We start from the raw sequence: 144,179 nt of genomic DNA on the forward strand, positions 1-144,179 counted from the left end.
TCTGGGATTCCAATGATTCTGACATTGGAACGCCTCATGGTGTCACTTATTTCTCTGATTCTATTTTCATGGATTCTGAGTTGTTTTTCCCTGGCCTCCTCTTTTCCCTTTTTATCTATTATACTGTCTTCCAGATCGCTTATTCTCTCTTCTGTCTCAGTTACCCTAGCTGTTAGATTATCTAGATTGGATTGGATCTCATTGATAGCATTTTTAAGTTCTGCCAATTCACCTTTTATTTCTGCCCTTAGAGACTCTATGTTGCCATTAATTGGTTTCTCCATTCTAGCCATTGTCTTCACAATTGCTAGCCTGAATTCCATCTCCGACATCTTGGTTATATCTGCATCCATTTGTAAATCTGCAGCATGTCATAATCTCTGAGTCTTTTCTGTTTTGGGGGCTCCTCCTCCTAGTCATTCTGTTGATGGGTGTTTGAGGGAATGTATAGAATCCAAATTATTGACCAGAACCCAAGCAAGATGCACCTGTTTTCTTGGGACCTTAGGGTTGCTGGCCTCTTGTTTTCCTGGCCTGTCTTCTGGGGGAGGGGCCTGCCACACTGTTACTCAGGCAACCCTGTTTGGGCGGAGTTGCCTTGCTCCCCTGTAGCGGGGGATGGGCTCAGTGGGAATCAGTTTTGGGGGCTTTTGTTCTCTGGCGCCTTTCCCTGGTGACTTTCCATGTCACTTCCATGAGTCAGAGCAGAAGAGACGGTTTCCATCCCTCTGCTTCAGAGCAAAGAGATCGCAGTCTGTTCTTCAGTGAGCTCTCCAGGCCACACCGCCTCCGTTTCTGTCCGTGCTGCTATAAACTGCATCATCCTGGGTTGTGCGCCCCTCTGCAGTGCCCCCAGTCCTGCCTCCAGGCTAGGGCACCTCTCTGCCCTTTGTGCTTCTAAAACCACCAGCCGCACCCAGGTCGCGTGCGCAACCCCACCGCTCCGGGTTTCCACCGCGGGGGCTGCAGTTTGCAGGCGCCACCCTGCTGCTCCAGGTTTCCACCCCAGGTGCTGCCCTAAAGTCCTTTCCCTGCTGCTACCGGTCTGCGAGTCTGTGCCTGTCCGCAGCGCTGGAGGCTGTCACTCACCTGTGGTGTAGGCTCCCTCCCACTGCCATTTATCCTCCGATATCTGCCCGCAGAATCACGGCTCCCCGCTTCGTACCTCAAAACCAACCGCCTGCGATATTCTGTTTGTAGAGATCCAGATCTTCTTACATCTCAGGCTGTTTTCATGGGTGTTCAGAGTGGTCTGGTAGATATCCAGCTCAATTCCAGGGACCAGTTGAAATAGGGTCCCCTACTCCTCCACCATCTTTCTCCCCCTCTACACATTCTTTTCAAGTGCACACAGAACATTCTCCAGAATAGATCACAAATTAGCCCACAAAACCAGGCTCAACAAATTCAAGATCAAAGTCAACCTATGGATCTTTTCTGACCACAACACTATGAAACTAGAAGTCAACCACATGAAAAATTCTGGAAAGACAACAAATACATGGAGCTTAAACAATATGCTACTAAAAATGAATGGCTCAGGGGTGCCTGGGTGGCTCAGTCATTGGGCGTCTGCCTTCAGCTCAGATCATCATCCTAGGGTCCTCAGATCTAGCCCTGTGTTGGGCTCCCTGCTCTGCCGGGAGCCTGCTTCTTCCTCTCCCACTCCCCCTGTTTGTGTTCCCTCTCTTGTTTTGTCTCTCTCTGTCAAATAAATAAAATCTTAAAAAAAAAGAATGGCTCAACCAGGAAATCAAACAAGGAAATAAAAAAATACATGGAGAGGAGGGAGTAAAGATGGTGAAGTAGGAGGACCCAAAGTTTGGTCCCTGGAATTCAGCTAGATAGTTATCAAATCATCCTGAATACGTGAAAAATCAATTGGAGATCTGAGAAAAGAAATACTGCAATTCTCCAAACAGAAAAGCAACCACTTTTTGGAAGGTAGCAAGTGGGGAGACTTGAATCCAGGGTGATATAACAGAGGATATGGCAGAAGGAAGGGAGCCTGCTTAAGGAGGCTCCTGCAAAGTATTATAAGCAGCAGAGTGCAGAATCAGAACTTTTAGAAGTCTGCTACAGTGGGGGGCAATCCTGGCTTAAAGGTGATCAGGTAGTGAGCTGGGTGGAATCCCAGGTGGGACAGCATGGTCTCAGGATCCCCTGGGTCATCAGAAGAATGGGGGTGCCTCAGTGTGACAAAGTTCCCAGACATAGGAGCAGGGAAGCCAGCTGAAAACAGAGAGTCTAGGTTCCGGCTTTCTGCTTGGTGTTCCCATAAACTGTGAACTGCTACAAAGTCATGCAACTGTTTTCCTGGCAAGGGTCCAATAAAAGGCAGAAGCATGTTGGGGTCCCCCTCCCTCCCTCTGGAGCAACAGTGCAGGTCTGAGCCACAGGAGTCCATAGATTTGGGAGTTTTAAAACTCATGTGCCTGAGATTAAAAACATTCAGCCACAGGCCAGGTGAATACAGAGTTCTGACAGAAACCAAGGAGATGAGTGATGGACTGCTTTTCTCTAAGGGCTCACTGAAGAGTGGGGGGTACCACCGTTCAGCTCCTGGGCTAGAGAGTAGGGTGTCGCCATTTTCATCCCACCCATACATGCTGAGAACCTTCAGAGAGCAAAACAGCACCACATAGTGGAATCCAGAGCTGCTTACACTGAACCCAGCCCCCTGGCAAGGGAGGTGCATTTCCACTAGAGCAAAGGCACCTGAGAATCAACACAACAGACCCTTCCCCCAGAAGACCAGCAGGAACAACTGACTCTCACCAAGTTTACTGATCACAGACGGCTGCAAAGCTTCAACAGCTGGGGAAAACAGTATATAGCGTTCTTTGTTTTTTATTCTTTAGTCTTTTGGTATTATTTTTTCAGTTATTTTCTTACTTTTTCAGTTCTTTTTTACTCTTTTTAAATTTTTATTTATATATACATTATATATTTTTTACATTTTGCTTCCTTTCATTGTATTTTATTTTTATGTATATATATGTATGTATATGTATATACATGTTTCTTTCTTACATTTTAGAATCTAGTTTTTTTTTAACAAGCAGACCAAAACACACCCATGATCTCGTTTTTTGTTTTGTTTTGTTTTATTTCTTGTTTATTTTTTCATGTTTTGCATTTTTTTTCTGGTTTGTTCTGTTTTTGTTTTTTTTTTTTCTGTTTTCTGTTGTCATTGTTGTTTTTACTCCTTTCTTATATTCTTTTCTGTACAAAATGACAAAATGAAGAAATTCACCCCAAAACAAAGAACAGGAGTTAGTACTCACTGACAGGGATTTCTTTTTTTTTTTTTAAATAAAGACTTATTTATTTATTTGAGAGAGAGAGAGAACACACAAGCAGGGAGGAGGGGCAGAGGGAGAGGGAGTAGACCCCCTGCCAAAGAGGGAGCCCAATGCTGGGCTCGATCCCAGGACCCTGGGATCATGACCTGAGCTAAAGGCAGATGCCCAACCGACTGGGCCACCCAGGCACCCCCACTGACAGGGATTTAATCAACACAGACATACGTAAGATGTCTGAACTAGAATTTAAAACAATGATTATAAGGATACTAGCTGGGCTTGAAAAAAAGCATAGAAGACACTAGTGAATCCCTTATTGTAGAAATAAAGGAAATAAAATATAGTCAGGTCAAAATTAAAAATGCTATTACCAAGATGCAGTCCCAAATGGAGGCTATAAAAACAAGAATAGATGAGGCAGAAGAGCCAGTGATATAGAAGATAAAATGATGAAAAATAAGGAAGCTGAAAAGAAGAGAGAAAGAGGGAGGAGGAGCAAGATGGTGGAGGAGTAGGAGACCTAAATTTCGTCTGGTCCCAGGAATTCAGCTGGATAGGGATCAAACCATTCTGACCACCTATGACAGGAGATCAAAGAAAAGAATAGCAGCAACTCTCTGAACAGAAAAGCGAACACTTTCTGGAAAGTAGGACGTGCGGAGAAGTGAATCCAAGGTGATATTCGGGAGGATAGACGGCACTGGAGGGGGCCTCCGTTGGCCGCTTCTGGCAAGTGATAGAGCCGTGGAGCACAAAATCGGAACTTTTATTTTATTTTATTTTTTTAAAAAGATTTTATTTATTTATTTGAGAGAGAGAGAATGAGAGACAGAGAACACAAGAGGGAAGAGGGTTAGAGGGAGAAGCAGACCCCCCGCTGAGCAGGGAGCCCGACGTGGGACTTGATCCCAGGACTCGAGGATCATGACCTGAGCCAAAGGCAGTTGCTTAACGAACTGAGCCACCCAGGCGCCCCACAAAATCGGAACTTTTAGAAGTCGGCTCCACTGAGGGACGTCACTCCAGTGGCTAAGCAGGGGGTGGAACACTCGCTGGGACAGTGTGGTCTCAGGACCCTCGGGGTCACAGAAAGACCTGGGGTGCCTGAGTGTGGCAGAGCTCCCAGGTATCAGAGCAGGGAAGCCGGCTGCAGAGACAGAGCCGAGGCCCGGGCTCTCAGCTAGGGGTTGCCATAAACTGTGATTCGCAGCACAGTTGGGCCACTGTTCTTCCAGCAGGGTCCCAACAAGTGGCAGATCCTGGGAGACTCCCCTCCCTCCCCCAGGAGGAGTGGTGTGGGAGTGCACCGCAGGGATCTGCTGGGTTTGGAGACTCCACACGGGGTCATGAGCCAGAGATAGAAATGCTCAGTCACAGGCTGGGTGAGCACGGAATGTGGACGGAGACTGGGGAGATGGGAGTGATTGACTGCTTTTGTCTGGGGGCTCACTGAGGAGTGGAGCCCCGAGTTCTCAGCTCCTCTGGGCAGAGATTGGGAAGCTGCCATTTTCACTCTTGTCCTCCAAAGCTGTACAGAAAGCTTGTAGGGAACAAAAGCTCCCAAGAGCAAACCCGAGCAGATTACTTAGCCCGGCCCAGCAAGGTGGGGCAATTCCGCCTCTGGCAAAGACATTTGGGAACCATGGCAACAGGCCCCTCCCCCAGAAGATCAGCGAGAACAGCCAGCCAAGACCAAATTTACTGATCAATGAGAACGGCAGAACGCCAGCACTAGGGGAATACTGCACATAAAATTCATGGCTTTCCGCCCCCCCCCCAAATCTTTAGTCCTTCTAAGTTAATTTTTTAAATTTTCTTTACTTTTTTCTTTTTCTTTTTTTTAGTTGAATTTTCTTCTTTCCTTTTTTTTAAAATTTTATTTTATTATGTTATGTTAGTCACCATACAATACATCACCAGTTTTTGATGCAGTGATTCTTTCCTTTTTCAACCAACATCTTATCAATTCCTTTTTAAAAATCTTTTTAATTTTCATTTTTACAGTCATATTCTATCCCTTCATTGTATTTAACGTTATTTTTTTTGTATATATATATAAGTTTTTCTTTCTTTAAAATTTTGGGATACAGTTTCTTTTTTTTTTTTTTTTAAAGATTTTATTTATTTATTTGACAGAGAGACACAGTGAGAGAGGGAACACAAGCAGGGGGAGGGGGAGAGGGAGAAGCAGGCTTCCCGCCGAGCAGGGAGCCCGATGTGGGGCTCGATCCCAGGACCCTGGGATCATGACCTGAGCCGAAGGCAGACGCTTAACGACTGAGCCACCCAGGCGCCCCTGGGATACAGTTTCTTCTAACAGACCAAAATATACCCTAAATCTGGTGTATGGCTTTGTTCTAGTCTCCCACCTGATCACATTCTCTCCTTTTTTTTTGTTTTTTTAATTTTTCTTCTTTCTTTTTTGACCAACTTCTTATCAATTCCTTCTTTAAAATCTTTTTAAATTTTCATTTTTACAGTCATATTCCATCCCTTCATTGTATTTACCCTTATTTTTGTATATATATAAGTTTTTCTTTAAAATTTTGGGAGGCAGTTTCTTCTAACAGACCAAAATACACCCAAAATTGAGTGTGTGGTTCTGTTCTATTCACCAGCTTGATCATACTTTTTTTTTCTTCTTTTTTCTTTCCCCCCTGGTTTCAGGTCTCTTCTGATTTGTTTAGTGTATATTTTCTGGGGTCATTGGTATCATCTTAGCATTTTGTTCTCTCATTCATCTATTCTTCTCTGGACAAAATGACAAAATGGAAAAACTCGCCTCAAAAAAAAAAAAAAAAGAACAAGAGGCAGTACTGACTGCCAGGGACCTAATCAATACAGACATTAGTAAGATGTCACAACTAGAGTTCAGAATGACAATAATAAAGATACTAGCTGGGCTTGAAAAAAGCATAGAAGATACTAGAGAATCCCTTTCTGGAGAAATAAAATCTAACCAAGTGAAAATCAAAAAGGCTATTAATGAGGTGCACTAAAAAAATGGAGGCTCTAACTGCTAGAATAAATGAGGCAGAAGAGCCAATTAGTGATATAGAAGACCAAATGATGGAGAATAAAGAACCTGAGAAAAAGAGATAAACAACTACTGGATCATGAGGGGAGAATTCGAGAGATAAGTGATACCATAAAGTGAAAAAACATTAGAATAATTGGGATCCCAGAAGAAGAAAGGGGCAGAAGGTATATTGGAGCAAATTATAGCAGAGAACTTCCCTAATTTGGGGAAGGAAACAGGCATCAAAATCCAGGAGGCACAGAGAAAACCCCTCCAAATCAATAAAAATAAGTCAACACCCTGATATCTTACAAATCTCAGAGACAAAGAGAAAATTCTGGAAGCAGCTCAGGACAAGAGGTCTGTAACCTACATTGTTAGAAACATTAGATTGACAACAGACCTATCCACAGAGCCCTGGCAGACCAGAAAGGACTGGCATGATACATTCAGGACCCTAAACAAGAAAAATATGCAGTCAAGAATACTATATCCAGCTAGGCTGTCACTGAAAATAGAAGGAGAGATAAAAAGCTTCCAGGACATGGGGAGCCTGGGTGGCTCAGTAGTTAAGAGTATGCCTTTGGTTCAGGTCATGATCCCGGGGTCCTGGGATCGAGCCCCGCATTGGGCTCCCTCCTCCGCAGGAGGCCTGCTTCTCCATCTCCCACTCCCCCTGCTTGTGTTCCTTCTCTCGCTATCTCTCTCTCTGTCAAATAAATAAATAAAATCTTTAAAAAAAAAAAGCTTCCAGGACAAACAAAAACTAGAAGAATTTGTGATCACCAAACCAGCCCTACAAGAAATATTGAAAGGGGTCCTCTAAGCAAAGAGAGAGCCTAAAAGCAACATAGACCAGAAAGGAACACAGACAATATAGAGTAACAGTCACCTTACAGGCAATACAATGGCACTAAATTCATATCTTTCAATAGTTACCCTGAATGTAAATGGGCTAAATGCCCCAATCAAAAGACACAGGGTATCAGATTGGATAAAAAAAAAAAAGACCCATCAATACGCTGTCTGCAAGAGACTCATTTTAGACCCAAAGACACCTCCAGATTGAAAGTGAGGGGGTGGAAAGCCATTTACCATGCTAATGGACATCAAAAGAAAGCTAGGGTGGCAATCCTTATATCAGACAAATTAGATTTTAAACCAAACACTATAATAAGAGATGAGGAAGGACACTATATCCTACTTAAAGGGTCTATCCCACAAGAAGATCTTACAATTTAAAATATTTATGCTCCTAACATGGGAGCAGCCAATTATATCAAAATCAAAGAAACACATAGACAATAAATCAATAATAGTAGGGGACTTTAACACCCCCCTCACTGAAATGGACAGATCATCTAAGCAGAAGATCAACAAGGAAATAGACTTTAAATGACACACTGGACCAGATGGATTTCACAGATATATTCAGAACATTCCATACCAAAGCAACAGAATACACATTCTTCTCTAGTGCCCATGGAACATTCTCCAGAATAGATCACATCCTGGATCACAAATCAGGTCTCAACTGGTACCAAAAGACGGATCATTCCCTGCATATTTTCAGACCACAATGCTTTGAAACTAGAACTCAATCACAAGAGGAAAGTCGGAAAGAACCCAAATACATGGAGGCTAAAGAGCATCCTACTAAAGAATGAATGGGTCAACCAGGAAAGTAAAGAAGAATTGAAAAAAATTCATGGAAACAAATGAAAATGAAAACACAGCTGTTCAAAATCTTTGGGAGACAGCAAAGGTGGTCCTAAGAGGAGAGTATATAGCAGTACAAGCCTTTCTCAAGAAACAAGAAAGGTCTCAAATACACAACCTAACCCTACATCAAAAGGAGCTGGAGAAAGAACAGCAAATAAAGCCTAAACCCAGCAGGAGAAGAGAAATAATAAAGATCAGAGCAGAAATCAATGAAAAGAACAGTAGAACAGAGCAACAAAACTAGGAGGTGGTTCTTTGAAAGAATTAATAAGATTGATAAACCCCTGGCCAGACTTATCAAAAAGAAAAGAGAAATGACCCAAATCAACAAAATCATGAATGAAAGAGGAGAGATCACAACCAACACCAAAGAAATACAAACAATTATAAGAACATATTATGAACAACTATATGCCAACAAATTAGACAATGTGGAAGAAATGGATGCATTCCTAGAGACGTATAAACTACCAAAACTGAACCAGGAAGAAATAGAAAACCGGAACAGACCCATAACTAGAAAAGAAATTGAAGCAGTAATAAAAAATTTCCCAACAAACAAGAGCCCAGAGCCAGATGGCCTCGAAGGGGGAATTCTACCAAACATTTAAAGAAGAATTAATACCTATTTTTCTGAAACTATTCCAAAAAACAGAATGGAAGGAAAACTTCCAAACTCATTTTATGAGGCTAGCATTACCTTGATCCCACCAGACAAAGACTCCATCAAATAGGAGAATTATAGGCCAATATCCTTGATGAACATGGATGCAAAAATTCTCACCAAAATACTAGCCAATAAGATCCAACAGTACATTAAAAGGATTATTCACCACGACCAAGTGGGATTTATTCCTGCGCTGCAAGGGTGGTTCAACATACACAAATCAATCAATGTGATACAATACATTAATAAAAGAAAGAACAAGAACCATATGATACTCTCAATAGATGCAGAAAAAAAACATTTGACAAAGTACAGCATCTTTTCTTGATTAAAACTCTTCACAGTGTAGGGATAAAGGGAACCTACCTCAATATCATAAAATCCATCTAAGAAAAACCCACAGTGAATATCATTCTCAATGGGGAAAAACTGAGAGTTTCCCCCCTAAGATCAGGAACATGGCAGGGATGTCCATTGTCACCACGGCTATTCAGCATAGTACTAGGAGTCCTAGCCTCAGCAATCAGAAAACAAAAAGAAATAAAAGGCGTCTGCATCAGCAAAGAAGTCAAACCCTCACTCTTTGCAGATGAAATGATACTTTATGTGGAAAACCCAAAAGACTCCACCTCAAAACTGCTAGAACTCATACAGGAATTCAGTAAAGTGGCAGGATATAAAATCAGTGCACAGTAATCAGTGGCACTTCTATACACCAACAACAAGACAGAAGAAAGAGAAATTAAGGAGTTGATCCCATGTACAATTGCACCCCAAACCATAAGATACCTAGGAATAAATCTAACCAAGGAAGTAGAGAATCTGTACTCAGAAAACTATAGAATACTCATGAAAGAAATTGAGGAAGATATAAAGAAATGGAAAAACATCCATGCTCATGGATTGGAAGAACAAATATTGTGAAAATGTCTATGCTACCTAGAGCAATCTACACATTAAAAGCAATCCCTACCAAAATACCATGAACTTTTTTCAAAGAAATAGAACAAATAATCCTAAAATTTGTACAGAACCAGAAAAGACCCCAAATAGCCAGAGGAATGTTGAAAAAGAAAAGCAAAGCTGGTGGCATCACAATGCTGGACTTCATGCTCTATTACAAAGCTGTAATCATGAGGATAGCATGGTACTGGCACAAAAACAGACACATAGATCAATGGAACAGAATAGAGAGCCCAGAAATGGACCCTCCACTCTATGGTCAACTAATCTTCGACAAAGCAGGAAAGAATGTCCAATGGAAAAAAGACAGCCTCTTCAACAAATGGTGTTGGGAACATTGGACAGCCACATGCAGAAGAATGAAATTGGACCATTTCCTTACACCACACACAAAAATAAACTCAAAATGGATGAAAGACCTAAATGTGAAACAAGAATCCATCAAAATCCTTGAGGAGAACACAGGCAGCAACCTCTTCGACCTGAGCCTCAGCAACTTCTTCTTAGACACATCTCCAAAGGCAAGGGAAGCAAGGGCAAAAAGGAACTATTGGGACTTCATCCAGATAAAAAGCTTTTGCACAGCAAAGGAAACAGTCAACAAAACCAAAAGACAACCAACAGGATGGGAGAAGATATTTGCAAATGACACATCAGACAAAGGGCTAGTATCCAAAATTTATAAAGAACTTATCAAACTCAACACCCAAAGAACAAATAATCCAATCAAGAAGTGGGCAGAAGACATGAACAGACATTTCTGCAAAGAAGACGTCCAAATGGCCAACAGACACATGAGAAAGTGCTCAAGGGGCACCTGCGTGGCTCAGTCGTTAAGCATCTGCCTTAGGCTCAGGTCATGGTCCCAGGGTCCTGGGATTGAGCCCCACATCAGGCTCCCTGCTCAGCGGGGAACCTGCTTCTCCCTCTCCCACTCCCCCTGCTTGTGCTCTCTCTCTCGCTCGCTGTGTCTCTCTTTGTCAAATAAATAAATAAAATCTTAAAAAAAAAAGTGTTCAACATCACTGGGCATCAGGTGAATACAAATCAAAACCTCAATGAGATACCACCTCACACCAGTCAGAATGGCTAAAATTAACAAGTCAGGATACGACAGATGTTGGCAGGGATGCGGAGAAAGGGGAACTCTCCTACACTGTTGGTGGGAATGCAAGCTGGTGCAGCCACTCTGGAAAACAGTATGGAGGTTCCTCAAAAAGTTGAAAAGAGAGCTACCCTACAACCCAGCAATTGCACTACTGGGTATTTACCCCAAAGATACAAATGTAGTGATCTGAAGGGGCACATGCACCCCAATGTTTATAGCAGCAATGTCCACAATAGCCAAACTATGGAAAGAGCCTAGATGTCCATCAACAGATGAACAGATAAAGAAGACATGGTACACACACACATACACACACACACGCACACTGGAATATTATGCAGCCATCAAAAAATGAAATCTTGCCATTTGCAATAATGTGGTTGGAACTAGAGGGTATTATGCTAAGCCAAATAAGTCAATCATAGAAAGACAATTATCATATGATCTCACTGGTACGTGGAACTTGAGAAACAAGGCAGAGGATCATAGGGGAAGTGAGGGAAAAATGAAGCAAAACGAAACCAGAGAGGGAGACAAACCATAAGAGACTCTTAATTTCAGGAAACAAAGTGAGGGTTGCTGGACTGGAGGGGGTGGGGTGGGAGGGATAGGGTGGCTGGGTGATGGACATTGGGGAGGGTATGTGCTATGGTGAGTGCTGTGAATTGTGGAGGACTGACCACAGACCTGTACCCCTGAAACAAATAATACATTATATGTTTAAAAAAAAGAAGAAGAAGAAGAGAGAAAGAAAACTACTGGATCATGAAGGGAGACTTAGAGAACTCAGCAATTCCATAAGGCAAAATAATATCTGAGCTATAGGGGTTCTAGAAGATGGAGAGTGGGGGACGGGGGAGAAGTTTTATTTGAACAAATTATAGCTGAGAACTTCCCTAATCTCGGGAAGGAAACAGGCATTCAAGTCCAGGAGGCTCAGAAAATCCCCCTCAAAATCAACAAAAATAGGTCAACACCTTGACATATAATACTTGCAAATTTCAGAGATAAAGAGAAAATTGTGAAAGCAGCTTGGGCCAAGAGGTCTTTAACCTACAAAGGTAAACAAATAAGGCTGGAGCAGACCTAGTCACAGAGACCAGGCAGGCCAGAATGGACTGGCATGATATATTCAATGTGCTAAATGGGAAAAATATGCAGCCAAGAATACTTTATCCCGCAAGGCTGTCATTCTGAATAGAAGGAGAGATAGAGTTTTCATAACAAACAAAAACTAAACAAATTTGTGGCTATTAAACCAACCCTGTAAGAAATATTAAAGGGGATCCTTTTAGCAGAGAGAGAGCCCCAAAATAACAAAGACCAGAAAGGAACAGACACAATCTACAGGAACAGTGAATTTACAGGTACTACTTGGAACTAAATTCATATCTTTCAATTAGCACTCTGAATGTAAATGGACTAAATGCTCCAGTCAAAAGACATAGGGTATCAGAATGAATAAAAAAAAAACAAGACCCATCAATATGCTGCTTACAAAAGACTTATTTTATTTTATTATTATTATTTTTTTTTTTTACAAGAGATTCATTTTAGACCCAAAGACACCTCCAGATTGAAAGTGAAGGGGTAGAAAACCATTTATCATGCTAATGGACATCAAAAGAAAGCTGGGGTGGCACTCCTTACTTATATACATATATATTTTAAAAGACTTTTTTATTTGACAGAGAGAGAGAAAGTACAAGCAGGGGGAGCAGCAGGCAGAGGGAGAGGGAGAGGGAGAAGCAGGCTCCCTGCTTAGTAGGGAGCCCAATGTGGGGCTCGATCCCACAACCTTGGGATCATGACCTGAACTGAAGGCAGATGCTTAACTGACTGAGCCACCCAGGTGCCACTCAAATTATATTTTAAACCAAAGACTGTAATAAGAGATGAAGAAGGAAAGGACACTATATCAAAACGAAAAGGTCTATCCAACAAGAAGTTCTAACAATTGTAAATATTTATGCCCCTAAATTGGGAGCAGCCAAAAAATACACTAGTCAATAACAAAATTAAAGAAACACATTCATAACAATACAATTATAATGGGGGACTTTAACAACCCACTAATAGCAATAGACAGATCATTTAAGCAGAAGATCAACAAGGAAACAAGGACTTTGAATGACACACTGGACCAGATGGACTTCACAAATACATTCAGAGCATTTCATCCTAAAGCAACAGAATATACATTCTTCTTGAGTGAACATGGAACTTTCTCCAGAATAGGTCACATACTGGGTCACAAATCAGGTCTCAAGTAGTACAAAAAGATGGAGATTATACCATGAATATTTTCAGACCACAATGCTTTAAAACTTGAAGTCAACCACAAGAAAAAATTTGGAAGGACCACAAATCCACAGACATTAAAGAATATCCTATTACAGAGTGAATGGGTCAACCAGGAAATTAAAGAAGAATAAAAAAAATACATGGAAGCAAATGAAAATGAAAACATGACAGTTTTCCCTAAACTGTCTTTGGGATACAGCAAAGGCAGTCCTAAGAGGGAAATATATAGCAATACAAGCCTTTCTCAAGAAACAAGAAAAGTCTCAAATACACAAGCTAACTGTACACTTAAAGGAGCTGGAGAAAGAACAGCAAATAAAGCCTAGAACCAGCAGGATAAGAGAAATAATAAAGATAAGAGCAAAATTCAATGTTATAGAAATAAAACAGCAGCAACAACAGTAGAACAGATCAACAAAAGTAGGAGCTGGTTCTTTGACAGAATGAAAATCGAAAAACCCTTAGCCAGACTTAGCCAAAAGAAAAGAGAAAGGACCCAAATAAATAAAATCATGAATGAAAGAGGAGAGATCACAACCAACACTGAAGAAATACAAACAATTATAAAAACATATTATGGGTGACTATATGCCAACAAATTAGGCAATCTGGAAGAAATGTATGCATTCCTGGAAACTTATAAGCTACCAAAACTGAAACAAGAAGAAATACAAAACCTGAAGAGATCCATAACCAGCAAAGAAATTAAAGCAGTAATCAAAAATCTCTGAACAAAGAATAGTCCAGGGCCAGATGGCCTCCCAGCAGAATTATACCAAACATTTAAAGAATTAATACGTATTCTTCTGAAACTGTTTCAAAAAATAGACATGGATGGAAAACTTCCAAACTCATTCTATGAGGCCAGCATTACCTTGATCCTAAAGCCAGAGACCTCATCAAAAAGGAGAATTACAGACCAATATCCCTGACAAACATTAAAAGGATTACTCACCACATCCTCGGCTGCAAGGGTGGTTCAACATCTGCAAATTTATCAATGTGATACACTACATTAATAAAAGAAAGGACAAGAACCATATGATCCTCTCAATAGATGCAGAAAAAGCATTGACAAAATACAGCATTCTTTCTTGATAAAAACTCTCCACCATGTAGGGATGGAGGGAACATACCTCAATATCATAAAAGCCATATACTGAAAGCCTACAGTGAATATCATTCTCAACAGGGAAAAACTGAGAGCTTTTCCTCTAAGGTCAAGAACATGTTGTTCAACATAATACTAGAAGTCCTAGCCTCAGCAATCAGATAAAAAAAAAAGAAATAAAATGCAACCAAATTGGCAAAGAAGAAATCAAACTCACTCTTTGTGGACAACATGGTACTCTATGTAGAAAACCCAAAGACTTCAAACAAAAATTGGTAGAACTGATACAGGAATTCAGCAAAGTTGCAGGATACAAAATCAATGCACAGAAATCAGTTGTATTTCTATAGACTAACAATGAGACAGAAGAAAGAGAAATCAAGGAATCAATACCATTTACAACTGCACCAAAAACCATAAGACACCAAGGAATAAACATAACTAAAGAGGTAAAGGATCTGTACTCTGAAAACTATAAAACACTTATGAAAGAAATTGAGGAAGACACAAAGAACTGGAAAAATATTTGTGCTCATGGACTGGAAGAAATATTGTTAAAATGTCTATGCTACCCAGAGCAATCTACACATCCAATACAATCCTTATCCAAATACCATCAATATTTTTCACAGAGCTAGAACAAATAATCCTAAAATTTGTATGGAACCAGAAGAGACTAGCCAAAGGAATGTTGAAAAACAAAACCAAAGCTGGAGACATCACAATTCCATACTTCAAGCTATATTACAAAGCTGTAATCATCAAGACAGTATAGTACTGGCACAAAAACAGACAGATCAATGGAATAGAATAGAGAACCCAGAAATGGACCCTCAACTCTATAGTCAGGTAACCTTCAACAAAGCAGGAAAAATGTCTAATGGAAAAAAGACAGTGACTTCAATAAATGGTATAGGGAAAATTGGACAGCCACATGCAGCAGAACGAATGGAACCACTTTCTAACACCATACACAAAAATAAACTCAAAATGGTTGAAAGACCTCTATGTGAGACAGGAATCCATCAGAATCCTTGAGGAGAACACAGGCAGCAACTTCTTCAACCTTGATCAGATTAACTTCTTGCTAGACACATCTCCAAAGGCAAGGGAAACAAAAGCAAAAATGAACTATTGAGACTTCATCAGGATAAAAAGCTTTTGCACAGCAAAGGAAATAGTCAACAAAACTAAAAGACAACCTACAGAATGGGAGAAGATATTTGCAAATGATATATCAGATAAAGGGCTAGTATCAAAAATCTATAAAGAATTTATCAAACTCAACACCCAAAAAACAAAAAGTCCAGTCAAGAAATGCACAGAAGACATGAACAGATATTTCTTCAAATAAGACATACAAATGGCCAACAGACACATGAAAAAATGTTCAACATCATTCAGCATCAGGGAAATATAAATCAAAACCACAATGAGATACCACCTCCCACCAGTCAAAATGGCTAAAATTAACAAGACAGGAAACAACAATGTTGGCGAGGATGCAGAGAAAGGGGAACCCTCTTACACTGTTGATGGGAATACAAACTGATGCAGCCACTCTGGAGAAAAGTGTGGAGGTTCCTCAAAAAGTTAAAAATAGAGCAACCTTAGGACCTAACAATTGCACTACTAGGTATTTATCTAGAGGATATAAATATAGTGATTTGAAGGGGCACATGCACCCCAATGTTTATAGCAGTAATGTCCACAACAGCCAAAATATGGAAAGAGCCGAGATGTCTTTATCCATGTGTGTGCGCGCACACACACACACACAGTGGAATATTACTTAGCCGTCAAAAAGAATGACATCTTGCCATTTGCAATGACGTGGATGGTACTAGAGGGTGTTATGCTAAGCAAAATAAGTAAATCAGAGAAAGACAAATACCATATATTTCATTCATATGTGGAATTTAAGAAACAAGGCAGATGAACATAGAGCAAGGGAAGGAAAATTAAATAAGATGAAAAGAGAGAGGCAAACAGTAAGAGACACTGAATTCTAGGAAACAAACTGAGGGTTGCTGGAGGGGAGGTGGGTGGGAGGTGGGGTAATTGGGTGATGGGCATTAAGGAGGGCACTTGATGTAATGAGCTCTGGATGTTATATGCAACTGATGATTCACTAAATTCTACCCTGGAAACTAATAATACAGTATACATTAACTAAATTGAATTTAAATAAAAATTTTGTTTAAATAAAAGTAAATAAATAAAAGAATCACCAGTATCCTGAGTTTTCCAAACAATCTTACCCTCGTGCATGATGGTGGTTTCAGAACCAAGGACAGCACCTGCACCCCACCTCTCCTATACTGTATTTTATTTTCTAATTTCCTGTCTTTTCCTGTCTATTTTCTATCTACACCTGTAGGAGCGGTGTGATCAGATTTAGCCAGCCACATATCAAGCTACACCACTCTAATAATACTACCAGTACAATAATAGTAGCAATACCTTACATTTAGAGCTTAATATATGCTATGCATATATTGTTTAATTTAATTCCCATAACAACCCTATAAGGTATTTTTATTATCCCCCAGTATATAGTTGAGAAATTCAGGACAAAGATGTCAAGTGGCTTTACCAAGGTCACATGGATAGTAAAAATCAGAGCCAGAACTGGAATCTAAATTAGGTATTTATTATTATTCAATTTGACATCTCTAATTACATAACTCTTTGCCAAAACTATTGTTATCCTGAATAATTTTTTATAATAAAGCACTGTTTTCTAGTAATACTATCAGAAATATGTGCCTTTCACTATAATAACACTGATGATCATTATTTAATTAATCTTGGGACATTGAGGCCCCATGGAGTTCCCAGCAAGGAGTCATACTGAGAGGCAGTAGCAGGTGCTCCCTAGTTAGCCACTACCTTCAGTCTTAACCTGTGAGTGATGCAGTTACTGCTACCAATAGGGAGGAATTAAGAAAGGGAATAGTCATGGAAAATTACTGTTTTTCAGGGACTTTGGTCATTTTTGCAATACGTTGAAATTTGATATTCACTTTTGAAATTAGGGCTTAGTTTTTTCAACTATAAATACATACTCAAGAGAAAAATAAAATCAAAGGAAAAATTAACTCATTTTCAAATGCCTAAGTATAACCACTCTTTCTATTTTTGTGTATTTCTCTGTAGCCTTTTCTTTATAAAGTTAATTTTATCAATTCAGGGAGTAAGTGGGTTAGGATCCTGGCCCTCGACATCCCTGCTCAAACAAAACTGGTAAGGGGTACCCGGGTGGCTCAGTAGTTAGGCGTCTGCTTTCGGCTCAGGTCATGATCCCGGGGTCCTGGGATCGAGCCCTGCGTTGGGCTCCCTGCTCGGCGGGAGGCCTGCTTCCCCATCTCCCACTCCCCCTGCTTGTGTTCTCTCTCTCGCTGTCTCTCTCTTCGTCAAATAAATAAATAAAATCTTAAAAAAACAAAAACAACAACAACAACAAAAAACCCAAACTGGGAAGCATTTATCAACTAAACCTACTGGGGCCCCAACTAAACTCTCATTCAAAGAAAAGATATCTCGTTAGTTTTTAAAATTAAATTTCAAAAAATTTATCTAGTAAGGATTTTAGATAAGATTATGGATATTTTGAGTTGAGTTTCAATTATAAACCACAAACATTTGTAGCTGATGTAGTAATCCCATTGAAGGAATCTCAAATCTGAGGATTTCCCGAACTTCAATATCAACTTGCTATCTACATAAACACCACTAGGTGGTACTAGGTGATTTTCCTTTTTAATTCAAGTAGTAAAGGTGTGTGTGTGTGTGTGTGTTCCTACCTCAGGCCTGTTAAAAACAGTGAAAAAAGTGCAAATTGGCTTGAGGAACAGTTTGGGGGTAATGGAAAATTCTAAAACTGGATTGTAGTGATGGCTCACAAATTTAAATCTCAAATTTACTAACAAGTCTTGAATTATACCTCAATAAAATGTAAAAGGATAAAAAATTTTTTCCATACATAGTATATCTTGATAGCATTCATATACATTGTCTATATATTCATGAGAAAGCTCTCTGCTTAGCAGCAAGTTAAAATTTTAAATTCATTTATATAATGTGAACATATTCCCACAATGGTACTTTTAACTCCTTTAATCTGCATCCTTTCGAAACTGCCTAACAACATCAGAAAACCATCATAATTCTGCAAATAACTAACCTGTATAATTAAATACATATTTAAAATCTCCATTCCTGTGTTATATTGTACACTAAATAGAGACTATTCAATTTTTAGTTCTGGCCTTTTAACTTCTTTGTTTCTTTTTATTTATTTATTTATTTTTAGATTTTATTTTATTTATTTTAGAGAGAGAGTATGCATGTGAGCTTTGGGTAGGGAGGAGCAGAGGGAGAGGGAGAGAAAGTGTTAAGCAGACTCCATACTGAGCGCAGAGCTGACATGGGGCTCAATCTCACAACCTGAGCCCAAACCAAGTCAGTCCCTTAAAAAACTGTGCCACTTAGGTGCCCCTCTCTATTTCTTTTTAAGTTGTATTTATTATTTTTCTTAGTAATCTCTATACCCAACCTGGGGCTCAAACTCATGACCCTGAGATCAAGAGTCCCATGTTCCTCTTACTGAGACAGCCAGTTGCCCCTGGCCTTTTAACATCTTTAACATGCAGAATATCTCCATGAAGAATAAAGTTCATGAACACACATTTTTAATTTGGACAGTATTTTCAGCATTTGATTGTAGGTGTTTTTTTTCTACAAGTCAGTACATGGTATAGCATATTCTTACTAATCCAGACATCCCTTATCAGAGAACTTAGAGATTTGGGAAGTAAGCAAATCTAGTGTGGTAGTTAAGCACCTTGGCCTCTTAGATCTAGGTTGAACTTCTTGTAATAAAATCTGAACATTGATAAGTTGCTTAACCTCTATAGGCCTTTTCCTAGTCTATAAATTTGAAATAAATTTTTGGGGGAACATGGAAAAGATGGTGGAGGAGTAGGGGACCCTATATCAACTGGCCCCCTGAATTTAGTTGGATGTCTACCAAACCATTCTGAACACCCACAAAATCAGCCTGAGACCTAAGAATTTATATCTGGATCTTTACAAGCAGAAAATCTCCGGGGGTCTCAAGGTATGAAGCAGGGAGCCATGATTCTGCATGCATGTATCCGAAGATAAACAGAAGGGGGAGGGAGCCGCCATAAGCTGGTGCCAGGAAGGTGAAATAACACAGGAGCAAAAAAGTGTCCTGCACTGGGGACCGGGCACAGACTCGCAGAACAGTAGGGGCAGGGAAAGGACTTTAGTGCAGCCCCCAGACAGGATCCAGGAGCTCTAGGTACACTCGTGCGTGGAAGCGAACTGGGGGAAGCTCGCAGTTTTAGAAGCACGATGGGCAGAGATGCCAGGCCCTGGGTTCCACCCCTGGGAGTGTTACTGTGGGGTGCACAACCGGAGAGGCTGTGGTTTTTAGCAGCACAGACAGAAATGGAGGCAGTGTGGCCTGGAGATCTCAGTGAAGAGCAGACTGCAATTTCTCTGTTCTGAGACAGAGGTTTGGATAAGGTCACTTCTGCTCTTACTCTCGAAAGAGACACAGAAAGCCACCAGGGAAAGCTGTCAGAGAATGAAAGCCCCCCAAAAATGGTTTTCACTGAGCCCACCCCCACCACAGGGGCAGGGGAACTCTGCCCAAACAGGGTTGCCTGAGTAACAGCGTGGCAGGCCCCTCCCCCAGAGGAAAGGCTGGAAGAATGAGAGGAAGACAACCTAAGGTCCCTATAAAACAGGTGCATCTTGCTTGGGTCGTGGTTAATACTTTGGAATTCTGTACATTCCCTCAACACCCCCCCCCGCCCCCGGCCCAACAGAATGACTAAGAGGAGGAACCCCAAACAAAGAAAAGAATCAGATACTGTGCCCTCTGCCACAGACCTAATGGATATAGATATAAGCAAGATGTCAGAAATGGACTTCAGAGTAACAATTATGAAGACAATATGTAGGCTTGAGAAAAATATTAGTGGCAATGTAGAATCTCTAAGGGCAGAAATGAGATCTAATCAGGCCACTTAAAAATGCTATGAATGAAATGCAGTCTAAACTGGATACTCTGACTGCCAGGGTAAACGAAACAGAAGAATGAATTAGTGAGCTAGAAAGTAAGATGATAGAAAAGAAGGAAATCGAGGAGGCATGGGAAAAACAGATTAAAGCCCAAGGGATCAGACTGGGAGAGATTAATGATGCAATGAAATGTTCCAATATCAGAATTATTGGATGCCTGAGGAGGTGGAGAGAGAGAGAGGTCTAGAAGATATATTTGAGCAAACTGTAGCTGAGAACTTCCCTAATCTAGGGAAGGAAACAAGCATTTGTGTCCAAGAGGCAGAGAGGACCCCTCCCAAGGTCAAGGAGAACAGACTGGTGCCCCGACATATAATTGCACAATTCACAAATCTTAGATCCAAGGAAACAATCTTGAAAGCAGCTAGGGGGAAGAGATTTCTTATGTACAGAGGGAGGAACATCAGAATAACATCAGACCTAGGACGCCTGGGTGGCTCAGTCAGTTAAGCGTCTACCTTCAGCTCAGGTCATGATCCCAGGGTCCTGGGATCAAGTCCCACATAGGGCTCCCTGCTCAGTGGGGAGCCTGCTTCTCCCTCTGCCTCTGCCCCTCCCCCTGCTTGTACTCGCTCACGTGCTCTCTCTCTCTCTGACAAATAAATAAATAAATAAATAAATAAATAAATAAAATCTTAAAAAAAAAAAAAAAAGAATAACGTCAAACTTATCCACAGAGACCTGGTAAGCCAGAAAGGGTTGACAAGACATATTCAGGGTACTAAGTGAGAAGAACATGCAGCCAAGGATATCTTATCCAGCAAGGCTGTCATTCAGAATGGATGGAGAGACAAGGAGTTTCCAAGACTGGCAGAAACTGAAAGACTATGTGACCAGCAAGCTGGCCCTGCAAGAAATATTAAGGGGGGTTCTATAAAAGAAGGAAGACCCCCAAGAGTAATGTAGACCAGAAATTTACAGAGGACTTCACGGGCAACAGGATGGCAATAAAATCATGTCTTTCAATAATCACGCTCAACATGAATGGCCTAAGTGCTCCCATGAAATGGCACAGGGTTGCCGATTGGGTAAAAAGACAGGACCCATCCATATGCTGTCTACAAGTGACTCATTTTGAACCTAAAGATACATCCAGACTGAAAGTGTGGGGATGGAGAATCATTTTTCATGCCAACAGACCTCAAAAGGAAGCTGGGGTAGCAATTCTTGTATCAGACAAATTAGATTTTAAGCTAAAGACTGTAGTAAGAGATACAGAAGGACACTATATCATTCAGGAAGATCTAACAATGGTAAACATCTATGCCCCCCAACATGGGAGCAACCAACTACATAAGCCAACTGTTAACCAAAATAAAGAAACATATTGATAATAATACTTTAACAGTGGGATTTCCTCAACACTCCACTCTCAGCAACAGACAGATCATCTAAGCAGAAAATCAACAAAGAAACAAGAGCTTTGAATGACACACTGGACCAGATGGACTTCATAGATATATACAGAACATTCCACCCTAAAACAACAGAATACTCATTCTTCTCAAATGCACGTGGAACTTTCTCCAGAATAGACCACATACTGGGTCACAAATCAGGTCTCAACTGATACCAAAAGATTGAGATTATTGCCTGCATATTCTCAGACCACAATGCTTTGAAACTGGAACTCAATCACAAGAAAAAAGTTGTAAGGAATTCAAACACTTGGAAGCTAAAGACCATCCTGCTTAAGAATGTTTGGGTCAACCAGGAAATTAAAGAACTTAAACAATTCATGGTAACCAATGAGAGTGAAAACACATCGGTCCAAAACTTATGGGATACTGCAACGGCAGTCCTAGAGGGAAATACACAGCCATCCAAGCCTTACTCAAAATAATAGAAAAATCTCGAATACATAAGCTAACGTTACACCTTAAAGAACTGGAGAAAGAACAACAAATAAAGCTTAACCCAAGCAGGAAAGGAGAAATAATTAAGACTAGAGCAGAGATCAATGAATTAGAAACCAGAAATACAGTAGAGCAGATCAGTGAAACTAGAAGCTGGTTCTTTGAAAAAGTTAATAAGATTGATAAACCACTGGCCAGACTTACCCAAAAGAAAAGAGAAAGTACCCAAATTAATAAAATCATGAATGAAAGGGGAGAGATCACGACTAACACCAGGAAATAGAAACAATTATCAGAAATTATTATCAACAACTATATGCCAATAAATTAAGCAACCTGGAAGAAATGGATGCCTTCTTGGAAACCTATAAACTACCAAGACTGAAACAAGAAATTGACAATCTGAATAGACCAATAACCAGTAATGAGTTTGAAGCAGTGATCAAAAACCTCCCAAAACACAAGAGTCCAGGGCCTGATGGATTCCCTGGGGAATTCTTCCAAACATTTAAAGAAGAAATAATACCTATTCTCCTGAAGCTGTTTCAAAAACTAGAAACAGAAGGAAAACTTCCAAACTCGTTCTATGAGGCCAGCATTACCTTGACCCCCAAACCAGGCAAGGACCCCATCCAAAAGGAGAATTACAGACCAATACCCCTGATGAATATGGATGCCAAAATTCTCAACAAGATCCTGGCCAATAGGATCCAAGAGTACATTAAAAGGATTATCCATCATGACCAGGTGGGATTTATTCCTGGGATGCAAGGGTGGTTCAACATTCGCAAATCAATCAATGTGATAGAATACATTAATAAGAGAAGAGACAAGAACCATATTATCCTCTCAATTGATGCAGAAAAAGCATTTGACAAAATACAGCATCCTTTCCTGATTAAAACGCTTCTGAGTATAGGGATAGAGGGAACATTATTCACTTGAATAAAAACCATCTATGAATGAAAGAATGAAAGCCCAGAGTAAACATAATTCTCAATGGGGAAAAGCTGAGAGCCTTTCCCTTAAGATCAGGAACATGACAAGGATGCCCACTCTAGCCACTATTGTTAACATAGTACTAGAAGTCCTAGCATCAGGAACCAGACAACAAAAAGTAATAAAATGTATTCAAATTGGCAAAGAAGAAGTCAAAGTCTCTCTCTTTGCAGACGACATGATACTTTATGTGGAAAACCCAAAAGACTCCACCCCCAAATTACTAGAACTCATACAGCTATTCAGTAATGTGGCAGGATACAAAATCAATGCACAGAAATCAGTTGCTTTTCTATACAGTAACAGTGTAACTGTAGAAAGAGAAATTAGGGAATCGATTCCATTTACAACAGCACCAAAAACCATAAGATACCTAGGAATAAACCTAACCAAAGAGATAAAGGATGTATGCTCTGGAAACTACAGAACAGTCATGAAAGAAATTGAAGAAGACACAAAAAGATGGAAAAATATTCCATGTTCATGGATTGGAAGAATAAACATCATTAAAATGTCTGTGCTGCCCAGAGCAATCTATACTTTCATGCCATCCCAATCAAAATACCAATGGCATTTTTCAAAGTGCTGGAACAAACAATCCTAAAATTTGTATGGAACCAGAAAACACCCCAAATCACCAAGGAAATGTTGAAAAAGAAAAACAAAGCTGGGGGCATCACGTTGCCTGATTTTAAGCTATATTAAAAGCTGTGATCACCAAGACAGCATGGTACTGGCACAAAAACACATAGATCAAGAGCCCAGATGTGGACCCTCAACTATATGGTCAAGTAATCTTTGGTAAAGCAGGAAAAAATATCCAGTGAAAAAAAGACAGTCTCTTCAATAAATGGTGCTGGAAAAATTGGACAGCTATATACAGAAGAATGAAACTCCACCATTCTCTTATACCATACACAAAGATAAACTCAAAATGGATGAAAGATCTCAATGTGAGACAGGAATTCATCAAAATCCTAGAGGAGAACATAGGCAGTAACCTCTTTGACATCGGCCACAGCAACTTCTTTCAAGACACGTTTCCAAAGGCAAGGGAAACAGAAGCAAAAATGAACTTTTGGAACTTCATCAAGATAAAAAGCTTCTGCACAGCAAAGAAAACAGTCAACAAAACTAAGAAGCAACCCACAGAATGGGAGAAGATATTTGCAAATGACACTACAGATAAAGGGCTGATATCCAAGATCTATAAAGAACTCAAACTCAACACCCAAAAAACAAACAATCAAGTCAAAAAATGGTCAGAACACATGAACTGACACTTCTCCAAAGAAGACATACAAATGGCTAACAGACACATGAAAAAAATGTTCAACATCACTAGCCATCAGGGAAATTCAAATCAAAACCACATTGAGATAACACCTTACATCAGTTAGAATGGCAAAGATTAACAAGGCAGGAAACAACAAATGTTGGCAAGGAAGTGGAGAAAGGGGAACCCTCTTACACTGTTGGTGGGAATGCAAGTTGGTACAGCCACTTTGGAAAACAGTATGGAGGTTCCTCAAAAAGTTAAAAATAGAGCTACCCTATGACCCAGCAATTGCACTACTAGTGTTTATGCCAAAGATACAGATGTAGTGAAAAGAAGGGGCACATGCACCCAATGTCCATAGCAGTAATGTCCACATAGCTGAACTGTGGAAGGAGCTGAGATGCCCTTCAATAGATAAATGGATAAAGAAGATGTGGTCCCTATATACAATGGAATATTACTCAGCCATCAGAAAAGATGAATACCCATCATTTGCAGCGACATGAATGGAACTGGAGGGGATTATGCTAAGTGAAATAAGTCAAGCAGAGAAAGACAATTATCATATGGTTTCACTCATATGTGGAACATAAGGAATAGCATGGAGGACATTAAGAGATGGAAGGGAAAACTGAAGGGGGTTAACCAGAGAGGGAGACAAGCCGTGAGAGACTATGAACTCTGGGAAACCGACTGAGGGTTTAAGAGGGGAGGGGGGTGGGTTGGCCTGGTGATGGGTTTTGAGGGCACGTATTGCAATGAGCACTTGGGTGTTATACGCAAACGATGAATCATGGAATACTACATCAAAAACTAATGAAGTACTGTATGGTGACTAACGTAACATAATAAAAAATTAAAAGAAAGAAATTTTTCTTATAAAGATTTTGTGAGGTTTAAATAGGTTTGTCATTGCAACATAAAGGAGGAAAATGGTACTAAAATCATTTGAGTTAAACTAAATCTATGTTCTTCTATTTACAGATAGTGCTAGGAAAGAGGGAAAAAAAGACTAGTGACTATAGTAACTATTTTTATTTTTATTTTTTTATTTTTATTTTTTTTAAAGATTTTATTTATTTATTTGACAGAGAGAGAGATAGCTAGAGCAGGAACACAAGCGGGGGGAGTGGGAGAGGGAGAGGCAGGCTTCCTGCTGAGCAGGGAGCCCGATGTGGGACTCGATCCCAGGACCCCAGGATCATGACCTGAGCCGAAGGCAGACGCTTAACAACTGAGCCACCCAGGCGCCCGTAACTATTTATTTTTAATAAATTCCAGGAGATGGTGTGGAGTAAAGGGCAACTTAAGGCAGGAATATTTAATATTCTATTCTGTTTGCGTTACTGCAACGTAGCCAAGTTTTCAATTCCCCAGCCTTCCCTAGCCTGCTATACAAATGCCTTGTGTGAGTAGTTTGAGAGTAAATCAAGAAAAAAGAGCTGAGTCCCACTCCTGGCTTTGTATGGAGCAGAAAGAGCAGTTGTGGAGACAAGATGAAATACTTGGCGGAATACACACTTAGGGCTAGTTCCTATTAAGCACAAGCCCTGGAGAAGTATATTGAACTTCCTATAGGATGTGGGATAGATTGTTCTAACCAATCATGCTTAGACCCCAAACTAAAAGAATTGAGTTTAAATGGTTATAATATGTAAATTACTTAGTGCAGTGGCTGATATAAACACTCTCATTCTGTGTGTGTGTGTGTATGTATATATAAATACACACACACACAGTTGAGCATAACTATTCATGGATTCCATATTTGCAAATTCACCTACTCAGTAAAATTTACTGTAGCCTCAAATCAATATTCATGTCATTTTTGCAATCATTTGTGGACATGCAGAGTAGCAAAAAATTTGAGTTGCCTGATGCACACATTCCCAGCTGAAGTTGAACAAGGTAGTACTCTGCCTTCATTTCAGTTCTCATATTATAAATGTCTTTTTTGTATTTTATTTTGTGCTATGTCTTTGTATTTTTGTGCCTTTTTTTTGTAATATCATTGTTTAAATGGCCCTTGAGCAGGGCTGAACTGCTATCTAGTGTACCTGAGAAGAAGGCTGTGATGTGTCTGACAAAGAAAATACATGTATTAGATAAGCTTTGTTCAGGGATGAGTTATAGTGCTATTGGCCATGATTTTGATGTTAATGAATCAAATATACATATATATATATATATACACACACACATATATATTATATATATATTTAAATATATATTAAGATGTCTTTAAACAGAAACACACATTAAGATACTGCCACACAATCCTGACACTAACCACTCAGAGTTTAGCATCACACTCCACAGGTTAAAGGACAGTCACCAATAAGACCATTTTTACTTCAGACTTCAGCCACAAGTTTGAGTGCGTATACATGGATATCACCTTAAAAAACTCCACGGAGAGAGTATGACTATAAGCCAGGTCACAGTGATGCATTTGACATCACTGGAGGGCTGTGAGTAGAAGCCACAGTAAGGAGAGAGAGGGGGTACTAAACTGACAATAAAACAGCACATTCAAGTTCAAATAGTATTTTAGAATTAAGTAGCTCTTGCACCTAAAAACTGAACCGAAAGTACTAGTTCAATTAAAAAAAATAGTTTCATCAACTGGAGAACAGTATCTACAATATGTAATAGAAAGTACATGTCTTTTGCATAATTTTTATCATAGAAACATAACAGTTTATATACACTTGAAAGAAAATCAACTGACATTCAAGTCATCGCCAAGGAAGCCCATTAAGACAAGATTGCTTAGGATACCATGTGGTGTATATATACAATGGAATATTACTCAGTCATCAAAAAGAATGAAATCTTGCCATCTGCAATGACATGGACAGAGCTAGAGAGTATTATTCTAAGTGAAATAAGTCAGTCAGAGAAAACAAATATCATATGATTTCACTCATAAGTGGAATTTATTTTTTTTTAAGATTTTATTTATTTGAGAGCAGAAAGAGAGAGAGCATGAGTGGGGGGAGGGGTAGAGGGAAAGGGAGAAGCAGACGCCCTGCTCCGGGATCATGACTTGAGCCAAAGGCAGATACTTAACTAATTGAGCCACCCAGGCACCTCCATTGGTGGAATTTAAGAAACAGATGAACATAGGAGGAAAAAGGAAGTAAACCAAGAAACACTCTCCTAACTATAGAGAACAAACCAATAATTACTGGAGGTGAGATGGTTGGTAGGATGGGTTAAACAGGTGATGGGGATTAAGGAGAGCACTTGTGATGAGCACCGGGTATTGTATGTAAGTGATGAGTCACTAAATTCTCCACCTGAAACTAATATTACACTGTATGTTAATTAACTGGAATTTAAGTAAAAACTTGGAAAAAAAATAAAAGATCGCTTAAAATACCAAACCATTCCCCAAATAACATATTACTACAAATTGAGGATGGCAACACTGTGAGACTACCTAGAGGATTCTACCTAGGGGAGGTATGGGTGGAAACCTGGGTGAAATTTTTAAAAAAGGGAAAACAAATGAGATTTTAAAATTTGCACATGCTGCTTATCCTGCTGCCTCTGTTCTGATCAACAGAATTAATGCCCACATTGTACACTTGATCTGACATAGCTGACATTGATGAAAACATAGACCATGACAAGCCAAGACTCAATATTTTGGTGCCCCATATGAGTTGGTCTGAGATTGGAGCATGTGGTTGATTGCATTGTGCCCTTCCTCCGTAGCTGTCCACACTAATTGGATTTGGCAATAATAGCAAACTTGACTCAATCAGCTTGAAACCTGTTTGCATGTTTCATCATCTTCTCTTGGACCCCCACCACCACCACAAGAAAATCCTGGGCTAGCCTGCTGAAAGGATGTAAGACATGTCATCCCAGCCATCCTAGACTAGCTCACAACCCACCTCCCAGCCCCCAACTCAGCTGACCGGCCAGCTGACTGTAGAAACATGAGTAAATCTAGCCAAGATCAGCAGAATCACCCAACTGACTTGCAAATCCATACAAATAATAAAGGACAGTTGTTAAGCCACTTACATTTTAGGATGTTATGCAGCAATAATTGCTGACAGAGTGGTCAGGCTAGACCATTACTGAGATTGGTCTCTCTGTCTCTGGCATAACCTGGATGGGTTAGAGTGGACCATAATAGGGAGTGGCAAATGGAAGTTAAGACTGATGAGAACTAAAAGTTATGGTTTCTTTACAAATCCACAAAAACAAAGATATTCTTTTAACTGGATCAAAGCCCTATAAGCTATAAATTAAGCCTATTTACCACAATCTTTAAAATGTTTGAGGTGATACTGTTTATTCTTCCACAGATAACAAGTGTCCACATGATGCTTCCACATTCACCATCTTTTTTGTGCCCATCCCAAAGCACTTTGTCAAATTACATTAGTTTAACAAATAAGTTTTAAAGATCTTCCTGGACACCTGGGTGGCGCAGTCAGTTGAGCATCGGACTCTTGATATCAGCTCAGGTCATGATCTCAGGATTTTGAGACGGGCCCCACGTTGGGCTCCACCAGAGTCTGTTTAAGATTCTCTCTCCCTGGGGCACCTGGGTGGCTCAGTTGTTAAGCGTCTGCCTTCGGCTCAGGTCATGATCCCAGGGTCCTGGGATCGAGCCCCACGGGAAGCCTGCTTCTCCCTCTCCCACTCCCCCTGCTTGTGTTTCCTCTCTCGCTGTGTCTCTGTCAAATAAAATCTTAAAAAAAAAAAAAAAAAAGATTCTCCCTTTCCCTCTGCCCCTACACCGCATGCTCTCTAAAAGTAAATAAATACATCTTAAAAAAAAAAAAGACTTTTTTTTTTTAAAGATTTTATTTATTTATTCGAGTGAGAGAGAATGAGAGATAGCACGAGAGGGAAGAGGGTCAGAGGCTCAGAGGGAGAAGCAGATTCCCTGCTGAGCAGGGAGCCCGACGTGGGACTCGATCCCAGGAATCCAGGATCATGACCTGAGCCGAAGGCAGTCGCTTAACCAACTGAGCCACCCAGGCGCCCCCTGAAAAAAGACTTTCTAACTTCTTTTAGAAACACATAGACTTGGGGCACCTGGGTGTCTCAGTTGTTAAGCATCTGCCTTCGGCTCAGGTCATGATCCCAGGGTCCTGGGATCAAGCCCCGCATCGGGCTCCCTGCTCAGTGGGAAGCCTGCTTCTCCCTCTCCCACTCCCCCTGCTTGTGTTCCCTCTCTCGCTGTCTCTCTCTGTCAAATAAATACAATCTTTAAAAAAAAAAAAAGGAAAAAAGAAATACATAGACTCAAAACATTTCAGAGTATCCAAACCAATTGTACCACATCATTTCTGCCTAAGGCAAGTACAATGTAATTATGCAGACTTGCAAACAAGCATATGCAGATTTGTTTTCTTCAGTTGGCAAAGTACGCATTATTCACACACACGAAAAGCTAACAGAGCAAGTAGAAAAAGATTAGTCTATTATTATAGGACCCTTAAGACCTGTAAGAGGAAAGTTTAATGGCCTGACATAGCTGATGAACCTTTCTTCCATTCAAGAATTGGCAGTATTAACTTGAGCCATTGCTGGCTGTATTTTCTTATATTCTTTCTCAGCACTCTCCCTGGCTTTCAAATAGCTCTGGTTGGTTGGATCAAAGTGATCCAAGTTCTACTGCACACTCTACACCCAATGAAGTTTTTAAAATCTTGCTACTAAAAAGTGGTCCATGGGCCAGGAGCATCACAGACCCCATCCAGGCCTGCTGAATCAGAGTCTGCATTTTTAATGAAATCCTCAAGTGATTATTTTCACTTACTTCATTTCAGCTTTTATTTAGTTCTTACAGTTAGCTATAGTGAACTAGGGGACTATGGCAATGGGATTCCATTATTCTCAGCAGTTAGGCAGCCAATCTTTTTTTTTTTTTTTTTAATTTTATTATGTTGTTAGTCACCATACAATACATCATTAGTTTTTGATGTAGTGATCCACGATCCATTGTTTTCGTATAACACCCATTGCTCCATGCAGTACGTGCCCTCCTTAATACCCATCACCGGGCTAACCAATCCCCCCTTCCCCCTCCCCTCTAAAACCCTGTTTGTTTCTCAGGTCCATAGTCTCTCATGGTTCATCTCTCCCTCCAATTCCCCCACCCGCCCCCTTTTTCCCTTCCTTCTCCTAATGTCCTCCATGTTATTCCTTATGTTCCACAAATAAGTGAAACCATATGATAATTGACTTTCTCTGCTTGACTTATTTCACTTAGCATAATCTCCTCCAGTCCCATCCATGTTGATGTAAAAGTTGGGTATTCATCTTTTCTGATGGCTGAGTAATATTCCATTGTATATACGGACCACATCTTTATCCATTCATCTGTTGAAGGGCATCTCGGCTCTTTCCACAGTTTGGCTATTGCGGACATTGCTGCTATGAACATTGGGGTGCATATGGCCCTTCTTTTCACTACATCTGTTTCTTTGGGGTAAATACCCAGGAGTGCAATTGCTGGGTCATAGGGTAGCTCTATTTTTAATTTTTTGAGGAACCTCCACACTGTTTTCCAAAGTGGCTGTACCAACTTGCATTCCCACCAACAGTGTAAGAGGGTTCCCCTTTCTCCACAACCTCTCCAACATTTGTTGTTTCTTTCCCTGTCCATTTTTGCCATTCTAACTGGTGTAAGGTGGTATCTCAGTGTGGTTTTGATTTGGATTTCCCTGATGGCTAATGATGATGAACATTTTTTCATGTATCTGTTAGCCATTTGTATGTCTTCTTCAGAGAAGTGTCCTTTCATAGCTTCTGCCCACTTTTTGACTTGATTATTTGTTTTTTGGGTGTTGAGTTTGAGAAGTTCTTTACAGATCTTGGATACCAGCCCTTTACCTGTAGTGTCATTTGCAAATATCATCTTCCATTCTGTGGGTTGCCTCTTTGTTTTGTTGACTGTTTCCTTTGCTGTGCAGAAGCTTTTTATCTTGATGAAGTCCCAAAAGTTCACTTTTGCTTTTGTTTCACTAGCTTTTGGAGATGTATCTTGAAAGAAGTTGCTGTGGCCGATGTCAAAGAGGTTACTGCCTATGTTCTCCTCTAGGATTTTGATGGATTCCTTTCTCACATTGAGGTCTTTCATCCACTTTGAGTTTATCTTTGTGAATGGTGTTAGAGAATGGTCAAGTTTCATTCTTCTGCACGTGGCTGTCCAATTTTCCCAGCACCGTTTATTGAAGAGACTGTCTTTTTCCCATTGCATATTTTTTCCTGCTTTGTCAAAGATTATTTGACCATAGAGTTGAGGGTCCATATCTGGGTTCTCTATTCTGTTCCATTGGTCTGTATGTCTGTTTTCGTGCCAGTACCATGCTGTCTTGGTGATCACAGCTTTGTAATATAGCTTGAAATCGGGCAATGTGATGCCCCCAGCTTTGTTTTTTTTTTCAACATTTCCTTGGCAATTCGGGGTCTTTTCTGGTTCCATACAAATTTTAGGATTGTTTGTTCCAGCACTTTGAAAAATGTCATTGGAATTTTGATCAGGATGGCATTGAAGGTATAGATTGCTGTGGGTAGCATAGACATTTTAACAATGTTTATTCTTCCGATCCATGAGCATGGAATATTTTTCCATCTTTTTGTGTCTTCTTCAATTTCTTTCGTGAGTGTTTTGTAGTTCCTAGAGTATAGATCCTTTACCTCTTTGGTTAGGTTTATTCCGAGGTATCTTATGGTTTTTGGTGCTATTGTGAATGGAATGATTTCTCTAATTTCTCTTTCTAGAGTTGCATTGTTAGCGTATAAGAACGCAACTGATTTCTGTGCATTGGTTTTGTATCCTGCCACATTACTGAATTGCTGGATGAGTTCCAGTAATTTCGGGGTGGAGTCTTTTGGGTTTTCCCCATAAAGTATCATGTCGTCTGCAAAAAGAGAGAGTTTGACTTCTTCTTTGCCAATTTGAATACCTTTTATTTCTTTTTGTTGTCTGATTGTTGTTGCTAGGACTTCTAGTACTATGTTGAACAACAGTGGTGAGAGTGGGCACCCTTGACGTGTTCCTGATCTTAAGGGAAAGGCTCTCAGCTTTTCCCCATTGAGGATGATATTCACTGTGGGTTTTTCATAGATGGATTTTATGAGCTTGAGGAATGTTCCCTCTATCCCTATATTCTGGAGAGTTTTAATCAGGAAAGGATGTTGTATTTTGTCAAATGCTTTTTCTGCATCAATTGAGAGGACCATATGGTTCTTCTCTTTCCTCTTATTAATGTGTTCTATCACATTGATTGATTTGCGAATGTTGAACCACCCTTGCATCCTGGGGATAAATCCCACTTGGTCGTGGTGGATGATCCTTTTAATGTATTGTTGGATCCTATTAGCTAGGATTTTGTTGAGGATTTTGGAATCCATATTCATCAGGGATATCGGTCTGAAATATATCCTCTTTGATGGGGTCTTTGCCTGGTTTGGGGATTAAGGTAATGCTGGCCTCAAAGAATGAGTTTGGAAGTTTTCCTTCTGTTTCTATTTTTTGAAACAGCTTCAGGAGAATAGGTATTATTTCTTGTTTGAGTGTTAGGTAGAATTCCCCAGGGAATCCATCAGGCCCTGGACTCTTGTGTTTTGGGAGGTTTTTGATCAGTGCTTCAATCTCGTTACTGGTTATTGGCCTATTCAGGTTGTCAATTTCTTCCTGTTTCAGTCTTGGCAGCTTATAGGTTTCCAGGAAGCCCTTCATTTCATCCAGATTGCTCAGTTTATTGGCATATAGTTGTTGATAATAATTTCTAATAATTGTTTCTATTTCCTTGGTGTTAGTTGTGATCTCTCCCCTTTCATTCATAATTTTATTAATTTGGGTCCTTTCTCTCTTGTTTTGGATAAGTCTGGCCAGTGGTTTATCAATCTTATTAGTTCTTTCAAAGAACCAACTTCTAGTTTCATTGATCTGATCTACTGTGATTCTGGTTTCTAATTCATTGATTTCTGCTCTAATTTTAATTATTTCTCTTCTAATGTGTGGCTTAGGCATCGTTTGTTGCTTTTTCTCTAGTTCTTTAAGGTGTAGAGTTAGTTGGTGAATTTGGGATTTTTCTATTTTCTTTGAGTGAGGCTTGGATGGCTATGTATTTCCCCCTTAGGACCGCCTTTGCAGTATCCCATAGGTTTTGGACCGATGTTCGTTCTCATTGATTTCCATGAATTGTTTAAGTTGTTCTTTGATTTCTTGGTTGACCCAAACATTCTTGAGCAGAGTGGTCTTTAGCTTCCAAGTGTTTGAATTTCTGCCAATTTTTTTCTTGTGATTGAGTTCCAGTTTTAGAGCATTGTGGTCTGAGAATATGCAGCGAATAATCTCAATCTTTTGGTATCGGTTGAGACCTGATTTGTGACCCAGTATATGGTCTATTCTGGAGAAAGTTCCATGTGCGCTCGAGAAGAATGAGTATTCTGTTGTTTTAGGGTGGAATGTTCTGTAAATATCTATGAGGTCCATCTGGTCCAATGTATCATTCAAAGCTCTTGTTTCCTTGTTGATTTTCTGCTTAGATGATCTGTCCATTGCTGAGAGTGGAGTATTGAGGTCTCCTACAATTAATGTATTGTTATCAATATGACTCTTTATTTTGGTTAACAGTTGGCTTATGTAGATGGCTGCTCCCATGTTGGGGGCATAGATATTTACAATTGTTAGATCTTCTTGTTGGATAGACCCTTTAAGAATGGTATAGTGTCCTTCTGTGTCACTTATTACAGACTTTAGTTTAAAATCTAATTTGTCTGATAAAAGAATTGCTACCCCAGCTTTCTCTTGAGGTCTGCTGGCATGGAAGATGGATCTCCATCCCTTCACTTTCAGTCTGGATGTATCTTTAGGTTCAAAATGAGTCTCTTGTAGGCAGCATATGGATGGGTCCTGTCTTTATCCAATCTGCAACCCTGTGCCGTTTTATGGGAGCGTTTAGGCCATTCACATTGAGAGTGATTATTGAAAGATATGAATTAATTGTCATCATGTTGCCTGTGAAGACGTTGTTTTTATAGATTGTCCCTGTAAATTTCTGTTGTAGATCACCCTTTTATAGAACCCCCCTTAATATTTCTTGCAGGGCTGGCTTAGTGGTCACATATTTTTTCAACTTCTGCTGGTGGTGGAAGCTCTGCATCTCTCCATCCATTCTAAATGAAAGCCTTGCCGGATAAAGTATTCTTGGCTGCATGTTCTTCTCATTTAGTATCCTGAATATGTCTTGCCAGGCCTTTCTGGCTTGCCAGGTCTCTGTGGATAGGTCTGACGTTATTCTGATGTTCCTCCCTCTGTACGTAAGGAATCTCTTCCCCCTAACTGCCCTTAAGATGGTTGCCTTGGTTCTAAGATTTGCAAGTTTTACTATTACATGCCGGGGTGTTGGCCTGTTTTCCTTGATCTTAGGAGGGGTCTTCTCTGCCTCTAGGACTCGAATGTTTGTTTCATTCCCTAGATTAGGGAAGTTCTCAGCTACGATTTGCTCAAATACATCTTCTAGCCCTCTCTCTCTCTCCACTCCCTCTGGGATTCCAATGATTCTGACATTGGAACGCCTCATGGTGTCACTTATTTCTCTGATTCTATTTTCATGGATTCTGAGTTGTTTTTCCCTGGCCTCCTCTTTTCCTTTTTTATCTATTATACTGTCTTCCAGATCGCTTATTCTCTCTTCTGTCTCAGTTACCCTAGCTGTTAGATTATCTAGATTGGATTGGATCTCATTGATAGCATTTTTAAGTTCTGCCAATTCACCTTTTATTTCTGCCCTTAGAGACTCTATGTTGCCATTAATTGGTTTCTCCATTCTAGCCATTGTCTTCACAATTGCTAGCCTGAATTCCATCTCCGACATCTTGGTTATATCTGCATCCATTTGTAAATCTGCAGCATAAGTCATAATCTCTGAGTCTTTTCTGTTTTGGGGGCTTCTCTTCCTAGTCATTCTGTTGATGGGTGTTTGAGGGAATGTATAGAGTCCAAATTATTGACCAGAACCCAAGCAAGATGCACCTGTTTTCTTGGGACCTTAGGGTTGTTGGCCTCTTGTTTTCCCAGCCTGTCTTCTGGGGGAGGGGCCTGCCGCGCTGTTACTCAGGCAACCCTGTTTGGGCGGAGTTGCCCTGCGCCCCTGTGGTGGGGGATGGGCTCAGCGGGAATCAGTTTTTGGGGCTTTTGTTCTCTGGCGGCTTTCCCTGGCGGCTTTCTGTGTCTCTTCCACGAGTCAGAGCAGAAGAGACCGTTTCCAACCCTCTGCCTCAGAGCAGAGAGACCGCAGTCTGTTCTTCAGTGAGCTCTCCAGGCCACACCGTCTCTGTTTCTGTCCGTGCTGCTATAGACTGCAGCGTCCTGGGTTGTGCGCCCCTCCGCAGCGCTCCCAGTCCTGCCTCCAGGTCGGGGCACGTCTCTGCCCTTTGTGCTTCTAAAACCGCCAGCTGCTCCCAGTTCGCACATGCCCGCGACTCCACCGCTTGGGGTTCTGTCCCGGGGTCTGCAGTTCATGTGTGCCCGACTCCGCCGCTGGGGGATTCCACCCCGGAGGTTGCCGGTCACCGGCGGGACCCCGGCGCACCGGGTTTCTGTCTCGGACACTGCAGTTCGCGTGCGCGCGACCGTCGCTCCGGGTTTCTATCTGGGTGCTGCAGTTCACGTGCGCACGACCCCACTGGTCCGGTTTTCCACCCCGGGGGCTGCCCTAAAGTCCTTTCCCTGCCGCTACCGGTCTGCGAGTCTGTGCCTGGACCGCAGCGCGCGAGGCTGTCACTCACCGGCGGTGTAGGATCCCCACGGCCAGGCACCCTCCCACTGCCATTTATCCTCCGATTTCTGCCCCCAGAATCACGGCTCTCCCTTTCGTACCTCAAAACCAACTGCCTGCGATATTCTGTTTGTAGAGATCCAGATCTTCTTACATATCAGGCTGGTTTCGTGGGTGCTCAAAGTGGTCTGGTAGATATCCAGCTCAATTCCGGGGACCAGTTGAAATAGGGTCCCCTACTCCTCCACCATCTTTCCCCCCTCCCTAGGCAGCCAATCTTAAGAAACTACTTCATATAGTATTGCTCCTTCCCACAGTTCACAGTAGCAGGCATAAAAGAGGAATGCCGTATAGCTTTCTGGAGCCTTGACTCACAATTGCAATGAAGCTTCCTGTTGCATTTTATCAGAACTGACTCTTCTCTTTCACAGCCCTGCTGGATATTGGTTAAGTATCAGTCATAGCCCCAATAATATTTTATCCCATATTAATAGTTTTTTTCTTTCTACCAGAGAGTACATATCTTGAGAACATGTACTGAATCTCCTATGCAACTTTTCAAAATCTCCAAAGCCAAATATGGTGCCTAATATACGGTATGTGTTTGATAGTACCCTTTTTAATTAATGAATGAAAATAATTAGGTCACTGATTAAGTAGCTGATTCATGAATCTTCAAATACAGGCAAAACTATCTTACCCACTTCTGAAGTTTTACAATTATAGTATGTATTTTCACAGCCAAGTCAATTTGACTATAAGGTTGATTCCAAAGATTTTAGTATATCTCATAGAAAAATATTCAGGCAAAAAGTTTACATACTTTTTCATTTGCAATGCATGTGTTTTTGGTTTTTTCTGTTAACAGCTTGTCTTAATCATCCTTGAATCCCTATGATTCCTGTAGTTTCTGGTACATAACATGCACTCAAATATTTGTTGAATGAGTTATTTTTAAATTACCATGAGTTTGTTAGCATATTACAATTAATGAAGAAAAGCTCCAATGCAAAACATTTTAATAGGTTGTCAAATATACAGTTATTAGAATTATCTAAATATCACTTATAAAAATCAGTATATCACATTAGATGATTCTATAAAACAAAAACACAAATCACACATTGACAATAACCCCTGCAGTCCAAGAATACCCCCATCAATACTACAAATTACAAACACATTAAAAAAAAGACATTGTATAGACATTTAAAACCAAAGTAACTTTGACTACACTAAATACATTCATTCATCAAGTACAATAAATTTAGCATAGTCACTAATACAATTTTAGGTGCAATTTCACATGCTTTCATAAATCTTCCAGTACAACTCCCTATAGTAAAGTGTCTTTGTGCACGCCAATTTCATTTATATGCAGGTGCATTACACATCATACTTGAAACTATTTCACTTCATAATTAAACTTGTTAACATATATTATAAGTGAACCCCAGGCCAAAATTTAATCCAATGATGACAAAGTTTAACAATTAAAATATAAAATTTTTCAAAGTATACTCTATTTACTCACACGATGCTATTTCCTCTTATTGACACTATCAACATAAGTAACAAGAATTAAAACATCAAGAAAACGGAGACTCCATCCCAAAATATTAGCAAGCACTTTTAGTAACAATATAGTCACTCCGTAAGTCAAAAATTTCATATTCCTTGCCAAACTTAAAATACCAGTGGTTTGAAGATGAGACTGAGGCCTAAAGTATTTGTACTAAATTGTAAAACCCAATTTTAAAAATGTGCAGTAATTTGCTTGTGAATATGTAATGGAATGTTTTTCACAGTAATGTTCTGTTAAAACACTACTCTAAAATGGACAGCCTAAAAATAAACGTACCTTTACCAGCAAGAAAAGTGAAAAATTAAGGCCTTTTTATCCTATCTATAATTACTACCTGAACTCAAGAGTCAAATAGAGGTTATAATGCTGCAAAGTATTATTTTTAACCTAACATATTGTCAGTTGCTTCATCTCAGCTCAATAATCATTTCCTTATCTTTACACAAACTCAAATGCTAGTTAACTTTATTATTGCTAAATGCATATTTTTCTGTATCTCTCCTTTAATTCGGTCCCCAAACCCACCCCATCTAGATAGAATGCAGAAAATGGTTAGGGCTTTGTCTGAACTGTATATTCAGGGGCCAAAAATGCTGGGCACATGGTAGACATCCACTAAATATTTTTGAATGAATTAAGAAGCCTGGCCTATAGGCAACTCTACTTGTCTTCCCAAAGCATTGACAGACAATTGCTATCTCTTTACATGATCAAATTAACATGTCTTTTTAAAAGAAACTGCTGTCTAGGCTATAAAAATATTATAGGATGTAGTGGAATGATAACTGAGGCTATAAACATATCAAATCAAGGTTAAAGGCACTGGATAAGGAAGATTATTACAAAGCATTGTAAACAATTTTAAGAGCAAATCAAGTTTTAAAGTATCAAATGTCTAACTGCTAAGAGAGTATTAAAATGATGACAATGTTTTAAAAACAGTGGACAAAATTTCTGTAATTTCACAAATAAAATTGTTTCATACCATTTTCTTTCATCCTGTATTTTCTACAATATTCCAAATCCTAGAAACAAATGTTTTCAGTTGCATGAAATATGAAAATTACAACTGAAATATCTCTGAAAATTAATCCTTTTAAGTTATATTATCAATTTAATAGACATGATAGAGATAATATGAACATCGTCTTAGAAATCATAAAATAATAAATTACACTCAAAACCAGAAAAAAAGTTCTTATTCAGTTGAACCCAATCTAAAGCCCCACAATAGCAAATTGTAGTGTAAAGAGGCATACTAAGTATGAACTTTCTAGACACATGAAACAAAGAATAATGAATACTGAGTTGAAAATACCACTAGCTCCATGTTAGAGCCACTTAATATACACATTTTCACAACTGTTTCTTGAAAAACTATTTAGATAAAATATTTAGCATTTATCAATTTTTAATTTATTTGCATCTACACAACTTCCATCCATATTAAAATATCAATTAGTGTACTTTATTATAAAACTATTATACAATTTAAATTTTTATTAGAGAAATGTATTACTCACTATCCACAATTTCTTAAAGTCCTTTTCATGAGTGCATTCCATAAGAAATACACTAAAATCATTATTTATGTTTCCTAGGGGAAAAACACCTATGATAATCCTATTAACCCAAACTATTATCCTTATTATGCTTATTTCTTAAAGATGTACATGTTTAAATATGCTTGGTGAATAGTGATCATTCTTCCCCGCAGTGGTAAATATCAGCATAATGTTAAATGACTGGGCTAGACAGTAAAATATTCACATGTAGATTACATAAACAGATACTTATTCTGTGACATGTAAGCTTACTTATAAAGTAACATAAAATGGGCATTGGATAACAGTGATAAAAATGTAAACAAACAGAATTAAATGTTAATCCTTTCCCTGAAAAACAAAAGATAAAAGCGCTTGTTTTATTAAAACAAAACCAAAGATGATCTACTGTATCAAAAAGGTAAGACTGATTTTTACAAAACTGTATTTCCAAATATGGATAAAGAAAATCTAGAAAGCTGATTCACACTTTATTGAGCTAAAATGTGCAAAAAGTCCGGTAATACTTAAATTTATTAAATTCATTGTGCATAGGCTGATACCATCCCATACAAAAAAGCCTCTCGTTAAAAGATTCAAAATTGTTAATTATCTGAGCTTAAAGACTTATTGAACTACTGTCCAAATAACAACAACAACAAAAGTCTATATTGTAGGAGAAAAAAAGTAAAATTAAAAAATGTTTGACTATTAGGACTTGAAATCCATCCCCACAAAAAAAGCTACAGCCAATACCCATTTAGGCAGTAGAGAAAAATATGAAGTCTCTGTGAAAAATACTTATACTGACTCTAAATAAAATTAAAATAACAAATTTTGCTATAACAAAATGTATGTTAATTTTTTAAAAAGATTTTATTGATTTATTTGACAGATAGAGTTATAGCAAGAGCAGGAACACAAGCAGGGGGAGGAGGAGAGGAAGAAGCAGGCTTCCCGCTGAGCAGGGAGCCCAATGCGGGGCTCAATCCCAGGACCCCAGGATTGTGACCTGAGCTGAAGGCAGACACATAATGACCGAGCCACCCAGGCACCCCAAAATGTATATGAATTTTAAAGTAATTCAGGTTTAATAATTTGCTAAGCATAGAATTCATAGAGCATTTGGTACTTCTGTCTGTGCTCAGATATTTGCAAAGTACACTTAGAGAGGTTGGGAAGGTGAATAAACATAAAATTGTGATACTTTCCTCCTCACCAAAAAAAACTGCTTAGATTTAAAACTTTAATTTGTAATTCTAGGGGGGAAAGAAGGGGGGAAAGTCCAACAGGCCACAAATCTAAAACATTTTCCAGGAATATGACAAAACTGTTAACTACTTAGATGTGTTATTAGTAAATCAAAGTGCAAGTAATGCTTTCATAAATATCTAACATATTTGTAAATTTAATTTCAAAGTTTTAAATGTTTTCAATAACTAGTTATTTTTTTTAAAAAGGTGGTAAATATGAAACACATAATACTTAAAAATCTAATTTTTCCAGGAAAAATAGCATTCCCCCACCTATCACAAAATTAAATCATAATTTCTCTCTGGAATAGGATATAAAACTGTTTTGAGTAACAGTGAAATAGAAGCATGGATTTAGATATGCGCCAAACTCATAGAGATGCACTAATTTACACGTAGTATTTTTGATAACACAATACTGGATGGTGTCCTTCACTACTTATTAGAATTCTGAGAAACACTTTTTAGCAACATATATTTATACTACTGCTGAACTAAATGGGGACATATAAATACATGAATTTTAAATGAGAAAATTCTCAAAAGCTATTTAAAGGAGAAATAAGACAAAGCTTCAATCATCTACCTTTTGAAGTTGCAGTTAAGAGGAAAAGGTATTATAGCACTTTATAGCACTTTTCACAATGTAGTAAATATAGATTCCAATTTCACATAAATGAAAGATTTTAAAAGAAAACCATTTTGTTCCTTGCAAATAACTTCTCTCTTCTAACCCTGGCAAGAATAATTAGTGACCTTAATTTCAAGATTTTTGTTGTTGTTGTTGTTCAATTATCTTTCTTATGAAGTATAATATATTGAAATATGCATATTAATGGAAATTAAAGAGAAAATCTGCTTTTGGAATGCAATAATTCTAAATCGCTTTACTAAGAAGCACCTTTTGATATGCTGGTCTGAACTTTTAATATAAAACCTGAACAGTACTTAACTGTTCTGAAGTAGAATTTTCTCCAGTTTTAGTAACTTCATACACACATAGTAATACTAAGGACATCAACCTGTGCTTTCTAGATTTTTAAAAGTGTTCTAATAATGTAATGAGTTTAGATATGGCTCATTGTCAAGGTTGGGTGGACAGAGATTTCATGACAGATTGGCTACAGAAAGCTAAATTAACTCTTAATGGCTGAATAATGGTTTGCAGTTTGCTTCAGCCAAACAGATGTTTAAGCCATGTACCACCACATTCCCTGCTTAAGATTCCTTTCTTTATTCTTCATAGTTTTCTAATGAACAAATAATTAGTTTTCCTGAGTAAGATTATAAAAAGATAACCCTTCTACCAAAAGTATAAAGACAAAATGTAGACTCACAATTTTTTTACATAGCTTTACAAGTACAGAGATACTGACTGCTGTTCTTGATTGCTCCTTCCCTTAAGAAGACTGCAGCAAAGGATTCAATTGTCTAAAATACTTTGCAGTACGGTAATTAAATGCCTCAGCCCATAAACATATCCCTCATCTATTGTGTTGCTAGGGAACACATGAGCAAAATCTATCATTCGCACTTCTGCTTCTGAAATCTCTTGGCAACCAGTGGGAAGATGATAAAAAACTTTTTCCAGTTGGGAGAGTACATTTCCATTTAAATGTTCCTGTGACATGCTTTTCCACCCATTGTCTTGCTCTGTATTTTCAACTTTCAATGAAGTCTGACTGTGATGCTTTTTTGAACACATTTTTCTGTGACGAGCATACATCTTGGACAAGCTTTTGCCTACGGAAGCATCTATTTTTCCATTCTCTGTGGAATTTAACACATGAAAGTTATTATTGTACTCCAGTACATCTGTGTCTGACAGCTGCCCTTTGGACAAAAACTTTTCTACCAAAGTTCTGTCATTCGATTTTGTAGGAGTTGGCCGAGATGAACCTTCATAAACAAACAGTAATGAACTTGCATAAAAGTTAAGTTGCTTCTGATTTTCAAACCACTGCAGAATATTCTCAATCTTCTGAATACTGGCAGCAACAGCATCTTTTCTTAAGCAGAATCCATTATGAAAAAACCTGGAGACTCCTATAAACAAGAAAATATTAGGATTATAATGAAATTATGAACTAGCTATCATGTGGGAAATAAACTCATCTTAGATACAATTCATCAATTTCTTCCCTTTACCCCTTGCAATTAGCTGAACAGGCAAAATTCTAGTCAAGACATAGAAACCTGGGCCACAACTTAATTTCTAGTGAAGATTTTTTTTTTTCTTTAAAGATTTTATTTATTTATTTTTTAGAGAGCGAGCGAGAGAGAAACAGCATGAGAGGGGAGAGGGTCAGAGGGAGAAGCAGGCTCCCCGCTGAGCCGGGAGCCCGATGTGGGACTCGATCCCAGGACCCTGGGATCATGACCTGAGCCGAAGGCAGACGCTTAACCATCTGAGCCAGCCAGGTGCCCTCTAGTGAAGATTCTTTTACTAGAAAATGACACTTATGTAAAGTGAAATAAACTATTTAGATTAAAAAAATTATTACACAAAGACTGGTAGTTTAGTTCTCTCTCTATTCTCTTTAGGAATGTGATTCCAAGATTTGCTTCATTTGCCAGTGTGAGGGATTTATTTTTTACTAAGATTACTTGTTAGAAAATCACATTCAAGAGCTAATCTAAAACCTACAGTCAAATCACAACTACGTGTAATGGCATCAACAGCCCATTACCAAAATACCAAATCATAACTATAATAAATTCTTCCTGTTCTTAATATTGATTAAATCAGTCTTCGCAAAAGTTAAGCTCACTTTGGGGATCAATACTACCCCAGGTTGAATATGTTATTCAAAATTGAGACTTTTACATGTTTTAACCGATCAGATTATTAAGCCTCTTTTAAAGTTATTTATGCCTATTTTATCCTATTTGAGAATTTATGGGCATATATAATTTCATTTCTGCTCTTAAACAGTTTGCTCCCCCACTCTGGGACAGAAATCGCTAAAGATGTATATTCACATTAGCCTGCAAAATATTTTAATAAAGAGCCAATCTGAATATTACCTGCTATTGGTTAAGTAAACCAAGGCAAATACTGTTAAGATCACACTGTGTATATTTGTTTTCTATATATAAAATTAAATTTTTGGGGGGCACCTGGGTGGCTCAGTCGTTAAGTGTCTGCCTTCGGCTCAGGTCATGATCCCAGGGTCCTGGGATCGAGCCGCACATGGGGCTCCCTGCCAAGCGGGAAGCCTGCTTGTGTTCCTGCTCTTGCTCTCTCTCTCTGTCAAATAAATAAAATCTTTAAAAAAAATTAAAATTTTTCTTCAAACTATTACACTACATATAAGCTCTTTCCCATCTTAGGCAAAGCTAAGAATAAACTTCTTAATAGAATATTATTTCCAGAAATCTATTAAGGTCTCATTGCTTTTGTAATAGCTTGGCTATAACTATTTTAGAAGTATGTATGTTAACTGACTTTAAACTACTTCTAATGCCATTTATTTATTATGTAATTCTAGAAGCTTATAATATACAACTAAACTAGACATGGGAGATTTCAATAAAAATACATTACATACAACAATACATACTTTAAAGTCTCTTATGTAAAAAGCAGTTTTAATACACTATGATTTACATCCTAGGATTTGAAAGACAACCTCGAGTTTCAGGACTTGAACTATATGGCTGGTTCACAGATGTTCATTATTTTTTTAATGTATAATAATAAATAAGAAATGTGCTAAAATGTAAAAGAAGGCATTCACGGATCCCTGGTTTTGGTGTATTATAAACCAGGGATTATGAATAATTCAATTGTGTAAATTTAAGGATTTATGTTTATTTATTATGGATTGAGTCATTATACTATCATTATACCAAAGAATTAAGATTGAAATTACTTTAGAATTGTTTTGATAACTGTGCAGTAATAAAAGTATTGAAATAGGTTTTTCAATCCTTACCATCCTTTAGAGTTTCTTTTGTTAAGCTTCTTCCATAGTGCTGGTTTTGTGTCTCATAGCTGTCAGAATGAACATGGTAAACCTGCGAGAAAAAGCACTGAATATTAAAAACTAATCGTCCTTGACCATGTGGGGTTTACCCAGCAATGCAAGGATAGTTAAAGATGGGAAGATCTACTCATATTTCATTCTAATAGATTTAAGAAGAAAAAAATCATATCATATCAATGGATGCTGAAAAGGCATTTAAAAAATTTACATCCTCTATTGATGAAAACTCTTTAAAAAGACTGATGAATATTTCCAATATGAAAGAATTAGCGACATCAATCCACCAAAAGTTATCAAGTTTAAAAAGGAAATAAGGAAACATCTGTCCTAAAATACAAGAGGCTTTCAGAAAAAGTATTCTACCACAATGTTTTTTTTATCATCCATCTAATATTGTTCTGGAATTTCTAGCAAATATAAATAGACAAGAGAAAGGGTATAATAACTTGGAATGAAGGAGATAAAAATATTACTCTTTCTAGATAATGGTTGTGTATTGGAAAATCAACTGAAAAATACAAACAATAAGAACTTGAAATGGTGACCGAGTACAAATTGGTACACGGAAATAAGCTTTCATATTTACAAATAATCAGAATATGTAATGCAAGACCCCATTTACAAGTGCAACAACAAAAAAATAAAACAGAGAAATAAACTAAATAAGTGTAAGTCTATATAAAGATATCTTTAAAACATTCCTAAGAACACCCATTGTTCTCAGAGAGGAAACTCAACATCATAAAAGATATCAATTCTACTTAAATTAATCAACACCTAAAATGAGATTATAATAAAACAAATTTTTTTAATCATACAAGCTAATTCTGAAGTTCATATTAAGAAAAACAAGAACAAGCAGGAAAAATCCAAGTAAGAATAATGAGGGAATAGCCTTGCCATCCTACTAGATATTCAAACATAGTTTATTTATATTTTCCAACTTTATTGAGGCACCTATGAGAAATACAATTATATAGAGTATACAACATGATTATTTGCTATACATACATACTGTATAATGATTACTAAGATCAAGACAATTAACACATGCATTACCTCACAGTTGACTCATTTTTTGTGCATGTGTGGTGAGAAGGCTTAAGAGCTACTCTCAGCCAATTTCAAGTATACAGTACTGTATTATTAACTATAGTCACCATGCAGACTATTAACTATAGTCACCAGGTCCTCAGAACTTACTCATCCTGTAACTGAAAGTTTGTACCCTTTGACCTACATCTCCGCACTTCCCCCTCCCCAAGCTCCTAGGAGCCACCATTCTGTTTCCATGAAATTGGTTTTGTTTTTTTTTTGGTTCACATATAAGTGGTACCACACATTTGTCTTTCTTTGTCTGGTTTATTGCACTTAGCGAAATACCCTCCAGGTTCATCCATACTGTTGCACAGCAGAATTTCCTTCTTTCTTGTGGCTGAATAATATTCCATTGTGTGTGTGTGTGTGTGTGTGTAGACACAAACCACATCTTTATCTATTCATCTGTAGGTGATACTTAGATTGTTTCCATATCTTGGCTATCATTAATAATGCTGCAATAAACATAGGAGTGCAGATATCTCCAAGATATTGATTTCATTAAAACGTATCTTTAGACTCAAATACATGAGAAGTTTGTATGTGATAACAGTATTTTAAATCAGTAGAAAAAGACAGATAATTATTAAATAGTGATAGTGTCTTTAGGTAGTGACCTGGAAAAAAGTAAGTTGTATTTATACCTTATATCAGGATAAATTCCAAATACATCAAATATCAAAATGCACAAAATGAAATGATAAAAGTGTTCCCACAAAGATGGAAGAATCCTTGAATAACTGATACTAAGGAAGGCATTTCCAACCAAAACTCAGCAATTTCCTTCATATACAATATGTTTTTAAAAATGTTCATAGTGGGCACCTGGGCAGCTCAGTCATTGGGCGTCTGCCTTCACCTCAGGTCATCATCCTAGGGTCCTCGGGATCTAGCCCTGCATTGGGCTCCCTGCTCAGAGGGAAGCCTGCTTCTCCCTCTCCCACTCCCCCTGCTTGTGTTCCCTCTGTCGCTGTGTCTCTGTCAGATAAATAAAATCTTAAAAAAAAAAAAATGTTCATAGTGTTTTTGCCAAGCAGAAATCAAAAGACAAATAGACACAGAGAAAAGGTATTCAAAATTTATATAATGAACAAAGGGCATGATTACTCTTACTGGAAAATGAATAAAGGACCTAATAGTTCACATAAATCAAACAGCTCTCAAACATACCAGGAGCATGGCCCTCCCCCAAATAGTGAAAAATCAGTGTCCCGGACTTTGCCAAATGTCTCCCTGGAACAAAACTGCCCCTGGTTCAAAACCACTGCTCTGTATCAGGCAGACTGCCAATATCTACCAAAATTATAAATGCATATAAGCCCAGCAATTCCCCTCTAGGAACTTGTCCCATAAATACACTTGCATACTGGTGAAACGAGGTAGGTCTCGTTTACTCATTTTTAACATTATTTGTAATACAAAAGACTGGAAACAATCAAAGGGAGCTGGTGAAATTGTGGTATAATAACAGTGTGCCACTGTGGAGAGATCTTTATGATACATTAAATGGGAAAAAAAAGCAAGATACAAAACTGTGTTCAAAGGAGGTTTTATGATAAAATAACACATATATGCAGTATTTGTATATGTTAAAAATATCTCTGGAAGGATACACTGGGGAAAAAATATAACATCCTGTGTGGAAGGTGAATTCTCACTGTGTATGTTTCTATACTTTCTGGAGTTTGAAGCATACAACAATGTACCTTCTCAAATTTTAATAAATTTTTTAAAGATTTATTATTCTTGAGAGAGAGAGAGCACATGAATGAGTGGGTGGAGGGGCACAGGGAGAGAATCTCAAGCAGACTCCCCGGTGAGTGCAGAGCCCCACTTGGGGCTCATTCTCATGACCCATGAGATTATGACCTGAGCCCAAACCAGAGTCACACGCTTAACCGGCTGAGCCATACAGGCACCCCTTAAATAAGTATTTTTAAGAAGCATTAAGAATATATTGATTTAGGAATTGATATTTTAAACCTTTTAGTCTGCTATAGCTAATTACCATCTATTTCAAATGCTATACTTAACTGAAAAAGTTCAGTTACAACTATGTTCTTAAACATACACATACATATTGCCTATTGAAGAAATACATTTTATCACTGGGCAAAGTGTTACTATGAATGGAAGAAGGCACTTTATAAACATCAAAAATTACATTTGGCTACAGGAAAATTATTTTTGTAAGAACAGTTAAGTATATCCAAAATGTGTTTTAAAAAAACCACTCATGTTCTCTATACACATAAATAGGTTTAAAAGAGGATTCTTGAAAAATATAAACAAATTAATTAAATAAAAGAGAATTTCCAATATGATAGAGGTGTTAGCTAACCTAATGCTAAGGTGGTAACCATACTGTAATATATAAATGTATCAAATCAACATGTTGTACACCTTAAAATTACACAATATTATATGTCAATTATATGGCAATAAAAAAGGATGAAATTGAGAAAATTAATAATCTGAATAAATTAATACAAAATATGAGAAGAATTTTCAAATACACAGTTATGTGAACACTAGAAAATGTACAAAAAAACCATCATTTTCAAAATAAAACCTATTCTACTAATTTAGGGGTGTACTTATCTGAGCTAAATTATATTTCACATATGAGAATCTAAATTTCACATACAGACTAAAGTTAAATAGTTTTAGTGGAACTCCTTTATTGATATTCTCTCTTCCTCTATTTCTACTTTACAGTTAACACTGGAATGGGAAGAGAGAGGAGAATTTCTCCATCCCTACCGACTGCCCAGTCTTGGTCAGCAGCAAAGATATTTGTAAATCAAAAGTTACACACCAACCTTGAAAACACCTAAATATGTAGCAAAAAAAAAAAAAAAGAATTTTTTTAATGGAAAGGAAAGCTGGGAGACATGAGTAGGGCAGAATAACGAGCAAAAACTGGGGAGCCTGGCTGGCTCTGTCAATGGAGCCTACTTAAAAACAAAAAACAAAAAACAAAACAACAACAAAAAACAAGCAAAAGAAGTTCTAGCACTTCCTGGATTATATCTCACCACAGGAGTTGCTCATTTTATATGAACTTACGTCTGAGGCAAACAAATACAAATATCTTTAGCAAAACACCTTTCCTATTAAGTCAATTCAAATTTGAAAGGTTACTATCATCCATTACTATAAAGAAAAAAAGATATACAGAGTCTGATCTTTAGACGATGTGATCAATAAATACCAAAAGAGAAGAATCTTTTCCCCAAGTAACTAGGAACCAGTGATTAAGAAAAGGTACTTCTCTCCAAAAAGTATGTCAAAACTTTAAGCTGTTGCCAAAAATATACTGGAACATCTGAAAATTAAATCATTTAAAGTCTTGAATTATATGTTTTATTTATTTATTTTTTTGATTTTATTTATTTATCTGACAGAGAAAGACACAGTGAGAGAGGGAACACAAGCAGAGGGGGTGGGGGAGGGAGAAGCAGGCTTCCCGCTGAGCAGGGAGCCTGAGGCGGGGCTTGATCCCAGGACACCAGGATCATGACCTGAGCCTAAGGCAGACACGTAACGACTGAGCCACCCAGGAGCCCCGAATTATGTTTTAAAGAAATTTTAGGTAAATTTCTACAAACTACATTTTAATTACGTTTAGCTCATAAATATAATAAATTCCTGTAATTACATAGCTCTTGCTTTCAGAATACAAAACTGGAAAATTAAACAAAAATGTATACAATAGTCAATCCATAAGGACACTATTTCAAAAACCAGTAAGTCCTAAAGCAGGCTGCTGATATACTAACTTCTCTTAAGTCTGATACTTTAATATACACCCCACCTACCTATATACAGTATGTTTCAGTCACCTTACATAAACTCCTGTTTCACAATATGCTCTACTTCTCAATTTTCTACCTGTTACTTTCCCTTGTTGCCAGTTCAAAAGACAGGTATCACCTGCTTTTCAAGTTTGTGTGACGCCACTTTACTTTTACGAAAGAACTACATTAGTATCCGTTTTTGCTAACCAAAAGAGGTCCGAAGAGGATTTTCACTTCTATAAAGAAAGACAAAAAGTGAAAATAGTGTTCAGCCTTTGTTTTGTAGTAACTGTTACTTACAGAAGCAACAGGAACCCCAGCAGCAAGAACAGCACCACCAAACTGCTTCCCAGGGAACTGCACTCAGCATTCCAGCATCATGCTGCCCTACCTTTGAACTGTCTGTGAGTATCTGTGCTTTACCTTGATGAATTTTGTGCATCCATTAGCAAGATGTAGCGTAAGGTATCAGAAAAACCTGAGGGGTTATTTTTTGGGTGTGGGAACATTCAAAATTTTTCCATATAAATTATGGTAACTGAGTTTTCACTTGATGCCATTTCAGATTACAAAAAGTTTCATGGGAACACTCTACTTTCAGAGAGCAGGGAAAAACTGTACCATCTTTTTTTTTTTTAAGATTTTATTTATTTATTTGACAGAGAGATAGACAGAAGAGCACAAGCAGAGGGAGTGGCAGAGGGAGAGGGAGAAGCAGGCTCTGCACTGAGCAGGGAACCCGATGTGGGACTCGATCCCAGGACCCTGAGATCATGACCTGAGCCGAAGGCAGACGCTTAACCATCTGAGCCACCCAGGCGCCCAAAACTGTACCATCTTTTCTAAAGTCACTCTATAACCCTCCTCTCTTGACTCCCTTGCTCTTATAGGCCCCTACTCTGTTTCTATGTCTTTTGTAACACATATCTCAATAAATCTTGTTATTAAATCAATGATGAGTGTTTTATTTTTTGAAGATTTTTTTTTCATTTTTTAAGTCATCTCTACACCCAGCATGAGGCTCAAACTCACAATCCTGAAACCAAGAGTTGTATGCTCCACTAACTGAGCCAGCCAGGTGCCAGAAAATTAATCTTTTTTTTTTTTAAAGATTTTCTTTTCTTTTTTAATTTAAATTTTAGTTAGTTAACATAAAATGCAATATTGGTTTCTGGAGTAGAATTCAGTGATTCATCACTTACATACAATACCCAGTGCTCATCACATCAAGTGCCCTCTTTAATACCCATCTAGCCCATCCCCCACCCTTCTCCCTCCATCAACCCTCAGTTTGTTCTCTACCATTAAGAGTCTCTATAGCTTCTTTCCCTCTCTCCTTTATTTCTTTTTCCTCTTCCCATATATTCATCTATTTTCTTTCTTAAATTTCATATGAATGAGCTCATATGGTATTTGTCTTTCTCTGACTTATTTCACTTAGCATACTACATTCTAACTCCATCCATGTTGTTGCAAATGGCAAGATTTCATTTTTCTTTGAGTCTTATCATCTACACCATCTTGGGGTCAATGAAATATAGTATAATTACTGAAAGTCATTAAATATAAAGAATTCCTAGAGGCACCTGGGTGGCTCAGTAGGTTAAGCATCCAACTCTTGATTTTGGTTCAGGTCATGATCTCAGGGCCGTGAGACTGAGCCCCGTGTCAGGCTTTGTGCTGGGCATGGAGCCTGCTTAAGATTCTCTCTCTCTTCCTCTGCCCCTTCCCCTGCTTGCGCACCCTCTCTCTCTCTCAAAAAAAAAAAAATTAAGTAAGTAAATAAATATAAAAAAATAAAGAAAGATCCTAAGTCAGCACAGAGAATTGGCAAGTTATTCTACCCACAAAATCTCTTCTACTACTGGCTGAAAACAATAGAAAAATATTTAAATATATTTTAAACATTTGATATATTTGATAAACTTCAGTCTAGTCAGTGATATCAAGGGATTTTTTTTGTTTAGAGGCATGACTTTCCTGGGGGGAAATTTTAAACTTTAGAGTATTAATTCTAAAATTACCCAACTCTGGGGTGCCTGGATGGCTCAGTCGTTAAGCGTCTGCCTTCCGCTCAGGTCATGATCCCAGGGTCCTGGGATCAAGCCCCACATCGGGCTCCCTGCTCTGCAAGGGGCCTGCTTCTCCCTCTCCCACTCCCCCTGCTTGTATTCCCTCTCTCTCTGTGTCTCTCTTTGTCAAATAAATAAATTAAAATGTTAAAAAAAAATAAGATCAAAGTATCCAACTCTATTATTAGTCTATAAATCCACTGTGACTAAAGAGTTCAATGAATTTACCACCTTCCAAAGAAATAATGAAAAATTTAACCTTAACATTATTCCTATTAAAATTCAAGGTTTATCTCCTATTTTTAATATCCTAGAATTGTATAAGTAAATCTATATTCACATCATTTTCATTTATTATCTCATACTTCAATCATATCCTTTCTTAGATAATTAAACAATATGTTAACTATTGTATAAAGGAAGTTATGAGTACAAAAATAATAGGAACACAAATTGATCCAGTATGATCGCCACCAAAATCCGAACTGGCATTTTTTTGCAGGAACTGACAATTACAACTTAATCCTAAAATTCACGTGTAAATTTAAGGAGGACCCAGAATTAGTCAAAACAATCTTGAAAAAAGGAAGAATAAAATTAGAGCTGTCACGATTTCTGATTTCAAAGCTTACTCCAAGGCTACAATAGTGTGGTTCCAAAACATATTTGCAAATCATATATTTGATAAGGGAGTAATATCTAAAATATAAAAGTACTCATACAATTTAATAGAAAAAAATCTAATTAAAAAAATGGGCAGAGGAACTAAATAGACATTTTTTCCAAGGAAAATATCCAAACAGCCAACAGGAACATCAAAAGGTTCTCAACATCACTAATCTCAGGGAAACACAAATCAAGACCACAGTGACATTACCTCACACCTGTTAGAATGGCTATCATCAAAAAGACAAGCAATAATAAGGACTGGCCAGAATATGGAAAAAGGAATTACACTTCTTCCCTGGGAATTATACTCAGCATCTCAGCATCAAGCCACCAGAGCTTTTACGGAAAACAGTATGGAGGCTCCTCAAAAAATTAAAAAACAGAACTACCACATGATCCAGCAATTCTACTTCTGGGTATATATTCAAGGAAATGAAAACAGAACTATCAGAGAGATAATTTTCATAGAACTAGGGGGAGTTGAAAGACTGGAAGAAAAAGAGGGGTGACTGCTAGTAGGTATGGCATTTCTTTTGAGGGTGATAAAAATATCCTGAAGTTGAATGTGGTGATGGTTGCCCAACTCCACAAATATACTAAAACCAATGAACCATATATTTAAATGAGTGAACTGAAGGATATGTAAATTATATCTCAATAAAGTTATTATTAAAAAAATACAAACAGAAGAACTACTTCTCTGGGTAAACCACATACCCCAAGAATGCCAAATCACACAATGTCTTATTTATCCTCTGTATATGTACCCTAAAGGTAACGGAAACCCGCTGCAGAATTTTTAAATAGGGTAATGTCCTAATTAGATATACCTTTTGCAATGTTTGATGAACAGACTGGAAGAGAGCAAAACTGAACTTGAGAGATCAGTTAAGACTAGAGTCTGGAAAGGGATAATGGGACTCAAGAGATGTTTGGGAATTAAGATCAACAGAACTGATGGATGGTTCTGAGATGTGATAGTACTACAAGTTTTCTCCTTTGTAAAACTGTATGTATGGTGATGCCATTTACTGGGATAGGGAATAATAGAGATGTTACTATTGTTGTGGTTGTTAGTTTGCAAAAAGGATGTGTGTCAGTTTTTAATATATTCATTCTAGATGTCTTTACATTATCCAAGTAAAGGTCAGATTAGGAGAGCAAAGAAAAACCAGAGGCAGAAGATACACATTTGGGTGTTACCAGTGTAAGTGAAAATGAACCAATTAAGAACAAAAGACACTGCTTAGGAAGAAACAGAAAGAAAAAAGGAGTAAAATGGAACTGAGCAGAATACCTCAACATTTAAAGAATAAACAGAAAGAAATGAGCTGGTAAAGAAGACTGCAAAGTGGTCTTAGGAAACAGCCAGGAGAGGGTGTCATGAACACTAAGAGAAAAAGTTTTAAGGAGGACTTAGCTTTGAAAGCTGCTTTTCAAAGTAAAGTGAGTAATGAAAAATGTCATTTGGACCTAGTAACAGTGAAGATTGTTAAGGTCTTTAGGGACCTTAGTAAGGAGCAAATCTGGAGGGATGATCAAACAGAAGCCAGACTGGAATAAGTTTAAGAATATTGAGTGGAGGGGTGCCTGGGTGGTTCAGTCCGTTAAGCGTCCGACTCGATTTTGGCTCAGGTCATGATCTCAGGGTCATGAGATCGAGCCTGTGTCAGGCTCCGAGTTCAGCACAGAGTCAGCTTGAGATTCTCTCTCTCCCTCTCCCCTTCCCTCTGCCCTTCCCCCCACTTGCAGGATGCACATGCGCGCTCTTTCTTTCAAATAAATAAATAAAATCTTTTTTTAAAAAAATAAAAGAATACTGAGTGGAAACGCAATAGAAATAACTAGTTCAGCTGTGAAGGGGAGGCAAGTCAAATCCACGGCTGGAGAGCAGAGCACAGTAAAGGCAGGTTTTGAGGTTTTGTTACTGAAAACATTGAGTAATTTGAACATATTCAAAACAAAGTTAAAGAGTCAGTAGATAGAGACAGAAGTTGAAGATATAAGAAAACCAAGAGAGAATCAATAGTATTAGGTTCCTGAAGAGGTGGTAGGACTGAGGTCCAGAGGACACAGGGAAGGGCTACGCTTAGACTAGAGGATGAAAAATTCTTCAATGTGACAGGAAGAAATAAGAAGGAATGAAAGTACTTGCAGGTTAGGTATGTACATCTGTTAGCAGAAAATTAAAGGAAATCCTGTCTGATAGCTTTTATTTTTTCTGAAGCGGAAGGCAAATTCATCTGCTAAGAGTGAGAAGGAAAGTGGGAGGGTGAGAGATCTGACAACAGTGAAGGTTTAAATAGTTGCCCAGTTATAGTCCTATGGGATATTTATTCCTTGTTTAACATTATTCCATTATCCTTTTTTTTCTTTACCATATACCCACAATTAATTATGGTTTTCTAAAATGAAATAACTGTACAACATTTCTTTGGTTTTATTTATAATCAGAATACCAAATTCAACTGTGCTGTTATTACCATCACATTAACAATTCATCTATAATACTTCTGTATTGCAGTTTAAAAGTCAAAAGGAACACCTATATATATGATCTTACATGATGAATTTCAAAACTGGCCATTATGCTTATATAGGTAAGCAATCATTTATCATATATACAAATTTTACCTCCATACATCTAGAAGGCATACCATTTATTCAGAGGATTTTATTCCACATTACTTAACTGTGGCATACTGTTTGCAAAGATGGCCTCAACAAGCCTTCCCATCCTTGTGTGCACTGCTATTTATATTGTGACTTCTCTATTCCCACCATCAGAAGCGGAGTCTATTTCTCTTCCCTATCAATATGGGCTGGCCCTGTGATATACTTTGTCCTACAGATGTGACATCAAATGACTTCCTAATGTAGATTTCAAGAGACCTTATAGCTCTCAATCTTGCCTTCTTGGAATATGAAGAAGCTCCAGCTAGCTTTCTGGAACATGAGAGATCACAGGGGAAAAGGCCCAGGCAACAGTACTATCTCCCAGACATGACAGTGAGGTCATTTTAGACCATCTAGCCCTAGCTGAGTCACCAAATGAGCATAGCCATATGAGGGACCCTAAGTGAGATCAGCAAATTGTCTACCTGAACCCAACTCAACTGTCAACCTACAGAATCATGAGCAAATAAAACAACTGTTTTAAAATACAGTCTGAAGAAATAACCTAATTTTAAATTTCCCTTTTCTATTTTAAAAATACAGAAAAAACTGAATATATAAACTTAATTACTTTTCTCATGGCAAATCATAAATAATATCACATTTACTTATCACATTATTTTGCACCTAAACTTAAGCTTGGGTGGCTCAGTTGGTTAAGCGACTGCCTTTGGCTCAGGTCATGATCCTGGAGTCCCTGGATCGAGTCCCGCATCGGGCTCCCTGCTCAGCAGGGAGTCTGCTTCTCCCTCTGACCCTCCCCCCTCTCATGTGCTCTCTCTCATTCTCTCTCAAATAAATAAATAAAATCTTAAAAAAAAAAAAAAAAATTACCGAAGTCACAGTCTTGTGGTTCAGCCATTCATTCATTCATTATATACTATGTGTCAGAATAACTCCAGACACTGACCATATATTAGTGAACAAAGGAAACTAAAATCCCTGCCTGCATTGGAGAGATATGGACAACCCAAATCCAAAATATATTATCTTCTAATATGTAAGTATAATTAACATCTGTATTTTTCAAGGGAGGAACATGTAAAGAGAAATGTTACCAATAATCACTCTTACCCTCATGCCAAGCACCAAGAACCCAATCTCTTCCATTAATGGGTACTTGCTGACCTGTTGCTTAATCTTCTCAGATGAGGCAAAAGGATCATAACTCTTTCGCCCTATCTTTACATCCATTATACAGGGCTTATTAAATTTATGGGTCACATCTTCCAGTTTTAAGTATAAATCTGTTATTAAAGAAAAACCTTAATTAGTAATAAGCAAACATATTACTACCCAGATAACTGCCAGGGGAAAACAATATGAGGAATCTTAAAACTTAGAAAAAAATTAAAATAAATCCAGAGTCAATAATTATTATTACTCCATCTGAAAAAAAAATGACCAACAAATTTATAACAAGTATAAATATCACAGAGAAACTCTTGCAGGAAGTGATTAAATAATATTCAATCATAAGCAAAAGGATAAGGTTTCTAAGGACATTAAAATGAGATTATTTCAAAAGCTGTTTCAGAATGCATTCCCCTTTTGAATATATTTTATGTCATCTGTGCCTTAGCAGATCTCTTAGTATTTTAATAATTCTTAAAAATCTTCATTTAAAATTAGTAATAGGAATAAATCCTTCCCACAGAGTACACAACAGAAGTATAGTTTAAGAAATGTAAATCAATCTAAATTATGGTCACTGCCAAATATATATTCTAGTCTCACTAGTCGCAAAAGAAAAATAAATATCTTGCTTAGAATATAAGCATTCATCAAAAGCTCATCTGTAAACTACTTTGGCATCCTGCATACATCTTCCCACAGAAAACTATTATAAATGGAGATTCAAGTAAAAGATTATAAAAGTTCCAGTTATTATATACTGAAGCTGAACTAATTACAGCTTAGCTTGAAAGTAAAGTCTAGGTACACTGACGGAAATTCTCTCTTTACTTGATGGAAGGAAGGAAAGGAAAGAAGGAAATTCTCTCTTTACTTGATGAAAGAATCTTCCCAAAGTTCTGATTGAGATCATAATTTTCAGTTATGAATATGTAAAGCATTTCTCTCAAAAACTTTTTCTCAAAAACAGAAAAGCTTTTATCTGCTTTTTACCAAAGTAGCAAAGTTAGAGAAGGTATGTATTTTCTATGAATTAAAAAAAAGGCCACCAGAGAAAAAAGAAGACTTACCCTCTTTTCCTTTACCTTGACCCACCAAGCATAGTTATTAAATTACAACAAAGAAGTCTGGGTTGAACTAAAAGTGAGAACAAACCTGGTAGAGCTTATGAAAGTTTTAAGCCCCTCAGATTTAAGGGGCATAAATCTTTTCCTTGAGATAAGAAATAAAGAGGTAAGTTTTATTCCTTAATCAAGGAAGATGGGGGCAAGGTCATGATTTTGTAGAACTAGGTGAAGTCAAGCCCAAATATGACAAAAAACTACACCCTAAGAAACCAGCACTGGCACACAGGAAGAAGTATGACACATTTTAAAAAAGGACTCTCACAAGCAGACATGTTCAACAAGAGAAAACAAAAGGTCTGGATACAGACATAGGACTGTTGACAATGAAAGGTAATGGCACAGTGGGAATATCCTGATCAAGAAATTGGAACCCGGGCGCCTGGGTGGCTCAGTTGGTTAAGCGACTGCCTTCGGCTCAGGTCATGATCCTGGAGTCCCAGGATCGAGTCCCACATCGGGCTCCCTGCTCAGCGGGGAGTCTGCTTCTCCCTCTGACCCTCCTCCCTCTCATGCTCTCTGTCTCTCATTCTCTCTCTCTCAAATAAATAAATAAAATCCTAAAAAAAAAAAAAAGAAATTGGAACCCATCCAAGCTTCTGTGCTTTAAAAGATAACCACAGGATGGGGTGAGAAGATGGGGAAGAAAGCAGCATAGAACAGTCCCCTTCATATTCTCTCCTCCCATCTCCAGCTACCTTGAGCGAAAGTAAAGGAAACAGATCCATCATTTTCCTATAGCTGTGTAAAAATTTCAGTAACAAGGTTTATATTTCAAATATCAGAAAAGACTAATTAGAACCTAGTATGGTAAATCACTGACATTCACAAGTGTATCATTAATTTCTATAACTCAAGAGACCCCAAAAGTCTTCCTGAGGTGAGGCGATGGATGGGAGTATAAAGATAGTGAGTGAACTTAGCTAAGTATCATAGCATCTTTACCTCAGTGTAGGGTTATTATTTTCTACTTGCCAATTTGGTAGTGATTAAAAACAAACAATAAACTGTTTTTTGGTAATAAGATAGAGATGCCAGAAGTGAGAGTAGATTACAAATCTTAATATAAAATCTCTATTTCCTCCTCCCCTCTTGGGAAGAAGGAAAATACAAATGCAAATCCCATATATAGTAGGAATACAATAAATGTTTGCTGAATGAATGAATGTTTGCTTTTCTCATTTCTACTGCCCAGCGGGACTTTGGGTTTGGCCTCACTAACACTGTAAGAACTGAGTCGTTCCTTCAGTAAACAGGCCTGAGCTTCTTGGCTTTTATTTGACATTTATTTCAACTAGCCAAATGTGTTTTTCTTTACCTTACTTTCAGGTTCTTGATATGTGATATATGACTTGAATTACCAAATAACTGCTAAATTATTAACAGCTTTAAGTAAATACCCCTTAAATTAAGGCCTACTGAGTTGGCTTAGTGTTTTTCTTTTAGTCCCCTGGCCTTGATATTTTTTTTAAGTGAAATTAAGAATTTGAGACTATAATTTCTATCCTTCCCTCTAAGTTGTAAAAATAAACATCAAAACCTGCTTTAGAGATGCAGACTTTTAAGGCTATAATGTCATATATCTAGCAGTTTGCCACAAGTGCTTTTGAATGAAATAGGTAAATAGGAAAATGGGGCATGATTTGAGCACTGAAACCTTTACTGATTTTTTTTTTTTTTTACAGGTTGTTATCACTAGAGGTAAGTCTGAATACTAATTCTCTCTGAAAAATGCTATTAGCAAATTATTTCGCTAGCATAGAGCTTCATTCAAAGTAGGTCAATCTTGAGATTCAGTAATTTATTTTTTTAATTTTTTTATTTTTTTAAAATTTTATTTGAGAGAGAGAGAGAAATCACATGAGAGGGGGGAGGGTCAGAGGGAGAAGCAGACTCCCTGCCGAGCAGGGAGCCCCATGCGGGACTCGATCCAGGGACTCCAGGATCATGACCTGAGCCGAAGGCAGTCGCTTAACCAACTGAGCCACCCAGGTGCCCCAAGATTCAGTAATTTAAATGCTCAAAGGCATTTTACTACAGGGGAGTTTCAATTGTAAGGCAATGCCGCAGACTGGATAACAAAGGACACTTTTTCAGCAAGGCCCCTCTGGGTATAGAATGGAGCAGTAGTTTTAATTTTCAGGTAAACAGAAAATATGTTCTAAAACTCATCCAAAAAATCAGATGGACTAAGGATAAGATAAATGTTCTATGTGGAATAGTTTTAAGTCTCTTCTGACCAAGGTCAAGGAAATAAACTACTTTAATATGATGTTTGGAAAATAATTACGATATGATTATTTAATATGATGTAACTTGCAAGATATGATTTTGAATGAAGAGAGGTGATTTTTACATATATATGCATATACATGTGTATATTTGTATGTTGTATACATCATAAATATTGAAAGAATAATAACTAGATTTACTTTTTTAAATTCTGAAAAGCTCTATTTAGGATAACAGATTCTGATAAAGCCAGTCTGCTAGAGGTCAAAGGACTGGCATTTGTGAAACTCAGATCTAAGGAGATATTCTGTAAAGGCTACTCTTGGTTTTTGTATAATAAATAAAAGGACATCTACTTTTTATAAATACGGGGAGCTCATTACAAGAGGTCACACTGACTAGACACATAGTTAAGTTTAAGAGGCTTTGGCTATAAATCTATTGTTTATTAATTTATGAGAAGTCTACACAGAATTTCTATATTTCATTAATTTTTTGAGGTAAAGATCATGAAAATAACTACCAGGTATTCAGAAATACACCACTTCATGCTGTTCTAAGCAGATTACTAAGTAAGATTTCTCAGTGGCTTTACCAATGACATGGTTAGCGTGCTCAAAATATTTATATACTTCATGCTGTTGATGACCGTGTAAGATTACCCAAGGTTACTATGGCTGAAGGAAGCTTCCTATTTTAAATATATTTTCTAATTAAATATGTATAATTAAATATAATTACCTTTAATATAAATTAAATATAATACTTACATTGTTTTGTAATACATTAAGCACAAAAAATTCCTATAGCAAATTTTCTACTGCTGGAATATATTCCTGGCACTCTAAGAAAGAGGCGGAAAATTCCCAGTATCAAAAGAGAAAAAAATAGAAACATTTGAAATACTGTGGAAAAACTGAAAGACCTACATATAACTAAACAGTAAAGATAATTAGTTCCTTAGACTTATTTAGATGCTCTTACTGAATATTACTGATTGTATAAATTATGAGACTATAGGTTCCAAGTTTCATCAAATTCTTCGTCACCATCTCTAGAAAGTCTACTAGGTATTGATTACCGTCTTCATTTCTGAACCTCTCAAAAAGGAGAAAAGGCCAGATGAGGAGCCCAATTCCAACTATGAAGCCATATGGAAAAACAGACAAGGCCTTGCTTCTGCTTTCCACTGCAATCATCGGTCATTTCTAAAAGCAAGATAAACTCAAAGTAGAAAGAATTATAGGCAGAGACCTTGAGCCTCCAAATTTGACATAAGTGTGAAGGAGAGAACAGACATGTATGACAGCTTATTTCAGTGCATGCTTCCTAAAATTTGACTAGTAGCTAGATCCAGAAACCTAACAATTAACAGGCTGCCGGAGATTACATTTAAAAACTCTAAATTTGCTCAAACCCACTTGAAGATATACTTTTCTATCTCCCTAAATAACTATCAATAAAAGGCTTTTGATAGTACATGTACTAGGCATCTATGTTTATACAGATACAGATGAGATTTAATATATATAACTAACTCAAAATCTTCAAAGATAATTCACAAATGTTTTAACTTAAAAAAAAAATCCATTGGTCATGTTCTAAAATTAGTTAATAGTGATGATTGTACAACTCTATGAATATACTAAAAACTACTGAATTGTATACTTTAAATGAGTGGCTTTTATGATACATCACATAACTTAATAAAGCTATCATAAAAAAATCAAAAGAAAAAAACCTTATCGGTCAGCACATTCTTATGCTTCACTGAAGTTACAATAATTTGCTAAGCAAATTTGCAGTACTTTCTACACTTTACTATTCTGGGTTACAAGAACTATGTCAAGCTTTATAAAACTACTGTGAGCACCTAAAAAACATGCTCGGGGTGGGGGTCGGGGGGAAGGCCAGTTATTCCTATGTAAAATACAGTAATGCAAATCACAGTGTTCTAAAATCTAAGAAAATATTTGGTTTCATGATATATTTATATTTATTTCATTATCAAAAGGATAAAAATAGAAAAATGATCCCATGAATTCTCTAGTAAAATCAAAGCTAAACACGTGCATAGTGCAACAATTTTTGTCTAATTTCCTCCAGAGCTAAAAAATTGAAAAGGAATTAGGAAATCCCCTGAGGCAATTGTTGGTATTACTGAACCATTCTGTACACATATACTTTTTTATTCCTGTCCTTTTCCCCCTTTTATTTACATTTTCTCCTCTCTCCTCTCATTTTCCTCACTTCATCTTCTTATCCCAGTAGCACCAATTTCTCCATTTATAGTCAAATAAGAATATTAGAATTTTCAAGGCCTTCTTACGTAACATGCATCCTCTCAAATCTATATGGTATTATTTTCAATTTTTGGAAGAAAAGGTAGAGCTCAAGAAGGTTAATGAGTTAACCAACTTCACAAAATTCGGAAAAAAATCAAGGTAAAAAGCAAGTCTTTTGACTTCAAACTTACTGCTCTTTCTGTTTTAGCATAGATGTCCCTCTATTTAGTACTGAAAACCAAAAAGGTTGTCGATTGCTAGCAAGTCCTTGATTTTTAAATCATATGCTAGTAATTCCAAACTATAAAATGTTATTTTTAATTGGAATACTTCTCTCACCTAGATTCTTTCTGTATACTCTACTTTTCAAAATAATGATGCTGTTTGAGTATGGAGGTTCCTCAGAAAGTTGAAAATAGAGCTACCCTACGACCCAGCAATTGCCCTACTGGATATTTACCCCGAAGATACAAATGTAGGGATCCGAAGGGGCATATGCACCCCAATGTTTATAGCAGCGATGTCCACAATAGCCAAACTATGGAAAGAGCCTAGATGTCCATCAACAGATGAATGGATAAAGAAGATGTGGTATATATATACAATGGAATAAAATCTTGCCATTTGCAACGACATGGATGGAACTAGAGAGTATATGCTAAGCGAAATAAGTCAATCAGAGAAAGATAAGTATCATATGATCTCACTGAAATGAAGAATTTGAGAAACAAGACAGAAGATAATAGGGGAAGGGAGGGAAAAATGAAACAAGATGAAACCAGAGAGGAAGACAAACCATAAGAGACTCAATCTCAGGAAACAAACTGAGGGTTGCTGGAGTGGAGGGGGGTGGGAGGGATGGGGTGGTTGGGTGATGGACATTGGGGAGGGTATGTGCTATGGTGAGCGCTGTGAATTGTGTAAGACTGTTGAATCACAGACCTGTACCCCTGAAACAAATAATACATTATATGTTAATAAAAAAAATTAAAAGAAAAATAATGATGCTGTTTGCTTCGTTATTCTACCCCTTCCTAACAATGTTTTTAAACTGAGTATTTACTTATCTAGATGTCCAATCTAGTACCATCCTCAGCAACCTTCATTAATCTTTCACTGTCACTTTACTGATAAGTATTGATTTGCTCAAAATTAAACAGCAACCAGTAGCAAAATTTAATGGAATCCAGTTATCTTATGTTACAATGGAAACCTCTACAAAGTAAAGGTGATCATAAAGATTTGTGAAATAATTTAAGTAATGTGCTGATCTGAATCAGGGATATACTGTACATTTGGGATGAAAAGACAAAGAAAGAAAAGAAGGAAGGAGGAAGAAAAGAGAAAAGCTCTTTTTTTTTTTTTTTTTTTCATATTACTGAAATACAGAAGAATCCTAAATACCCGGGGAATCATAGATTTACTATTACCTAACTGAGGATACTCAGGGAGATACCATGATTCCATACAAATGACATTTCCACACCTAGTAAATGAGTATTAGAAAAACAACTGATGAACAAGCCCAAGCTGGAGCCCCTTCTCTCCCTGTTCTCAAAATGCAGTTCAAGTACTATCTACAGCAAAAAAAGTGTAGCTTTTTTTTTTTAACAAGCAAATCACTAAACTCCAACATTGATCTGCATAATAAAAAAACTGGGAGTTGAGCCTAATAATTTACATTTTAACAAGCCTCTGGGTTATTCTCAAACTCAGTCAAGTTTGAAACTCTTCACCCATTCATCAACCTTCTTCAATCATTAAGTAGTCATGCTACTTGTTTACTTAATCCTGTCTGCTCTGTCAAAGGCTTTGAAAAGGCAAATACTCCTTCAAGTATTCATTAAGAAAGAGATGCTGTGCCCTTACATAGATCATTTTGTCCTTTAACCATGAAACTTAGCGGTATTTTTTTAAAAGATTGCAATTTTTTTTTAAGGGGGAGGGGAGCAGAGGCAGAAGGAGAGAGAATCTTAACCAACTGAGCCACCCAGGCATCCCCAGGAGAGAGAATCTTAAGCAGGCTCCAAGCCCAGCATGGAGCTCAATCTCACAACCCTGAGATCATGACCTGAAATCAAGAGTCAGATGCTTAACCAACTGAACCACCCAGACACCCCTAAAAGATTGCAATTTAAAGCCTAGAACGAGATACAGAGGGAGTTACATAAAGAAAATATTTTTCTTGATTTTCCTACTCAAAATGGAAAAAGAAATTACCCAATAAATTAGGGAAAAAGAACATCTATAAATTAACACAGTATTAAGTACATAGATTTTTGTATTCAATTATAACAAATTGGTCATTAATTTTTTTTAAGACATTTATTTTAAAGAGAGAGAAAGAGTGTGCACATGTGAATGGAGGATGGGGGGAAAGGGCAGAGGGAGAGGAAGGGAGAGAGGGAGAGAAGTAGACTTCCTGCTGACCACAGAGCCAACAGGGGGCCAGATCTCATGACCCTGAGATCATGACCTAAGCCCATATCAAGAGTTGGACGCTCAACTGACTGAGCCACCCAGGTGCTCCGTTGGTCATTAATGTTATACACCATTTAAGAAACTGGGTATGAAAAGCAAAAGTAGGGATGCCTGGGTGGCTCGGCCAGTTAAACATCTGCCTTCAGCTCAGGTCATGATCTCAGGTGTCTGGGATGGAGCTCCCTGCTCAATAGGGAGTCTGCTTCTCCCTCTCCCACTGCTGCCCCCTCCAACCGCTCATGCTTGCTCTCTCACTTTCTCTCTCTCTCAAATAAAATCTTTAAAAAAAAAAGTATTAGTAAGATTTCCTTAATGAAGTAGAGAAAAGACTAGAAAGAAAAACACATATATTCTGTCTGTATAAAACTAGGCTTAATTTTATATAAAGCCTTTTAAAGATTTTATTTATTTATTTGAGAGAGAGAGAATGAGAGAGAGAGCACATAAGAGGGGGCAGGGTCAGAGGGAGAAGCAGACTCCCTGCTGAGCAGGGAGCCCGATGCGGGACTTGATCCAGGGACTCCAGGATCATGACCTGAGCCGAAGGCAGTTGCTTAACAAACTGAGCCACCCAGGGGCCCTATATAAAATAAAGCCTTTTAAACAGGCACTGTCAGGTCATGATCTCAGGGTCCTGGAATCGAGTCCCGCGTCAGGCTCCCCTGCTCAGTGGGGAGTCTGTTTCTCCCTTTGCCTGCCACTTCCCCTGCTTGTGCACTGTCTCTCTCTCAAAAAAAAAATAAGTAAATAAAATCTTAAAAAAAGTAAAAAAATAAAATAAAAAGCCACTCTCATGAATTAATAGTAAAGGATGAATTTTTAAGAAAAGATTACCGTTCGGTGCAGTGGGAGGCGACCAAATGCCATAATATTTTGGCAAATATTTTCGTAGCTCTAAAAGAATTCCATCAGTACAGTCAGCAGCATAAACCTGAAACAAAGAGAAATATAACATTTGCATGATAGTTTCTTATAATGCTTTACAATTGCCCTACACATTTCTCAAGTAAAACAATACTGTTGAATCATAATTTATCTCGTGTGAGTTTCAATTGGAAATACATTTGGAAGCAAAAAAAAAGATTATTGTGTGTCTCCAACAAAAAAGTATGTATTGTTTAGAGCACATTTTTCTTGGTTATCTAATTCTAGGCTTTCACTGTCCTTGAACTATTTTACAACTAAGTAAGTTGTAGATAAAACTTTCAGCAAATGCAAAATAACTCTTGTCCATTGAAATGTAAATAAATTCTGTCCAGAAGAGGTTCAACTCACTTCCTTCCACCTTCCACCACCCCTCATGGGAGGGCAGATATATATATTTATTTCAACTTCCCTTTATTCCTTATAAATTTGTGCTTCTTTGGCTTCTCTTTTGAACCCGTTTCAATATCTGCTTGGTTCCCTCATTATACAATGAGTTTAACAAAATCTTTAACATATATTTATTTTATATCTGTAAGGGAGTTATGATTTTTTTTAAATATTTTATTTATTTGACAGAGAGAGAGAGCACAAGTAGGGGGGGTAGCAGAGGGAGAGGGAGAAGCAGGCTCCCTGCTGAGCAGGAAGCCCAATGCGGGGCTCGATCTCAGGACCCTAGGATCACGACCTGAGCTGAAAGCAGATGCTTAACCAACTGAGCCACCTAGGCACTTGGGAGTTAGGATTTTACCTTTAAAAAACTATCCTTTAACTCAATGTAAGTCTAATTATTGCTCATTTAATTCCTTGATTTATAACCAGTAATAATTCTAGAAAATACTAGAAATGTTCACATATCCTGAACTAGATTCTTAGTTTTTTTCCTAGAAGAGGGCAAGAAAATATTTTTGGTTTAAAAACAACTTGTAAGGCATGTTATCCAATGAATTCTCACAATATGGTCTACCTAATTATCCAAAATCATTAAAGTTCACTAGTATAAAATGCTTATGAAATCTTAGTGTTACAATTCTATTTGTCAAGCCATATTCATGTCAAGTAGTTACACATAAAACAGAATTCTACAGAATAAACTCAAGTGTGACAGAATCTATGTGATACACTGTATTTCCCAGCTTTCACTATTGAAATGTGAGCAGAAGTGATATTTATTAGTCACTTCTAGACCAAGGTAATTAAGAGAAGGGTATACCTTATCATCCCTTTGTTCCTGGCATAACATCAGTGACGGCAGAGTGTTCATGATGACATAAGAACAGGATGGAGGAAGCAAGTATATCTCTATGTACTTGAAGTCCATGATATATTTGTAAGTAAAAAAGATAAAAGAACCAGAAGAGTATATATAAGAGGGGAACTTTCTCTTCTTACTTTAAATATTTTTTTTGGGGGGGTGATAAAAAAAAACCTTTCTAACTAGAGAAATGTAGGATAAAATATAATAAACATTTTCTTAAATGCTTAGCTGAGCTCCCAAGGAAGAGAAAAGGAAACTCATAGGGTTCTAAAATAAAGAGGGAACCAAAAGAGTTAAACTGAGCAGTGAAGTCTGGGCTTCATAAAGGTCCACTCTGAAGACTTGAACCAAAGGATCTCTGAATTTAGGGACTCAGCATAGATAAAGACAGAGTTACTATACTGAAACAGGGAGAGTAAATGAAAATCTAACTCCTGAAAAGTAAAAACACTGTCATCCTCTCCCTTCCCCTACCATTACACTCTAAAAAATGCTGGGGGCCAAATTGATCAAGAAAAAGATAGAAGCAGCAAATAAACAATTAATATTAGGAATATAAAAGAAGTCATATATAATCCAACTATATTTTATTATCACATTGACAAAAGATATTAAAAAACTGAATCAGTGGTTAAAAATATATCCCTTCCCAGGGGCACACCGGTAGCTCAGTAGGTTAAGCATCTGACTCTTAGATTCAGCTCAGGTCCTGATCTCATGCCTCATGAGATCAAGCCCTGTGTCCGGCTCCATGCTCAGCAGGAGTCTGCTTTGATAGTCTTTCCCTCTGCCCCTTCTCCTGCTCACACTTTCTCTCTCTCTCAGATAAATAAATAAATCTTAAGAAAAAAATCCTTTTCCAGGAAAGAAGGAACGAAATGAAAAAAAAAAAAGGATAGGGTAGAAGACATGAACAGACTTCTCAAAAGAAGACATACAAATGGCTAACAGACACATGAAAAAATGTTCATCATCATTAGCCATCAGGGAAATCCAAATCAAAACCACATTGAGATACCACCTTACACCAGTTAGAACGGCAAAAATTGACAAGGCAAGAAATAACAAATGTTGGAGAGGTTGTGGAGAAAGGGGAACCCTCTTACACTGTTGGTGGGAATGCAAGTTGGTACAGCCACTTTGGAAAACAGTGTGGAGGTTCCTCAAAAAATTAAAAATAGAGCTACCCTATGACCCAGCAATTGCACTACTGGGTATTTACCCCAAAGACACAGAGGTAAGAAGGGCCATATGCACCCCAATGTTCATAGCAGCAATGTCCACAATAGCCAAACTGTGGAAAGAGCCAAGATGCCCTTCAACAGACAAATGGATAAAGATGTGGCCCATATATAAAATGGAGTATTACTCAGCCATCAGAAAGAATGAATACCCAACTTTTGCATCAACATGGATGGGACTGGAAGAGATCGTGTTAAGTGAAATAAGTCAAGCAGAGAAGAGTCAATTATCATATGGTTTCACTTATTTGTGGCATATAAGGAATAGCATGGAGGACATTAGGAGAAGGAAGGGAAAAATGAAGGGGGGGAATCGGAGGGGGAGACAAACCATGAGAGACTATGGATCCAAGAAACAAATTGAGGGTTTTAGAGGGGAGGGGGTGAGGGGGTGGGTTAGCCTGGTGATGGGTATTAGGGAGGGCATGTATTGCGTGGAGCACGGGGTATTATACACAAACAATGAATTATGGAACACTACATAAAAAACTAATGATGTACTGTATGGTGACTAACATAACATAATAAAAAAAGAAAAAAGGAAAGGAAAAAAGACAGACAGCTGGCTACACTGATGATTTACAGTTAAGTTCTATCAAGCCCTTAAGGAACAAATCCTTATCTGATACAAATTCTTCCACGAAATAGAAAAAGAAATGCCCCTTGGCTCATTTTATGAAGATATAAGAAACCTGATATCAAAACCAGACAAGGGAAATATGTGAAGAAAATAATAATTCAATCTCATTTTTGAGAATAGGTGGAAAAAATATTAAATAAAACACTAGCAAACAAAATTCAGTAATGCATATTATTAAAAAATTAGGGGCGCCTTGGTGGCTCAGTCATTAAGCGTCTGCCTTTGGCTCAGGTCATGATCCCAGAGTCCTGGGATCCAGCCTCACGTCGGGCTCTCTGCTCAGTGGAAAGCCTGCTTCTCCCTCTCCCACTCCCCCTGCCTGTGTTCCCTCTCTCACTGTGTCTCTCTCTGTCAAATAAATAAATAAAATCTTTAAAAAAAAAAAAAAATTAAAAGGACATGTAAAAGTAGGTTTTACTCCAAAAATGAAAGGTGATAATAGATTAGAAATCTATTATGGTATTTATATCAACAGATTAAAAGAGGAAACTCATAAAATTATTTCAACAGATACAGAAAAGGTAGCCGAAAAATATTCAATACCCATTCATGTCTTAAAAAGTTTCTTGAAATAAAAATAGAAAGGCTGCTGTGTATCTTTCCCTTTTTCCAAGAAGCTAACTTCAATCAACTGCATCAGTGGTCGTCTCTTGTCCTCCTGCTATTGTCTCTTAATGGTACAAGACAGTGGAGGGTAGGAAAAGGGTTAAGGTCAGGTTATTTACTTCTCTAATTCCCTCCTTCTCAGTTCATACCTTCTTGTAAAGTTACCTTCCCTGAGTTCTAGTTACCACTCCCTTTCTTTGCCCTTTCAGGCCCAGGGATGGTATAGCATTATCTCTTGCAGGTGGCCTTAAACTGTGACCACACCTTTGTAAACAGTCCTTTTATTAAACTGACACAGGGCACCATTTGTTTCTTGACAGAGTCTTGACTCACAAAGAAGGCAATTTCTTTAACCTGGGAAGAAGTATCTATCAAAGAAACAAGAGAGAAAGCCATACTTAAAAGGAGAAATATTAGAAGCACTTCCGTGAAATGAGAGGAAGATACCCTCCCTCCCATCATTGCTTCTATTCATCAATGAACTGGAAGTACTTGAAAGAAATATATGGATTCAAAAGGAACAACAACAACAAAATACCCTTCCAATCACAGTAGCTTTAACTGTCTACATAGGAAACAATTAGAACTGGTAGAGTTCAATAAGATAAAAGAAATACAAATATCTATTTCATTCCTGTATATTAGCAATCATTGGGAAACTTAATTCAAAAAAATATTATTTACAATAGAAACAAAAAATGAGGTACCAAGAATAAATTGAACAAATTACGTACAAGGCTTTTACAGAATATAAAATACATTCTTCAAAAAAGAGGCTATGTGTAGCAGTTAAAAGCACATATTCAAGAGCTAGACTGCATACATTCAAATCCAGGGACCATCATTAACTATTTGAATGGATCTTGATCAAATTATTTCAACTAATCATGCCTTCATATGCACATATATAAAATGAGGATAATATAGTACCTAACTCACAGGTTTTTGTGAGGATCAAACAAGTTAATACTGGAAAAGCATTTATAGTAGTACTTGTTTTTTGTTTTGGCTTGTACTTGTTGCCTCTAAAATAAGTAAATAAATCTTTAAAAGAAAAAAGAACATTATGCTAAACAAAACAAGCTAGACACGTATTATATAACTCCATTTATACAAAATATCCTGAATAGGTAAATCCATAGAAAGCAGATTAATGGTTGCCAGGGATGGCTTAATAGGTACAAGGTTTTCTTTTGTGTGATGAAAATGTTTTGTAACTAGACAGAGTTGATGGGTTGAAAACACTGTGAATGTACTAAAAAGTATTCCTAGTCATAGAGTTAATTAGATGTTAAGTATGCCCTTTCCCCCTCCCCAAATTTGGAGTTTCACAGTACACATTAGCATATTTAAGGTTCTAAAACAATCCTGTAGTAAAAATAAAAACACTTATTTAAACTCAGCACTTCTGAGAAATACAAATGGGCTCTCAGATAAGGGGTTTTTAAACTGTAGGTCAAAATCCATTAATTAAAATCATTTTAGCAGCTCAGAATAAGGATCTCTCAAAAATGAAGTAGAGGGGTGCCTGGGTGGCTCAGTCGTTAAGCGTCTGCCTTCAGCTCAGGTCATGATCCCGGGGTCCTGGGATCAAGCCCTGCATCAGGCTCCCTGCTCTGCGGGAGGCCTGCTTCTCCCTCTCCCACTCCCCTAGCTTGTGTTCCCTCTCTTGCTGTGTCTCTGTCAAATAAATAATAATAATAATAAAAAAAATGAAGTAGAGTAGCGGCACCTGGATGGCTCAGTCAGTTGGGCTGCTAACTCTTGATTTCAGCTTAGGTCGTGATCTCAGGGTCATGATGGAGCCCCACGTTGGGCTCCTCACTCAGCACGGGAGTCTGTTAGAGATCCTCTCCCTCTGCCCTTCCCCCTCCCCCTGCTCATGTGCACGTGCTCTCTAAAATAAATAAAATTTTAAAAATGAAGTACAGTGGGAAAATACTAGACTGTATCAATAAAGATAAGCATTGTATTTCATAAAGCTTTTGTTTCAGTCACATAAACAATACACCAGGACATGCTGTCAAATGTATTTCTTACCTACTCATCAGAAACTATGAAAAACTCTTTGAATACAATGAAACAAATCTTACCTTACTTACCATATTATAGAATTCCAGCTCCCTTGGACCCCTTGGAGGTGGCTGTAACTGTTTCAAAACTGTGCCATCTGGATGTTGCAGGATACCTACAAAACAAAAATCAGCTATTTTTTAATGCGTTGATAATAGTATACCTTGCATCACAGGGTTAGATGTGTTCCTAAAGTTACAGATAAACCACTTTCATAAAAATTTTAACATTTAACCAATACATTTCAGTGCTTGTTATACACAAAGCACCAGAAAACAAATCCTGAAGTGTGGTTTTATTGTCTCAAACTACTATTCCCCTTAGAGCCCGCTCAGACTTTCTAATAAATTTAGAATGTATTTCTAAATTTTATAGAAATTCTTCAGTAATGGTCTTCAGGGAGAAAGTAATTTATAGTTAAACAAGAAGTTAAAAGCAGTAGTGTAAACTGAATCCACTCTTGTAAACAGAAAAAAACATACATGTTAAAAGTGGTATTATATGGACTTCCTATTTTGTAACTTTTTTATAAGTTTCTCTCATTTATCACAAGAAAGCAACTATAAAATTTTTCCTGGTTCAAATGCATAGCCACTGGGAAAAGTGGGGACTGAAATCAGACACCAAGCCTGAAGCAGGAAGGGGCAACTTCTCATAATCAGCCCACTCAAAGGAGGAGCCTTTTCCTAAAGCCATCACATATGTACTACCACTGGCTGTGTCCCTACACCATGAAGACTGATTACCAAATTTATATGCTAAAACCTTAAATTTTCAAATACTGAGATTTCACAAAATCATGTGTTAGAACACAATAGGACTCAAATAAGTATCATAAGGAGAAAAGAGAATAGGTCAGAAAAAATTTCTGGACTTCTACTTTCACCTAAGATACAGAAACCTAAAAACCCCATCCTAAGACTCAGGGTCATAGGGCCTACCTAATATTGAAGCTGGACCAAGACAACAAGAAACACCTCCTACAGCCTTGCATCAGGCTAGTAATCACCAAGTAATAAGCAACAGTAATCTACATTTGGAGAAAAGGCATGAACATGGAGAAAAACTATCTCTGAAGCATGAGTGCACGAGGAAGACATAAAGCAGAGGGTTAAACAGGAATGTTGAGAAAAATCCTCTGGCAAATCAACCCCACTCTAAACAAAAGATTACAGAAGAAAAATTTCAAGCCTGTGGTGCACTGAAGGTGTTATTAGTCTGCTCCAGCTTCCATAACAAAATACTGTAGACTAAGTGGCTTAAATAACAAAAATTTATTTTCTCACAATTCTAGAAGTTAGAAGTCACAGATCAAGATGACAGCCTATTCATATTCAGCTCCTGGTGCAAGTTTTCTTCCGGGCTTGTAGACAGCTGCCTTCTCATTTTGTCCACACATGGTGGAGACAGTGAAAGAGAAAAGATATTCTCTCATGTCTCATATTTTATAAGGACACTTATCCTTTTGGATCAGGCCCACCCTTATGCCCTCATTAATCTTAATTACTTCCATAAAGACCCTCTCCAAATACAATCATATTGAAGGTTGTTCTTTCAGTGTATGAATTTGGGGCAACACAACATACAGTTTGTAACAGAAAGTAAGTATAACAACAAAATTCAAACCTGGCTCTATTCCTGACTAGATTGGCTCAATCACCAACACTAACTGCCTAGCAGAAGAGTGCATTCATTTTGGTCATAAATACTGTTTGCCTTCAGTCTCACATGTGATGTCCCCAGAATTTAATAAAAAATTACAAGACATATGAAAAGGCAAGGGAAAAAAACACTACCAAAAGAAGATGCAACATACAGAACAGTTTCAGAGATGACACAAATGTCAAAATTATCAAAGGAACTTAAAATAACCACAACTAACATGTTAAAGATTATAATAGAAAAGGTAAATAACATACAAGCAATGATGGGGAATTTTAGCACAGAAATTATAAGGGTCAAACGGAATGTTAGAAGTGAAAAAGGGAGTGGCACCTGGGTGGCTTAGTCCGTTAAGTGTTTGCCTTCCGCTCAGGTCATGATCCCAGGGTCCTGGGATCCAGTCCCACATCAGGCTCCCTGCTCAGTGGGGAGTCTGCTCCCCTCTCTCCCTCTGCCCCTCCCCTGGCTTGTGCTCTGTCCTCTCTTGCTCACTCTCTCTAATAAATAAATAAATTAAATTTTAAAAAAAGAAATGAAAAAGAAAGTTAAGAGACAAAAACATGCTTTCTATGGGCTCATCAGTAGACAAAATATAGAAGAGGAAGGAATCAGGGAATTTGATGACAGGTCAACAGAAATTACCCAAACTGAAACACAAACAGGAAAAAAAAAAAAAGAGTGGAAAAAATTAGAAGAGAGCATCTAAGATCTGTGGAATAATATCAAACAGTTTAAGATAACTATTAGAATCCTAGAAAAAATAAAAGGCACACTCATGTTCACTGCAGCCATTATTCACAATAGCTAATAAGTGGAAGTAACCTAAATGTCCATCAACAGATGAAAGATTAAAAAAATGTAGTATATACATATAATGGAATATTTTTCAGCCTTAAAAAAAATTCTTCATTCGGAACCTTGAGGGCATATGTTACGTGAAATGAGACAGTCACAGAAGTACAAATACTGCATGATTCCACTTATATAAGGTATCTAAAGTAGTCAAACTCTTAGAAACAGCAATTACAATGCTGGTTTCCAGGTCCTACAGGGAGGGAGAGGGGGATTTGTTGTTCAAGAAATATAGAGTTTCACTTTTGCAAGATGAAAAAGTTCTAAGAGATACGTTGCACAAAAATGTTTGTATAGTTAACACTACTACAAAGTATACTTAAAATGATTACTATGGTAAATTTAATGTTGTGTGTTTTACCACAATGAAAAAATTATGTAGTTAGTGGGACTACAACTATGTAAAATAAATCATGTTAAAATTTCTATCTGTGGTTTGAACATTCTAGGTAATTTTTACTTCTTTTGTAACTTTGTCCAGAAGTTTCTATGATAAACACACTGCTTTTACTATTAGAAAAAATATATGACATGAGAAATTCAAATATGTTAAAATGATTACATATTCTATATAATCTCAATTATATAAACAAGTTATTGAAAAAGATGAAGGGAAAAAAATTTTAAATGACAGAAAGGGTAGGAGGAAATACTTGACAACACAATATCTAAAATGTTCTAAAACTAATGAAAAACCTAAAAACACAGAGCCAGGGAATTCTAAATAGGATAGAAAATACAAACTCCTAGACATTTTAAATATAAAGACACAGATGAGTTAAAAATAAAAGGATGGGAAAAAAGACTACACTAGCAAGTACCATTCATAAGAAAGTTAACATATTATCATATATCAGACTATGTTAATAATAGACATAGAACTCAAGAAAAAGGAATGTTATCTTACGTAAAAAGGGACATTTCATAATGATGAGTCAATTCATTTAGACACAACAATCCTAAATGTGTGTACCTAATAAGAACTGCAAAATACATGAAATAAAAACTGACAGAACTGAGAAGATAGACAAACCCGCACTCTCTCAATAATTGATAAAACAAGCATACAAAACATTAATAGTGACACATACAACCAAACAACAGTATCAAACAACTTAACCACACTGACACTTACAGAATGCTCTATCTAACAGAATATACATTTTTTCATGTACAAATGGAACATTTACCAAGATTGACCATGTACTGAATAAATTTAAAAGGATTGAATATTCTCTGCCCATAATGGAAATAACAAGATATTTGGGAAAATACCAAATAGATGAGAAGTAAACACACTTGTAATTAATCCATGGATCAAAATTCACAAGGGAAATTAAAAAATAGTTTTAACTAAATGATAATGAAAACTAACATAACAAAATTTGTGAAATGCACCTGAAGTACTGCTTAGTACTTACAGGAAAATGAGTAGTTTTAAATGCTTGTATTAGAAAAAAGAAAAAAAAAAAAAAGGTTCTAACTTATGATGCTAGGAAAAAGTAATATATTAACCCAAAATAAGTGGAAAGACAGGAACGAATAAAAACAAAAACAGTAAGAATGGACACCAGAAAAAAAAAAATATCAATGAAAAAGATTCTCTGAGATCAATAAAACTGATAAAACTCCAGCTAGATGGATCAAGAAAAAAAATAAATTCATTATTAAGAATAAATGAAAGATGGGATATCCCTATAAATGCTATAATAAGCATTAAAGGCATAAGACAATTATGAACTTCATACCAATAAATCCAACTTAAATAAAACGAATACATTCCTTTACACATAAATTATTAAAACACAAGAAGTAGAAAATCTGAGTTGCCCTATGTCCATGAAGAACACTAAATTCATAATTTTAAATATCTTGAGATAATTGTAGACCAAAATGGGTTCAATAGTAAATTCTATGAAACATTTACAGAAAAAGGTACCAGCACTCTTACCAAATTTTTTCAGAAAACAGGAAAGTGGGTAACATTTCCCCACTAATTTTATGAAACCAGCATATTTTTTTAAAAACCCCAACAAAGACTTAAACAAAAATTATAGACAATTATCTCAAATGAACATAGTCATAAAAATATTTAATGAAACATCAGTAAACCTAATCCAGCAATATATACAGGATAATTTATCATGACCATGGGGACTAATTCCAGGAATGCAAAGTTGGTTTAAATATTTCAATATGAGTAAATATATTGATGTTTTGGGTAAGACAGAATTCTCAATGAGAAAGAAGAGATATATAAATATAGAACAGGGGAAGGTAAAGAACAACCCTGTGGTATTAGGTTTAAATTATAGGTATAAGTATGAACCCAACTTTTAAAAAATGTGAAATTCTGTATTTTTTTTTTTAGATTTTATTTATTTCTCAGAGAGATAGAGAGAGCACAAGCAGGGGGAGCGGCAGGCAGAGGAAGAGGGAGAAGCAGGCTCCCCACTGAGCAGGGAGCCCCATGTGGGACTCGATCCCAGGACCCTGAGATCATGACCTGAGCCTAAGGTAGACACTTAACCAACTGAGCCACCCAGGTGTCCCTGAAATTACAGATTTCTTAGTCTAATCTGCTGAAAGGACAAACAGCAACCACACCCAAGGAGCAATGAGTATACCTGGTGCCCATACTTTGGTTTTTAAATACCATTTATCCCTAAAGGAACCAGGTTCTTGAAGAAAAATAAGCTTGTTCCAGGGCTGGAACAGAGAAAGTACAAGATAAACACAGAACATCTTTTTATGCTGAAACTGAGAAAACGCTTTAAAAGAAAAATGGGAAATGCTGAAAAGATCAAGGAGCCAGCTTAAAGAAGCTCCCACTGCCCAAATTTGGGACAATCTGAGCATCAAAATAAGCAGTAACAATAATGGGTAAGATCCATCAACTGAAGTCTTCAAAATCCTTATGATGAAAGAAAGCAAGAGAGAGAAGGGAAACCTACAATTCCCTAAAGTAGAATGCCAACTAACAAATTTAACAGGAATGACAGAGTTAGAAATCAGTAGTTTCAATTCATAGAGTGAACTGAACTACCATTTTGCAACTACCATAGTAGTAGGTTGGTCAAATACTGTCAATGGATGTTTGTAATGCTGGGTGAAAACTCTGATGAGGAACAGGATTTTAACAGTGTCAAATAGTCTCTTTATTCCTCTCAAATTACTTAATTATAATAGGAAAAATGAAAACTTTACAGTGGAAAACTTGGAACGTATCACCTAACCAGGTGATCAAAGTCATGTAACCAGTAATGCAACGGACATCCTGTGCTTAATGATATGATGCTTCAAGAACACAATACAACGCACATAGTATTCTGACCAAAAATGCATTAATCTGAATCTAATCATAGGAATCTGACAAATATAAAAGATATTCTAAAAAAGCCATGCTTATACTCTTCAAATATTTCATAGTTATGAAATATAAAGAAAAAAATGAAAAACTGCTCCAAATGACAGGTAACTAAAGAGTCCTAATAACTAAATGCAGTGTGCAGTCTTGGATGGGGGGGGGGGTATTGCTATGAAGGATATTACAGAAAAAAATAACAAAAGCCTAATGTTAAATATTCTCAATTTGATCATTTTACCATGGTTAGGTAAGAAAATGTTCTCATTGGGGCGCCTGGGTGGCTCAGTCGTTAAGTGTCTGCCTTCGGCTCAGGTCATGGTCCCGGGGTCCTGGGATCGAGCCCCGCATCAGGCTCCCTGCTCTGCGGGGAGCCTGCTTCTCCCTCTCCCACTCCCCCTGCTTGTGTTCCCTCATTCGCTGTGTCTCTCTCTGTCAAATAAATAAATAAAATCTTTAAAAAAAAAGAAAATGTTCTCATTTTTAGGAGTTACTTAATTATTTAGAGGAAAAGGGGTCAGGATATCTGCAATTTAATCTTAAGTGGTTCTGCAAAATCATTATCAAGTATAGAGAGTGATAAAGCAAATGTGGCAAAATATTAATAACAGGTAAACCTGGGTGAATGGTGTACATTAGTTGATTATACTATTCTTGCAACTTATAAGTTTGAAATTTTTCCAAAATAAAATAAAAATTCTTTAAAAAAAGGCAGTACAATTTACAGTAGCATCAAATACTTAGGGAAAATCTAGTGATTGCTGTGTAAGATCTCTACACTGAAAACTATGACTAAGAGAAATTTAAGAAGGCCTAAATAAATGGAAAGATCTACTAGGTTCATGTATTGGAAGACACAAGTATTATAGAGAAATCAATTTTCACCAAAGCACCCCATAGACTCAAAGCAGACACAAAAATCTTAATTTTCTTGGGAAAAATTACAAGTTGATTTAAAATCTATATGGAAATGCAAAGGACCAGAAATCATCTCAAAAAAGAAAACAGGATGCTTACATTACCATACATCAAGATTCAAGTCCTCACTGAATTAAGACAATGAGATATTACTGCTATGATAAACAAATCAATGAAAATAAATACAAGTCCAAAAGCAAATCCAGAAAACTGAAAAAACTGGGGTATATATGCACATTGGAGTACAACTGAGCTGTTAAAAAGGATGAGGAAGCACTCTATGAATTGAAACCACTGATTTCTTTTTTTTTTTTATTCTTATGTTAATCCCCATACATTACATCATTAGTTTTAGATGAAGTGTTCCATGATTCATTGTTTGTGCATAACACCCAGGGCTCCATGCAGAATGTGCCCTCCTCAATACTCACCACCAGGCTAACCCATCCCCCCCCCCCCCCCCAGAACCCTGTTTGTTTTTCAGAGTCCATCGTCTCTCATGGTTCGTCTACCCCTCCGATTTCCCCCGCTTCATTCTTCCCCTCCTGCTACCTTCTTCTTCTTATTATTTTTCTTAACATATATTGCATTATTTGTTTCAGAGGTACAGATCTGAGATTCAACAGTCTTGCACAATTCACAGCGCTTACCAGAGCACATACCCTCCCCAGTGTCTATCACCCAGTCACCCCATCCCTCCCACCCCACCCCCCACTCCAGCAACCCTCAGTTTGTTTCCTACAATTAAGAATTCCTCATATCAGTGAGATCATATGATACATGTCTTTCTCTGTTTGACTTATTTCACTCAACATAATACCCTCCAGTTCCATCCACGTCGTTGCAAATGGCAAGATCTCATTCCTTTTGATGGCTGCATAATATTCCATTGTATATATATACCACCTCTTCTTTATCCATTCATCTGTCGATGGACATCTTGGCTCTTTCCACAGTTTGGCTATTGTGGACATTGCTGCTATAAACATCGGGGTGCACGTACCCCTTCGGATCCCTACTTTTGTATCTTTGGGGTAAATACCCAGTAGTGCAATTGCTGGATCATAGGGTAGCTCTATTTTCAACTTTTTGAGGAACCTCCATACAGTTTTCCAGAGTGGCTGCACCAGCTTGCATTCCCACCAACAGTGTAGGAGGGTTCCCCTTTCTGTGCATCCCCGCCAACATCTGTCGTTTCCTGACTTGTTAATTTTAGCCATTCTGACTGGTGTGAGGTGGTATCTCATTGAGGTTTTGATTTGGATTTCCCTGATGCCGAGCGATATTGAGCACTTTTTCATGTGTCTGTTGGCCATTTGGATGTCTTCTTTGGAAAAATGTCTGTTCATGTCTTCTGCCCATTTCTTGATTGGATTCTTTGTTCTTCGGGTGTTGAGTTTGATGAGTTCTTTATAGATTTTGGATACTAGCCCTTTATCTGATATGTCATTTGCAAATATCTTCTCCCATTCTGTTGGCTGTCTTTTGGTTTTGTTGACTGTTTCCTTTGCTTTGCAAAAGCTTTTCATCTTGATGAAGTCCCAATAGTTCATTTTTGCCCTTGCTTCCCTTGCCTTTGGTGATGTTTCTAGGAAGAAGTTGCTTCGGCTGAGGTCAAAGAGGTTGCTGCCTGTGTTCTCCTTTAGGATTTTGATGGACTCCTGTCTCTAAGATATATTAAGTTTAAAATGTGAAGTGCAAAACAGTATATATAGCATACTACTTTTTGTGTTAGAAAGAAAGAAAAATTTGAAAATTTATTTAGATCTGCTTATTTTTGCAACAAGTAACTTAGCAAGGAAAAATCAGAAAACAATGAAATTGGTTACCTACAGGGGATGTTGAGAAATGGGTGAAGTGACAGAGAATGGCATGACACTTCGATACACCTCTCTGTAAAGTTTTGAGTTTTGGAAGCATGTTAATTTTATAAGCATTCAAAAATATATAATTAAATAAAAATGAAGGGAGGGAACTGAACTTAAACACAAATGAATCCAACTGCTTTTCAAATAAATAATATTACCTTAGAGAAGAGGGGGTAAAAATAACCAAACCAAACCAAACCAACCAAAATCCAAAAAACCGTAATCCAATAGCTTTTGAAGAGTTTCCAACCACATACCCTTAGTATAAGGGAATCTCTCTTGAATTCTTTATTCTAGGTTTGTTTTCTGCAGTAGCACGGGTATAGAAATTCTGAAAATTACAGGAACAAGCAAAACAAACAAGCAAACCAAAAAACCCACACACACAAAAAACATTAACAATGTTGGGAGCCAGGGTTCTCACTGAGGTAGACGGGAAATACAAATTTAGAATCAGGAAAGGAAAGGAAAGGAAGAACTCTGTGGTGCTGGAATGAAATCGGAAATATCAGTATGAAATTATGATTTCTAAATATTTATACATTCTTCTCAGTTATGTTCTTTGAAAAGGCCAGGAAGCAATAACACTCCAATGGTAATAAGCACATCTAGCACCCAGATCTTGGTTTCAAAATACCATTTTCCACTGAAAATGAACCAGGGCTTCTGGGAGCAATTGCTGGTTTAGAATTGGGAAAGGAAAGCATAAGTCTAAAATAACTTGTGACAGAAAGGAAGGAAGTGTTCCCACTCACCAAATCTGGGACAATTTGAACACCAAAATAAATATGTTCTATAATGGGTCATAACACTTTATAAAATAAGAATCCATGGGTCCAAACTATAAATAAAAAAGGAAATATATAGGAGTAAAGGGAGGGCTATTTCTTAGAATGCTGACTGTTAAATAGAGGTAGTGATAGAACTGGGGAGAAAAATCACAATTTTTCAACTTTCAGAGTAAAGACTGCTTCAGGCAAAAATTATCAATAGATGCCAAATCTAGGGGTAAAGTGTGATGAGGATCTGGATATATCCATGATCTCAGAGTGTCTCTCCACAAACAGCTTATTAGTTGCAAAGTGAAAAATATTAACTACATACTGGAGAAGCCAGGCCACAACTGGACCAGATGATCAAAATTAATTATCACTAATAATGGGCAGAAGGACACTGTAGGCCTCCAGATGTGATACCTTGAGGAGAACACACTTGTGTAATAATCCAGTCAGAAATGCATCACCCGAATCTTACCATAACAACCCATCAGAAATCCAAATTAAAGAATATTTCATAAAATAACTAGCCTGTACTCTTAAAAAATGACAATGTCATAGAAGATAAAGGCTGAGGAGCTGTTACAAATTAAAGGATTCTAAGAGACATGACAACTAAATGCAATAAATGATCCTGAACTAAATCCTGGACTGAGAAAAACAAATATGACAAAAGCCATTATCGGAATAGCTGACAAAATTAGAATATGGATTATAGATTAGATAAAAGCATTGTATCACTGTTAAATTTCCTATATTTGATAAATGTGCCATAGTTACAGAAATACACACTGACGTATTACTGTGTAAAGGGACAAGATATATGCAACCTATCCTCAAATAGTTCCCCCCAAATAAATAATATGCATAGAGAAAGAAATTCCACAAAATGTTAAGTTCTCTGTATTGCCCTTGCAACTTTTCTGTAAGTCTGAAATTATTTTAACTCAATTAGTTTCAGAACATATTTAATAAAATAGACCACAGCCAAAATAGACAACACCAGTTTATATCCTTCTTTTACCCAGACTACCTCATTTCTATATCCTTAGTTAGATCAGGAAACACACACCAGATTCCAACTATTTGTTTGAAACTTAAGGAATCTTGAAAGAAATTAATGGTACATGTTAAATAATAAAACAAAAAAAGGATTTCATGCTAACTTTGGTGAGCTTTGGGAATTTAAATTGACAGCAACCACACTTTTGTGAAACCTCCCTATAGAAAATGTTGCACAATGTGTAAGGTATACTATAATGTAAAAAAATGTTTAATACATTATTTATAATAGCAAAAAAATAGTGAAAATATAAAAATCTACCACTAGAGGAACAGTTAAATTGTGACAGATTCACACTATGGAATACAACAGTTTTTTAAAAAATGAAGTGTATTGTGAATACAAAAATATGGATATACTACATAATATAGATTGAAAACAAAAAGTTGCTGATATACCTATTTGTACAAAAAATTAGAGTTCTGTTATATGTGCCCAGAAACAAAAACCTGAGAGGATGCACCAGGAATAGTTACCAGTGACTATCTTTGGGAGAGGGAGAGTAGGTGGATGGGTACTATTATACTGTTTGAATTTTTTTCCTAAAAGATTAGGTACTACTTTTACAATTTAAAAAAAAAAACCAAACTTTGTATTCTTAGAACTAAAACTGAAATCATATTTCAGTGAAGAAAACAAAATATAACACTCATAGCAGAATATTCTTATTACTCAACTATAACAAGATCTATTTTTATGTTCAAGCACCTTTGTGCAATTGGTTCCATGTTTTTAATTTTTAATTTAACAAAGCCAACAACTCCTTTTTGGAAACAGGTATGATAGATATCAATCCGAAATTGAAAAATTCTTACTTAATGACAGTAAGAAAAATTTTAAAAAGCACAACAAATAACCACACAATGTCTCTAAGAAAATTTATTCTGAGAATTTCAGTTGACAGCCAAACCAAAGTATATTCTACATAATGTACTTTACAACTGTAAGTGATTTATGATAGACATAATAAATTTCTGAACTTTGAATTACTGACCATCTTGTTATCCATTTTATGAATAGGTAAGATTATCATCATTCAGGTGTCCTTTCATTAACAATATATGCTAGGTTGTGTAAATAACTATGAATTAAATTCAACAAAATATGTATTAGGTTGCTAGCACAATATGTTTGAGGAATTGTGCAGTAGTGATACAAAGACAATCCCTAGTCAAGAGTATTTTACAAAATTTTTTAAAAAAGCTTATTTTAAATTGAATGCAATAATAAATAAAATTAAGGACTTTGTTTAGAATCTCAACTACTCCTTCAATTAGGTAATTTGGGTGAGAAATTAACACTTTCAGCCACTGTTGCAATGTGGTATAGTCACATTAGAGTACATTTGTGAATAGGCTCACTATTACATACTTTGATAAGCAGTGGTTACACTCTCAAATGTAACAAATGACAATCACCATTGAGATTGTGTTTATGCTGGGATTTTTTGTTTATGAGTTGATCTCTAGGGACCCTTAGGGAAACTTTTATTTAAGCTTCTAAAATATTATTAGGAATATTATCATTACAATTCATTAAAATAAATCAATAGGTATGCAATATAAATCTACTAACAATAAGTCCACTACTCTCTCCAACTTTCATTACCAGAAGAGACACACACAAGAATGTGTCTATGCTAAGCATCTTAAGAACGTTGGTTCCTTACATCTAGGCTAAGCACCTTGAGAACTATATTTGTTTCCTTGCCTGTGCGTACTAAAAGAACTGTCAATTTTCACTCTTTCAACATTTCCCAATTTAACTAAGCCCCAACCCCTGTACAAGGCTATGAGGATAAACAGATTTGGTCTCTAACTTAAAGGAATTCACAATTCGGTAGGGACAAAGGCACACAGTCTTCATGACATCATCATTAACACCTAACTTTCACCATGAGAAAAGAAAGGTAGGTAAAGATAAAAGCAGTGAGAAATGTTGCTCTTTGAGAAATAACATACACACACAGATTCAAACAAATACTCAACCATTTTGAAAAATCCTTGTTCGATGAGTTATCTGCAAGAACAATACACGGTGGAAAAATACAGTGGTCTGAGGCAGGACCCTTGGTTTCCTGATTCTAACACAGTAGCGGTGGGAGCTCAGGCTTGTCACTTTAACCAGGCTTGGCCTCAGTTACTCTTCTAAAAATACCAGTATTATCTTACTACCCTAAGCCCGAATCATTTTACTAGCATAAGCCAAACTGTATCTAGTGGTTCCAAGTCTAAGATCTGTACTACTCACATACTCGTACATCAGATTCCCCAAGTAAAAATCATGGCCCGGAGAACCAGTGTGAGTAAGCTAGGTGAATTACGGTTCCTAAACTCAACTTTTACATCACCAAGAGAATCAACTGCGATAGGTCCTGTATTGTGCTTTGAACGTGGTAGGCTCCCAAAGTGTGTTACACAGGCCATGACACAGTCTTAAAAAGATAATCAAGAATAACTGAATGTCTTAACCGTGTACCTTCCTAGTATAACAGCAGGGTATATTTCCTACCATGAATTCGAGTTTCTGCACTACCGGAACCACGCCTCCTGAAAAACCCAGGAGATACCAGAAAAACCTCTCAAGGGAATAGGGAGAAAGATCCTGGATAAGCCAAGACCAGCGTTCCCAATAAATAAATAAGTGAAATAAGCCCTATGTCTTTTCTTCCCCTCCAGCTATGCAGCTGCACACAGAAGAGAAGCACTAGATTAGCATCATCTGCATTTCATTCCTTTCCTTGTGCAATAGCTACCCGCCTATAATAAACAGACCTTGTGCTCAAGGGAGAATTTACTTCCCCGTCCAGTAAGTTCCTATTTTTCACTAACAACGCAGTCTGCAATCAACAACCACTCTCCTGGGGAGACCAGGCACTCCTCTCCCCGCCACCTCCTGCTGCTGGCCTGACGCCCCCCACCCTAGAAATCTCCCCCCTTTCGAGCCTCTGCTGCATGGGTCGCGAGGCTCTGGGGGACAGCGGAAGAGGCCTGGGGTGCTGTGCGCAGACCGGAGGGGAGTCCAGCCCAGCCCAGCCCAGCCCGTGAGCGCCAAGCTGCCTCGGCCGGCCGGGGGCTCCCAGAGGCGGAAGGGGAGCCGCGAGCCCCACGCCACCCCCACTTACCCACTTTGTCCTTCCCGTACATGTGCCCGGCCACCTGATGCGAGAGGGGCACGCAGCCGTTGAGGAAGCAGAGCCTGCCGCCTGCCGGCTTCGGGGTGCCCTCGGGGGGGGCTTCGCTCACCGGTGGGGTCCGCATTTCTGGGGGCCCGGGCGCCTCGAGTCGGAGGGGGGATGGCGGCTCCGTTGCCATAACGGAGAGCTGAAGCTGAAGCTGTAGCCGCAGCGAGAGCAGGAAAAAAATAAGGCGGAGGGAGGGGGAGCCGGAGAACCCGAGGGTCGCTCAGGCTCGGCCGCAAGGAGGCCCGGGGGTTCCCGCGGCTGGTGCCCGTTGAGGCCCGGGAAGGGGGCCCATGACGCCGCGGAGGCGCGGGCGCTCCCCTACCCAACTCTCGGCGGAGCGCGGCTCCCGACTCCCGCTGCTCTGCCGAGGCGGCTACCGTTGCCGGCGCAGCCCTGGAGACGGAACCGAGCCGAGGAGCGGCGGCGGCGGCGCCCCGCGCTCCCAGGGGCCCTGACGGCGACGGCGGCCCCACCTCCTGCGCCCCCGCCCCCTCCCGCCGTCCTCCAGTCCCCTCAGCTGCCGGGCGCGTTAGCGCCGCCTGCACCGCCGCAGCAGCCGCGAGCTTCCGACTGCGCGACCCACAGCCGCCGCGCTACTGAGCATGCCCAGAGGCTGCCCGACGGGACCCCCTGCAGCGGGGCGGGAGCTTGGCGCAGCCAGCGGGAGCTGAGGGCTAGCGGATGGGGCAAGCGCACTCGCGGCCTTTCTCACCCCAGCCCTGAGCTGGCTTTACAATGCCAGCAGGGCTGTTGTAGCTTCATTCATTCAGAGGGCGTTTCAGCTCTTCCTGGGGTGCGGCTCAGAGACTCCAGGGGCTTCCAGTTGTGAGGAGCAATCAGTCACGTGTTGAGCGTTGGGAGGCCGTAGCATGGCTTGGGAGGCTACCCTGCAATCAACTCCCTCCAACTCCCACCCCGCATAGAAACACTAAGAGTAAAAATAAGAAGCTTCTTAGAAAATACACCTTCCAAAACACCCTTTGAGTTAATTCTAACCCCCCTCCCCAAATTCGGGCCCCTAAACCGCTTTTATAAAATATTTTGTAACTGACACTAATTTCAGACTGTAGAAGATAGAGAATAATCTTAGTATCTTTTTTTAGTACATTTTGAGCCGTTTGTTTCTCTCTCCTACTCAGCCCTTAGCGCAGGTTCCAGGGTCCTCAGTAGATAACTGGCTCAAAAGCAGAAGAAAGTGACGTACACCGAGGGCGAGGTGAGGTTCTGAAATAGGACTCCACAATTGATACCTGTGTGTCTGCCACTGGCATTTTATATGAAAACTGGACGTGGCCTTGCAGGTGCCGAACTGAACAAGAAAACTGTAGATAAAATCTTAGATACCTGATTATGTCAAGTGTTATACCAGCACCTGTCCTTTGCCCTGTGAAGCCCGCACACCTGGAAAAGACTTAAATCTGGCCTGGAATCTCTATTCTCAAAGCCCTGCCCCAGGCTCCAGGACTCCGCCCCTTACGACTGCGCACACTCAGTTGCTACCTTTCTAGGTCTCTTCCTCCTCCCCGCTTTTCCGGCTGTCAAAATCCCGACTCAAGACTTTAGACTGGGACGCAGCTCCGCGCATGCTCAGCATTAACTAGGGTGGCAGTACACACGTGCTTACGGCCAGCCGCGGCGCCTGCGCCGTAGCGGCCTGGAGTCGGTACGCGTAGACGTTTCTCGCACCTTGACTCCGGCCCTCCGCAAGAGCCTCTTTGTGCTTAGTGTCCTGTGCACACGCCTTGCAAGCGACGGCGCCATGAGTCTGACTTCCAGCGTACGAGGTGAAGTGGGGCCTGGGAGCGGGTGAGGTTGGAGGCCTGCGCACCGGTTGCAGCTTCCTCTGCTCCTCTCTGGGCTGTTAGTTACCGCTGCCCTGCGAACCCGCCAGTCCTGTAACCTTGAGATGTAGAAGGGCAAGCGCAGGGCTGGCCTGCGGGCTCCCTGGGCCAAACGGGGAAGGGGGGCGATGTCCGTATGGATTGGTGATCTCTCCAGGCATAAGTGGCATGGGGGCTATGGAGGCATTCACCCAAGTCTGGATCACGTTTTCCTTAACCAGCCATGACCTAAAACCTAATGATTCCGTCGCTAGCTTTTTTTCTTGTTCTCCCCTGAGGCACCTCTGTGTTGTCACACAGCTTGGAAAAGAGGAAAGATTTAAAAAAAAAAAAAGAACTGCTCCGCCTTCTCAAGTTTAAATCACCGTGGAGACAGACCATCAATTTCCTGCAACTCTGAAGCAGTGCGTGACTAATCACATCTCAGTTTTGCACATTTTTTTAAAGGAACGAACCCAATCCGAGATCTTCAGTTTTCCCAGGGTTTTTTTGTTTTGTTTTGTTTTGTTTTGTTTTTAATCCCTCTGGCATCTGGAACTCCGTGGCAGTGGTCCAGGAGAGAGGATAGAAAACGGAGCTCTTTGAGCTCTCCGCTTTCTCAGCCTTGCTTCCTTTGCGCTAGTCTGGCGTTTGGAAACAGGTCCAATTAAAATTAAGAGATTTTCTAGAATTCGATTAATGTAGAGCTTCACATTATAACAGTTCTTGGTGGTGGTGTAACTGTTAATATAATACTGTGCATCAGCTACGTGACACATGCGATCTCTCTGCCCAGGTATAAAACGCCACACCTCCTGGTTTGGTTACCTGTAACAGTAGTTAAGTAAAAGTAAAGAGATTGTCCAGAAGTTAATTAAAAAGAGCCCTATTGATTAATTTAGTAAATACTGAGCAACTAGAGTGCCAGGTTCTGTAAAAGCTCCCTGTTAACATGAGACCTAATTTTGTAATCCATTCTTTAAATTGGAGAATTCCACGTCTGTTGCCAAAAGTTACCTGGCAGAGTTGCGCGGGGGGATAACCCATGACTTTTTTAGTTACTAATGAAGTATATAGGAGGTGATTATTTATAAAACTTATTTCAAAGGATGCTCATCTTGAGAGTGCTTTAAATAGAGGTACCTTGGGGCACTTAAAATACAGAGCGATTTTTGTTTCAGTTTTTAAAAAAACCCAAACCTGTATTTTCTCAGGAATAAGACTGTTGTGTAAAATCAGATACTCATATGACTTGAGCCACTGATAATTTTATAGAAAGACAGTTTGCACTTTTGTGATATGGGCTGAAAGATTCCAATACGTGTTTTTAAAATGTGGAGTCATTTTGTGTGTTTTGAACCTAGGGTTTAGTGCCCATTGAAATGTGAAGTAGGTGAACCCTGGGACTTCTTAGCATTACCTGCTGGCTAATCTTTCTTGCAATCAAGATAAGTTTGTGTGTGTGTTTTTGTTTTTGTTTTAATCTAACCATAGGGGAGTCCAAAGGTGACGTCCCCATTAGCTTGCTGTTTTCTAAGGGATAGGAAATTGTTTGGTGAAGAGGGTTATCAGCTTAAACTTGAAGTACTCAACTTTGTTATGAGATGTAACTACTTTTTATTTCACCTAAAAGTGTAAAGGTTGTTATGAGGACTATGGGAAAAGGTCCAAAACCCTTGTAAATCTCTTCATCCAGCACCTTCTTACTTTCTTCTTCAAACATTGTAGTGTGGCTGGGAAGGGACAGATAATGTATTGAGAATCCACCTTGTAATGTTTAGACCTCAAATTGTTCTCAATTTTTAAACCACACTAAAAAATCTATATTTTTGATTTTTGAATTTGGGGAAGATGAATTGAGATGTCTCTTCTCAACTAAGATTAATAATTATAAAGGGCTTAAAATAGTATGCACTTTGTAAGTATATGTTAAATAAAAAATAAAAGGGTATGTCTATACATGCAAAATTCTTGTTTATATTCAGAAAAAAAATAATGGGTTGTGGGTTATAAATAAAATTAATGGGGATCAGGCCAGGACATGAATCTGGGAGAGGCAATAAGGATAAATGATTGGAATCCAGAGACCCTATTCAGGGAGATGGTTCTTGATACCCTTTGGGTGGGTGATACCAACCTTTTTTTTTTCCCTTATTGAGGTATAATCAACATACTTATGCCGAACTTATTTTTATTTAATTCTAGTTTATTATAATTTCTAACATTAAGCATCTTTCACTACTATGGAGTCCCCCATCTTTAGTGACTCCTCCTCATACCCAGTATATGACTTTCAGGAAGTTTACTATATGTCTTGCTCCTTGATACCTCCAAAACTCATTGAATCTGCTCTTTAGATTATAAACAATAAGTAAATATTGGGGGGCATTAGGGATTATAGATGAAACAGGATTGGCAGTGAGTTGATCCTTGTTGGAGCTGAGTGAGGGTGAATGGGAGTTCATTATAGTAATCCCTGTATATGTCTGAAGTGTTCCATACTAAAGTTTTATTTTTTTTTTAAGATTTTATTTATTTAGTTGTCAGAGAGCGCGAGCACACAAGCAGGGGGAGCGGCAGGCAGAGGGAGAAGCAGGCTCCCCGCTGAGCAAGGAACCTGATGCAGGGCTCCATCCCAGGACCTGAGCCGAAGGCAGATACTTAACTCACTGGGTGACCCAGGCATTCCTAAAAATTTTTTTTGAATCTGAAGAAATGTTTTAAGTCCCACACTTGATACAGTAGATTAAGATGAGGCCAAAGATAAGTCATTTGGTATAAGAGCAATGTGATGGTAAAATGGACAGATGGAGTTGCAAATTCAAATTAGTAATCTGTTATTTCTTTATACTCAGCTAACATTGAACACTACCTGTATGCCAGGCCTTTTTTTTTTTTTTTTTAAGATTTTATTTATTTATTTGACAGAGAGAGAGCAAGAGAGGGAACACAAGCAGGGGGAGTGGGAGAGGGAGAAGCAGGCTTCCCGCAGAGCAGGGAGCCCGCTGTGGGCTCGATCCCAGGGCCCTGGGATCATGACCTGAGCCAAAGACAGACGCTTAATGACTGAGCCACCCAGGCGCCCCTGTATGCCAGGCCTTAAGAAAAAAACATTACGAGACACAGCCTGCCAATCTGGGGGAACGACCTAAGGGAGGGAAAGATTTAAACATAGCTCCCCTCCCCCTCTCCTGAGAAGAAAAGAACATTCTGATTCTGTGGCAGTTGACACTGGGCAGGAGAGGACCGTTTTAGGCAGAAAAGGGACTAAAGGAACAGAAACGGTGAGATTTCTGTCTAAGTTGAAACAAAATAATTCCCACAGTAGAGAAAAGCTGAGGAATGGGTTATAAACAACAGATTGTTTTCAATCTCTGAATAATTCTGAGAGAAAACCAGTATTATGTTATACAAACCAATATTATACAATAGTAGACCAAGGGAAGAGTAAGAATGGGAAGGATTATTTAGAAATGTATTTTCTGTATTTTCTTTATATTGGTTTATTCATTGTATTTGTATAGATAGAAAGCACTGTTAAGCAAGATTGGGCAGGGTGGGATTTCATCTAACTGTAAGAATACTACTGTGCCTTGAGAAATGTCTATAGAGAAGGGAAGTGAGGATAAAACCATAAGAGTCAGAAGTAGTGCTCAGGGTTTTTCTGGACCCCAGTTATGAAAGAGTATCTGAAAGGTGCCAACTGAAATGTCTTTAAAAATGGGTTTTGGTAAAGTCTCTTTTTGCCTCTGAGACTGTGTTTATTCTTAATAGAATATATCCACTGTCAAGAACTAAATAGTTACTTAGGTTTTATTGTTTTTGTTTGTCTTGGGTTTTCAATTCTTTCTCTATTCTAATTGTTGACTTTCAATCCATCATCATTCTTGCCTATCTCGACACAGTTTCCTTTTCCTTCTTTTCCCTAGAGTTGCCAGTGGCATCCACAGCTTTTTGCCAGAAAAAAACTGATTCAGGCTGCAATAATGAAATGATAAAACAGCAACATATTTCTTATTCTGGGAACTTTTACATTTGTGTCTAATAAGATTAGGGAATTAGGTTTTGGGAAGAGGGGAAAGTGGAAATTCTAAAGAATTTGTCTAGCTCTGTGATTCTAAAAAACCCATTGGAGCACATGCGAAGCCATTTTCCCAGCACACACATGGTCCTATGACATTTATATAGGGTCATAAGTGACCTTTGTTAGGGGGTAGGGTAGCAGTGCATGTTTTGATTCCCCATGGGGCAGCTACTTTTCAGTAGTATCCAGAGTCAGTTCCCATTTCTTTCATTTGCTTTTGCCTTTGTGTGTCAGTTATTCTGTCATTTATTCCGCTGTCAAAAATTCCAGGGAGGTAAAGGTTTAAAAAAAAAAAAAAGTCACCATATGGATTCAGTGGCTAATATGAGAAAAGAGAATAGAAGACTGTTTTGATGACTAAGAAAGATTCTTTTGGCCTATCATGAGTTTCAGGTAGGATTCCCTTTTTATGTTGTGAGACAAATTAATCTTAACCAATTTTAGTAGTTATTTGGGTTTCGGGCCTTTTTGATATAAGTAGGCACTATTAAATCTGCTAGAGATTACTTCATAATTCACCTAAAAAGTAGGATGTAACTAAGATTAACAGTTTCTACTGTGTTAATTTATTCTTTTGGGATATTTCATCATTTTAAGTTTATACTAAAGGTAATATTTAGCAAACATAATTGAACATATACTATGCAAAGCAATATTTTAGCCCATTTTGTGATAGGTACATTAGCTATTCAGAGTGGCTTTCCATTAGCTTAGAAGCGGATTGCTATAGCTCCTGACACAGAGAGTCCTTTCTCAAGGGAGTTCCATGGTAAATAATACATCAAAAAGGAATATCATGAACCCAGCTAGAAATCAGAGCAAAGTTTCAGCCCTACTTGGAATTGCTACAGGATAATATCATGAAGCTGCACTAAAATTCAAGACAAATCTACACAAAATGTGAAGTTAAAAACATTCTTCAATGAGTCCAAAGGTTTGAAGCTGTCAAATAACTTATTAACTTGTCTCAGTCATGCAGCACCTGGGAAGGACATAATGTTAATGTTTATTTTAGAGGATTTTAGCAAGGAGGAATGGAAATGTGGGAAGGAAACTGTTTTGTAGAGAAAAATACTGTGGTTGAAAATAGAATCCAAGGAATGAGTTAAAAGAGAAGACCCAAGATAAAAGGAACTAAGTGTGAGAATGATTGTTCCTTCCCATTATAGTTTTGTAAGAATGACCTCCAATGTAATGTAGGGCACTATTAGGAAGGGTGATTAATCACATTAGTGCAATAAGAAATTTGGCTCAAGGGGCGCCTGGGTGGCTCAGTTGGTTAAGCGACTGCCTTCGGCTCAGGTCATGATCCTGGAGTCCCAGGATCGAGTCCCGCATCGGGCTCCCTGCTCAGCAGGGAGTCTGCTTCTCCCTCCGACCCTCGCCCCTCTCGTGCTCTCTCTCTCTCATTCTCTCTCTCAAATAAATAAATAAAATCTAAAAAAAAAAAAGAAATTTGAGTCAATAGTGCAAATAAGCCATACAGTTAATTATTCAATATATGTTTTTATTTGTCCTTGGATTGTATTTTTTGTACTTATCTCTCTAGGGCTTTATTTGATAGTCTGGGAACTTATTTCAAAAAAATGTGAAGATCTGACTGAGGAAGTGCTGGGAAGCAGTCCAGTGTGTTTATCCTGACCCCTGTTCAACTTCTTCCTGCAGTTCACTCCATGCTGGGAATAGACAACTCACCTCTGAGGCTGAGGCTAACCAGACTATGCAGAACTTTCTTCTCTCCAACATTCTGTGGAACTGGGGTAGTTAAGTGCTTGGGTTTCTAAGGACTCCTTGAAAAGCTACATGAAAAGAATAAATAGATGGTCTGTTAGTCAAGCAAATAATTGAGTAGAAAAATGTCATTAAATTTAAAATGAAGTTTGTAGGGAATTCAAATCATCATCCACTGGTGGATAATGGAAATTTAGAATTTATTGAGACTATAACTGTAATTATATTCATGTTTTCTATGAAATAAGAAATTAATACATTCTGATTTTTATTCTAATGAGAAAGCACTTTGAAATTTAAAAAACAAAAACAAAAACTTTTGGATGACTTTGAAGCCCAGAATCCTGCTGGATATATTTCTTTGAGTGTTTAGTATTAAGGGTACTAAACTGTTTTATTTGTCCTTTTTTTGTTTTTTTCTTCGGATACCAATTCTCTTTGTGGTTATGCACTTTAAAATCACTAAAGGACCTACTATTTAAATGAACTCTGATGAGTCAGTTTGTTTACATAATCACCTCCTGATTTTTTGGGTGGGGGTAGTCTTTATAATCTGAATTTTTTTATGTATCGGATTTTTTTTAAACAATAGGTATCAGCAGGCTTACATGTTCTTTTAAATCTATTTATGAACACTTTAAGAATTATTAAACATTGTTTTTCCTTCTCCATGTATAAAATAATTTTTAAGTTTTCCTCTGTCTCAATTTAGCTATCATCATTCAGTAGAAAATATGCAATCGCCTCAGTAAACGCTGGGGAAAGTCTTAACAAGAACTGTTACACCATTGTGTTGTAATTATTTTGTTAACAGTAAAAACTTTTGACTATTCGAATGCTTAACTCAAAAACTGGATTTCCTGAACATTAATGTTAGTAAAAATACACATTATTAGTGTATATTTTGGTTTTGATGATTATTCCTGTTTTCCTTCCCTGCTCTAGTTGAATGGATCGCAGCAGTTACTATTGCTGCTGGGACAGCTGCAGTTGGTTATCTAGCTTACAAAAGATTTTATGTTAAAGATCATCGCAACAAATCTATGGTAAACCTTCACATCCAGAAAGACAACCCCAAGATAGTACATGCTTATGACATGGAGGATTTGGGAGATAAAGCTGTGTACTGCCGTTGTTGGAGGTCCAAAAAGGTGAGAAAAACGAGTCTTTTATGTTAATACCATCTTTAATGTAACAGTTCTTTTTAAACTGTTCTATCAAACATGTATCACCAGATATTATTAGGATATCTCTTCTTCTTCTTCTTCTTCTTTTTTTTTAAGTAATCTCTGTGTCCAATATGGGGCTTAAACTCACAACCCTGAGCTCAAGAGTCACATGCTCCACTGACTGAGCCAGCCAGGCTCCCCTTTTCTTTCTTTCCTTTTTAATGCATCCTGTTCTTCTCTGTTTTCCATGTACTCTCCAGGATTATATTTCCTAAAATGTGTACCTACTATGCAGTAAAATTCCATTATTCCCTTATTGAGTTCAGGTGAATGTAACTATATTCTTGACCAAGAAGAGAAAAAAATCCCTTTATTCTTAGGATTTCCTCCCCAAGTGGATCTTTGCCTCCACTATCCCAGGAAAGAGAGTGTGCAGCCTAAAACACAAAGAGGAACAGAAAGGGTAGATTCTTTTCTTGAACTTTCAAGCTCCTGGATTCTAGGACAAGTTTTAGAAAATTCAGGAGAAACTTGGAAAACTACCCTTGAAAATTTCTTATCTGGTAAATGTATTGACCCTGTATCTAAGCTTTCTTTAAGCTATAACTCCTATAGTTAAATACCTAACAGGATTTTTTTTTTTTTTTAAAGATTTTATTTATTTATTTGAGACAGAGAGAATGAGAGAGAGAGGGCACATGAGAGGGGGGAGGGTCAGAGGCAGAAGCAGGCTCCCTGCTGAGCAGGGAGCCCGATGTGGGACTCGATCCAGGGACTCCAGGATCATGACCTGAGCCGAAGGCAGTCGCTTAACCAACTGAGCCACCCAGGCGCCCTACCTAACAGGATTTTTAAAATCTTCTTTTGTGATAATTACATTTCATCAAGTTCCATTTGGAACTCTCATCTGTGATACCTGCAGCTTTTAGACAGTGATGACAGCTAGTGACCTAAAGATGGTAAATCCTTTCCTAAGGTCATCTTGAAAAGCTTCATACATTGAATGTGATGTATTGTGAGGAATATGGTGAGTGTACCGCCACCATTAGCATTTAAATAAGATGGATTTCACTAAAGATGACACTATAACACATAAGAAAATAGACAATAAAAATGATTTATCTGTTTCTGAAAGCACATGTCAGGCACCACCTCTTCCCACAGTGGAAAGCCATTATCGCAAATCGCGTATCACAAATAAGGAAGAAGTCACATACTAGGTACTGGAAAGTGTATTCTAACTCTTTTCCCCGATACAATCTGAAACTGCTTGATGAACATACGGAATGGGAATCAAAATAATAGTCAGTTGTACCTTAAAGAGAACACTGTTCATTTGGTATGTGGGATTATTTGTAAGTACTAGTAAGGTTGCTAGAAAATAATCCTAAATAATATTCTGTAGACCAGACCTGGTTTGTTTTTTAAGAATTATGCCCATGGTAAGTTTTATTCTCCTGTTGCTCACCAAAATATGCAAAACAATACCTTTAGAAATTCAAGAATTTCTAAGTCAGTGTAGTAGTTCTTTAGTCAATAATCATTTAATGTCTATATATGCATGAAAAAGTTAAATAGTAAAACAGCAGGTATCATAGATGTGTACAGTAGACTTAATACAGGTGCTTTAAATAAAAGAAAGAGGGGTGCCTGGGTGGCTCAGTTGGTTAAGCGACTGCCTTCTGCTCAGGTCATGATCCTGGAGTCCCTGGATCGAGTCCCTGGATCGAGTCCCTGGATCGAGTCCCGCATCGGGCTCCCTGCTGGGCAGGGAGTCTGTTTCTCCTTCTGACCCTCCCCCCTCTCTCTCATTCTCTGTCTCTCAAATAAATAAATAAAATCTTTAAAAATAAATAAATAAATAAATAAATAAAAGAGCTTACACTGTAGGCTAGAATTTTCTGGGAAAGCATAGTGATATACATGGGAGTTAAATTGCCCCTGGAAAGTTTGGTGGTATTTGAATAAACTAGCAGTTTTGGGGGACTCTTTCTTAAAATCTGTAGGAAAGAACTCAGGTGAGCAAAGGTGGTGGGATCAATGAAGAATCTAGTCTGGTCATTGCATTTCCATCCCCCCCAGGAATAAGTCCAGATTGAGGAGAGTCTTCAGTACCTGTTTGAGGAGTCTGTGCCTGCAGACATGGGCAGCTTCTTGTCAGGAATTTCCAGATAAAGTTATGATACGTATACCAGAGTGATAGCTCTAGGAATGGAGAAAAATGAACAGGTACAGGGGACATTTTGAGGGAAGGATAAGCCAAATGCACTGACTGATTTGTAAGGGAGATTGGTGGAGAAAAACGGAAACTCATTAGTCTCTACACCTGTAGTATTAGAAGAGATGGTGCTGCCAACAGAAATAGGACTTCCAAGAAGAAAAGCTGATTTTCTGGAATGGTGACAAGGAATTTAATTCCAAAGTGAATTTTGAGGTGACATTTGAATGGAAATGTCCAGCAGATAATCTGAAATGTGGGTCTAAGGCTGAGACATCAGGATTGGAGATAGAAATCAGCAAAACTGATGAGTCAAACATAAGAATACAACAGATCCTTGATGCAGGTAAAAATCAAGGGCTAAGTATGAAATCTTAGGGAATTTTTTGCATTTTGGAAAGAAGAAGAAGAGCCAAAAAGATGAAATGGGCCAGAGTTAGAAGAAAACTAAGAATATCATGGCTTCACAGTGGAAAGGAGAAAGTTTCAAAGATTTGGCTGTGAACATTGGCTTGTGCAAAGACGGCTAGGTGAATATTATAGTATGAGTTGCATTAAACAGTCAGGCAATTAACCTTTTGGTGTCATTTCAACAGAATAATTAGAATAGAAGCTGTGTCTAAGTGGGTTAAAGAGTGAATTACTAATAAAGAAATGCTAGAAGTCTTAGTATATGTCAAAACTTCGGTAAATGTGACAGTGAATGGAAAGGAAAAGAAAGATGACTGCTTGAGTGAACTCTAAAGCATAGATTTGGGGTCAAGTAAAGGGTATTTGCTTTGGTTGGTTTTTCCCAGGGGGTAAAGAAAGGGTCAATAAAGCAAATAGGAACTTATAAGGACTAAGATCTTAAATATTTCAGGAAGAATCATAAATGGATACAAGCTAGTGGTTTAAACGGTTTATTAGACTTTATAATTCAACAAAACATTCTGGGATTATTTTTTCATCACACAGTTTAGAGTTTCCAGATGGTTAAACTAGAGATGGTCATTTCCCATAGGTAGACTTTAAGGAGAGGAATGCCAGACCAGTCATTTTATTTCCCATTTTCTCTTTTTTTAAGCTTATCTTTTATGCTGTTAGTGATCCTCTTTGCATCTAGGATTTGTCAGTTCTGAATTTTCACTGAATCTTGGGAACTTTTTATTCCCACGTGAATCAATTAAGAGTTCACTTTGAATATTATTCTTGTTAATGGATGTTCTTATTCTTCAAATAGCTTTGGAAACTCCCCACATTCCTGAGGTACCTCAGGTTATCACAGAGGTGCCAACTCACACATTTACCTGCCAGTGCACAGAAAACTTGTAATTAATACCTTTGGCTCTATTGAGTTCATAGTCAATAATTTTTTTCCTCATATAAACCAGTTGTGTTTATAACAAAATGAAAACACCTTTCTACTTATCTCAAAAAAGTTACATGTGATAGAAAGTTTAATTCTGTTCTAATTCATTCTTAAGTTACAATCACTAGTAGCCCATTGTGTGGGTCTAACATTTTTGAGTGGTTTTCCCAGGCCTAATGAATCATCTCTTAGCAGTGTGCAGAAATTACATTTTTAAATATGCCTCATTTAACAGGCCTATTTCATAGTATTTCACAAAAGGGCTCTCCGTATGTGACAGGAGAAAGAAAGGAGGCAATAGAAGTGACTGCAGGGAAAAATACTATTTGAGACAGCGCTGTCTTGAAAGAGGTGGAAGGAAATGAGAGTGGGAGCACAAATGTGAGGAAGGAAGGGAGAGCCTTATTTTCGAAATAAAGTGAGCGAACTTTGATTTCAGAGGAAAGAGTATGCAACATAGTCTTACTTGCCAGATTGCCACCCTACCCCCACTCCCTGAGTTGTATTTTGGCCATCTAGGAGGCAGGAGAGAGTTTGAACAAGGACAGTAGAAGGATGCACACACACTAAGAAATAAGAATAGAGGAAAAGCATGCTCATTACTGTCAGGAGCTCAACTGAAGTTGAATGCAACTGAACATACTATGTAGAATCATTTTGTTCATTTACAACTTCAGGATTTGAATTGGGTTTTTTGTTAGTGGTGTGCTTGTTTCTGTTTTAGGGTGTGTGTGTGTGTGTGTGTGTGTGTGTGTGTGTGTGTGTGTTACAGAAGTCTCCATCCTATTAATGGTTTGGAGGTGGGTGCATGGAGTCCATCTCTTCATAGAAACAAAATTCTGTATGTTGGTTACATAGCTTGTCCAATCCACATAAGGAGAGTCTTATAAAATCCTAATTTCTCTTAATATATTTTGCTTCTATCTTACATTTTTTTTTTAAGATTTTATTTATTTATTTGACAAAGAGAGACACAGCCAGGGAGGGAACACAAGCAGGGGGAGTGGGAGAGGGAGAAGCAGGCTTCCCGCCAAGCAGGGAGCCTGATGCGGGGCCTGATCCCAGGATCCCGGGATCATGACCCGAGCCGAAGGCAGACGCTCCACAACTGAGCCACCCAGGCGCCCCTCTATCTTACATTTTACTAAAGCAAGTACCTAAGAATGGAATAAAATGTCATATCTTCTCAGGTAATGTCAGATCTTACTGCTTCTCTTTCTCAACCAAAGCAAGACTTTCTCAGAGCAGTTTATTATAGTGAGTCAAAATGGCCCCATGCAACTTCCTTGGGAAATAGAATCCAAACTCATTAAAAATACAAAGTTTAGAGAAGGAAGATAATTCTTTTTTTAAATTGTTGCAGATACAGGAGATAAGAAGGAGCATTTATGGGCACCTGGGTGGCTCAGTCGTTAAGCGTCTGCCCTCAGCTCAGGTCATGATCCCAGGGTCCCGGGATCGAGTCCCACATCGGGCTCCCTGCTCCGCGGGAAGCCTGCTTCTCCCTCTCCCACTACCCCTGCTTGTGTTCCCTCTCTCACTGTCTCTCTCTCTGTTGAAAAATAAATAAAATCTTTAAAAAAAGGAGCATTTATTTATTTTTATCTTGAAATACCCAAAAAACAGAAACATCATTAACTTGAGATTAGAGCCATTAAAAAGAAACAAATCTTGTGTATTTTATGAAGACCAATGATGTTGCTATCTTTCCAAATGAAAAGCAAGAATCTCTAGGGTTGTTTTTTTTTCAATCCTAATCATTTATTAAGCCTCTGCTCTAAACCCTCTCTTCTCTAATTTTAGAAATATGTAGGATTTCTAGTTTACTAATTGGGTTAACAAACATACGATATTTTCTGGACATACAGGAAATTCAGCCAATTCAGTTTGCAAGCTTTTCTCCAGAATTTGTTAATAACAAACACTGGCGTGTTAGAACAGATTTTAAAATCACTTAAAAGCTAAACTTTTTTCCATCAGTTATTTGATCCTTTAGGTTTTACTTTTAAATATTGATAACTATATGAATTAAATTAAATATACCCTTTGTGGGTTTTTTTGTAATTTCAGCTCTTTGCTTGACAATTTAACACATTTCAAAATCTTCAATGAAAGAGGGTAATTTTTGTTTTTGACATATAATGGCATTATTAATACAAAGACTACTTCCTAGATTACATTTGAAAGTATACACACATTTTCTTTCTCTTGCATAGAAAAGTTGAAAAATTGAACAAGACACTTCCTGAAAAACATAAGTATTATTTATGTTTTTGAATTTCAATGCCAAGTAATTGATATTCATTCATTTATATTATATTGAGAATCATGAATTAATTTCAATAAATATATCCCATGAATATGTACAGTGTAGTCTTAAGGAATTGCTAATCCAATCCAAATAGAAATAACTCATCTTGGTCCTTGTTGGGAAAAAAAAAGTTTTGTTTTTTCATTAACTTAAAGTGAGAACTCTAATGAATAAATATAATGAGAATACCTAATCTTCACATGAAGTTTGGGAGAGGATTCTGCCTTAAGTCAGTAATTCCTGGGATTAATAAAGTACTATTAAAAGATATCTGTGTGCCTGAACAAAATGATTTTTAATGCTTCGTTTACATTTTAAAGTCATAAAAGCTTTACATATTATGAAAACATGAAAATTTATTAAACAAATAGGATCTACTATTTGCTGCTTTTTAAAGAAATATTTTTTCTTTTAAAACAGGAAACAGGCAAATTTCTGTTTTTAGGCAGACCTAGATTATCATATAAAAAGTATATTCTCATTTTAGATGTATGGCTTTCTTAATCTTTTTATAAGATGTTCTTTGTATATTTCTCTATAGATTTCTTCTCTTGATTCTATATATAGAGGGAAATAATTTTTAAAAATGTATTATTTTTCTAGTATTTTTAAAATGAGATTTAAGAAGAAAAGTTAAACATGCTATTTCAGTAAGTTATTTAAAGCTTTTTAATTTATAAATACTTCACATTTTAGAAATACATTTTATAACCTATATCTTAAAACTGTACAGTAACATGTTTTGTGTCTGCTATTTATAAAAAATGGAGTCTTTTGCAATGTAAATTTGTATTCTCACTGTAAAATCATCTGTTTGTTTATTAAACATATGTCACCTTGATATGCTGTTCTTTGATATGGGGTACATTTTAGTTTGATTTTGTGGATTGTTATAGCCTCTTTCTTATCCATGCCAAGAAAAAACTGAAAGCTTAGGTTGATGTTTTTGTTGTAAAAACTTGTTTTTTTTTTTTTTTTAAAGATTTTATTTATTTATTTGAGAGAGAGAATGAGACAGAGAGAGAGCATGAGATGGAGGATCAGAGGGAGAAGCAGACTCCCTGCTGAGCAGGGAGCCCGATGCGGGACTCGATCCCGGGACTCCAGGATCATGACCTGAGCCGAAGGCAGTCGCTTAACCAACTGAGCCACCCAGGCGTCCCTAAAAACTTGTTTTTAACATGAATATACTGTGTACCATATCTTATTGCGGAAAAAAAAAAAAAGAAAGCTTTATATACATTGCATTGACGTTGCCATCTACCCCAAGGTAGAATTTTTACTTTGAAATATTAGATATGCTGGTACCTTGACTTTTTCTGTAATTTTTAACTAATTTACTGTATCTTGGAATTATATACAAATAGTAAAATTAAAATTAAGTTTCTTTAACATCAACCAAGTATTATTTTAATCTTAGACACTTCTAATGTCATAGTTTAAAGATTTATACCCTTACTGTCTATTTTCAGGTATCTAAAATTATATTGCCTTCACTGTGAGTAATGAAGCAATTATAATCTTAAGGCTAAGATTCCTGTTACTTTACCCTTCTAAATAGGCCTCTTCAATGCAATAGTGTACCTTATACCAAACAGTGACTCTAGATTCTAGAGTGTTAGGTACATTTCAGACATCAAGAATAAAATGAAGATGCTATCATCGTTTGACGTGAAATAGAAATAAAAGTTATAAATATAGAAAGAAAGAAAAAAGATAATTTACTAGTAATTGGACCTTCTAAATGTAAAACCCTGAGGACACAAGTAAAACATTGTAGAATTCCTATCTTTATCATTTAACAGTAGGAAGGCTATACTTGCAAAAACCATTGATAATATATAGGATAAGTAGTTAGGTATGAAAATATACCTAATTATGATAACTATAAAACATATAAGGCAGAAATAATGTTTTCAGAGTATGCATGAGACCTGAAGATGAGGATTTCAAGAGAAATTTAAAAATTCTCATTTATCTGGAAGAATAAATAGGTAAAGTTTAATAAAGGTAGGTAGAGAATAAATAGGAAAAGTCTAACAAGAATAATGTGACAGAAACCTAGCTCTACCAAATATTGAAGCATATTTTAAACCTTGTTATTATCTCAGCAGAGTAGGTTGGTGAATATGATAGTGTAAAACCTGTAAATAGGCATTTTTATAGGTAGAACTTTATAAAATTAGGAATAAAGGTATAGCAATTTGGAAAAGTGTCACAGTTCAGTCAGCCTGGTAAATTTTGAGTTAAAATAGCATTTTTTAATAGCAGGACTTCTTTTAAATAATAATGTATGCTACAAATCAAGAGAATTATGTGATATGTTTTTAAAACATAATGAAACCAAATCAGAACATCTTTTGGGACTTCTTTGGAGTACACTGTGACAAGCACTGTTAGAAATTTACTTCTGTCACTTCTTCTACCACTGAACCCAAAATGTCAGTTATATTTAAAATGTGAAATCATGGAAAGTAATAAATATTTACCACATCCCTAGGAGAAAGATGTCTCCATGAAGAATGTTAAAAAGGGAAATACTGGCATGCTTGTATGAAACGAATATAAAAAAGTTAGCAAAATAAAAAGGTTTGGGAAAAATTGCTACAAAGCTGATCAACAAAGGGATAATACACAAATTGATTTTAAACAAATGGACTTAGGCTCTAAATGGACATAGATCACTAGAAGGGAAATGTAACTGTAACTAGCATATAAACATGGAAAAGAATTTCAGCATCCACAATCAAATATCACAAATGGAAATGCAGTTAATCATTGTGTATTATCCACAAGTTGATTTCTTCCTTCTACTTGCTGTTTATACTTCAAATATGCTCTTTAAGAACACCTATATAAGGTAGTCTAAGAAAATCTTTTTATTAAGAGTTATCGTGTGTGTTATATATGTAAATTAAGCATCACCCCCACTCTGCCAGGCTAATACTGATTTTGCAGTTAGACATTGACATTCTCTCTTTTCCTAGTTCCCATTCTGTGATGGATCTCACACAAAACACAATGAAGAGACTGGAGACAACGTGGGACCTCTGATCATTAAGAGAAAGGAAACTTAGACAGTTTTGATACTGCAAACCAACTTGTCATGATGTTATCTGATTGTTTAATTAGAATGACTACGACTTCTGTCTAATTCACCTCCCCTGGGTTCTAGATGTGGTATATTGGAAACTGCAGCTTTCATACTCACGGCATTTGCCTTACTTGTTGAACCATCGTGGTGCACATTTGTTTAAACAAAAAAGGAAAAAGTAAAAACCAACTTCATGGCCTATGGGTTATTTTGGTCTTGTAAGGATCCGTTTCTTTACGTTTAAAATAATTATATTAAGATATAGTTGTATGTTAAAGTTAACATTAAATTATTCTCAAAATCCTGTATATGCAGGTTGTACTTATAAGTTTCAAAGAAAATTGTCACCTTTTAATATTACTTAGTTAACCTAGAAAGTAAATTGGGTGTGATCAAGCTATATTAATCTCTTAATTTAGGAAAAACCTGTGATGACCTTGATTCTCTTCTTGACCTAGGTGATGACGCTGAGAAAATATAGCTTCTATGTTTTCATAGTTTTCAATCAAAATGAACTTGGAATGTTATTCTGCTTAATTATAAGTGGGCCAGGTCTAAAATAAAAGGGCACGGTAGCTTCTTTATTCATTTTCATGGGTATGTAATTGACCCATTAAAGGAACCAACACTGGAAATTTGGATCAAAGTGATATTAAAGTAGTCATGAAGAAAGTCTTAAAATGGTAATGTTCCAGAATTCTATTCCAAGAAGTGGCAAGCACTTGAAGCGGGAACACTGAAGGAATTGGAGCACATGATGTCAGGCCTCTTGGACAGAAAGCCGTACATCCATGACAGGAATAGTAGTCACAGAGCTAGATGAAAGGCACAGGAGGATTTTATTTCCCACCCTTGATCATCAGGCACATGGCTATTTCTATTAAAGAAACTATTTGAGGGAGAAAAATAATTAAATTTTTAAAGAGAGATTAGTTCTTTGGGCTTTATGGGTTAGAAGGAAAAGTCGGGACAGAATATATACAATTGTAATACAAACAATTTGACATAGGTCACAAAAATATTCTCATTTCTTTTAGTATACTTGAATTCTCAGTAGTAGTGAATAACAAGTTTCTATGTGCTAAAATCCAGGATTACCATGGAAGTCACAGGAATCAAACCAAATATCAGCATTCCTGTATTATGTACGATCACTGATATTTTTTAAATGTACAATTTTGTGTATTACAGTAGGGAAAGTTTATACCAAAATTGTGTATACTGGTTTTAAGCAGCCTATGTGACTTATTTGGATATGTCTTTGAGGCATATCTTCAATACAAAATCTAAAATACTACAAACCCTGATTCTACCTATCAGTTTCTTAAGGTGAATTTCTTTCTGTGCCTCTGCCTTCTGTTTTAAGTAAGTGTGGGTGGGTCTGCAAAAGAAGCATCATGCTTTTAAAGGTTAATTGTTTTAAGGAAAAATGAATCCATGAACTCCCAGTTTCTGATAAAGGGACATCCTTTTAACAGACTAAACTGTATTCTTATTTTGAATTTGAAATTAGACTATTGGTCATGCATTTTTATAGCTAGTGGAAAGGGGGGAAGAAATTACTGCCAATTGTCAAAACTATTTTTCAAAGGAATAAGATTATGTGTATGTTTATGGTGGAATTAGAAGTGATTGCCTAATTGAAATGCAGATCTACTGTAGCATTTTGTTAGTCCAAAATAATTAGATAAATATATCCTCAGGGTCATGTTAAAATTTTGTTACATGCTCTTCAACTAGAATCCCTTTAGGATATTAAACCTTTCATGTTACTTACCTAAAAAAGTTAAGTGGGTGTGGTTAAATTAATGTGATGTTTTTACACAAAAATCATTGTGTGCAAATACTGTTCTCATTTAAGCACCCCGAAGCATCTGATTGCTTTTTCATTTGAGAAATCAGGCAAATTGGGTTCCCCCACACCACCACTATCTTTTTTCTCTATACATTAATGTTCCAGTGATTTCCAAAATAGGATTTTGTGCTAGGTTGAGAGTTTCTAATGTCAGGAAGAAACTTGTTTTGCAGTGATTGAAAGTGACATTCCTCTGTTAGTACAACAGACATTTATTAAGCATTTTCCACAGACCATGTAATTGAGACTGAAACATTTTGGAGAATTAAAAGCTCACAGATAAGATTATATCATTTATGATGTAGGTTACATAATTATGATAATTTATGATTTGGGGTTGTTTTCCTTAAATTATAATAGGTACAGTTGTGTATACAACAAAGTAAGTGGATTTATTTGATTTTTCATTAGTTATGAAGGATTTGGGTTTGGTAAGGTTTTAAGATAAACATTGATTAAGGTTCCTAATTAGCAACATATTTAGTGATTGTGTTTCTGTGAGTGTGTATTATCTACTAGTTGTCAGGAGCTATGCTTTCTTTCTGAGTTTAACACAAGTTGATTTCAGGCAAAGCCACTCACCTCTCAGCCTCTATTTAAAATGGTTGGAGAAAATGGCATTTTAGGCAATTTATTTGCAAATTCTAGGCCAACCCTAAATTTTCAGCATCCCAAAAGGGAAAAAAGTAAAAGACTGATAGGTAATCAGCTTGAATTTAATTTTTATTATAAGATTATTCCAACTTTTGTGGTATTGAAGTATCCTTTTATGAAATGTTGATAGTATTATCAGTTGCTTTAAGTATCCTTACTTGGCAAAATAAAAAGTTGACAGTTCTGTACCGGTCCCCACTTTTTTTTTTTTTTTTAACTACTCCATGAAATCTAAAAGCCTGGGAACCACTAAGCCAAGGTCCTATGTAAAGTTCTGGGACTTACTATTTTATTAAGATATTAAAATACAGTTTTATTCATTTTGATACTTAGTTTGTACATATGAAATTTTTCACATATTACCATGTATTGAGGTTTCATGCAAAGTTATTAATGTATAAGAAATCATTTTTATTTCCATTCAAATGTACTGTCATGGAATGGATCCAAACTAAGAGTAATGGCTATCCAACCTAATCCTTTATTTAAAGCATTAAATAAAATACACAACACACAGGTTTAGAAAGGTTAATTAGGTATATGCCTTTCCTGAGAAAAGTCTATATTTTTGTGGACTTAAGTATTTCATAAACAAAAGAATTGCATAAGTTAACTAAAGTTGCCAGGAATTAGGACAAAGGGGAAAGAATGGGAATAAGATTTTATCAAATTGGTGAATATAGTTAGGATTATAGATTAGGGGTATCGATATGGTATTACCCCCAAAATCTGAATAACAAGCAGTACAACCTCAAACATGAACAGTAGAATGCCAAGCTGAGAATGTCAGCTAGACATTGTATAAACTAGATGTTCGTCTCTTTCAGTCGCACCTATTATCTGTGAGAATAGACTCTTTCTTTTTAGTTCTTTCAGCCTTTCTCTTTCAGATCAGTGGAAGTCAATTTCTGTTAAGACCTGGTTCTCCTGGGGTGCCTGGGTGGTTCAGATGGTTAAGCGGCTGCCTTCAGCTCAGCTCAGGGCATGATCTCAGGGTCCTGGGATCAAGCCCCATATCAGGCTCCTGGCTCAGCGAGGAGTCTGCTTCTCCCTCTCCCTCTCCCTCTGCCTCTCCCCCCTACTCATATTCCCTCTCTCTCTCTCTCTCTCTCTTTCTCTCTCTGTCACATGAATTCAAAACAAAACAAAACCTGGTTCTCCCGAGTGCTAGTTCAAAAGTTGTTTTCATTTGTAAGTACACAGAGTCTTATAGATTCCCAGCCTTATGTTTAAAATAATTGTGGATATTGCCCACCTGCCTACATGCTTATGACTGTGGGATAAATTATTTCTTCTGCTGATAATACTGCCTACTAACATTTTCATTATTGGGTTAGGCAATGAGTGGCTGATCTAACTCCATATTCAAGATAGACATGAGAGATTATGTCTCTTACAGCCCTATCATCCATTACAAAAAATCTGTTATATTTCAAAATCTCCCAAGCATGAAAAGGTAGAGTTCCGTTTATGTACTCCATCTGCACAGAAATCCTTTTTCTTTATCCTAAACTTTCTTGATACAGGCTTCCTTCATTCTAGACAAGAAGGCTGTGTATTCACTTTAATACCATTATTTTATTCTTTAAAAATTCCTCAGCCTTCATCTTTCCAACTTGTAGTCTGCCCTATAGCCATCACATGAACCTTTTCCTGATCTCTTCACCTCTACGTCCCTTCCAGTGGAGAGCATTTTGATCATCACTTAAAGCAACCAATTCACTTTTAATACTATTTCTTTTAGGATCCACTGGGAAGCTGCTTCTAGCACAGAAGCTTAAATACATTGGCTTTCCATTGCTGGTTACTGCTTCTGTTCTGACCCTGGATGCCACCTAGTGTAGACTCTGAAGTAAAAATATTAAACCATAAATTACATTTAATTTAACATTGCCATCCAGCATATGAACTTGAGTTAAGTCCCTGTTCCTCTAGTACCTTTGTACCCCCAAAAGTCTGGTCACTTGTAGCAGTTTGCAGTTTATGGCTTTGTTAAACCTTTATGCTTTTGGCATCTTGTTTCCCAAAGTCCTTGGTCATGCTACATATTCACTTTTTTTTGAACCCCTGAGAAAGAAAAATCTCAGATTTTATCATTACAATATACCCAGTGCCCAAAACAATTACAAGCACATAGCAGGTACTCAATAAAAACTTGTTTTCATTAGTAAGAGATTTGAATGTAATTTTTAAAGGATACAATGGTAATCCCCCAAAAGTCAATATTTCTGTCTTATTCTACCCCCAAGTCCTGGTTATCTTTCTTTTTTTCAAATTTGCTCCTTTATATCCAGTATTATAAACATTTGAACATGCTTATTAGGAAAATTTACTAAGTAGATATCTTACCCTGACAAGATTGGCTATAATTTAGTCTAATCAATACTTCTGTGCCTAAACTTCTAGTATAAAAACCAACAAATACTATTACCCAAATCAGCTTGTTTTAGGACAGTATGCACATAATGCATTATAATTGGGGAAAAATTACGGTACTTGGAATACTTAAAATCTGTGGACATTGCTTTGGGAATATGCTTTTTTGACAAAGCTGCTATGAAAAAGACCAAAAGTTTTGGAGTTTGTCAACCTGGAAGGCTTTCTAATTGTATTTATTACCTCTTTGGAGGTAGCACCTCTTTGCACTGGTGCAACAATTACAGCCCTCTAAATCAGACATATTTAAATCCCTGCTCTGCCACTTGAAGAAATAATTTTCTGTGGGCCTCTGTGATGGTTAGTTTTATATGTCAACTTGACCAGACCACAGACTGCCCAGATACTGGGTCAAATGTTATCTAATTGTTTCCATGAGGGTGTTTTTGGATGAGATCAACATTTAATTCGATAAACTAAAGCAGATTGTCCTCCCTAATGTGAGTGGGCCTCATCCAACCAGCTGAAGGCTTGAATAGAACAAAAAAGCTGACCCTCCCCAGAGGAAAAATTCTTCCTGCCTGACTGCCTTTGAACTGAAACATCTGCTCTTCCTGAGTCTCCAAAGCCTGCCAGTCTTTGGACTGAAATTACACCATTGGATCTCCGAGGTCTCCAGCTTGCTGACTCACCCTGCAGATCTTGGGACTTGTCAGCAGCCTTCACAATCTGATGAGCCAATTCCTTCTAATCACATAATACAAACTGTATTGGCTTCCTTACCATAAAATCATGCCCCTTGCTAAAAGTAGTACAAAAAGATTCAGAGCTGTTTTCTACACAAATAATACCGAGAAATGATTGAATATTGGCATACTTTTGTTAACATTCCCAGGACATTTTTCTAAAATGGTCCCCGGTTTTTCTGCATAAGGGGGAAAAAGCAGTTGTTAATTATAAGGTCTTTCTATAGCAATTTCTACAAATTATTACTCAGCACTGTTTGCCAGCTGTAGGTAACAAGACTCAATCCCTGCCCTTACAGTTTATCAGCCCCCAACTCTTAGGAGGGGTGAAGGGTGGTATTACAACAGGCCGTTATTAATATGATTAGAGAGATGAGTTGAAGGAGATAAGTACAAACACTGCAGGAGTACAAGGGGCAAAAATACAGAACCAGGTTAGGGTAGTAAGGGCTAAAGAATGAGTGTTTGAAGGGGAAGAGGGGCAAGCAAGTTTCAAGTCTGGAAGACCAGAGACCACGTTACCCTCTCACCCAACATGGCCCTGATTGGTTCTACCACTTATGTCAGCAGTGGTACTGCTGTCACAGCAACTTCCTGTGGAATGATTATATTAATGGTATTTTTTTCCTAATTTTTAATGTGCAAGATAAAATCCAGTTGTCATCCCTGACTAACCAGATGAAAGCAGACAAAGCATTAAACCCAGGTAGAAGAGGAGGTTGGCCCTTATTGCTTTAGCTAAAACTTAAAAGGTCATGTATTCAACATTGATCATATCACCAGAGAGACCAGGAAGTTAAATCAATGTTGTTCTATATTGTTCTTCATTGTATAATGAAGAAATACCTGATCTGAATAGAAAGGTTTCATAATCTCAGTACCAATAGTGATGTTTTAAATTAAGCTATACCATCATGTAATTTTGAAGAGGAAAATTAGGTGGGAGTTTATACCAAAACCATTCTTAGTATTCACTAACCATCAGTGAGTACCCTGGAAGGTTCCTAACAAAGCCAAGAGCTAAAGACTCTACCTTTTCCACTGTGTGACTTTAGTCTGATCAATTAACCTATTTGAGCCCCTGTAAACAGGGATAATAGGACTATCACAGCACTGTCATGAAGATGAATGCATATGAAAGGCAAGAAGATGAATGCATATAAAATGCATATGAAGTCTTTTATATAGTTCCCAACATCTGGTAAATATGCTCAATTGTTCACTACTGTCAATTGTTGTTCAGCTGTTTAACAGCATATCAGATGTTGTATGAGTCACTACTACTACATTACCATGACCATTTTAATTCAAAGAAACCTTTTTCTTGATCAAAAACTATAGTTTGTTTGAGTATAAGGTTGGTTTGATTAATATACCCTTTGATAGATACAGTCTAAAGACCAAGAACAAGAAACTAAAAAAGAACAAAAGCGATAAACACACCACACAAAGTTGATGAGATTGGAAATTTAAACTGAGAAAAGTAATCCAAACATTCCTAAATGTTATCCTTCCCCTTTCTTCCTTTGGCCTCTTCTATTAGTATCCACTCCATAGAACGAAAGCCTAGTGAGAAATGCAAAATTCTAGATTCCCATGTAGGTCCCTGGTTATTATGACCACCAGGGGGAGTACTGGGCACGCCTTTCTTTCTTTCTTTCTTTCTTTTTTTTTTAAAAAGATTTTATTTATTTATTTGACAGCGAGAGACAATGAGAACAGGAACACAAGCAGGGGAGCAGGAGAGGGAGAAGCAGGCTTCCCACTGAGCAGGAAGCCTGATGCGGGGCTCGAACCCAGGACCCTGGGATCATGACCTGAGCAGAAGGCAGATGCTTAAGGACATAGCCACCCAGGCACCGCCTGGGCATACCTTTCTATCACAAGATAATAGGGTGGAGAAAAGTCTCTTTTATTATAAAAGTTTCTCATTAACAGTCAAGATTAGGAAAACCTAGTACTGTTGACTAGAGGGAGTGTGCCACTTGATTTCAAAGAAGCCATTCCAACCAGCTGAATTTTTATTAGTGTCCTAAGAAAAAAGAGGAGAATGTAAACCCTGAGGGCAGAATCAAACTGCAGATAGTAAGCAGATCAAAGCAAGCAGGTGATCTCAGACTGTTCTTTATCCTAGCAGGCACAGAAAAAAGCTCTAAGAAACTTCATGTGTAATATCAAATAAAATTTCTAATCTCCCATTGCCTTCAAATATATTTTAAACAATAGGAAACGTTTATAATAATATATTTCTTGAGTGAACATTTCTCTAACCTTAATCCAATTTTTCTGAAGAGTTTGAGATTTTTTTTTTCCTTCTCAGTAAGGATTCCATATATTCATAATTCTGTGAGAGGGTAAAATGAAGAGTCAACTACCAAAGTATATCTATCTATATTCATGTATGTGGTAAATATGATGTCTTACAATATCAACCACATGCCAAAAAAAGTCATTTTATAGATATAAATCAAAGTATAAAGTATGCAATTACAAAAGAAGTAATCATGCCTATAGGCGTTATAATTTGTATTGGAAAATGTAGCAGCAGAAAGTCCAGAGGGATTTGGAAAAGATAAAGGAACCCCTAGGGTTTCAATAATTGGAAAAGACTGCATGGAGAAAGTCAAACATAACCTGGGTGTTAAAATACACACAGTAAGGAAAGAAAGACCTGTCATAGTTGTCTGTTCAACTGCACTAGCATAAATAAATACCTTCACCTCTTCAGAAATATATGAACATAGGTCAAAGCAGTGGAAGAATTCAGTGTGAAATGGAATTTCATGACAGCCTTCCTTTTAGGCAAATGCCATCAAAATTTCTTTATCCTCACTAATCACTTGGGCAGTCATTTCAACCCAAATGATTTAATAAGAAATATCTTTGCTCCTGGGGCACCTGGGTGGCTCAGTTGGTTAAGCATCCAACTCTTGATTTCAGCTCAGGTCATGATTTCAGGGTCATGGTATCAAGCCCTGGGTCAGGCTCGCCGCTCAGCTCAGAGTCTGCTTGTCCCTCTCCCTCTGTTCCTCCCCCAACTCATGCTCTCTCTTGCTCTCTAAAATAAATAAAATCTTTAAAAAGAAAAAAGAAATGTCTTTGCTCCTATTCCATTTGCATGATATGCCCTCCCCCACTCCTGTGTGTGTGTGTGTCTAATGTTACTTATTCTCAACATCCACCTAAAATGCTATTTCCTCTGAGAAGCTGATGACAATCTATTCATTCAAGGAACAAATATAAAATATCTTACGGATGCTTTGGATATCAAGATGAACTTAAAAACAGTAACTTTAAAAACAAAATGATTCCAGCCTAGCTGAAAAACTAAGAATAAATGTAAAACAAAATAATTAGAGCTAAAATATAAGTCTGTGCAAAGTACAGTGGTTCAATCAATTCAAATTCTGTTCATAAGGGTTAGAGGGAGGTTGAGACCATCTCTCCAGAAAAACTGACATTTGAACTGGTACATGAAGGGTAAGTGAGATTTTCCCAATCAGAGAATTAGAAGAAAGAAATTACAGACCAGGGGAGAAAATCTGTTTGGAAAAAAAGAGGCATTAGTTTGCATTGTGTGCTGGTCTCACATGAACTTACTCAATGTAGTTCTTCTTGACCAACTCTGACTACACTCTGGCACCATCATTCATAATTCCCACCAATGCTCTGGAATCAGCTATTCCAGTCTCATTCAGCTCCCATACCAAACTGCTTTCTCTTCTTGGAATGCCTCCCCACCCTTTTTTCTTTTTTCTGGATTTTCTTCAAGAATCAAAGAATTATTTCAGATATTGCCTCCCTGGCCGGGGGGTGGAGGGGAGGAGATTGTGAATCTCTACCCCTTCATTTAGGATTAGATGCCCCTTCTTTGCAGCCCACAGGACTATGCTTATTTTTTGTCGAAGTCCTTATACTTATTATAAACCTTTTCATTTAGGCTATAAAGTCTTTTCTGTTTCTCTGCTATCTAACATTTGTTGACTGAGTATATGAATCAACAAATAAATGCATGACACCATTAAGTACCAGAAACTATGGTAGACAGGGGGAAGTGGAGAGGGATGTAATAAGAAGGGATGCTCTTAAGGAGTTCACAGTCCAGGTAAGTCATAAGTGGCATTATCAGTGGCTGAGGATGAAGGGAAAAGAGTAGGGGGAACTGAACTGTAGGAATCATTGGTTGATGCTGGAGGGAGGAGACAATAAGGGAAATATCTTGGTTGTCCCCAATACCTACTAACACAAAGACTGAATGCTGGTAGACCCACAGCCAAAAGAACAACAGGTAGTTTTTGTTTGTTTCTTCAAGCTAACACTGAAAAATCAGAAGATTTTATATAATAAGATGGATTTCTGCTTCATTTGAATAATTTGGTAACAGGGAACCACATTTTCAGATGCGAGGAACAGCTGCCTTTTTTTTTTTTTTTTTTGGTAGGGTATTAACTCTCTCATTTAACATTTTTATATTAAATAAACTTATTTCAGTTAAGAAATGTGTGATTGGCAGGGGGTAGCTAAGATGTTGGCATAGTAGGAGGACCCTAGACTGGCCTTCTCCCTCGAACACAGCTAGAATAACTATCAAATCATTCTGAATATCCAAGAAATTGACCTGAGGACTGACAAAACATACTGCACAAGTAGATGGAGAAAAGAGGCCACATCAAAGAAGGTAGGAATTGTGGAGACACGGTTTGGGGGAGAAACAGATCTCGGGTGCTGTGGAAGGGATGGAGTCCTGGTCACAGAGAAAGGTAAGAGAGTAGAAAGCACAGGGATATGCACAAAGAGAACACTCCCCCAAAGCCACTAGCTGGGAAATCAAGAGGGGCTGATTTTTGTGAGTTTTTGCAACCACCTGGGTTCAAAGATGAGATTTAGAGGTCAGGGGTTTGGCTGGGATAGAGCCCTGAGGGTACTGTCCTGCTCCTGGAGAGAAGGCACACAAGCAACCCTGGAGCAGATGGCACTATCTGAAAATAGCCTAAGACATGAGGGGAGAGACTATTAGCTCTTCTTGGAGCACATCTGTGAGATGTGCCAGTCACAAATATACTCTCCTGGAACAAAAGAGCCAGAGAGTGCCATATCCCTCCTCTGTCCCTCAGCATGGGCACAAAAACACCTGCTAAGGGCAGCTAACCTGGACACCGGTTGTTTAGCCTGCTTTGCTCCATATCACACACTCCTACATCCTGGTGCCACTCCCCTTCTTGGTCAAACCTGCATCAGTTCCAGTGTGGCAAGACCATCCACCAGAAGACCAGCACAAGACGTTGACTACACCACATCCCTAAAGACTGGGGTTATGAAAGTCAGCAGGCTTGGCTGGGATGGAGCCCAAAGTGCACTGTGCTGCTCCAGGCAGACCAGCAACCCAGAGACAGACAGCATGAAAACAGTGATCAAAAAAGTACTTGGGACACACAAGGGGAAATTATTTGTCCCTCTGGGAGTGCTTCCCTGAAAGCAGCAAGCACAAGGTGCCCTTTGTGGGGAAAAAGGAGCTGGCTGGTACCATTTCCCTCCCCACCCCTCAGCATAAACCAACTTCAATAAACAGCACAGCACCAATACTGGCTGCCTAACCTGCTTACACCAAGTCCCAACTGCCCCTGTGCTCTCCTAATACTGCTTTTCTCAGGCAAGTGTGTCTAAGGACCAGCATAGCAGGATCATTCCCCAGGAGACCAGCACAAACCCCTACATACATCATGTCTACCAACCATAGAGCTTCGGTTCTAGTGGAAGTAGCATCAGGTCTCATTTAACAAGCAAAACAGAGCACACTTATTTAAAACTCACCACACTCTAGCCAAGGTCCAAACACTGCCTTCTGCAGGCAAGGAGAACCTCTGCAGATGACTGATATGAGGGATATAGCAGCCAAAACACAGCACACACCAGAGACACTCCCTGAAATGCCAGGCCCTGGACATTATATGACCTCTTCTTCACAAAGCCATTACTTTCCGGAGTAGGAAACATAACAAGCTTCTCCAATACACAGAAGAAGACAGAGACCTAGACAAAATGCAAAGACAGAGGAATTCATCCAAAAAGAGCAAGAAAAGATCACAGCCAGAGATCTAATCAAAACAGATATAATTAATATGCCTGATGGAGAATTTAAAGCAACCATTGTAAGGATACTCACTAGGCTTGAGAAAAGCATGGAAGATATCAGGGAGACCCTTACTTTGGAGACAAAAGAGTTAAAAAACCAATCAGGCCCAAATGAAAAATGTAATAACTGAAATTCAAAACAGACTGGATGCAATGACCACAAGCATGGAAGAAGTAGAGGAACAAATAAGTGATGTAGAAGATAGAATTATGGAAAATAATGAAGCTGAACAAAGGAGAGAAATAATTATGGATCATGAGAGTAAACATAGGGGACTCAATGATTCCACTAAACATAATAACATTCATATCATAGGAGTCCCAGAAGAAGAAGAGAGAAGGGAGCAGAAGGTTTATTTCAGAGATAATAGCTGAAAACTTCTCTAATCTGGGGAAGAAAACAGGCATATAAATCCAGGAGGTGCAGAGAACTCCCACAAAAATCAATAAAGCATACCAACACCAAGACATATAGTAGTTAAATTTGCAAAATATAGTGATAAAGAAAAAAATCCTAAAAGCAGCAAGACAAAAGTCCCTACTTATAAGAGAAAACCATAAGGCAAGCTGCAGATCTCTCCACAGAAACTAGGCAAGCTGGAAAAAAGTGGCATGATATATTCAATGTGCTGAATGGGGAAAATCTGCAGCCAAGAATATTCTATCCAGCAAGGCTAATCATTCAGAATATGAGGAGAGATAAAGAATTTCCCAGACAAACAAAAGCTAAAAGAGTTCACAACCACTAAACCAGCCCTGCAAGAAAAATTAAAGGGGACTCTTTGAGTGGGGAAAAGAGACCAAAAGAGACAAAGACTACAAAGGAACAAGGAAATCTCCAGAAACAATGATTTTTTTTTTTGTGGCAGAAACAATGATTTAACAGTAATAAAATGACATTAAATACATATCTATCAATAATTATTCAAATGTAGATGGTGACAAAGTGACAAAGACTAGAAAGGAACAGAGAAAATCTCCAGAAACAATGACTTAACAATTAATAAAATTAATTGCACTAAATACATACCTATCAATAATTACTGTGAATGTAAATGGACTAAATGCTCAAATCAAAAGACACAGAGTGTCAGATTGGATTAAGAACAAAACCCATCTGTAGTCTGCCTACAAGGGACTCCGATTCAGACTCAGACCCTACAGATTGAAAGTAAGGTATGGCGAATCATTTATGAAGCAAATGGACGTCAAAAGAAAGCCAGAGTAGCAATAGGTATATCTGACAAACTAGATCTTATTATTTTTTAAAAATTTTTTATTAACATATAATGTATTATTTGTTTCAGGGGTACAGGCCTGTGATTCATCAGTCTTACACAATTCACAGCCCTCATCATAGTACATAACCTCCCCAGGGACCATCACCCATCCCTCCCCGCCCCCCCGCCTCCACTCCAACAACCCTGTTTGTTTCCTGAGATTAAGAGTCTCTTATGGTTTGTCTCTCTCTCTGGTTTTGTATTGTTTCATTTTTCCCCTCCCTTCCCCTATGATCCTCTGTCTTGTTTCTCAAAATCCTCATATCTGTGAGATCATATGATAATTGTCTTTCTATGATTGACCTATCTCGCTTAGCCTAATACCCTCTACTTCCAGCCACATTGCTGTAAATGGCAAGATTTCATTTTTTGATAGTTGCATAATATTCCATTGTATATATATACCACGTCTTCTTTATCCGTTCATCTGTTGATAGATATCTAGGCTCTTTTCATAGTTTGGCTATTGTGGACATTGCTGCTATAAACATTGGGGTGCCCCTTCAGATCACTACATTTGTATCTTTGGGGTAAATGTCCAGTAGTGCAATTGTTGGGTCATAGGGTAGCTCTATTTTTAACTTTTTGAGGAACCTCCATACTGTTTTCCAGAGTGGATGCACCAGCTTGCATTCCCACCAGCAGGGTAGGAGGGTTCCCCTTTCTCCACATCCTCGCCAACATCTGTCGTTTCCTGACTTGTTAATTTTAGCCACTCTAATTGGTGTGAGGTGATATCTCATTGAGGTTTTGATTTGGATTTCACTGACACCGAGTGATGTTGAGCACTTTTTCATGTGTCTGTTGGCCATTTGGATGTCTTCTTTGCAGAAATGTCTGTTCATGTCTTCTGCCCACTTCTTGATTGGATTATTTGTTCTTTGGGTGTTGAGTTTGATAAGTTCTTTATAGATTTGGGATTCTAGCCCTTTATCTGATATGTCATTTGCAAATATCTTCTCCCATTCTGTTGGTTGTCTTTTGGTTTTGTTGACTGTTTCTATATATATATATATGTATATATATGCAAAAGCTTTTCATCTTGATGAAGTCCCAATAGTTCATTTTTGCCCTTGCTTCCCTTGCCTTTGGTGATGTGTCTCGGAAGAAGTTGCTACGGCTGAGGTCAAAGAGGCTGCTGCCTGTGTTCTCAAGGATTTCGTTGGATTCTTGTCTCACATTTAGGTCTTTCATCCATTTTCAGTTTATTTTTGTGTGTGGTGTAAGGAAATGGTCCAGTTTCATTCTTATGCATGTGGCTATCCAGTTTTCCCAACACCATTTCTTGAAGAGACTGTCTTTTTTCCATTGGACATTCTTTCCTGCTTTGTCAAAGATTAGTTGACCATAGAGTGGAGGGTCCATTTCTGGGCTCTCTATTCTGTTCCATTGATCTATGTGTCTGTTTTTGTGCCAGTACCATGCTATCCTCATGATTACAGCTTTGTAATAGAGCTTGAATTCCGGAATTGTGATGCCACCAGCTTTGCTTTTCTTTTTCAACATTCCTCTGGCTATTTGGGGTCTTTTCTAGTTCTGTACAAATTTTAGGATTATTTGTTCTATTTCTTTGAAAAAAGTTGGTGGTATTTTGATAGGGATTGCATTAAATGTGTAGATAGCTCTAGATAGGATAGACATTTTCACAATATTTGTTCTTCCAATCCATGTGCATGGAATGTTTTTCCATTTCTTTGTGTCTTCCTCAATTTCTTTCAAGAGTATTCTATAGTTTTCTGAGTACAGATTCTTTGCCTCTTTGGTTAGATTTATTCCTAGGTATCTTATGGTTTTGGGTGCAATTGTAAATGGGATTGACTGCTTAATTTCTCTTTCTTCTGTCTTGTTGGTGTATAGGAATGCCACTGATTTCTGTGCATTGATTTTATATCCTGCCACTTTACTGAATTCCTGTATGAGTTCTAGCAGTTTTGGGTGGAGTCTTTTGGGTTTTCCACATAAAGTATCATATCATATGCAAAGAGTGAGAGTTTGACTTCTTCTTTGCTGATTCGGATGCCTTTTATTTCTTTTTGTTGTCTGATTGCTGAGGCTAGGACTTCTAGTACTATGTTGAACAAAAGTGGTGAAAGTGGACATCCCTGTCGTGTTCCTGACCTTAGGGGAAAAGCTCTCAGTTTTTGAGATATTGAAGTATGTTCCCTCCATCCCTACATGGTGGAGAGTTTTGATCAAGAAAGGATGCTGTACTTTGTCAAATCCTTTTTTTGCATCCATTGAGAGGATCATATGATTCTTGTCCTTTCTTTATTAATGGGGTGTATTACATTGATTGATTTGCAGATGTTGAACCATGCTTGCAGCCCAGAAATAAATCCCACTTGGTTGTGGTGAATATCCTTCCAATGTACTGTTGCATCCTATTGGCTAGTATCTTTGTGAGATTTTAACATCCTTGTTCATCAGGGATATTGGTCTGTAATTCTCCTTTTTGATGGGGTCTTTGTCTGGTTTTGGGATCAAGGTAATGCTGGCCTCATGAAATGAGTTTGAAAGTTTTCGTTCCATTTCTATTTTTTGGAACAATTTCAGAAGAATAGGTATTAATTCTTCTTTAAATTTTGGTAGAATTCCCCTGGGAAGCCATCTGGCCCTGGGCTCTTGTTTGTTGGGAGATTTTTGATTATTGCTTCAATTTCTTTCTGGTGTGGGTCTGTTCAGGTTTTCTATTTCTTCCTGGTTCAGTTTTGGTAGTTTATACGTCTCTAGGAATGCATCCATTTCTTCCACATTGTCTAATTTGCTGGGATATAGTTGCTCATAATATGTTCTTATAATTGTTTGTATTTCTTTGGTGTTGGTTGTGATCTCTCCTCTTTCATTCACTTTTTGATAAGTCTGGCCAGGGATTTATCAATCTTGTTAATTCTTTCAAAGAACCAGCTCCTAGTTTTGTTGATCCGTTCTACTGTTCTTTTGGTTTCTATTTCATTGATTTCTGCGATCTTTATTATTTCTCTTCTCCTGCTGGGTTTAGGCTTTATTTGCTGTTCTTTCTCCAGCTCCTTTAGATGTAGGGTTAGGTTGTGTATTTGAGACCTTTCTTGTTTCTTTTTTTTTTTTTTTAAAGATTTTATTTATTTATTTATTTGAGAGCGAGAATGAGATAGAGAGAACATGAGAGGGGGGAGGGTCAGAGGGAGAAGCAGACTCCCTGCTGAGCAGGGAGCCTGATGCGGGACTCGATCCTGGGACTCCAGGATCATGACCTGAGCCGAAGGCAGTCGCTTAACCAACTGAGCCACCCAGGTGCCCCGAGACCTTCCTTATTTCTTGAGAAAGGGTTGTACTGCTATATACTCTCCTCTTAGGACCACCTTTGCTGTATCCCAATGATTTTGAACAGCTGTGTTTTCATTTTCATTTGTTTCCATGAATTTTTTTCAATTCTTCTTTAATTTCCTGGTTGACCCATTCATTCTTTAGTAGGATGCTCTTTAACCTCCATGTATTTGGGTTCTTTCCAACTTTCCTCTTGTGATTGAGTTCTAGTTTCAAAGCATTGTGGTCCAAAAATATGCAGGGAATAATCCCAGACTTTTGGTATTGGTTGAGACCTGATTTATGACCTAGGATGTGATCTATTCTGGAGAATGTTCCATGGGCACTAGAGAAGAATGTGTATTCTGTTGCTTTGGGATGGAATGTTCTGAATATATCTGTGAAGTCCATCTGGTCCAGTGTGTCATTTAAAGTCTTTATTTCCTTGTTGATCTTCTGCTTAGATGATCTGTCCATTTCAGTGAGGGGGGTGTTAAACTCCCCTACTATTATTGATTTATTGTTTATGTGTTTCTTTGATTTTGTTATTAATTGGCTTATATAATTGGCTGCTCCCATGTTAGGGGCATAGATATTTAAAATTGTAAGATCTTCTTGTTGGATAGACCCTTTAAGTAGGATATACTGTCCTTCCTCATCTCTTATTACAGTCTTTGGTTTAAAATCTAATTTGTCTGATATAAGGATTGCCACCCCAGCTTTCTTTTGATGTCCATTAGCATGGTAAATGGTTTTCCACCCCCTCACTTTAAATCTGTAGATGTCTTTGCATCTAAAATGAGTCTCTTGCAGACAGCATATTGATGGGTCTTATTTTTTTATCCAGTCTGATACCCTGTGTCTTTTGATTGGGGCATTTAGCCCATTTACATTCAGGGTAACAATTGAAAGATACGAATTTAGTGCCAACGTGTTGCCTGTAAGGTGACTGTTACTGTATATCAACAAACTAGATTTTAAACCAAAGGCTCTAATAAGAGATGAAGAATGGCCCTGTATTATAATAAAAGGGACTATCCAACAGGAAGATCTAACAATTATAAATATTTATGCCCCCAACATGGGATTACCCAGGTATATAAAACAATTAATAACAAACATAAAGGAACTCATTGATAATAATACAATAATAGTAGGGGACTTCAACATGCCATGTACAAAAATGGACAGATCATCTAAGCAGAAAATCAATAAGGAAACAATGGTTTTGAATGACACACTGGATCAGATGGACTTAACAGTTATATTCAGAATATGTCATCCTAAAGCAACAGAACACACATTCTTTTCAAGTGCACATGGGAAATTCTCCAGAATAGACCACATACCAGGTCACAAATCATGCCTCAACAAGTACAAAAAAGTTGAGATCATACCATGCATATTTTCAGACCACAATGCTATGAAACTTGAAGTTAACCACAAGAAAAAATTTGGAAAGACCACAAATACATGGAGGTTAAACAGCATGCTACTAAAGAATAATGGGTCATCCAGGAACTCAATGAAGAAATAAAAAAATACATGGACACCAATGAAAATGAAAACAAGATTGTCCAAAACCTTTGGGATGCAGCAAAAGTGGTCATAAGAGGGAAGTATATAGCAATACAGGTCTACCTCAAGAAACAATAAAAATCTCAAATACACAACCTAACCTTACACCTAGGAGCTGGAAAAAAAACAACAAATGAAGCCAAAAGGCAGCAGAAGAAGGGAAATAAAGATTAGAGCAGAAATAAATGATATAGAAACTAAAAACAAAACAAAACAGTAGAACAGATCAATGAAACCAGGAGCTGGTTCTTTGAAAAAATTAATAAAATTTATAAACCCCTAGCTAGACTTATCAAAAAGAAAAGAGAAAGGACCCAAATAAATAAAATCACAAACAAGAGAAGAGAAATAACAACACTTAGAAACAGAAAAATAATAAGAGAATACTATGAAAAATTATATGCCAACAAATTGGGCAATCTAGAAGAAATGGATAAATTCCTAGAAACATATAGACTACCAAAACAGAAACAGGAAGAAATAGAAACCTTGAACAGTCTGATAACCAACAAAGAAATTGAATGAGTAATAAAAAAATCTCCCAGCAAATGAAAGTACAGGGCCAGACAACTTCACAGGGGAGTTCTACCAAACATTTATTGTTTTTTTCTTAAGGATTTATTTATTTGAGAGAGAGAGTGAGAGAGCACACCTGCATGTGTGCAAGTGCAGGGTGGGGGGAGGTGCAGACGGAGAGGGAGAGAGAATCTTTTAAGCAGAATCCCCACTGAGTGTGGAGCTCGATGAGGGGCTCAATCTTAGAACCCTGAGATCACCACCTGAGCCAAAACCAAGAGTCGGCCACTTAGTCCATATATCACCAAGGCACCCCTCTACCAAACATTTAAAGAAGAGTTAATACCTATTTTCTCAAACTATTCCAAAAAATAGAAATGGAAGGAAAACTTTCAGACTCATTCTATGAGTCCAGCATTACCCTGATTCCGAAACCAAAGACTCCACTAAAAAAGTGAACTACAGGCCAATATCCTTGAGGAACATGGATACAAAAATTCTCAACAAAATACTAGCAAATCGAATTCAATAGTACATTAAAAGAATCATCCACCATGACCAAGTGGGATTCATTCCTGGGCTGCAAGTGTGGTTCAATATTCACAAATCAACATGATACACCACATTAATAAAATAAAGATAAGATAAGAACTATATAATCCTCTCAGTGGATGCAGAAAAAGCATTTGACAAAGTACAACTTCCATTCATGATTTAAAAAAAACAAAAACAAAACCCTAACAAAGAAGATTTAGAAGGAACATACCTCAACATAATAAAGGCCATAAACAAGAAACCCACAGCTAATAACAGCCTCAATGGGGAAAAATTAAGAGCTTTTCCTCCATGGTCAGGAACAAGACAGAGATGTCTACTCTTACCACTGTTATAGTACTGGAAGTCCTAACCTCAGCAATCAGACAACAAAAAGAAATAAAAGGCATCCAAATCAGTAAGGAAGAGGTAAAACTTTCACTATTTGCAGATGACATGATACTCTGTATAGAAAACCCAAAAGACTCTACCAAAATATTGCTAGAACTGATACAGAAATTCAGCAAAGTGGCAGGATATAAAATCAATGTCCAGACATCTGTTGCATTTCTATACATCAATAATGAAACTGCAGAAAGAGAAATCAAGAACTCAATTCCATTTACAACTGCATCAAAAACCATAAGATACTAGGAATAAACCTAACCAAAGAGGTAGAAGATCTGTACTCTGAAAACTATAAAACACTGAAGAAAGAAATTGAAAATGACACAAAGAAATGGAAGACATTCCATGCTCATAGATGGGAAGAAAAAAAAATATAGTTAAGGGGCACCTGGGTGGCTCAGTTGTTAAGCATCTGCCTTCGGCTCAGGTCATGATCCCAGGATCCTGGGATCAAGCCCTGTGTTGGGCTCCCTGCTCAGTGGGAAGCCTGTTTCTCCCTCTCCCTCTCCCCCTGCTTGTGATCCTGCTCTCGCTGTGTCTCTCTCTGTCAGATAAATAAATAAAATCTTAAAAAAAAAAGAAAAAATATAGTTAAAATGTCTATACTACCCAAAGCAATCTACACATTTAATGCAATCCCTATCAAAATACCAACAGCATTTTTCACAGAGCTAGAACAAACAATCCTAAAATTTGTATGGAACCACAAAAGACCCAGAATAGCCACTGGCACAAAAGCAGACACATAGACCAACAGGACAGAGGAGAAAACCCAGAAATGTACCCACAACTATAATCTTTGACAAAGAAGAAAAGAATATCCAATTGAAAAAAGTCTCTTAAACAAATGGTGTTGGGAAAACTGGACAGCAATAAGCAAAAGAATGAAACTGGACTACTTTCTTATGCCATACACAAAAATAAATTCAAAATGGATGAAAGACCTAAATGTGAGACAGGAATCCATCAAAATCCTGGAGGAGAACACAGGCAGTAACCTCTCTGACACTGGCCATAGCAACTTCTTGCTACGTATGTCTCTTGTGGCAAAGGAAACAAAGCAAAAATAAACTATTGGAACTTCATCAAGATAAACAGCTTCTGCGCAGTGAAGGAAACAACAAAACTAAAAGGCAACCTTCAGAATAGGAGAAGATATTTGCAAATGACATATCTGATAAAGGGTTAGTATCCAAAATCTATAAAGAACTTATCAAACTCAACACCCAAAGAACAAATAATCCAATCAAGAAATGGGCAGAAGCCATGAATAGACATTTTTCCAAAGAAGACATACAGATGGCTAACAGACACATGAAAAGATGCTCAACATCACTCATCGGGGAAATACAAATCAAAACTACAATGAGATATCACCTCACACCTGTCAGAATGGCTAAAATTAACAACACAAGAAACAACAGATGTTGGTGAGTATGTGGGGAAAGGGAAACCCTCTTACACTGTTCGTGGGAATGAAAACTGGTGCAGCCACTCTGGAAAACAGTATGGAGATTCCTCAGAAAGTTAAAAATAGAACTACCCTATAATCCAGCAATTGCACTACTACTTAGGTATTTACCTAAAGGATACAAAAATACAGATTCGAAGGGATACATGCACCCAATGTTTATAGCAGTATTATCAACAAACAATAGCCAGATTAGGGAAGGAGCCCTAATGTGATGAATGAATAAAGAAGAGATGGTATATATACATACAATGAATAAAATCTTGCCATTTGCAATGACTTGGATGGAAGTAGAGGGTATTATGCTAAGCGAGATAAATCAGTCAGAAAAAGATACATACCATATGACTTCACTCATATGTGTAATTTAAGAAACGAAACAGATGAACATAGGAGGGGAAAAAAGAGAGGCAAACCAGGAAACAGATTCTTAATGATAGAGAACAAACTGAGGGTTACTGGAGGGTAGGTAGGTGGCAGGATGGGTGAAATAGGTGATTGGTATTTTTTTTTAGGATTTTATTTATTTATTTGACAGAGAGAGAGCACAAGCATGCCAGGCAGAGGGAGAGGGAAAAGGAGGGGGAGAAGCAGGCTCAATGCCGATGCTGGGCTCAATCTCAGGACCCTGGGATCATGACCTGAGCCAAAGACAGATGCTTAACCAACAGCCATCCAGGCACCCCTAGGTGATTGGTATTAAGGAGTGCATTTGTTGTGATGAGCACCAGGTGATGTATGGAAGTGTTAAATCACTAAATTCTCCACCTGAAACTAATATTACATGGTATGTTAACTAACTGGAACTTAAGTAAAAACTTGAAAAAAAAAGGAAATGTGCCATTTTAAAGAAAATCATGGTAAATAACTAGACAGGTAATACTTGGATGTGACCTAAAAAGCAGAGTTGACACTTAAATGATGGTTCAAGGCCACAGAAGACCTGCCAGATTTTCTACCACTGCCCACTCCCAGCCTTACCTGCAACTTCCAACAATTTGGGTCAAATTGTACATATAAGTTGGGCATATCATAAAACCTTCATTGTATATTGCACTCTTTATAAAGTGTCATTTTGTAATTATTTTCCAGAATTTAATCTCATCTGATATTAATATTGCAACCCCTCTTTCTTGTATATGTATTTTCATAGACTATAAAGATAGTCATCCTTTTATTTTCACATTTTCTGAGCAATTTTAATTTAGTGTTTTCTCTATGTACAGAATGTACAATATAGAATGTTCTTTGTTTTATAATTCAACCGGTCTTTTTTAAATAGGTATGTTTTAGCATATTTATATCTATGGATATAATAGGTGGGTATTAGTTCTACCATTTTTTTATGACTTCTTTCTTATTTTTAGCCTTTTAAATATAATTTTCACTGTATGTTCTCTGTGTGTTTTGTGTTGGTATGTGTATTCTGACAATTTGGGAAGTTTGTATTTTGCTTTTGCTGTTAGCTTTATTATGAAATATACTCTATCTTCTGTTTGTTTAGTGTCTAGCTGCCCTATTCAGAAATTATAACAGAATATCTGAATTTCTTTCTCTCTTCCCTCTTCGCCACCAACCGAAATAGATTTCCAAAGGAAGTAAGTTCCAGGTAGCAGATGAGCAAGTGTAAAGGCCTGGGTAAATTATGCTAAGTGTTTTTGTTTATGTATTTGAAGAATAGCAGGGAGGGCCCTGGCACTGGAGAGAGTGGGAGGTGAGGAAGTCAAAGAAGTCACTAGGGCTCTGTGGGTATTTGTTTTTTACTCTGAGTAAACTCAAATGCTACCAGAGGGTTTTTGAGCAGGAAGCTGACATCGATTTACATGTAGTCCACACTTTTGTATGGAGATGAACTGTAGGGACTACAGGTCCAGAGGCAAGGAAAGCATTTGGGAGGCTACTGCAATAATCCAGATGAGAGAAATGAAGGCAGTTTTCAATAGGATGGAGCAGTAGAGAAGGGATCAGGTTCAGGATATGTTTTGAAGGTAGACTGGATCAGATTAGCTGATGGATTGGGTATAGAATGTGAGAGAAAGAGGAAGGGTCATGGTGAGGACTTAACCTAAGCATTACTGAGATGTTTTCCAGAGTGCTAGCAGTGGGGTAGCAAAAACTACTATTAAACCCCAAGTTAGCAATCTTAGATTGTCCAATCTATTATTAAACTACAATAATAATTGAAATGGTGTGATAATGGAGCATGAATTTACATTAAAAAAAACTATGAAAAAGAATAGAAGTTTAGGAAGGACCTTAATTCAAATTAGGATTTAAAATAAAAGTGACATTTCTAATCATTAAAAAAAGGATAAATAATTCAAAGGATTGTGCTGAAACAATTAATAGCCAACTGGAAGAAAGAATAATGTTAGATACCTGCTACTACCTGGTATCTTACAATAATTGATAATTGTCCCCCCAAAATGTAAAGACTTGGAGAGACTATAAGGTTCTGAAAGAAAGGAGAACAATATTTTTCAACTCTTGAAGTAGAAAAACTTTTGTAAGTATAACACAAAACACAGAAGGCATAACTTCTTTTTTTTTTTATTTTTTTTTTAAGATTTTATGTATTTGCGAGGACAGAATGAGAGACAGAGAGCATGAGAGGGAGGAGGGTCAGAGGGAGAAGCAGACTCCCTGCCCAGCAGGGAGCCTGACGTGGGACTCGATCCCGGGACTCCGGGATCATGACCTGAGCCGAAGGCAGTCGCTTAACCAACTGAGCCACCCAGGCGCCCCCAGAAGGCATAACTTCTGAGTTCATTTTTAAAAACAAAAATAAAATATTCTGCATGACAAATACCCAATAAATAAAATCAAAAGAAACAAGAAACTGGTGGAAGGGAGCTATATTTGCAAGAATCATAGACATATATGCTGTTATTTGTCAAATGTCTATATTAATAAAAAAGTTTTGTTTTTAAAATCTCATATTAAAAATATTAAGAAGAAAAACAGTTTTACAGAGATTCAGGAATTGGGCTAACTGTGAACATGGGAAAGGGGTATGGCACTGAAAACCAGAGGATATATTAAATATCTGATTAGGGGCTATAAACACCCTCCCACACACACACCAAATTCCCTGTCAGGCCCACATAGGCAGTTAACTGCCCCTTTGCTCCACTCTCTGAAAGATGACTTGACCTTACTCTGGGGAAAGGCTGTCATGGGTGGCACTGGACTTCAGGACTCTAGAATTAGTAAGGGGCTGGATTAAAAACAGGAGGGCTAAGTTAAAAATCTGTATAGCAAGACCTGCAGCCCCTTTTCCTAATGGGTTGCTTATAACTCTTCTCTACATCCCCTCCCCACCTTATTTAGTTCAGGCTACTGTAACAAGAACAACCATTAGCTGGGTGGCTTAAATAACAAACATTTATTTTTCACACTCCTGGCGGCTGAGAAGTCCAAGATCAAGTTGCTCAACAGATCCTGTGTCTTGTAAGAGCCCGCTTCCTGGTTTGCAGATGGACATCTCCACATGCTTTCCTTACATGGCAGAGGGCTGACTCTCTTACTCTACTTATAAGGACATTAATCCCATCATGTGGCCTCCATCTTCCATCTTCATGAATGAATTATCTCCCAAAGGCCCCACTTTCAAGGGCCATCTCATTAGGGCTTCAACATAGGAATTTAGGGAGAGACACAAATATTCGGTCCCTAGCACCACCCCAGCCTAAGAGAATAGCCAAGGGAGCATATTGACATTTGCAACTTAAATAGATAGCCAGCAGATAGTCAGCAAACCTGACTTACTCATGCAGAGACTGAAGCCAGGTTTTTAAGTGCCTCCTCTTAAAAGTGAACTGATAGACAATGATCACTAGGCCTGCGAGGTAAACCTCTAACATGAAAAACAGAAGCAAATAAACAACGGAGAATTTGGGAATTAATAGGTGCATTATAAACTCCAAGACAAGTAAATGTGATACAAGAAAAGAAAAAGTCTTGTGTAGCTGTGCTGTGAATAATATTTAGCTGGTTATGATAATTAAACCATTAGTTTTGATTTTATCAAAACTGGATAGGTAGGAAAGGACAGCTGTTTTCTCTTCAAGGCCTTGTTGTACTACTTGGCTATTAAAACTATGTTCAGGTGAAAGTCCTAGTCAGTTTAAGAGGTGATGGGGAAAAGAGGGAGAATAAGATACTTAAATAAGAGACAAAGAGTTTGAAAAGAACAAACACAATTCTAAGTGGTCTATTTGTTCTTTGGTAATTTTCAGTCTTAACTATGACTTTGTAATTAGTCTTGACTTTGGGATATAATTTGATGTATACTTTGACTTTGATACCCTAAAGATAGTCAACATGAAAATCTTGGAACAATTAGAACCTTTAAGATCATGATACCAAAATCAATCATATTCTTATAAACTAGCAACAAATAATTACAAAAATGCCAAGAAATTAATTTAACAAAAAACACAAAGATCTTTATGGAAAAAAGTATACCAAATTCAGTAAAAAAAACACTTAAGAAGACCTAAGTAAATGAAGACCATAGCATGATCAAGAAAGTTAAGGATCACCATCACAATGAGACCGATTAATCTTTACATTTAATGCAATTACAGTTGAAATCCCTACATGGTTTTCCATGGACTTTGATGGGCTGATCCTAAAATTCATATGAAAAGGTAAAGAATGGGCAACTTAGTTTTCAAGGCAAATAAGAAAAGGGCGCTTGTCCTACAGGAAAGCAAAACTCATTATAAAGCTAGTAATTGAAAAAAATGTGGTTTGATATGAGACAAAAATACCAGTGAAAAAGAACAGAAAGCCCATACCAGATCTACTTATGTATGAACAGTAGCAGAGCAATTGTCTAACCAGTGGAGAAAGATAAAATTAGATTCCTGTATCCTTCTACTCCAGGTTATTTGAACAACTAAATATAAAGTGCAAATTTTAAAATGTTTAGAAAAAAATGTGGCAGACCATTTTAATGACACTGAAATAGGAGAGATTTCTTACACAAGACCCCCAAAGCATGAACTCTGAAGGGGAAGATCTGATTATATAGACCACATAGATATTTGATGACACAGATATTTAAAACTTCCATTTGACAAAAAAAAAAAAAACAACCCATCTGGTATCCAGAATATATAAAGAACTTCTAAAAACTCATAAAGAAAGAAAAGAGAAAAATTGACAAAAGATGTAAAAAGGCAATTTATAGACAAGGACACCCAAATGGTCAGTAATCAGGTAGAAGATGCTCAATCTCTAGAGTAATCAGAGAAATTCAGATTTTAAAATAATAATAACTTGACATTCATCTGATTATCAAAAAAGACTGGCAATACTAAATGTTGGGAGAGAATGAGGGAGTGAAAGTTGGCATAAGAGTTTAGAAAGCAATTTGGCAATACTGAGTCAAGTTAAAGATGTGTCTACTCTATGACCCAACAATTTCACTTCTAGAATTTAACCTAGAAAAACTGCTTAATTGTAAGATCCAAAAAGCAATAGCTATTAGGGACGCATTATTAGTAATAGCAAAAAATTGAAACAATCTAAATGTCCACTGACGTGCTAATGGATAAGTTGTGGTATATTTATACATAATATATAGTAGTTAAAATTATTTAAACTGTATATGCATCAAAATGAATAAAACTCAAAAACATTTTTCTTGAGCAAAGAAAATTATAGATTGATAAAGTGTGATACCATTCATGTACTATTTTAAGACACAAATATGATATACAAATCAATATTATACATAACTAATACTTTAATATCTATATAGCTATATATCTAATATTATATATAGCTATATATTCGTAAATGTGTGACCAAGTTGTAAAAACATGCAACAGAGTCACACAAAACTTCAAAATAGGAGCCACCTCTCTAGAAAGAAGTAGGGGAATGAAATGTCTAACTTTATCTTTAATAGTAAATATTGCAAAATATAAATATTCATTATATCTGGGTGGTGGGCATAGGAGTTGGGGGTCTTTACATAATTTTGACCTTTTCTATATGTGTAAGGTATGCCATAATTTAAAGAGAGAAAGAGGAGCAGACAAGCCTAATCTAGTACCAAAGACTTAGTCATCACTGGGAAGGAATACTTTTAAGTAACACATGATTTTTCTACTCATATTCTTTATTGAGCCAAGTCTCCACTCTCCCCATGTGCTCACTCCCAAAATTTGCTCGAGAAAACTGGAGGTGAGGAGAGGGAGAGGGAGGAAAATGCTTCAAATGTAAACTGAAAGTATATTTTCCTTAAAATTCTAGAAGACATAGTGGTGCAAGGCATGGTAGGGTAAACTTTTCTCACACATTTCCCTTTTGAATCCTGGTATGTACTAGGGCTGTGAAAACAGAGAGAAGCCCTGGTAATGTAATTAAAAGCCAAGGAGATAGACAGGAGGCTATTTTTTTTTTTTTTTTGAGTATAGTTGATATACAATGTTACATTAGTTTCAGGTGTACAACATAGTGATTCCACAACTCTATGCTATGCTATTTATGCTATGCTCACTACAAATGTAGCTACTATTTGTCACCATATAACTTGATAGGAGGCTAATTTTAACAGTGCAAAACGTTAACTTTCTTTTAGGTACTCCACCCTAAGACCAGAGTACTGAGTGGGCCTCTTCCCCATTACTTGTCCTGCCCTCAGAATCTGAAAATCCCTGGCCATCTGATAACCCCAGCAATAAGAACAATTTAAACCCTGGGAATGAGGGATTTAAAAAGACTGAAAAGATTAAGAGAAGGAAGGAGATAGAGTGAGCCAAGTTTGGGGGCAATGATGGAGAGATCGGTCATGCAGAAGGCCCCAAGATCTGGGAACTAAGACCATGTCTTAACTGTTTGTTTATTATTTATTTATTTATTAAATTTTATTTTATTTTATTATGTTATGTTAGTCGCCATACAGTACATCATGAGTTTTTGATGTAGTGTTCCATGATTCATTGTTTGCGTGTAACACCCAGTGCTCCATGCAGTACGTGCCCTCCTGAGCTGTTTGGAAAAGATAGGCAGAAATACTCCACAGTCTCTTGCACCAAGCACAGCAAGCACAGTGTGACATGAGGACACAGGGCTGCAGAGAGCACAGTGCCCCTTAAGTGATATAGAGATCCAGGATATGATGGTTCTTCCTTTTGGGAAGTCTGGTGAAAGCAGCTAGTAGGGCTCACCGCACATAACAAGTGCCCTGTGGAAGCAACTCTCCTGTGGGCACTGAATGCAGCAGCAGGATGGCACCAAGCCCACTGACAACACTGGAGTCAGGGACACACCCAGTACACATACTAATGGAGGGTTACGAATAGAGGCGTACAGAGGAGCCCTTGGGATACTATGGTCTGGAGTTGGGTGACTTCCATGCTCTTATCTATGATGAGTCTATGCTCCCAAAAGAGTACTGGTTTTTTCCTTTGTTATAGATAGGGTGTCTTTGCTTCTGGAGTTTGTAAATTTGAGATGGTCCTTGTGAGATTTTGATATGAGGTGGGGAGACTGTGAAACACTGATCAAAATTCATCACATAGCAATTTCCTTTAAAACGTGTGTGTGTGTGTGTATGTGTGTGTTGTTTGAAAGGAAAAGTAGTGATAACATTTAAGTACTTCTTTCCAGGCAGCCCAAAAAAGAAGAGAAGAGTGAAGAAGGAAATTTGACCCAATGAACCCCCTTATCCCAGTAGTAAGAACCTGAGGCGGCTCCTGGGTGGACACTGGTAGGGCTGATGTTCAGCCCGGGAAACCATCAGGGTGGCCATTCCAGATGTTAAATTATTGAAATTCCTCTGAACCAGTTGGTGAGTGCCCACTGCCCAGAGATGACCCCTTCAAGTGCTGCCCCAGCTTTTCTGGGTCTTCTTCCAAACTCTGCTCTCCCACCCAGTTCCCTATGATCTAATAACTAAAGGCCTCCACAATCCTGTTCCAATATTACAGTCCAAAGGAATGACCATAAAAAGGTCTCTACTATTTCTACTTTAGCTTTTTTATCTTATCTTTTTTTTTTTTTTTTAAAGATTTTATGTGTTTATTTGACAGAGAGAGCACGAGAGAGGGAACACAAGCAGGGGGAGTGGGAGAAGCAGGTTTCCCGCGGAGCAGGGAGCCCGATGTGGGGCTCAATCCCAGGACTCTGGATCATGACCTGAGCCGAAGGCAGAGGCTTAATGACTGAGCCACCCAGGCACCCAGCTTTTGCATCTTTTCACAAAGCTTGTTACACCACCTCCTACTGGATAAATGCCTTTTTTACCCCCTCCCTTTTCTACTACCCATGTCTAGCTAGCACTTACTTTTTTCTCTATACTTACCTCCACCAAGCCCATTTTCTCAAGATCACCTTTGTAAGACTAAGAGCTAGGAACTGCTGATGCCAGCCCTGGGATCTCCCATGAGAGAAATGCCCAGCACATAGACCTCATCCAGTTTCTAGGTGGCCTTTGATCAGCTTATGCAGGCCTTGAGAGTGATTGACTAAAGAAAGGAAGGTGAAGTTTCTTCAAAAATACATTTCTCTTGGGGTGCCTGGGTGGCTCAGTTGTTAAGCGTCTGCCTTCGGCTGGGGTCATGATCCCGGGGTCCTGGGATTGAGCCCTGCATTGGGCTCCCTGCACAGCGGGAAGCCTGCTTCTTCCTCTCCCACTCCCCCTGCTGTGTTCCCTCTCTTGCTGTGTCTCTGTCAAATAAATAAATAAAATCTTTTTAAAAAAGAAATACATTTCTCTTAACCTCCTTATTTCCTTTCCTCTCATTTCTGACTTATTTTCTTTACCAGGTATTTTATTCCTTGGTTTCTCTCCACTAGTCAGGAACAGGGACTGTCAGGCCCTGGTGTGTAGACCTGGATACACTGGGACACCTGGCTTTTAAATTGGTCTTTCATCTCCTGGTGTGCATCTTTTGGGAGCAGGAATACAGCCAGTTTGTGTTCTGTTTTCTCTTCTCTTTTTAAAAAGTATGAGGAATGTTTTTCCCCTAACTTATTCAGATACTTTCCTCTACAAAATATTTTCTCATTTCTAGAACAGGTGAATTTTTTCAATGTGTTTGTCCATAATAGACAATAGGAATATTCTTTGAGTGGTTCAATCAGAGCCTGCTAAAATGGGGTCAATTCTCTGTTTAAAGCAATATAAAGGTCAAATAAAAGCAAAATTGAAATCTCCCATTATTTCAATAGGTTGATGAAATAATTAAAATCTTCTCCTACCTCAAATAAATATCTAAGTAAATTTTCTTATAAGAACTAGGGGTGCCTGATCAAAAACTAATGATGTAATGTATGGTGATTAACATAACAATAAAAATTAACAAAACAAAACAAAAAAATTAACTAGGGGTGCCTGGGTGGCTCAGTCGTTAAGCATCTGCCTTTGGCTCAGGTCATGATATCAGGGTCCTGGGATCGAGCCCTGTAGTGGGCTCCCTGCTCAGCGGGAGGCCTGCTTCTCTTTCTCTCCCACTCCCCCTGCTTGTGTTCTCTCTCTTGCTGTCTCTCTCTGTCAAATAAATAAATAAAATCTTAAAAAAAAAAAAAAGAACTAACCACGAATTTAAATTTAATACCTAATGGTATTTTCCCCAGATGACATAGAGTGAATGGCTCCTTTAGAATCAGGGCACTTTTTTGGGGCGCCTGGGTGGCTCAGTTGGTTAAGCGACTGCCTTCGGCTCAGGTCATGATCCTGGAGTCCCGGGATCAAGTCCCGCATCAGGGAGTCTGCTTCTCCCTCTGACCCTCCCGACCCTCCCCCCTCTCATGCTCTCTCTCTCTCTCAAATAAATAAATAAAAATCTTTTTAAAAAAATAGAATCAGGGCGCTTTTTAATATTTACACTATTTAACATCAGCTGTCATTGCTAGAGAGATTAGCCACTGATCCTGCCTCTACTCAGTTGAGAGCACAGCATTTAGAGTTGCCTGTAGAAGAAGCAGCTTAATTACAAGCAAACTCCTGAAATTTATAGCTTCCATTTGGGTCCATTACTTTTGTACACATTTCACTCACTGGAAGCAAGGCTCAGAGAGGTTGAATACTTTGTCCACATTCACATAATCAGACAGGTCAGGATTCAAACCCAAGTCTCTTTGACTCTAAAAATCCAAGCAGTTGCACACAATTCCATTTTTCACTCAATCCCAGACAAAGAGAAATGCTAAAGTTATTACTTGTTGTATTTCAAGAGGAGAGAGACCATTCTGGACAAAGCCTGGCAGAAAAGTCAGCTTAGTTCCTATCTACAACAGAGGGAAGAGAAAGGAAAGAAGATACCTCAAAATAAAGAAGATAAAAGAAAGGGAAAACACGAATAGGAAGAGAAAAGACATAAGGGGTGTGTATTAGTTATCTGTTGCTGCTTAAAAATATTACCAGAAATTTAGCAGCTTAAATGTTTATTCTCTCACAATTCTGTGGGTCAGGAATCCAGACATGGCTATACTTCAGGGTCTCATGAGGCTGAAATCAAGGTTTGACCAGGCTGTGGTTTCATCTCATGATTTCACTGGGGAAGGATCTGTTCCAAACTCAGAGGATTGTTAGCAGAAATCAGTTCTTGTGGCCTGTGGACTGAGAGCCTCAGTTTCTAGCTGTCAGCAGAGACTATCTTCGGTTCCTGGCTAGTCGTTGGCTAAGGAAACCCTCAGTTCCTTGTCACATGGCTGTCACCAACATGACCTTTGTTTCATCAATGCCAGCAAGATGGGTGTTACACCTCATGTAATATAAATTACATAAGGGACATGCTGTCACCTTTGCAGTATTCTATTGATTAGAAGCAAGTCACCGGCTCTGCCCACAATCAAGGGGAAGGGATTTCACAGAAGCATAAGTACTAGGAGATGGGGATCTTTGGGAGCCATTATAAGTCTGTCCACCACAGAGTGCAAGGAATTTTAGACCTCCAGACAAATTTGCCTTTCTCTAAGTCCCCCCAAAATCCCTGAAACCAAAACCTCCTCAAATTCCCTTCCCATTTCTTCACTTGCCAAATATATAATCATCCTTCAAAACACAGATCAAATATTTAACTGTGAATGTGGGTGCTACATTGTGGTCCCACATTAGCACATTACATTACTCCCTCCTCTGTCGTCCGATAGTGTTTTGTTCAAGCCTCTAATAGAGATTCTAACGGAGTTTCTTGTTACACAGGTCAGTGGCTTGGGGACTCCTGTATTTGTTGAAATGTGAGACAAAGTGATCCCTGACATCTTTTCCAAACTTCCAGTCCATCACTTTATAAAGCTACTGCATTTTTGGTTCCATCTGGCATCCCATCTGTATTTTCTTCTTGAGTTTGATATATAAGGGGAATTTTTTCTTGTGGGACATGATAAAGGAATTGGAATTAGAAAGAGCTCAGTGTTTGTTTTTATTCAGCAAAGCAAACCTTAGTCTGCATCTGGATGATGGATTTACCCTACATAATACATTCTGTCTTTTGAGGTGGGAAAGGGATGAAGGAATAAGAATTATGGTTCAAAAATGAGGTAGCTATCGGGGCGCCTGGGTGGCTCAGTCGTTAAGCGTCTGCCTTCGGCTCAGGTCATGATCCCAGGGTCCTGGGATTGAGCCCCACATCGGGCTCCCTGCTCTGCAGGAAGTCTGCTTCTCCCTCTCCCACTCCCCCTGCTTGTGTTCCCTCTCTCACTGTGTCTCTCTCTGTCAAATAAATAAATAAAATCTTAAAAAAAAAAAAAATGAGGTAGCTATCTGTCCAGGTTTGTACTAACCATTTCTGCAGAAAAAGAAAGAGGTGAGAGGAACAGAGCAGACATCACAGTGGAAATGAAATAGGGATGATGTGAGTCTAGGTGTTAGGGACCCATTAAAATGGTTTTCAACAATCAAAACTTGAGAGAGATAATGACAGGAAAGAAACTATAATGAATCTTTTCAACAAACTTCATCTCTGCTCCTCACCCCCCAAATGCTTTTTCCTGTATAAACTACTGCCCTTTTCCTGGCCCCTAAAGTGCCCTTTTCCCCAAGGTATTTTCCCTCTATCCCCCAAGGAGCCCAGCCCTTCTTGGTTCCTGGTTCTCCTCCAAGGCCTTTGCTCTCCTCTCCATCTCCAGCCACCCAAACTTTTTCTTAGCTAATCACCTTGGTTGTGTTCATTTTTCCAGTGAACTTACCCAAGCTTGACTTCTGTTACTGGAGTCTTCTGCCTATCTGAAGACTGGGACAGTCAAGACTCTGACCTTCCTGTCCCAGACTTCTTGAGGCTTTGAGAGGGGCCTAGGGAAGAACACAAAAGGCCTCCTTTCAAGACTTCCCTGCACTTTCCACCTATGTGAAAGTGGGTCTTTTGGTGCAGTAGGATTTTTTTCTTCTCTAGTGTTTGCAGAGTATCTCCAATTCTCCCTCTCACTGTCCATTTTCTTGCTCACTATTTCAAGTTATGCTTTGTACATAGCACAGGCTCCAGCAATATGGGATGCAATGAATCGAATGAACTTTTTAAAAAAGATCTTATTTATTTATTTGACAGAGAGAGACACAGCAAGAGAGGGAACACAAGCAGGGGGAGTGGGAGAGGGAGAAGCAGGCTTCCCGCCGAACAGGGAGCCCAATGCGGGATTCGATCCCAGGACCCTGGGATCATGACCTGATCCGAAGGCAGACGCTTAACCTACTGAGCCACCCAGGTGCCCTGCGAATGTACTTTTATGGTGAGCTGTTTTGTTGGAATCAGAAGGTAGTACAAGCATTAATGGATCAATCTTTTGTTTCTGCAAGAAAACAATTTGGTTCCAGTTACACTGAAAACCATCAGTGTCAATCTCTATGAAGGAGATTTTGGCACTGTCTTTAAAAATTAAAAATTAATATACCATTTGACCCAGAATTCCCATTTCTAGGAATTTATCCTATAGATTTATTCACACATAATCAAAGGGTATAGTTTTAAGGTTACTATATGATGCACTGCTTGTAATAGCAAACCAAAACGAACAACTGAAGGTTAAAAAATAGTGTTCAGATTGAATAAACTATAGCATTTGGCTACAATGAAATAAAATGAAGCCATTAATACTCTCCACAATATATGTCTAAAACATGTTACATAAAAAAGCAAGTTGTGAAGAGTATGTATATGCTTTATTCATTGCTACATTTTGTGTGAAAATATATATTTGTGTGTAATGCATATATATGGTAATTAAAAATCATAAAGTTTTAAGAAGAATCAAAAGCTTTATCCATAGCTACTATGTTCTAAATATTTATTACATTGAATACAGTGGCATTAGCTTCTGAAATCCAAGCCCAAACCTGAAGATGACTGGAAATAGTGGGTACAATTTTATCTTAATTATGTAGGTAGACCAAAAGGACATGAACTTTCTTTTCTAAGCAGGTCCCTCTAAATCAATTACACTCAGCACTTAGAGTCCTGACATGCCAGGAGCAGACCCAGCTTTGCACATTTTCTCATACAGATTACTTTTCTTTTAGAGTTCTGTATCGAAATACACCCTCAGAGGCCCTGCTCTGTCCTTTTCCCACAGAGCCTTTTCAACTGTAAGAGTCCCTAGTGTTGATTCTCTGTCTTGATCCAATAAAGGTCTTGGCCATGTCTTTACGGGTAGTTGACATATTTTATTTATATTATTTTATCTTTTTATCTTTGTTTATGTGTTCTAAATTCCCAGTTGTACCCTAAACACCTGCAGAACAATACCACTCATTGGAAGCAGATCTGTATTCAAATTCACAAGTTAGAAACCACGGTGCTAAACCTTGTTTACTTTGCTAAACCTCTCTGAACCTTATCTGTAAAATCAAACTAATAAAACCTACCACATGGGATTATTGTGATGACTGAATCAAGCAATACAGGAGAACTGCTTGTCCTAGCATCTGACACATGTGAGTACCAGATGTGAGTCATGTTTCTCCCCAGGTCCTAACAGAGTAATTTTCAGGAAGTCATTAGTATATCTTTACTTATGATAACATCTGTTTAAAAAAAAGAAACCAAACACAAAAATAATTTTCAAAGACAATCAATGTAGTGGTCAAATGTCTTGCGTATCTGACATCCAGATATACCCATTCTATATGACCACCCTTGTTTCAGTAATATAAAAAGAAATGAATAACACTAATGGCCAGAAAAGAAATGTCAATGGAGAAAATTTTCTTATATATAACTTCATATATATAAGCATGTTGGTAAAAATAAAAATTTAAATATTTTAGTAAAATTTTAAAAAGCAAAACATCAATGTTTTTAAATTATATTAATGTATTTTTTGAAAGGGGGGGAAATACCTATCTATTATTCTGTGACAGAAATGAATAACATTTTCTAGTTTTGAGTGTTAACTTAGAAAAGTTTGTTAATGACTTCGTGTCTTCACATTGAATAGATTGCTTAGCCAGATTTGTTGATCTCTCTTCAGAGCAAACAACACATTTTAATAATTCTAACTTGGAAAAGTTGCTTTCATGCAAAGCAACAGATATATACAAGAGTCAGGGAAAGTCTTAACTGTGAGGATAAATTTGGCGGTCTCAAAAATCAGATTTAACAAGAAGTTCCAGAAATTGAAAGACTCTTCATGTCTTTATCTTCAAGATTAATTTTAGACGCTTTCAAATGTCTCCTCAATGAAAATTTTTCATTAAAATGTTATCTTTACCAGAAATCACATTTTCTGTAATTTAGTAAAAACTTCCAAAGTTTTTCATCTTATAAAAAAAATCTGGGAGAGATAGACTGCTGCTGGCCCTGAAGAAACCACCTGCCATGTTATAGAGAAGGCCACCTGACAAGGAATGGCAGGCAGACTCTAGGAGCTGAGTATCTTGGTCCTACAATATCAAGGAAGTGAAGTCTGTCAACAGTTAGTGACCTCCAAAGAAGGCCTAAACTTCAGATGAAATTGTGACCTATCACCTTGGTTTCATCCTAATGAAACTCTGAGCAGAGGACCAAGCCCACCCATGCCTGAACTTCTGACCCAGGAATACTGTGAGAAATAAATTTGTGTTGTTGAAAGAAAAAAAAAAAAAGTCTGAGAAAATAAATGAATAATAGTAAATATTGGCATTTAAAAAAATATTTTATTTATTTATTAGAGAGAGAGAGACAGCGAGAGAGGGAACACAAGCAGGGGGAGTGAGAGAGGGAGAAGCAGGCCTCCTGCCAAGCAGGGAGCCTGATGCGGGGCTCCATCCCAGGACCCTGGGATCATCACCTGAGCCGAAGGCAGATGCCTAACGACTGAGCTACCCAGGCGCCCCAATATTGGCATTTTTTGATCCATTGCTTTAAAATAGGTGTCCAGTGCTTGGAACTGAGACAATGAATTTTTATTTCTTCTAGCATTGTAGGAACAGCATCTCTCATTGTTTCTCCTGGCATTCTTCTTTGAACTTTTATTCTTTTTCTTTTTTTCTAGAGGGAGGGGGAGGGACCTAGGGAGATGGAGAGACAGAATCATAAGCAGGCTCCACACCCAGTGCAGAGCCTGACACCCGGCTGGATCTCACAACCCTGAGATCATGACCTGAGCCAAAATCAAGAGTCAGACACTTAACCAACTGAGAACCACCCAGGCACCCCTTTTTTTCTTAATGTAAATATCCCATTTCCTTACATTTTGTTGTTATATAGCCTTCTCCTTAATTTCTATGCAAATATCTTCAAAGAACAATTTTATAGCTTGTTTCACCAGATATTATTAAAGTCTGATTCTTGCTGTTTGCAAGTATTTTTGTATCTAATTTACCTCATCTAAAAATTTCTTGCCAGAAAAAAAGATAACTTAAAAAAAGTGCTTACCTGGGTGTTATGCACAAGCAATGAATCATGGAACACTACATCAGAAACTAATGATGTAATATATGGTGATTAACATAACAATAAAAATGCTTACATCTCTCATTATTTATTTGGAATCTCTTGTTTAAATGTACGAATATGTAAATTACAAAGGTCAGAGGCAATAGCTGCCCAATGACCTGAAACAATTCTAGATCATTATGAATTTACTTTCAAAACAAATGTATGTAGTGAAATTCCACTGGGTCAGAAACCAACAGTATAATTTGGAAATTCTCCAAATTAACTTCTATGTAATATGCAGATCTATTAAAGTATTAGTAATAAAAATGTGCTAATTAGAAGCTTACATATGTATTATTAAAACCCAGTAGGTGAATAAAATGTTCTGAACTTAGATGTGGCGATGGCTGTATAACTCTGAATATGCTAAAAACCATTGAATTATATACCTTAAACGGGGGAATCTTATGGTCGGTGAATTATATCACAATAAAGATGTAAAAAAAAAAACAACTCGAAAAAAAAACCTCAAGAGGAACTGCAGTGATAGTTTAGAACTTAGATCAATGAAAGATTTTTGGGATAGGAGTCATAACTGACATTGTTTAGAATTGCTGGCAGTTTTATATTATGCTTAGATTCTCTACAGTGAGCCCCATATAGTCAATACCCAGGGTTAACATCACCCTTGGCACTTCATTGGATCATTTGTGTGCCCATAATTCTATGTAATTTAATTGTTATTAAATTTTACTCCTTTAGGCTCTAGACTCAGGGCAGCTCTATTTTGGCCACCCTAATGCTAACCACACAGTGATCCAGGGGATTGTGGAATCCAACATTAAATGACATATTCAGAGAACTTTGCAGTTTTACTGTTTCTGATACTGAATTTTCTGTCTTGCAGTTCCTCTCTCTCTCTCTCCCTCACTCATTCTCCCTCTCTCCCTACCCCCCAAACCCCAGCATTCTGTGTTAGAAATATCTGAGAATTGTTTCAAGAGGCTTAACGTTCTTAAACCTGTCAGTTGCCTGTGGCTTTTTAACACCACCAACAGAATAAAGTGATTTTTCTTTTTTAAGGTATGAAGGCTACAGCTGCTGTGTGGTTACAACACCTAACATTCACACTAATTCTACCTCCTTTTCCAGCAAAAGTAAGAGAAACTTCAATCCAGACACCAAAATTTGCTTTGTTTAGAGGTGGATGGAACGTTAATATTAAGATGAGACTCAGTGGTTTCCCATCGCGCACTAGGGTGGTGGGCTGGAGATACTTAAGAAATTAACAACATAGCAGTCACTTTTGAAGTGCACCCTTTGTTGGATGTTTTGTCAAAATTCACTAACTGTGGCTCTCTTTTCCATTTCTTTCTTTCTTTTTAAAGATTTTATTTATTTAACAGAGAGAAACAGTGAGAGAGGGAACACAAGCAGGGGGAGTGGGAGAGGGAGAAGGAGGCTTCCTGCTGAGCAGGGAGCCCCATGCGGGGCTCGATCCCAGGAGTCTGGGACCATGACCTGAGCCGAAGGCAGACGACTGAGCCACCCAGGCGCCCCTCTCTTTTCCATTTCTATTCAGTTGCCTTCTCCTTATTTCCCAACAAGCAAGCAGCGAAACAACACAGTTATCTCCTAGCAAACAAAGGGTCTCTGTCTTAAGTCTCACACTTTTCTCCTGGTCAAATATGCTTTCTCTTCACTGTTTCCCAGGTAGCTGTACTCTTTCTACTTCCAAGTTTTACAAAGTGGATTGACCCCCCTCATTTTTAATCCTCTTATTTTCTGGTCATCTAAAGATAGGGTGTGGCCCTTTTCCCCAGACCAGCAATGGATGGAGTTTTTTGACAAATAAAAGCCAGAGAGACAGGTGTGTAAAAGGGACTGGCTCACAGAGTTGAGTCACCCCCATCTGTCTTCTCTATAATAGGAAGACAAGTAATGCTTCTTGGCCTAACTGTCCAGGGCCAACCATGGTCAGCAGTGATGGCAAATCCCACCCTCTGAGAATCAACAATTCTCAAGAAAGAGGGATTATTTGGAGAGGGAGCATATGTATTTACACAAAATATGTTATAGTGTGGAGGAAGGCGGTAAAGTACCATGGCTAACATGGTACTTTAGCCATTAGCTCGGTCACTTACAGGCTATGTGACCTCATGAAATTATTTTTTCTCTTTAAATTTCATTTTTTATATATGCAAAGTGAGGCTAACAAGTATAACTTTAACTGAAAAGCAGCCTTTTTTGTATTTTAACATTTATGAAACTGGAATATCTGACAATTTGTGCTATTGTATATTCTATGTAATGCCTACTGCCTAAGGTTGTTAGGAAGCTGAAGAGTAATTGTATGTTAAGTGCACTTCACTGGTAGGAATTCTTCCATGGTAGTCATTTTCTCTTTGAGAACGTAGGGAAAGCAAGTTAAAATCTGTGGGAATATAAGATTTTACTCTTATTTTTTGGGATATGGTTTTTATATGTATGTGGATTTATTTTGCCCACAAATCTTCATATTGGGTGTAGCAGCTGACATAGCTGACCTCTGTTCCAAGAAGCACTTGTCCTGCCAGCGTGAACAGTCTGGAGAATCTATTTCTAAGATGGTTCACCATATGTGGGGTGTGGTATTTTTAATTTTATTTTTATTATTTATCTTATTGAAGTATAATTTATATAATATAAAATTCACCAGTTTAGTGGGGATACAAACTGGTGCAGCCACTCTGGAAAACAGTATGGAGGTTCCACAAAAAGTTAAAAATAGGACTACCCTAGGACCCAGTAATTGCATGACTAGGTATTTATCCAAAGAATACAAAAATATAGATTCCAAGGGGTACATGCACCCCAATGTTTACAGCAGCATTATCAACAAGAGCCAAACTATGGAAAGGACCCAAGTGCCCGTCGATTGATGAATGGATAAAGAAGATGTGGTGTATATATATATATAATGGAATATTACTTAGCCATCAAAAAGAATGAAATCTTGCCAATTGCAATGATGTGGACGGAGGTAGAGTGTATTATGGTAAGTAATCCTAAGTCAGTCAGAGAAAGACAAATACCACATGATTTCACTCATATGTGGAATTTAAGATATAAAACAGATGAACATATGGGAAGGGGGAGAAATAAACCATGAGAGACTCAATGATAGAAAACAAACTGAGGATTGAGGGTTGATGGACGGAAGTGGCTGGGAGATGGGCTAAATGGGTGATGGGTATTAAGGAGAGCACTTGTTATGGGGGCACTTGGATGGCTCAGTTGGTTAAACGTCTGCCTTCGGCTCAGGTCATGATCCCACAGTCCTGGGATCGAGCCCCACAGTGGGCTCCTTGCTCAGCAGGGAGCCTGCTTCTCCCTCTCCCTCTGCCTGCCACTCCCTTTCTTTGTGCTCTCTCTCTCTCTTACTCTCTGTCGAATAAATAAATAAAATCTTAAAAAAAAAAAAGGAGGGCACTTGTTATGACGAGCACTGGGTGTTGTATGTAAGTGATGAATCACTAAATTCTACTCCTGAAACCAATATTACACAAATATTAACTAACTAGAATTTAAATAAAAATTTAGAAGAAAAAAATTCACCAATTTAAAATGTACATTTCAATGATTTTTAGTGAATTTATCAAGTACAACTATTACTACCATCCAGTTTTAGAACTTTTTCATCACCCCAAAAAGTTCCTTTGCACTTGTTTATAGTTCATCTGCATGTGCATTCCCAAGCCTAGGCAATTGCTTTATTTGATCTGCTTTATTTCAATCTTTGTACTTTTGTGGACATTTACCTTTGTTGGACATTTCATATAATGGAAACATACAATATGTAGGTCTTTTGCAACTGGTTTTTCTCATTTGGCATAATGTTTTTGATGTTCAAACACGTTGTAGTATGTGTCAATAGTTTGTTCCTTTTTATTGCTTAATAATATTCCACTGTATGGATATACCACTTCAGTTTATCTATTCACCAGTTGATGGACATTTGGATTTTTAGTCATTATGAATAATGCTGTTATGAACATTCATGTATATGTCTTTTTGTGAACATACATCTTATTTCTCCTGGGTAAAATCCTAAGTATAACATCCCAGTGCTCATATGGTAAAGTTTATGTTTTTGTTAAGAAACTGCCAAATTATTTCTTGAAAGTGGCTGTATCATTTTACACTCCCACCAGCAAGGTATAAGGATTCCAGGTTGTCCACATCCCCTCCAACACTTATTTGTCTATTTAATAACATGTTTTTTTTAAATTGTGGTTAAAAAGTACTCCCAAATTTCATAACCTTAATTTCTTTTTTAATTTTTTATTTAAATTAAATTTAATTAACATATGCTGTATTAGTTTCAGGGGTAGAATTTAGTGATTCATCATTTGCATATAACACCCAGTGCTCATTACATCAAGTGCCCTACTTAATGCCCATCACCAAATTACTCCACCCACCAACTGGCCTCCTCTCCAGCAACCCTCAGTTACCTAGAGATAAGAGTCTCTTATGGTTTGTCTCCCTTTCTGTTTCCATTTTATTTTATTTTTCCTTCTCTTCCCCTGTGTTCATTTGGTTTGTTTCTTAAGTTCCACATATGAGTGAAATCATATGGCATTTGTCTTTCTCTGACTGACTTATTTTGCTTAGCACAATACCTTCTAGTTCCAACCACATCATTGCAAATGGCAAGATTTCATTCCTTCTGATGGCTGAGTAATATTCCATTGTGTGTGTGTATCTATATCTCTATTTATATCTATATCTATCTATCTATATCTATCTCACATCTTTATCCATTCATCTGTTGATGGACATCTGGGCTCTTTCCATAGTTTGGCTATTGTGGACATTGCTGCTATAAACATTGGGGAGCAGGTGCCCCTTCAGATCACTATATTTGCATTTTTAAGATAAATACCTAGTAGTGCAATTGCTGGGTCATGCCCCTTCTAATCACCATGTTTGTATCCTATGGATAAATGCTTAGTAGTGCAATTGCTGGGTCCTAAGGTTGCTCTATTTTTAACTTTTTGAGGAACCTCCCCACTGTTTTCCAAGGTGGCTGTACCAACTTGCATTCCCACCAACAGTGCAAGAGAGTTCCCTTTTCTCTGCATCTTTGCCAACATCTGGTGTTTCCTGAGGTGTTAATTTCAGCCATT

At 37.8% G+C, this 144,179-nt stretch overlaps 2 protein-coding genes across 4 annotated transcripts; one reads left to right on the forward strand and one right to left on the reverse strand.

Moving 5' to 3' along the window:
• Positions 1 to 40,308: 40,308 nt before the first annotated feature.
• LOC118019387 (inositol polyphosphate multikinase) lies at positions 40,309 to 85,036 on the reverse strand. 2 transcript variants are annotated; one of them, XM_035018515.1, is made up of 6 exons: positions 84,527 to 85,036; positions 70,929 to 71,014; positions 64,992 to 65,088; positions 56,030 to 56,148; positions 44,536 to 44,617; positions 40,309 to 42,643 (listed from the first exon to the last, which is right to left on the reverse strand). In XM_035018515.1, the coding sequence occupies exons 1-6, from the start codon at positions 84,714 to 84,716 to the stop codon at positions 42,021 to 42,023; spliced, it is 1,197 nt and encodes a 398-aa protein (XP_034874406.1). In that variant the 5' UTR covers positions 84,717 to 85,036; the 3' UTR covers positions 40,309 to 42,020. The 2 variants fall into 2 exon arrangements, with proteins under 2 accessions (XP_034874406.1, XP_034874397.1); XM_035018506.1 differs by having other exon boundaries at positions 40,310 to 42,643; positions 55,976 to 56,148.
• A 1,146-nt stretch (positions 85,037 to 86,182) lies between these two features.
• On the forward strand, positions 86,183 to 104,883 carry LOC118019396 (CDGSH iron-sulfur domain-containing protein 1). Of its 2 annotated transcripts, none has more exons than XM_035018537.1 (3): positions 86,183 to 86,370; positions 93,167 to 93,372; positions 102,258 to 104,883. In XM_035018537.1, the coding sequence occupies exons 1-3, from the start codon at positions 86,346 to 86,348 to the stop codon at positions 102,345 to 102,347; spliced, it is 321 nt and encodes a 106-aa protein (XP_034874428.1). In that variant the 5' UTR covers positions 86,183 to 86,345; the 3' UTR covers positions 102,348 to 104,883. The 2 variants fall into 2 exon arrangements, with proteins under 2 accessions (XP_034874428.1, XP_034874419.1); XM_035018528.1 differs by lacking the exon at positions 86,183 to 86,370 and adding an exon at positions 92,156 to 92,250.
• Positions 104,884 to 144,179: the final 39,296 nt, after the last annotated feature.

This window comes from Mirounga leonina, unplaced genomic scaffold, assembly GCF_011800145.1.
Source record: "Mirounga leonina isolate KUSES-001 unplaced genomic scaffold, KU_Mleo_1.0 Mir_108, whole genome shotgun sequence".
Taxonomy (NCBI): domain Eukaryota; kingdom Metazoa; phylum Chordata; class Mammalia; order Carnivora; family Phocidae; genus Mirounga; species Mirounga leonina.

Excerpts from the sequence above, each read along its gene's own strand:
- LOC118019387 (XM_035018506.1), bottom strand. The coding sequence starts at position 84,716 with ATGGCAACGGAGCCGCCATCCCCCCTCCGACTCGAGGCGCCCGGGCCC. Across the intron at positions 71,015-84,526 it reads GTACGGGAAGGACAAAGTGG|GTATCCTGCAACATCCAGAT; the intron begins GTAAGTGGGGGT and ends TTTGTTTTGTAG. Across the intron at positions 56,149-64,991 it reads GCCTCCCACTGCACCGAACG|ATTTATACTTAAAACTGGAA; the intron begins GTAATCTTTTCT and ends CTTTAATAACAG.
- LOC118019396 (XM_035018528.1), top strand. The coding sequence starts at position 92,211 with ATGCAGAACTTTCTTCTCTCCAACATTCTGTGGAACTGGG. Across the intron at positions 92,251-93,166 it reads CAACATTCTGTGGAACTGGG|TTGAATGGATCGCAGCAGTT; the intron begins GTAGTTAAGTGC and ends TCCCTGCTCTAG. Across the intron at positions 93,373-102,257 it reads GTTGTTGGAGGTCCAAAAAG|TTCCCATTCTGTGATGGATC; the intron begins GTGAGAAAAACG and ends CTCTTTTCCTAG.